Genomic DNA, 106,453 nt, shown 5'->3' on the forward strand with positions numbered 1-106,453 from the left:
AAGCGGGCCCAGTAACATCTCCATTGTGACAATTGTTATTGTGTTTGGCATATTGAATACATCACAGGTAGCTTGCCAGGCTTTGCTGGCGGGCGAGATACTCTTGTAGCTTGCCGGGCTCTCCGAGAAGGGCGGAGGAATCGAACCTGGCATGACTGGGCTGGCTGCAAGGCAAATGCCCTACTGCTGTGCTATCACTCCAGCCATAAGGAGTGACTTTTTTTTTTTTAAGGGGGCACCCACCCACAGGGTGACAGTCCCCAGCTGCCTTGGGCTTCCTGGGGAGCCTTGCCAAGAAGCCGGCATTCCTGCAGAGTGACAGCTGGGGACGCAGGACAGCCACCCCTAGCCCTTTCCTGCTCCATCCCTGTCCCAAGTGACCCTCCGGACTGCAGGGCCTAGTCCCTCAGTGCCGGGGCAGGAGCCCTGCTCCTGGGGCCTCATCCCTGCTGGGACCCTGGAAGCAGTTCAGCTCAGGGGTCTTGCAAGGCTTGGGGGGTGGGGCTCACTGCCCTGAGGCCCGCATATAACGGGTGAAAGCAGATGCCTCCTGTCCAAGGGCTGTGGACTCTTCATGTGTTGCGCAGAGAGGTGACAGCTGAGATGACGTCACCGGTCCTGGCCCCATCCCTGAACACACACACAGCTTGGGCCGGTGCCCGGAGTGGAGATGCCTCGTCTGTGCCCAGGCTTGGCACTGCCCCCGCCTCAGGCACACAGAGTGGCCAGACAAGCTGTGTCCTGCCTCATGTCACACTGTCCAGGGCCACAGAAAGGCCTGAGTTCAGGGGTCGGGCCTCCTTGAAGGCAGACCTCGCTCCGGCCTCCACCCAGCCGCCCGATGAAGGTGCCCGAGCCGCCCCAGATCCCAGCACTGATCTTCAAGGTGCCACTTGCGGACAGGCTGAGAACCTGGTGGGACAGGGGCGCGCGTGGGGGTGTGGGTGGATTCATCTGTAAAGTGCTCATGCTTCCTCCTGGGGAGCTCCCCTGGGAGTCCAGTCTGGGATCCGCGCTGTGACTCTGAGAATCTACTCTGGGAATCTCCTGTGAACCTGCCCGCTGGAATTTGCTCTCAGTGGGATCTACTCAAGAGCCTCCTCTCAGCTGAGGTCTGCCCCCCCCCCTGCCCCCCCGCCTGGGCCCCCGGCTGGATACCCGCCTCTGCCCCAGAGTCTGTCCTTGCGTGGGATTGGATTGGCCTTCCCTGCTGAGGCTGTCTGACCACGCCCCCTGCCCCTCCCCCCGCAGCCCCTAGACAAGGGGAGAAGTTCCCCTTTGCCCTGCCATGCTGACCTTGGCTGTTACCCGGTTTTGGCTGATCTGTGCCCCCTAGCGGTCACACATTGAAGTTCTACCCTAACCCCAATCTCTGCACTTGGAGATTGGCCTTTAAAAGAACTGGGCTGGGGCTGGAGCGATAGCACAACCGGTAGGGCGTTTGCCTTGCACGCGGCCGACCCGGGTTCGATTCCCAGCATCCCATATGGTCCCGTGAGCACTGCCAGGAATTGCAGAGCCGGGAGTAACCCCCGGCTTCCCTTGTGGAGTAACCCCTGAGCATTATACAAAAAATAAAAACAAGACTGGACTGGGATCCCATCCTACCGGAGCATGGTTCGGTGTGACCCAAAAATAAAATAAAAATAAATAAAGGACTGGGCTGGCCTGGGGGGTAGAGAGATGGTACAGTGGGTAGGGCCTTGCACACCGCCAATCCCTGGCATCCCGTATGGTCCGTCTAGCACCGCCAGGAGTAACTCTTGAGTGCAGAGCCAGGAGTAACCCCTGAGCATTATACAAAAAATGAAAATAAGATTGGACCAGGGCCCCATCCTACCGGACTACCCCTTGGACAGTGGGAAGGGAGACAGGGTCAGCATGCCGGTCATGTGACACCTCCCTGAGTGGTGTCCCCCTGCCCACACTGGTGCATCCCCTGCCCTGCCACTGCTGGGTGCTGTCCCCGCTTAGAAGCTAGGCTGGGACTCAGCACACCCTTGAGGCCCAGCCTGCAGTGGCCTGGGCCAGCCGGTGCCCCGCCACTCCCCACCCACTCGTGTCCAGGGACTCTAGCTGTGGAAGGGGTGTGTGCCCAGCATATGGGGGCAAAGGGAGGAAGGACAAGGCAGTGCTGGCCTCAGGGATGTGCCTGTCCCCGGGTGGGTCACAACCCCAAGCTAGAGGACACAGCTGACCACTGAACCACAGCTAATTACTGGCTACGTACCAGAGCTGACCAGAGACCAGAACTGGCTACTGACCAGAGCTGACTGCTGACCACAGCTGACTACTGACCACAGCTTTCCAACGTCCAGGAGCTTAGTGCGTCAAGTCCTACCAGTGTTGCCCAACATACCACACCATCACCGTGGCCCCCCTCCCCAACGTTGCCTCTCTGATCTTGGCTCTTGACGAGCACTGATAGGAGTGTCGTAAAGTGGTTTTTTAGCAGTCAGTCAACAAACAACTATGTTCAATGCTGGGGACACAAGTGAGAAGGGCTCAAATCTGGGGGAGGAAGCAGAAGCCACCACACAAAATTAACTCAGTGGCCTCTCTTAGACAAAACTGGAGACATGTGGGGGTGGGGCACTGGAAACACAGACAAGGGCTGTGTGCAGTCAGGGCAGGCTTCCTGGCGGAGATGGGTGCTCAAGGGTGAATAGGAGTTGACTAGACAATGACCCTGGGGAAGGAATTTGTATGCCATGAAGCAGGAACCGCCGGAAGGGGATGGACTCACCCTGGAAATGAACCAGAGGCGGGAATGGCTCTGGGAGTAGATGACAGGATGGAGGGAGGAGCAGGCCCCTGGGGCTGAGTCCAAGTAGGTGGTAAGAGACAGGGGACCCGTGGACAGTAGCCACACAGGGAGGGCTCTTGCCTTGCATATGGCCAACACAGGTTTGATCCCCGAGCACAGAGCCAGGAGTAACCCCTAAGCACCGCCGGGTGCGGCCCCCAAACAAAACAAAACAAACTAAATAAGCTCCAGGGAGACTGGGCCCTTGGTGGGCAGCGGCGGACGGGGGGCCTTCTGGATTTGGGGGACGCGAGAAGGCATTTCCCAAAGGGCTTTTATTCACCACCCACACGTGCCTCTTGTCACACGCACCAGGGTGAGGTCCCAGGTGTGGCCACTTGCAGGGTGGCCTGTGGCCCTGCCTTGTCCGTGGAGCTGCCGAACTGGCCCCACTGGGCGGTAGCAGATGCTTCTGTTGAGGCCAGGCAGCTGCCGGACAGGCTCCTGAGCAGGGCGCCTCAGCAGGGAGGCCAACTGGGGCCAGGCCCCGGGAGACAGGGTTGGAGCAGGGGGCCACAAGGGACTGGCCTGAAATGCCACGTGTGAACAGGGGTCGCTTTGGGCTCTGCTGGCGGAAGCATCGCTTCTCTCTGCCTCAGTTTCCCGTTTCGTGGCCCGGTGCGCGTGGCCGGGTCTTCCCGGGACAGTCAGTCGGAGGCGCGCCGGGGAGGGCGGCGGGGCTGGACGGGGCCGGTCACAGGAAGTTGGGCTCCCGCACCACGAGGCAGGGCGGGCCCCCGCCATCCAGGGGCCGGTACACGAAGTGGAAGTCGCGCTTGGGCTCGCTCCGCAGCAGGTAGCCCTTGATGCGGTGCGGCAGCGCCTCGTCGGCCAGCTGGAAGCAGCGCCCGTCCACCAGCACGAAGAGCCGGTGGTCCTGCGGCTGCGGCACCTCGAACTTCTCCGCGCACTGGGCGCACAGCGCCTCGGCCGGCGTGTCGGAGCGCGACGCCAGCGTCCGCGACTGCTGCTCGGGCTCCAGGTAGGACACGCAGATGAAGTCCTGCGGGGGAGGCACGGATGAGACGCGCGGTCACTGGGGGGCCCGCGGGCAGCCTGGGCCCTGCGCGGGGGGCCGTGGAGGCACCGGCAAGCCTTTTGCCCTCGCTGGGCCTCAGTCTCCCATGGGGAGTGGGGGTGGGGGTGGCAGGAGTGGGAGTGGAGCAAGGAAACCGGGTACCATCCGAACTAGTATCTTTTCCTCCTCCTGAGCATCCCCGCGGGGAACCCGGGTACCACCTGAACCTGCATCTTTTCCTCCTCCTGAGCATCCCCGCGGGGAACCCGGGTACCACCTGAACCAGCATCTTTTCCTCCTCCTGAGCATCCCCTCGGGGAACCCGGGTACCACCTGAACCTGCATCTTTTCTTCCTCCTGAGCATCCCCGCGGGGAACCCGGGTACCACCTGAACCAGCATCTTTTCCTCCTCCTAAGCATCCCCGCGCGCCGCAATTTCAGTCACAAGGAGCGCGCGCGCCCCCTGGTGGCCATTCTGCAACTGGCGGTCATTAACTCCCCACCTCAGGAGCAGAACAGGCTTCATATAAGAAAAATTGGAGGTGCAGTTCCCAGGCACGGGACTCCGGGGGACAGCGGGGACTGCGAAGGCAGGAGAAACAGTTCAGCCTTCAGGGCTGAAAGAGGCAGGATGGGGTAGGGCAGGGTGGAGAGCGTTAGGACGGGTGGAGATGGGCCACCCCGGGATCTAGGAGCGGGAGGGAGGGTCACGTGGTAGGCGTCCCTGCTTCGCCTGGCCTCTGCGCCCCGTTTTCCTTAAAGGCAAACAGAATATGGCCATTTCTTACAGAAATCTAGCTCTAGCCTGCAAAAGCCCCAGTGCAAGAAGGGTGGTCAACAGGACTGCCCCCTGGTGGAAGGATAGTGGCAGCACAGCTGAGGGGCACCCAGAAGAGTCGGGGTGGGCTGGGGTCGGGGGACAGAGCTTCCTTTTCTCCCTAGAGGATGCACATTTCTTCACAGCTCTGAGTTGCGTATGCCAAACTAAAGAGAAACAGGCCAAGGCCGGGAGATAGCTGAAAACTGGCAGAAGTTAAAATCAAAGCTCCCCACCCACCCGTATCTAATCATCATCTGGAAGCTGTGGATTAGAGGGGGGCGGGGCATCAACCATCAGGTTGGTGGCCTGGAACATGGGGGAGGGGAGTGTCAGCTCAGCTCTTCCACAGAAGCTGAATCTCAGAAACGAAGGGCCTGTTCCAGGTTACCTAATAAGTGAGAATAAAGCTGGTTCCAGCTTCTTGCTTTCCAGGTGTGGACTTTGCTGGTCACAGGCGAAGCATGGGATTCAGGTCTAGTGTGCTCTGGGTGCCAGCGGGCTGGGTCTGCTAGCCCAGGCAGGGTGCTTGGACACAGCTGATCTAGTCGTGTTGGATAGAAGCTTCGTTCTCCTTCCTCCCCTTGCCTGCCCAACATTTTGTAAAAGCAACGCCTGCTGGTCTTTCCTGGGCCTCCAGGGCAAACTGGGCACCGGATTGGCCACACATGGGTAGTAGTTGCTGGTGCCCTGCCTCCCGCCTGGGTGCTTCAGGCCCCGGGGCTGGTGGGATGAGGGATGCTGAGTGGGGCATCACCCCTGTCCTCACCTGCACGGAGGAGCGGGAGGCCCGGGCCTTATTCAGCGTGCGCCGGCGCTCCCAGCGGTGGATGGAGTCCTGCACCTCCACGCTCAGCTGCCGCGTCACTGTGATCTTGTCGTAGTTCTTAATGTGCTCCAGGGCCCCATAGGTGGTGGTCAGGTAATAGGAACCTGTGGGAAAGGAGCACCGGCAGTGCTGAGTTCAGCTCATTTGCAGGGCAGGGGCGGAGCCCGAGCCCCGCCCACAAAAAGCCCCGCCCACCCACACGCTTGGCCCCGCCCCTGTCCCTGCGGAGCTGCACTCAGGCACCCTAAAATTCAAGCCTCGCTCACACACATCCCCCACCCTGCCCAGGTTCTCTTCTAAGCTTGTCCCTGGCTTTTTCTTTTTCTCTTTTTGGGTCACACCGGGCGATGCTCAGGAATTACTCCTGGCGGTGCTCTGGGGACCATATGGGATGCTGAGAATTGAACCCGGGTCGGCCCCGTGCAAGGCAAATGCCCTACTCGCTCTGTTATCGCTCCAGCCCCGAGGAATAGACTTTGGCCAGGAAGCCCCGATCTGGTACCCTGGGCCAGAAAACGGGGAGAATGGGCCCCTCTGGGAATGTGCAGGGGGAATGTTTTGGAAGCCGAGCTGTGACAGAAATGCCTTCAAGGGCGTGGGTTAGCAAGAATGACAGGATGACCCGAGGTGACCCGAGGGCGGTGCTCTGGAGGCTTGGGTAAAGGGGGACCCCAAACTCTGCCAGCCCTCAAACCTGCGTCTCCTCACTCCCCCCCCCCCCCCCCCCAGCACCCCGTGCCTTAGGCAGTTCCCGCTATGCCCAGTAGGGGGCGGCCATCCCACCCGGAGCTAAGGAGGCTGTTTTTTCTCTCTGGGTGGGAATAACTCACTGCCCTACTCAGGATGCCAACCCAGCTAGTTGTCAGCCAGGATGGAAAGGGGATGCGGACAAAGGACTCGGCCTGTGTGAGGGCGAAACTGATGCAATGACTAGCTGCAGCCAACATTAAGTCTCTGCTAAGCCTCAGTTTCTGTTTCCCCAAAGTAGGGCTTGCAGTTTCTGGTAAACTCTCAGTTGAGTAACTTGTCGAGATAAGGAATTGAGCAGTTGGGTCTGACCGGTCATGAAGCGGTCACTGTATCCTCCTTAAAAACTGCTACTAAGCGTTGCTTAATTGCTGACCACCATTGTAATAGGGCCGATGCTAAAAATAGACCAGTATGTAAATAAATTGCTTCTTAACTCTGAACCCTTTATAAACTGTTTATGATTTGGAGTCGGGGTTCTTGTCAAGACTCCACTGCGTTGGATAAGACTTGAACCCTAGCTCGAGCCAGTGCTGGTTCGGGCTAATAAAGTTCCTTTGCTTTTGCAATATTGTGTGTGGAACTGGGTCTCTCCTCAATTGGGGATCTGAAACTTGGGCACAACACGTGGAGCTAGTCCTAGGAAATGGGGTACTCGGGAATCAGAGTAAGAAGGAAGTTCTGCTCATGGCCCTCTGAATGAGACTCCCTGCCTCTTCTTGGGCTGGTGGGACTCCCAGGAAGTCTCCACTACTTGCCTATTGTGCGGGAGGCTGGTGGGAGTCTGGGGGAGGGTGGAAAGCCCAGGAGGCCCTAGGTGGAAGCGCCGAATCGTGTAGCACAGATGAGAATTTATTCATTCACCCTCACGGCAGCCCGCACCTGGAGATGCTGGGGAGAGGGATGAATGAGTGCATAGTGCATGCACAGATGGGGCTACAGACAGATGGATGGGTGGGAGCGTGGCTAAGTGGATAGAAAGGTAAGATGAAAGGATAGATGGGTGGGTGGACAATAAGAACGAGTAGATAGATGTGTGGATGGCTGAGTGGGTGCAGGAAGTGGATGGATGAGGGGTAAATGGATGGATGTATGACTTGAGTGGGTGCACGGGGAAGAGATGAATGAAGAAATTGATGGGTGGATGAATGGGTATGGATGTAGGTGGGGTGGGTGGATGGGCAGAGAAGGAAAGGGGGTGGATGAGGGATGGGGGGATGGAGGGATTGATGGGGTGATGGGCGGATCAATGGATGGTGGGTGGGTGGAGGGAGGGATAGGTGCGTGGATGGATGGATGGATGGAGGAGTGGACAGGCAGGTGCGTGGGTGGAGGGCAGGAGAGGTGCGTGGATGGATGGATGAGGAGTGGACAGGCAGGTGGGTGGGTGGACGGGTAGATGGAAGGAGGGATGGGTTGATGAGGTAGGGATGAATGGGTGCACAGGTAGATGGGTTCATGGATGTATGGATGGATGGATGGATGGATGGATGGATGGGTGGGTGGATGGATGGATGGGTGGGTGGGTGGGTGGATGGATGGGTGAGTGATTGGGCGGATGGATGGATGGATGGATGGATGTGTGGGTGGATGGGTGGGTGAGTGGTGGGGTAGATGGATGGATGGATGGATGGATGGATGGATGGATGGATGGATGGATGGGTAGGTGGGTGGATGGGTGGATGGATGGATGGGTAGGTGGGTGGATGTGGAGATGGGTAGATCCATGGATGAATGGAGGCATGGATGGGTGGAAGGAGGAAAGGGTGGATGGTGGAAGGGTGGGTGGGCAGATGAAGACTTTGCTGGAAGTGCTGGGCAGCTGATACTCACTGCTGAAGTCAGCCTGGCTTTACTGACTTTGTATGCCCTCTGGGCTATGGGCAGTTTTAACTAAACTACAGGGCAGTTTTAACTAAACAGAAGCAAAACTACCTCCAGAGAGAGGCCTTCCAGTACATGCCAAAGTCATCTATGCCAACACCCTCATGACTTCACATGCTCCGTGAGCTTCCAGGACTGGCAGACAGACCAGACTTTTACCCCTCCAGGACGTTCACATGTTAAACATGGCTTATCCCAAGAACCACAAAGAGACTGCCACCCTCCAGCACCCATGTCTCGAGGCACAGCTCCAGGTGCCCTCGGCTGCTTCTCTGGCCGGGCCTCGAGTTCCCGGTAGAGGTGTGACCAAAATTATGTGGGTGGGAGGGAAGTGGTAGGAAGGAGGAAAGGGGAAGGGAAACTGTGTGGGCCCCTGACGTCATCATCCTGGGGAGCGAGGGCCCCTCTTCCATAACATTACCCTTCAGTGACCTGCCCAGCGCTGCGTGAGCAAGGGCTGAGCTGAAGGTCCCTAGGGTGCCCGCCTCTAGAAATCACTCACCACCCTTGCTCCATCTCGTCAATCCCTCTTGGCCCCTCTCTCTTGGTCAAAATGTTTTTCTTTCCCTTTCTAGCAAACTGGCTTTGTTGGTGTTGTTGTTGTTGTTTCTTTTTTTCCTTTTTGGATCATACCCGGCATTGCACAGGGGTTCCTCCTGGCTCTGCACTCAGGAATCACTCCTGGCGGTGCTCGGGGGACCATAGGGGATGCTGGGGATTGAACCCGGGTCAGCCACATGCAAGGTAAACACCCTACCCGTTGTACTGTCACTCCGGCCTGCAAACTGGCTTCTATTCACCCTTCAATGCTCAGCCCAGCGGCCACCTCCTCAGGGAAGCCTTCCCTGATGTCATCTGTGATTCCACACTCTTGGGCTTCCCATCCATCCCGGACTTGCCAAGCAGTGCCGACGGGTTCCCTTTGCCACCTGGCCCTGCTCATCTACGTGCTGCCCCGGTCAGAGCCTGAGGCCCCGGAGTCAGGCGTCCAGGGAGGCCCCCGGGTGGCGACTCACCTTCCCCCAGCTGCAGTGCAGGGTCCATGAGCTCCATCATGTACTCCACGTCCAGGAGCATCTCGGTCAGGTTGCTTCGGGCCAGCACGTACATGAGCACCGGCAGGAAGTCGTCGGCGCCGTAGGGCTTCCCTGAGGGGAAGGAGCAAAGGCCGTGAGTGGGGCTGGCCAGGCCTGCTGGACGGGTGTGGCCCCTGAAAGGGGAACCGGCGCCTTTCTCTCGGCTCACAGGACCGGGCAGCCTCGTGCGGGCTTTCTCCTGGGCCAGAGGCCCGCTCTGGCGTCACAGAGAGGGAAGTGAGAAAGGGATCCCTGGGGTGTGCGTGTGTGCGTGTGAGTGTTTGTGTGTATGAGAGTGTGAGTATATGAGTGTGTGTCTGTGTGTGTGTTGCATATGTGTGCATGCATGTGTGTGTGTGTCTGTGTGTGTGGGCGTGCATGTGTGTGCATGTATGTGTATGAGTGTGTATATATGCGTGTGTGCATGTGTGTGTGAGAGCGTGTGTATAAGTGTGTGTGCATATGTGTGCACATGCACGTGTGTGTATGAGAATGTGTGTATGTGTATGAGAATGTGTGTATATGCGTGTGTGTATGAGTTTGAGTGTGTGTATGAGTGTGTGAGTCTATATGCATGTGAGTGTGTGTATGAGTTTGTGAGTGTGTGTATGAGAGTGTGTGCGAGTCTATATGCGTGTGAGTGTGTGTATATGAGAGTTTGTGTGTGTGTGTAAGTGTGTCTGTATAAGAATGTGTGTATGCGTGTGTGTGTATGCATGTGTGGGCATGCATGTGTGTGTGTCTGTGTGTGTGGGCGTGCATGTGTGTGCCTGTATGTGTATGAGTGTGTATATATGCGTGTGTGCATGTGTGTGTGAGAGTGTGTGTATAAGTGTGTGTGCATATGTGTGCACATGCATGTGTGTGTATGAGAATGTGTGTATGTGTATGAGAATGTGTGTATATGCGTGTGTGTATGAGTTTGAGTGTGTGTATGAGTGTGTGAGTCTATATGCATGTGAGTGTGTGTATGAGTTTGTGAGTGTGTGTATGAGAGTGTGTGCGAGTCTATATGCGTGTGAGTGTGTGTATATGAGAGTTTGTGTGTGTGTGTGTAAGTGTGTCTGTGTATAAGAGTGTGTGTATGCATGTGTGTGTGTCTGTGTGTGTGGGCGTGCATGTGTGTGCATGTATGTGTATGAGTGTGTATATATGCGTGTGTGCATGTGTGTGTGAGAGCGTGTGTATAAGTGTGTGTGCATATGTGTGCACATGCACGTGTGTGTATGAGAATGTGTGTATGTGTATGAGAATGTGTGTATATGCGTGTGTGTATGAGTTTGAGTGTGTGTATGAGTGTGTGAGTCTATATGCATGTGAGTGTGTGTATGAGTTTGTGAGTGTGTGTATGAGAGTGTGTGCGAGTCTATATGCGTGTGAGTGTGTGTATATGAGAGTGTGTGTGTGTCTGTGTATAAGAGTGTGTGTATGCGTGTGTGTATGCATGTGTGGGCATGCGTGTGTGTGTCTGTGTGTGTGGGCGTGCATGTGTGTGCCTGTATGTGTATGAGTGTGTATATATGCGTGTGTGCATGTGTGTGTGAGTGTGTGTATAAGTGTGTGTGCATATGTGTGCACATGCATGTGTGTGTATGAGAATGTGTGTATGTGTATGAGAATTTGTGTATATGCGTGTGTGTATGAGTTTGAGTGTGTGTATGAGTGTGTGAGTCTATATGCATGTGAGTGTGTGTATGAGTTTGTGAGTGTGTGTATGAGAGTGTGTGCGAGTCTATATGCGTGTGTGTGTATATGAGAGTTTGTGTGTGTGTGTAAGTGTGTCTGTGTATAAGAGTGTGTGTATGCGTGTGTTTGTATGCATGTGTGGGCATGTGTGTGCATGTGTGTGTGTATATGTGTGCATGTGCATATGTGTGTGTGAGTGTGTGTGTGTGTGTGTGTGTGTATGTGTGACAGAGAGCGAGATCCAACCCTCTTCCAGGTTATCCCTCTGCGCTGCCCCTGGTGGCAGGCTGGAGGTCAAGTTCCCACCCCCTCTGTGTCCATGGACACACCCAGAGGCAGGTTTCTAACCAGGAACTTTCTGGAAGGTTCTGGACCCTTCATCACACTTCTCTCTCACCACCTTCGAACAGGAAGCAGGTGAAGCCCCGTCCCCCAATCTCACTCCTTCAACATCGCCCTTTCCCCAAGGGGTCTTTAAAGTCTGAGCCCCTCGCTACAGCATACTGATGCCTCAGGCGAACCAGGGCATCCATCCAAATGGTGGCACCCAGCCCGAATGCCGGCACGGCAGGGCCAAACCCTGTGACTATGGCCCTTTGGGGACAATGATGCCTCCCAGCTGGGCTCGAGAGACTGACCGCTGGGCAACATGGAACCCGAGGCTGGGCTGGAGGGGAAGGTCTCTTGGGTGCCCTCGGTGGCAGCTACGTTGGCGCATCTCTGTGTGTGCCCATCCCCAAGGTGCTCCCCACCTCCTCTGACCCAAGGGACAGCAGGGTTTGGGCAATGGACTCCAGACCCGGCTGGCAGCTCCCTGGGTGCGAGGGGATACCCAGAAAGGTCAGAGCCCTCTGCCTGCCACCCGTATGCCTGGGGAACGTGAGGAGCAGTCCAAGCACTGTGCAGCGAGTCCTCAGAGTCGACCCTCCTCTGGGTCTGCCTTGCAAACATGGAGGTCACCACAGGGAAACACATGGGCTAAGGTGAAGTCTAAACAGATGGGACCCTCAGACTGATCCAGATGGGCAGCCAGACTGTTCGTTGGAGTGAGGAGGACATAAACAAACAAGATGACACACGCCAGCTCCATGAGCACCAGGCAGTGGCCCGGGACTGGGCGGGGGGGGGGGGGGGGGGGGCGTCCGGGCACCCAAGGCCAAGAGAGCAATACCAGATGTGTTCTTTCCTCTGCTCATGAGAAGAAAACAGACCTGCTTCTTGGTGTGTGGGTGGGAGGGACTGAATATTTTTCTTTTTCTTCTTTTTTTTTTTTTGTCTTTTGGGGTCACAACGGCAATGCACAGGGGTTCCTCCTGGCTCTGCTCTCAGGAATCACTCCTGGTGGTGCTCTGGAGACCATATGGGATGCCGGGGATCGAACCCGGGTCGGCTGCATGCAAGGCAAACGCCTTACCCGCTGTGATATCGCTCCAGCCCCCCGATTGTTTTCTAACCCTGAGAGTTACCATAAAATGTTCCCATGAGGCACCTTACAGGGGACTTGCGTCAAGTTCTCTCAGAGCTCGTGAGATGGAAACTTGCCACTCAGCAACTGTCATTGGGGGTGGGTTGGGGGAGGTGACCCTGGTGGATGGTGCATGCATGTTCGTACTGGTCCTGTCCAGTTATACGAAGGGAGAGTACCCCTCACTGGTCAAGAGGCTGGGGAGCAGGGGGCGTATGTCACTCTTGGCGGCACCCACCCTGAAGCCCCAGTAGGTTGCTGTAGGGCCTGGGTCCGAGTCCTGGCTCTCACCACATGGTTCACTTGGTAGCTCCCGCCCTCCTCTGACCTGGGCAGAGGCTGAGGGTTGTGGGCAGTGATGGGGTGGTCAGGGCTGAGTCCAGCTCCACTGGGCTTTGGGCCTAAAGAAAATGAGAGCTCGTCCCAAGATGCCCTGTTTATTCTTACATCTGGGGAGGGGGATCATGCCCAGCAGGGCTCTGGGCCTGAGTGTCTCAGCTCTGGGCTCAGGGTTTGCTCCTGGCAGCACTTGGGGTCCAAGACACCAGCCCCCCACCCCCCCAAATATGCTCATCCTGTTGAGTTATCCTGGCCATACCCACAAGTCCCAAGATTAGAAAGCAATTCTTGGGACTGGAGTGTTAGTGTAGTGGGGAGGGCGTTTGCCTTGCACGCACCCAACCCAGATTCGATCCCTGGCATCCCATAGGGTCCCCTGAGCACCGCCAAGGGTGATTCCTGAGTACAGAGCCAGGGGAAAACCCTGAGCTTCGCGGGTGTGACAAAAAAGCTCCCCCCCACCGCCCCCTCCCCCCAAAAAAGCAAGCAAACAATTTTTTCCTACATCCCAAGGTGCCAGGCGTTTACACCATGGACATTTGCAAATGCGCTGGGGCACCACTGGCCAGTTAGAAATAATGGCAATCAAATTAAACAGGACCATGAAACAGATAGCTGCCTTGTCTGTAGCTATTCAGTTCATCATAGATTCTTCGCACTGATTATATATATATCTATTATATATAATATATATATAATCATATATATCAATATATATATGATTATATATACACACACACATACACACACATATGGGCTGGAGCAATAGCACAACGGTAGGGCATTTGCCTTGTGCACAGCCAGCCCGGCTGTGCCAGGTTCGATTCCTTTGCCCCTCTCGGAGAGCCCAGCAAGCTACCAAGAGTATCTCGTCCACTCGGCAAAGCCTGGCAAGCTACCCATGACGTATTCAATATGCCAAACACAGTAACAAGTCTCAGCTACCCATGACGTATTCAATATTCCAAACACAGTAACAAGTCTCAAAATGGAGATGCTACTGGGCCCGCTCGAGCAAATCGATGAACAACGGGAGGACAGTGACAGTGCTATATATCTCTATCTCTATCTCTATCTCTATATGAGTGTTCACAAGGCTCAACCTTTAACATGTTAGTGAATATCTTATAGAAGGTCTTAATGGCCCCTGCCAAAATAGAACAATCTTCACACTCTTTCCCCTATGCATACTTTTTGGTAGCATTTTCAGCAGTTTTTCACGACAAACAATACAAAATCTATTATTTCGGTTCTGCTTTGGGACAGAGATTGAGATTTGGGATAGGCACATCCCAAATATGGTGGTGGGAAGGTCTTTGAACTGATTTTTATTTTAAATTAGTTTAAAGGGGCTGGAGTGATAGGACAGTGGGTAGGGCGTTTGCCTTGTATGTGGCCGACCCAGGTTCAATTCCCAGCATCCCATATGGTCCCCCAAGCACCACCAGGAGTAATTCCTGAGTGCAGAGCCAGGAGTAACCCCTGTGCATCGCTGGGTGTGACCCAAAAAGAAAAAAAAAAGGTTAAAAGTTTGTTTTAAATGCTGGGGCAGGTGATCGGGTCATGGGTGGGGTGCTTGCCTTGCCTGAGACAGGCTCCGTTCGCTCCTGGGTCAGAGCATTCGCGAGCGACCTCATCACTGGGACCCTGGGACTGGGCAGCCAGGACGGGGAACCGGCCCGTGTTTCTGGGGAGTCCTACAGGACGCTGAGGGGAAGGATTCCTGCTGGCCTTGGGTCTGCCTATCCCCTACGAGCAGTGACACCCTGGCACACCTGCAGGCTCATCACAACCCGGCTTCTACAGAGCCTCTGCCCTGGGGGCCACTGGGAAATGTCCAGGGTCACTTTCTGGTGGCCAGGACGGGGGCGCGGGCACTGCTGGCATCAGGGAAGAGGCTCAGTGAGGCCCAGGGGAGGGGCGCGACTTTCAGACCGCAGGGCCGGATGGACCCCAGGTGTGAGGACTGGTGAGGACTCAGGACCCGTGCTCTGTGCCCAGGGGCAGACCAAGCCGCCCAGGTCCCACAGTCCCAAGTTCCCCAGGTTCCTGACTGGCCCTTCTGCCATGCTAGTGCCAGTCCCAGGCGCTGCTGTGTATAGCTCCAAGGGCCCCAAGCACCCCCGGGTGAGCCTGCTGCCCCCTGGTACAGAAGCTTAGCACTGGCACAGCTCAGTCCCTGGAGACACCCCGGGACCCCGTCCACGTTGTACACATCGGGAGGGGAGTTGACATCGAGGACAGCTGCCAGGAGCTGCCAGGCATGGGCAGAAGTGCAGCAGAGCCAGCAGAGCAGTCCCCCAGCCCCCGAGGAAACTGAGGCTTGCACAAAGGGGCGCTGGACTGGAGTCTGGGCATCTCTTTCCTGACCTGGAAGCTGCCGGTGCCTGAACAGCTTCCAGTACTGCGGGTAGGTGGGTGTCACCCGGGGACAAGGGGTACCTCTGCCCGGGAACCCTGGAGCCTGAGACTTGGGGCTCAGCCCTACATGCGGGGGCAGCCTCAGACACCATCTGGATGCTGGGCACAGCTGTGGCATAGCACTCCTGTGACGGGACAGCTGAGCTTTGGTTGTGTTTGGGGCCACACCTGGCAGGGCTTGGGGCTTCCTCCTGGCTCTGTGCTCAGGGATCACTCCTGGAGGGACTCGGGGATTGTTTGGGGTCCTGGGGATGGGCCCTAGGTGGGCCACGTGCAAGGCCAGCACCCCCAGCACCCCCTCCCCGCTGTGCTATGGTCGCAGTTCCAGGGCACCTGTCTTGCGTGGATCTAAGATCATGTCCCCCTGGTGTGTTTCTGACAACCCTGCAGGATTACAACCGGCGTTTCCTGGAGAGTTTAGCGTTTCCTTCCTTCCGGTTTTTTTTTTCTTTTTTGCCAAAGATACAACTGTTTCTTTAGGTGATAGGTTGGGAGGTGTGGTCACATTTTGTTGATTAATAGCACAGTGGGTAGGCCTTGCGCGTGGCTGACCCGGGTTCGATTCCTCCATCCCTCTCGGAGAGCCCGGCAAGCTACCGGGAGTATCTCGCCCATCAGCAAAGCCTGGCAAGCTCCTCATGACATATTCGATATGCCAAAAACAGTAACAACAAGTCTCACAATGGAGACATTACTGGTGCCAGCTTGAGCAAACTGATAAACAACGGGATGACAGTGTATGTGTGTGAGTGTGTGTGTGTGTGTGTGTGTGCGTGCATGCATGCGTGCACATGTGTGTATCCGTGTGTAGTACTGGGGATTGAGCCCAAGGTCTCCCCAAAGCTGAGCAACGTCACCAGCCAATTCTGAGCCCTTTTAAATCATGGATGCATATTCCAGGGCCTCAGAACCACAGGAGAGAAACTGGCCATGCAGATAGGAAGGCCCATAATTGCTGTGTGACCCAGGGTGACTCATTGGGCTCCTCTGACCCTCCGTTTTCTCATCTGAAAATGGGATGGTGAGAACGTTCATTCAGCCTGTTACATCGGGCCTTTGTGAGCACCAAAAGAGAAGTCCAGGGGCTGGAGAAAAAGTACAGTGGGTAAGATGCTTTCCTTGTGTGTGGTCGACCCAGGTTCAATCCCTGGCATCCCATAGGGGTCTCCAAATACCGCCAGTGTGATTCCTGAGCCAGGAGTGACCTCTGAGCATCGCCGGGTGTGGTCCCCCAACCAAAACCCAACCAATCAAACAGAGAAACTCAATGAAAAAGAAGGGTCTGGAAATGGAGAGAGAGTGACAAGCGGTGCGGGTGGGGAATACTTCACATGCAGGGAGCCAGTATTCCTTCTCTGGCACCATATGGTCCCCAGAACAGCGCAGGGACAAACCCCGAGCACAAAGCCAGGAGTAACCCTAAAATTTTTTAAAATTTTAAAGTAACCCTATGGCCCCCAAATTATGGTCATGGTCACGGTCCTCCTGTTGTTCACTGATTTGCTCGAGCGGACCCAGTAACGTCTCCATTGTGAGACTTGTTGTTACTGTTTCTGGCATATCGAATATGCCACGGGGAGCTTGCCAGGCTTTGTCGTGAAGGCGAGACACTCTCGTAGCTTGCCGGGCTCTCCAAGAGGGGCGGAGGAATCGAACCCGGCTTGGCCGGGGAGGCTGCATGCCTAGGGCAAACACTCTACCGCTGTGCTATTGCTCCAGCCCAGCCCCCAAATAAAAAAAAAATTGTCTTTCAGGAAGCAACATCTAAAAAAGGGTTTGGGATATGCTCTCTGCAGAGGCCTGAAGATATTTGTCGTCCTCTGGGTCACACTGTCGCAATCCCAGCAAACCAACAGCCGCTATATCAGCCAGACGCCATCCTGACAGCCTCCAGACAAACTTATTTTGGCTTGAGGAGAATAAGACCCCACGGCTGGAGTCCTGACTGAGCAGGTGCTCCAGCTCTGTGACTCTCCAGGCCTGTGCAGCGATCCCTCAGGTATTGCTGGGAGTGGCCCCCAGACTCCAGAGAACACTGCTGGGGAGACCCCATAAAAAGTCTTTCCTAAATCAGCTGTTATCTGCAGGCTGGCATCCGAAGGTCCCTGATCTAAAGGTACAGATACAGCATCTGGCAGGAAAGCTCAATGGGCAGGATTGGATCCAACATCTGGCCGGAGAACTGGATCCAGCATCCCACTGGAAGCCTCCAGAATCACAGACGATGCCCTGGGCTGGGGGGTGTCTGGGCCCCCGGGAGCTGGGCGCTGCTATGAATGGAGAAGCTGAGGCCCCTGAAACCATGCGGTTTGGTGATTTGAGCCTTTTTTCAGATGCCGTTTGATTCTCAGTTCTGCTTTGGGCACTGCATCATCTCTGAGAAAATCAGGGTTCTGACTTCAGCCGGGCAGCAGGGGCCCCACCTAGCTCTGAGGCCCGAGGTGACCGGGGCCTCTGTGAGCATCTCAGAGCGTCCTGGAGAGGTGGAGGGCACCGAGGGTCAGCCCAGCCCCTGCCTGGTGTGACCATGAGCGGGCGCTGAGCCCTGGGTGCTGCGATGCTGGGGCTAATGCAGGAACCCCACTATGTGGGGGCATATGGGCAGGAGGGGGGCGGTCTGTGGGGTTCCAGGACAAGTAGGCAGGAAAGAGGCTAGCAGGGTCTGCAGGGGCTGGCTGGGAGGATGCCTGCCTGGCTGTTACTCCGGCAGCTTCTGCATCTCTGATGCTCAGAATAAACAGCAGGACCAAGCCTGGATGGAGTCTCGGACCTCAAAGTGGTCCTATGATGAACTTGTGGGTCAAAGGGATTGCAGAGATGGTTCGAGAAGTTCTGGCAGCATGAACCTGCTGTGTGGCAGGCAGCTGGCCAGGCCTAAGGCTAGAAGCCAGGCTTACCAGACCCGAGAACCCCTACTCCAGAGAAGGTTCTGGAGTCTACGGGACACAGAGCTAGGGACACAGACTCGTCCAGGACAAGGTCCAGCCTGCATGCCCTGTCCATCTGAAGCAGCTCCTTTCTGGAACATTCCAATGGAACATATCAGCGACCCAGGCCAGCCCTCTCCTGCTATTGCGATGATGAGACCCACAGGCAGGCCCCAACCTGCCTGTTCTGACATGGTCAGAGAGATAGTGCGGTGGGGAGGGCTCTGGCCTTGCCTGTAGCCAACCCGGATTGATCCCTGGCACCCACATGGTCCCCAGAGCCCAGTGAGCAATGATCCTTGAGCCCAGAGTCAGGAATAAGCCCTGAGCATCACCAGATGTGGCCCCAAGGTCAACAAATAAATAAATAACATTTTAAAAGTATATGTCCTGGCCCTTCTTCACTGCAGGTGGGAATGCCGACTGGTTCAACCCTTTTGGAAAACAGTATGGAAGATTCTCAAAAAATTAGAAATTGAGCTCCCATTTGACCCAGCAATACCACTCCAGGGAATATATCCTAGAGAGGCAAAAAAGTATAGTCGAAGTGACATCTGCAATTGTCTGTTCACTGCAGCACTGTTTACAATAGCCAGAATCTGGAAAAAAAAACCTGAGTACCCGAGAACAGATGACTGGTTAATGAAACTCTGGTACATCTACACAATGGAGTACTATGTAGCTGTTAGAAAAGATGAAGTCATGAAATTTACATACAAGTGGTACTATATGGAAAGTATCATGCTAAGCGAAATGAGTCAGAAAGAGAGGGACAGACATAGAAAGATTGCATTCATCCGGGGAACATAAAGTAACAAAATAGGAGACTAACACCCAAGAATAGCCGAGATAAGTACCAGGAGGTTTACTCCATGGCTTGGAGGCCAGCCACACACTCTAGGGGTAAAGGCAGCTCAGATAGAGAAGGGAGCACCAAATAAAGGGTGTTTGGAAGATTCACCCAGGATGGGAGATGCATGCTGAAAGTAGATTATAGACCGAACATGATTGCCACTCAATTCCTCTTTTGCAAACCACAGCACCCAAAAGGAGAGAGAGAACAAAAGGGAATGCCCTGCCACAGAGGCAGGGTGGGATAGGGGCATGGGGGGTGGGAGGGTTACTGAGATTAGTGGTGGTGGAGAATGGGCACTGGTGGAGGGATGTGTAGTCGATCATTGTATAACTGAAACCCAGGCACAAAAATCTGTAAGTCTACAACTGTACCTCATGGTGTTTCACTAATAAAAATTTTTTAAAAAATTATCTGTCCTGGGACCCAGGAGAGAGCACAGTGGGTAGGACGCTGGCCTTGCACGCAGCTAACCAGGATTGACCCACAGTCCCTCATGTGGTCCCCTGAGCCCAGCCAGGAGTGACCCCTGAGTGCAGTCAAGAGTAAGCCCCGAGGGGCTGGAGAGATAGCATAGTGGGTAGGGCATTTGCCTTGCATGTGGCTGACTCAGGTTTGAGTTTGATTCCCAGCATCCCATACGGTCCCTTGAGCACCGCGAGGAGGAATTCCTGAGTGCAGAGCCAGGAGTAACCCCTGAGCATCGCCGGATATGACCCAAAAATAAAAAAAAAAAGAGTAAGCCCCAAGCACTGCCAGTGTGACCCCAAAGCCAACCAACTAATACACTTCTAAAAGTATCTGTCCTGTCCTACGTGGGCTATGCGTGTCCGCTCACCCCTGTCACCAGCACCATACGGGGAATGGAGTCTTTGTGTGAGTGGAGAAGGGGCTGGTGGGTGGGGGTGGGGGGGGGAAAGCGTGTTTCTGCTGAGTGGGTCTGGGGGAGGGGGAGGGAGGTCATGGGGCAGCACGTCTGCCCCATCAGGGTGCAGAGGCGGCTGCTCCGGCGCCCCCGTCAGTGGCGCCCCAGTCCCTGGGGACTGCAGAACCGAGTCGGAGGAGCACTCAGGGGTCCGTTGGGATCTGGCGTGAGTGCAGAAGCTCAGCCCTATTCTGAGGAAATAGCTGTCAACAGCGCAAAATGCGGAACTTTCCTTCGAAAGGGCAGAGAGAGGCTCTTGGGGGGTGGGGCCAGCAGGCCTGACACATAGTGGTGGGGACACGGCACTCCTTGTCTCTGCAGGGGCCGGCCCTGGTGGGCCCCCGGCACCACCCGCCTGAGCACTGGTCCTCGGGTCCACGCCCAAACCACGGCTGGGAGTTGGCTGGATGACTGAGCACCGCTGAGTGCGGCCCACCCAGAACACACATCTCAGCCCCAAATACAGAAGCTCTGCATGTGCTTCAGATCACAGGTGGTCAAAGGCTCAGGGGGACAGGGCAGGAGGAGGGTCCTCGAACCCAGGTCCATACCAGACCCCGAGACACTGGGGACAGAGAAACTCTGGATCCCGTCAGCTCAGGAAGGGAATGGCTTCAGGAGCCCCGAGAGGTAGCACAAAGGCCTGGGAGGGACGCCGGTTCCATTGCCATTCCTGCACGCCCCTCAGCACTGCAGACCCCCTTATCAGCCCCTCCAGAACTGCGGACCCCCTCCTCAGCACCCCTAGCATGCCCCCCTCAATACAGGCAGGGCGTGAAAAAACAACTTTGCTGTGGGTATTTAAGAAGATGCCTTGCTTTTATTTATTTTGTTTTTTTGGTGGGGGGGTCACACCCGGCTTCGCACAGGGGTTATTGCTGGCTCATGCACTCAGGAATTACTCCTGTTGGTGCTCGGGGGACCATATGGGATACTGGGAATCGAACCCGGGTTGGCCACGTGCAAGGCAAACGCCCTACCGCTGTGACTTTATTAATTAATTAATTTATTGGAAGATGCCCTGCTTTTAGAGTTGTAAGATTGAGGGCCAAGATGCATCAAGCTTGCCCTCGTAATGATCGGAAGAAGAATCAGGTTGGCACAGAGAGCATGAAAGTGTGGATCATGAAGCAAAAAGAGAAAGATTTTTCACAGTCCACGATCAACTAAGTGATCCTCTTTCTTCCACAGGGATTGGCCCCAGGTGCTCCCATATTCTTGGGTTTTTTTTTTTTCTTTCTTCTTTTTTTTTGTTCACACCTGGCCATGCTCAGGGACTATGCCTGGCTCTACATCCAGGAATTCCTCCTGGTGGTGCTCAGAGCACCACATGGGATGCTAGGAATCGAATCTGGGTCTGCCATGTGCAAAGCAAACACCCTTCCCACTATCCTATGGCTCTGGCCCAGCCTTGTATGTTCCAGGCATGTGCTTTACTTGTGGAGCTGTCAACCAAGCTCCCACTATTCCTTGTCTGGAGGATTTTCGAGTCTCAAATGCTTCCCCAGGCGAAAGATACTTAGAAAGTGTGCCCCCCCTCTAGCCATCCAGCCTGAGACGGAACCTCGTATGGACACGCCCCCTCAGTCCCCAGCCCCCTGTAAACCAGGAACCTGCGGTGGTTTCTGGAGTGAGGCCATCGTGAGGCCCAGCTGCTGGTGGCTCTCTGGTGTCTCTGGGGCACCTCAAGGGACCTCACCTCGAAACCACAGAGTGACTCACCCTTCGTGTTTTGGGGATGTGGAGGGGGGCTGCTGTCACTGTACCCTGAGATGCATGGATGCTCAGTACACTTGATCCTCTTAGGGGCCCCAGTCGAGGGGGTGGGAGTTACAGCCCCATTCTGGGAGTGAGGAAAGTGAGGCTGTGGGGGCAGGAACTCCCTGTGGGACCCTCCTACCCGACCCCTAAGAGTTTAATTCTCCTTCTTACACACACACAGAGGTCCCAGAAGAACCATCTTCGAGACCGCACCATGGCTGAGCACAAACCCAGGGCCAAAGAACCCCAGTTCTGAACTTGGCATCAGAACTTGCTTCTCTCAGCTGACAACAGGGAGGTGCTGGGCGGGGCACCCCAACCTGCTCAGGGCACCCCAACCCTAACCTGCTGCAGGCAGACAGGAGATAGTCCTCCCTTCCCAACCCTCCCTACCCCTCTCCCCTGCCTCCTGGGCTCACACAGTCCAGGGCTCACCCCAGGGTGGGGAAGAGGAACACAGGGCCACCCTCTAATGAGAGGCCCTGAGAGGCCACCGCTCACTGGTGGGGTGCCCTCACCACGGTGGGCCCTGCCCAAGACCCTACCCCCACCCCAGGGCCCCCCATGGTGCCCCAGCTGGCATTTGGATGAACTGATCACAGTCTCCTCGCCTCAGGAGGGAATACCTTGAGCCCTGTGTTCCCTCTGAGGCTCCATACCCTCCCTTCCCTGGAAATAATTCTCCTGGAAGCCCCCTGTGCTGCTGCATCTCAGTCAGCCATGCCCATCAGCAAATCCAGGAAACCCAGGCAGTTTGCAGTGAGGGTCCAGTAAGCCCAGGACCCACCCGGGCTTCCGAGATACCAGCAATGGCTGCCGAGCCGTCCCAGCCCCGACAGCTCTCGGCCCTGGTATCCCCGAGCAGGCAGGGCTTGGTGCTGGCCACACCAGTGCACAGACTCACTGATATCTCCCAGCCCTTCCAGGGGAAACTGAGGCTCAGGCAGCTGGGTCCCCCGAGCATGGCCACAGCCCGAGCAGACGGCTGGAGCTTTCCCTCCTGGGCTCCTCCAAGATTCCCGGCTGGCCTGTCCCCTGGGACTCTGCTCCCCACAAAGGGGCCCCTAGGGCCCCGATCACTGCCCCTCCTGCTGCTCAGGCTGGACACCCAAGGCTGGCCTCCCTCCCGTCAGGGGCCTGGGGCCACCCACTTGGAGAAGGTCTGAGAGGCTCCCGCCTGGCCCCGGGCAGGCTTTTGATGCTCCACAATGCAGCCCTCCCCCCGCAGACACACAGACATAGAGGTGTGTGTGTGTGTGTGTGTGTGTGTGTGTGTGTGTGTGTGTGTAAAACCACACAGACTTGGGATCAAACTCGTGGCTCCTACAGGCAAAGCCTGCACTGCTATCCATGTGGTGCCAGGGAAACAACTAGGGCTGGCTGCATATAAGGAAAGCACCTCTAACCGAAGGACTCTCTCCGGCCTGCTTTTGTTTGGGGGCCGCACTTAGCAATGCTTGGGGGCCACTCCTGGCTCTGTATTTCCTGGTGGCGCCTGGCTGACCATGTGGTGCTCGGGAATGAATCCAGTCACTCCGCGTGGAAGGCATGCTCTCGGCCCACTGTGCTCTCCCTCCTGCCCCCATGAGGAATTGGATTCCAGGTCTGTGCAGCTACGAGATGGCGCTCCCTCCAACTCTCATTCCCACGGCGGTCATGGATGGTTCCATAGGTTGCTTACTGCACAAGGCATCCTGCAGCAGAACTGACTGACCTCTGATATCCTGCCAGTGCCCTGTCCAAGTTCACGGCCACCGTGGTGCATGGTGCTATGTCTGCCTGCCTAGACGAGGGGACTGATCCCGACCGTAGCCCAAAAACCCTTTCTTACAGCTTAACCCCTGGCTGTGGGACTCTGGAACCCTTCCCATTAGGGAGGCTTATCAAGTCCTCCTGTTGGCCCTCAACTAAGCCAGTGACAAGTGTCACAGTGGCACCAGCCCTGACAAGTCCAGGCCCAACAACCCTTGAAGGCTTGGCTTGTTCTCTTGGATTTCTTCTTCTTTTTTTTGTGGGGGACATCCCTGGCAGTGCTCAAGGTATACTCCTAGCTCTTAGCTCAGAGATCAACCCTGGCAGGGCTTGGAGAACCGTCCGAGGTGCCAGGAACGGAACCGTCAGCCATGTGCAAGACCAGCACCCCAACTGCTGTGCTGTCTGTCCAGGGCTTGATTTCTTGGATTCCTGCTGCCCTGGGCACAGCTTGGGCCAACCTGCTGGAGCAAAAGGGAGCATGCAGCCCAGAGCCCCTCAGAGAGCAGCCATGAGCCATGCACCCACCTAGGAGCAAGGCCAGCGCAGTCCAGCTCTGCAAAACCACCCACTGGCTTCAGAGCAGCCACCAACACTGCGTCAGCGCTGCTCTCCAGAGTGTTCTGAACTTCCACTCGAGCCAATTCTACTCTCCAAGCTCTATGCGCTTCCACTCATCAATGCTGAGCTCCACAAACCAATGAGCGTCTGCCCAGAGCAAATCTACGTTCCACCAGCCAATGAGCATCCGCCCTGATCAAAGCTGCGTTCCACCAGCCAATGAGCGTCTGCTCTGATAGATGCTGTGATCCACAAGCCAATGAGCAACCGCCCTCATCAAAGCTGCGTTCCACCAGCCAATGAGCGTTTGCCCTGATCAACGCTGAGCTCCACCAGCCAATGAGCGTCTGCTCTGATAGATGCTGTGATCCACAAGCCAATGAGCGTCCGCCCCGATCAAAGCTACGTTCCACCAGCCAATGAGCGTTCGCCCTGATCAATACTGCGCTCCACAAACCAATGAGCGTCTGCTCTGATAGATGCTGTGCTCCACCAGCCAATGAGCGTCTGCTCTGATCAAAGCTGCATTCCACCAGCCAATGAGCATTCACTCTGACCAATGCTGCTCTCCACAAACCCTTAAGCGCTTCTGCTGGTCAATGCTGTGCCCTGCCCATCCCTGCACAGGTCTGGGTCACCTGACGCTCCTGCATCTACGGGCACTCTGAACGCGCTCAGTCCATTCACCAGCGCTCACCTGGACTCTAACCAATACTGTGCCCACAGGTCAGTGCCGAGGGCTTCTCGGCGCCCATGCAAATCAGGGTTGATTCAGGCACCGTCCAGGTTGCCATGGTGGCCCTGCCCTTCCCTGCAAACCTGCAGCACCGTGGACCGTGACCCCGCTAGGAACCACGGCCCGGCAGGTGCTTTATGTTCTTCAGGACCCCGGGGCTCTGCCAGGACACAGCTGCCCTCATAGAGAGGGGAAATGTGGCTTCAAAATGAGCGCAGACGCTTTTCCCGTCTCCTTTTCTCCTTTTGGGCACTGTGGTTTGCAATATTGATACCGAAGGGTGATATCCAGAATAGACAAGAAAAGCGCCTGCCATAGAGGCAAGGCAGGGGGTGGGGGTGGAGGGTGATGGGAGGGAATCTGGAGACACTGGTGGAGGGATGGAATACTTATGACTGAAATCCAATCATGAACAGCTTGTAAAAACATATGAATTAATTTTTTTTTTTACAAAGTGAGCACAGAGCTGGGTGAGGTCTGCAACACCCCCTCCCTGGGGCCCGTGATCTCAGACAGCTGTTTGCCAGACCCTAAGCTGATGCATTCCCGCCAGCTCCCATCACACAGCTGCAGGAGGAACCCACCCCACCCCCAAACACAGCGTGGCTGGGTTTGGCAGCCCTGCAGAGCGGACCTGCAGGGGCCTTGCACGCTGCCCATGAGAGGGGCCCCAAGCTTCAGCCCCACCTTCCCCTGTCTTGTCGCCAAAGGCACTGCTGGGGGCAGGGCCACACCCCTCCTCACCCCCCACCCCCGACCTGGTGGCCGCGCCCAGGGCCTGTGGAGCTCCCCTGCCCACCCACCTGGGTTGCCGAGCGCCATGGAGTCGTAGATGAGCTTGCAGGTCTTGAGCAGGGTGGAGATCTTCTTCTCGGGCGAGTAGGCCTTGTGCATGCTGGCGAACTTCTGCAGGATCTTCTCCATGACGGCCACTTCCGGCACGCTGGTGGTCACGCCCAGGTCGGTGGTGGTGGTGCCCAGGACCACCTGCTGGTTCTCCTTGAGCTGCTGCAGCGAGCAGTCCTTGGTGTGGATCTCGTGCAGGCAGGTGTTGATGGCCTCCTGAAGTGGTTTCAGTACGCACTTGTACAGGGCCGACTCTACGATGGCCTCTGAGGGGGTGGGGCAGGAGGGGGAGGGCTCAGGACAGGGCAGGTCATGGACCACCAGGTCCCGTGCCCCCTTTGAGGTCATGCCCCGTCCTGATCTTTGTGGTTTTTGTTTTTGTTGTTGTTGTTGTTTTTTTGCTTTTTGGGTCACACCCAGCAATGGACAGGGGTTACTCCTGGCTCTGCACTCAGGAATTACTCCTGGCAGTGCTCAAGGGACCATATGGGATGCTGGGATTCAAACCTGGGTCGGCTGCGTGCCCTACCCACTGGGCTATCGCTCCAGCCTCCCGTCCTGATCTTTGAAGGACGCGTTCTCAACTCCCCCAGTGCCACTCACTCATCTACTGGCCTCTGTGGGCACCCCAGACCCCGATCTGGGCAGCGGCCATGGGCAGCTGGACACAGGGGTTCTGTGTGCCCAGGAAGCTTTTGGAGGCATTATTCATGCAGTGTCTCTATCGGCGTCAACCTATGTGACACCAGTCTCGAGAGTACTGTCGGTTGGGGGTCCAAGAGACAGTGCAGGGGTGAAGGCACTCACCTAGCGTGCACGTAGCTGGCCCAAGTTCAACCCCTAGCTCCCCATATGGGCCCCCAAGCTCCACCACAAGTGATCCCTGAGCGCAGAGCCAGGAGTAAGCCCTGAGCACTGCCAGGGTCTGAAAACAAAGCAGAAAGAATATGGCGGGGCTGGGGCTCAGCGTAGCTCACATGGGAAGCCCCTGGGTTCCATCCCCAGCACAATGACAGCGAAGGGAGGACAGAGAAGACCGTTTGCTGGTGTCTGCATGACCTCTGCATAGCGCTCGCTTGCATCCCGCTCAGCACAGTGGCCAGTGAACCATCGTGTCTGACGGTCAGTCCTCAGCCGAGAACCTTCTAGGGGCTCCCCACAGCAGAAATCACACCTTCCCCAAGCCCCTGGCTCCTGCCAGCCAGCCCCGGGGTCTCAGCCAGTACAAGCCCCCACAGTTCTCAGTGGCTTCTCTCTCACTGTCCATGTGTCCCCTCCCCTCGGGGTCCCCGACGGACAGTCAGTGGCACAGAGGCCTTGTCTGAGCACCCTCATAGCCACTGTGGCCTGTCCCACCACACCGTCAGTCCCCCTGGACCTGGGCCCAGGGGCTCTGGGGGCTGAACGAGGACTCCAGCCTGTGTCCCCTTGATGCCATGTGCTGGTGTTCAATCTGGGTGGCATCACATTCAGTCTTGGGAACCCTCAGGGCCTAACCCTACCCTCCAGGGGGAAGGAAGGTCTTGGCTCTGGGCCCTGGCAGGCGAGGTGCCAAGTCCTGTCCTCGCAGGGAGAACCCTGAGCTGCCCCGGACGGGTCCCCCCGGCTCTGTCCTATGCCTTCCCAGCCTGCTGCCCACACCCCCAGCCCGTCCTTCCTTCTAGCCCATGCTAAGAGCCGTTGCCACTCCCAGCTCTCACAGCCAGACCTGGAGGGGGGCACAGCCGGACCTGGAGGGGGGCACAGCCAGCAGCCCCTGCAGTCCCTGACTCCTGGGGTCCAGCGTCAGTTTCAACACCCTCCCCCCCCCCCCCCCCCCCCCGCAGGCCTGGCTTCCTCTGCTGCAGAACAAACGGTGGAGGCCTGGGCACTCCAGGGACGCTCTGTCTCTGCCCCAGGCCGCCCTACCCCTAGCCCTGCGGCGGCCTTTCCAGTGGCTCTTTGCCCCTGGCTGCCCAGTTTAAGCTAGGGGGTCCTACCCAGACCCTTGTGTGCAGGACCAAGTCCGCCCACTGCCTAAGCAGTACTGGGGGGTGGGGGGGGGGAAGATTTGGGGGCGGGCAGAGCTCTGGACGCTCAGGTCCACCAGCTGAGTGGTAGGGCTGGGCCACAGCACAGTGGGTGGTGTGCATCTGCCATGCACACAGCCAACCCGAGTTTGATCCTGGGCACCCCCCTCTGGTCCTCCAAGCACCGCCTGGAGTAACTCCCGAGTGCAGAGCCAGGAGTAGCTTCCTGAGCATCGCCGGGTGTGGCGCAAAACCCAAAATGAGAAACAGAAAAAGAGAATGAATCACCAAGCGGTGAGTGAGCCCAGGGGCAGCCCTGCCACAGCCCGCCCACCCACCTGTGCACCCGCATGCACTAACCTAGCTCCTCGTCGGCGTGCAGCGTGGGGTCGGCCAGCACCGTGAGCTCGGTGCTCTGCAACAGGTAGCTCTTAAGTTGCGTCATCATGGTGCGGATCTCCTGCAGGAGCTCGGTGCTGGACGTCTGGCGGGCCATCATCTCCAGGCTGTACACCTTGTAGTCCTGTACCAGGCTGCCGAAGTACGACGCCTTGTCCTGGGCCAGCTCCACTACCTTCTTGTAGAGCTTGCGGTTGGTGGACAGCAGGGAGCGGAAGACGCTGCTCACGCTCGCCAGGCTCAGCCGGTGACGGGCCTTGCCCAGGATCAGGGAGGATTTCTTGCGCACCGCGGCGCTGCTGCCCAGGGGCTCCAGCTCCTCCTCGGTGCTGCTGGTCGAGTAGGAGTCCTGGTCAGTGGCCACGCCGCCGCCGCTGCCAGCGGGGGCCCCCACGCTCTCGGCCAGGGAGGCCAGGGAGCCCTTGAACTCTGGGGCACTCTGGGGCCGGGTGCTGGCTGGGGCCTGGGGGACTCTGCTCCGAGTCCCGGCAGGGGAGGCCGGCCAGTGCCCTTCTCGGGCCCGACCGGGCCGGGGCTTCTCCTTGGGGGACCCCTGCTCCTTTGCGGGCAGCTCGGCACTCTCCCGGGGACTCGGGAGGGCGGAGGCCAGCTGCCGGGAGAGCCGTTTCTTCCTGGGGGGCGGGATGGGGGGTTGCCGGGGCTTCGGGGGCAGCTCGGGAAGCCTGTCCAGTTGGCTGGCCGGGGCCGCGTCCTCCTGCCCCTCCTGCTCCTGCCCCTCCTGCTCCGGTGTCCTTGGAGGCCCGTGGCCGGCGCTGGCTGCGGTCCCTGGCAGGGCCGGGCCAGGCAGGGGTGGCCCGGGTGGGGTCCCCTCCGTGGCCATCCCTCTGTCCTCCTTCCTTGCGGTCTCAGAGAAGCGTCTCCGCGGGGGGGCGGCCGGGGGGTTCTTCTTGGTGGGGGTCGGGGGGTTGGAGGCCGGCAGCAGCGGTAGCGAGGGGTTGGGACCCGGCTGGGTCTCTTCCTCCCTGAGGGGGCCCAGCCCTGCCGGGGGCTGTGGGGGCCAATCGCAGGCCGTCATGGGCGGCTGGCTCTGGGGATCGCAGGGTGCCAGGCGGGGGTCAGGGTCCGGAGGAACAGGCGGGAGGGCTGCTGCCGCGGGGGGAGTGGACGGTGGACAGGCGGGCGCAGGGGTAGGGGGTGGAGGTGGCCGCGCTGGTCCTGGGGACTGGGGCAGGGGTGGCGTTGGGGGCGGGGGGGGCGGGGCGGCGTGGGGCCCACTTGGAGGCGGGCGAGGTAGCCTGAGGGGCAGGGGACGAGGGGCGTCGGGGGCAGCGTCCAGGGCCCGGGGGGCTGCCGCAGTCCTCCAGGAAGATGGGGTTCACGAACCACAGCCGGCCGTTGCCCGCCGACAGCTCGATCTCACAGGCGCAGTTGGGAGAGTGGGTCGTGGGTCTGAGGCCGGCGGCGGGGGGCGCTCCGGGGTCGGGGTCCCTGGGGGGCTGCTCTGGGCTCCTACTTCCTCCCCGGAGGTTCAGCGAGGAGTCCCAGAAGCCTGCGGCGGACGAGAGTGGGGAGGCCGTGAGCCGGGTGCCGGCGGGGGGGGTGCCCTCCCGGCCACGGCGTCTGCCTGACTCGGGGCCCCGGGCGCTGTGCTCCTCCGTCAGGGGCCGTTTCAAACCTCTCCCACCACTTCCTGCTTTCGCAGGGGAAGGTCCCAGGGGCCCGCCCTGCCCTCCCCCCAGCTGGGCGGGGTGGGGGTCAGCGGGGGCTGGGATGGAGGCGGTGATGGCTCAGCCACTCAGCTCTGTGCTCTGCAGCGGGAGCCCAGCCCTGGGACGGTGGGTGACAGCCAGCCAGGCAGAGTTCCTGCCGCTGACCAGCTGGCCGCTCCCAGGGAAGGCCACCTGACCTCGCTAGGCCTTTTGGATGTTTCTAGAATGACCGAGGCACGGGGCCCTGGGGCTGATGGACAGCCCAGCTGCTGTGCAGAGGAGGCCCGACCTGTGGGTCGGGCGTGGGCAGTGGGGGTCAGCCTGGCCATCCCCGGTAGAACAGCTCTTGTTCCGCTCAACTCCAACAGGAAGTGGCCCTGTGTCTGCAGGGCTGTCTGAATGGGCCGGGGTGCTGGGGGTGACCTGGCCTCAGTCCAGGACCTGCTCCCCAGAGTCCCTAAATCCCCCTGGGCCGCAGCCCCTGCCCAGAACTCTCCCTGTCTCGGGGGGCGCCAGCACGAGCCATCTGAAAGGACCACCCAGAACCAGAGCGGGCACCTTCACGGCTGAGAGGGGGCCGGAGGGTGGGACACAGAGACACAGGGCCTGGACCGGCCCCAGACCCCCAGGCTCCCGGCTCTGGCCCCTGGAGCTTGTGACATTCCCCTTGCCGGCCGCCTGGGTGAGGGTGTCGGTGCCCAGAAACAGGCAGGTGGCAAGATCACATTTCCCTGACATGGAAAGAGGGGCGACCTCACGAGGCACAGTGGGTGCTGTGGGGTGCTGTGGGTGCAGGCCCGGCTCTGACAAGAGGCATCAGTGTCCCTGCTGTACCATCGGCCGCTGTGCCCATCACAGCTCCCCCGTGAGGACGGGGACAGCGGCTTCTCAGGAACCCTCAGAGGCCAGGGCTGGGCCCTAGTCCAGGACACCCTGCCTGGCTCTGAGCTCGGCTCTCTGGGGTGGTCACTAGGCCCTGCAGTGAACATTCTCCCCGTCGGTCACCCGGCAGAGCCACTCCTTCGCCCGGCCTCAGGTCAAAGGTTGCCTGTCTGCGGGGGCGGGGGGGGGGTTGGGGGGGTGCTGCCTGACCCTGTCTCCCTCAGACCCCAGCGGCTAACTCCCTGCTCTGCTGGGTGCCTCCGCAGACCCTGGACGGAGTACCACCGGGGATGACTGAAGGCCAGTGAGTGGGGGAGACAAGAGGTGGGGGGGACAGTAGAGGGGAGGCAGGTGGTTGGGGGCAGAGAGAGGCTCTGTGGGCTGACGTGTGTGCTCTGCACACAGGAGGCCTGGGTTCGATCCCTGGCATGGCCTAAGAGCAGAGCTGGGAGGGACATCCAGCATCAAGGCAGATGGTGCCCTGGAGCACTGCAGGGTGAGTCACAGCCCTTCACTGAGTAGCCCCCTCAGGTGTGGACCATCTGGCAAGCGTGGATCAGAGTTTGGGCTTAGGGTCGGAGCCATAGGACAGCGGGGAGGGCGCTTGCCTTGCACGTGGCCAACCTGGGTTCGAGCCTTGACATCCCAAATAGTCCACATGAGCCTGCCAGGAGTGATTCCCAAGGGCAGAGCCAGGAGTCACCCCTGGTTCTTGTCAGAGCTCTTGTCAGAGCCGGGTCTGCATGGGTGTGGCCCCCCAAAACCAAACCCACCCAACAAACAACCAAACCAAACAAAACCCCAAAAGACAGACTTTGGGTTCAGAGAAATGGGCTTGCGGTGGGGGGGGGGGGGGACTCAGAACCACATCTTGATGCCCAAAGAGCAGATCAAGAGGCAAAGACCCTCTGGCCAGGGTGCTTGGAACAGGGGTGAGAGACTGGCATCCTGAGGTCTGGGGCCTGTGGGGAGCCACATAGGGGGAGATGCTCTTTTTTGTTGTTTGTTTGGGGTTTTTTTGCTTTTTGGGTCACACCCGGCATTACACAGAGTCTACTCCTGGCTCTGCACTCAGGAATTACTCCTGGCGGTGTTCAGGGGACCATATGGGATGCTGGGAATCGAACCCAGGTTGGTCACATACAAGGCAAATGCCCTACCCACTGTGCTATCGCTCCAGCCCCAGGGGGAGATGCTCTTAAAAAAAAAAAAAGGAAGAAGGTCAACTTTCTCTGCAGGATGCCATGCAGGGGAGAAGTGGAAGAGCCTGACCTCAACGGGCCGCAGGGCTGCGGGTACCTGGGCCAATGCAACCACTCCAAGCCGTGCCGGGAGCCCGGAGTTTCCCAACAGCCACCACTTCTCTCTCGGTACCTCTCGGACCAAGGCCACACATCTGATCCCAAGCCTCGCGGGTGCCCCTGGCTGCTCCCACCAACCTCAGAGGCCGGGCAGGGCCCGGTGGCACATCTAGGGAAGCCCTGGGCTGGTGGCAGACCCGAGGGTTCGAGTCAGCGCAGTATTTCTGCTGCTGGTGGGACCCAGAAAGGCCCCCGTGAGCCACGATTTCCCAACTCGGGGCTGTTAGAGTCATTCAGGCTGGAGGGTGCAGTGACTCCCCCCGGCCTGGAAAAGTGCTCGCTGCACGGGCTAAGGGGAACGCAAGCAACACGCCCCCGTGAGCACTGTAGACAGCTGTCAGGTGGGAGGCTGGCATGGGGGGGGGGTCACACGTGGACTGTGTTCGTGCAATGCATGCGCCCAGCCCTTTAAGCTCTCATCCTGCCTGATAGGCCTTGCACAATGGCCAGAAACCAACGCTTCCGCCTCTGCTGGCTGGGCTGGACTTGAGAGTGAGGCAGGAACCTGGGCAGAGGTGCAGGGGCTTATGCCCAGGAACCTGGCACATGAGTTCTTGGGTTCAGTCCTGGGCATCACTCATGAGCCGATGTGCCGGTGGGTACTCAGGGACCCAGCACTGCCGCCAGGTGTGAGCAGCCTGGCACAGGCGGACGTGGGCACCACGTCCCAGGTGCAGGAATGAGTGGAAGGAAACGCAGAGACACAGAATCAGAGAGAACAGCAGCACCGAGCTCTGGGCAGTGGGGGGGAAAAACACCCGGGCCTGGGAGCCATGGTGACCTGCCCACCTCAGATCCCCATCTCAGCCCCATCCCTCCTGGGGTGGGAACAGCCTGCAAAGACCCCCCTGTTTTTTCTTTTTGGTTTTTGGGTCACACCCAGCGATGCTCAGGGGTTACTCCTGGTTTTGCACTCAGAAATCACTCCTGGCGGTGCTCGGGGGACCCTATGGGATGCTGGGAATCGAACCCGGGTCGGCCACGTGCAAGGCAAATGCCCTACCCGCTGTGCTATTGCTCCAGCCCCAGACCCCCCCTGTTCTTGCCTGGCAGTTCTTGGCCCTTGGGGGTGTCAGGATGGATGGGAACCTTCCAGTTTTACAGAAAGTCCCCCAGAATTTGGGCTTCCCCCTACTTCCTCGTGGGCCATGGCTCCAAGGAGCTGGACAGTCTCGTCTGTTGCAGGAAGGAGGGGTAGTTTGTCCCAGGGCAGCGTGTTGTTAGGCGTTTGAGGGTGACCTGTAGGGAGCCCCGAGCGCAGCCCAACCCCATGGCGGAGGGGGTGGGGGGAATAAGCAGCACAGGCCTTGGACACCCTCCTCTCAGAGGTGAGCCCCTATATCCAGGCCGGTCTCAGTCCTGCTTCCGGCGGGTCTGGTGGCTGCCAGGGGCACAACTACTCAGCTGGACACAGTTCCCTCCACCCGGTCTCACTGGGCACCTTGGCCAGTTTCTCAGCTAAGATTGGACCTTTTTTGGTTTTAGTTTAGTTTAATTTGGGGGCCACTGATTTTATCTATTCTGTTTTACTTTGGTCTGGGGGCTACACCCAGAGGTGCTCAGGGATCCCTCCTGGCAATGATGGAGGCCAGATGTGGTGCTGGGGATCCCGGGTCAGCCATGAGAGGCAGCTGCCCTCCTACTGTCCTGTTTTTCCGGCCTGGGGACTTTGTGTCTTTAGAATGGGGACACAGACGGGGCTGAGGCCTTCTACAGGCCAGGGTCTGAGTGCCCAGTCCTTCCCCAGCAACCCCAGGTGAGGTCCTCACACGGGTGAAAGAAGGATGCAGACGTACACCAGATGGTGTGAACTGAGCACTGTGACTGGAGCCATGCCTGGAACTACACTGGCATGGGGGGGCGTTGTCTCCGAGCACGAACCCCACAATTCCATATGAGTCACAGAATTCTGCCCACAGGGCGGGAGACGGCTCAGTGGCAGCATTTGCCGTGTGTGTGTGTGTGTGTGTGTGTGTGTGTGTGTGTGTGTGTGAGGCCTTGGGTTCCATTGCTTGCATTTCAAAACACAAAAAAGGAAAAGTCTGAGCCGGAGGAATCAGAGGCGCTGAGCACCTGCCCGGCAAGCAGATGCTCACACGTGCAAACACAGGCGTCTCACATGTGCTGTCGAGCCTGGGTGCAGATGTGGAGTGTGGCATGTGCCGGGTGAATTGTGGGGTGTGGGGTATGGTCCGTGTGTGGGTGAATTGTGGGTTTCAGGGTGGTGTGTGTGGGCTTCACGGGCTGGGGGCAGGGGTGTGGGGGTCACCTAGGGAAGGGACCCCATTTCCTACAGACCCCCAGAGCACTTACCCAGGCCCAGGCTGGCAACGGTCTCGAGCTCGGAGCAGCTGCCGGCCTCCAGGATGGCTGCAGGTAGCCTCAGGGTGAAGGGCAGTAAATCTCTGCAAGACAGGGAGGGTCAGGGTCCGGCTCAGGGTATACCCCGCATTCCCTGGGCCTCCCCTCAGACCCTCTGGGAGCACCCAGGACAGGGCCAGAGATGTGGGGTCCTGCCCAGGCAGCACTGGGGGAAAACGTTTGGCTGAAGAAGGGGAACAGAGAGCTGGTGAGAAGACACCAGAGGGCACAGACACATCAGAGGGCACAACTGGACTCCCCAGTGGTCACTGATGGACATTCCCTCCCTGTGAGTACAGAGACACGCCCAGGGACAGACAGCTACACACTCAGAGCCCCCTCATCACTGTGAGTCAGAGACATCCCCGCAGACACACAGTGTCCCCCCCACCCAACCTGGGCCGTGCTGCTCAGGGTCCCACACGCAGTTTTTGCCCTGGTGTGGGCACATGTTTCTCCTCAATTCCAAGAGTCTAACTATGGCTGTAGCTCTGATCATGGCTGTAGCCGTGACCGTGGCCATGACTGTGGCAGTAACCATGTCCGTGACCATGACTATGACTGTGGCCATGACCATGGCTGTGGACGTGACTATGACTGTGGCCATGGCTGTGGTCGTGATCATGACAATGGCTGTGACCGTGGCCACGACTGTGACCGTGACCATAGCTGTGGCTGTGACCGTGGCTGTGGCCATGGCCATGACCATGACTGTGGCCATGACCATAACCATGGCTGTAGCCATGGCCTTGACTGTGGTTGTAATTGTGACCATGACTATGGCTGTGACCATATCGTGACTATGACTGTGACTGTGGCCGTGACCGTGGCTGTGACTGTGGCCGTGACCATGGATGTGACTGTGGTTGCAATTGTGACCATGACCATGGCTGTGACCATATCATGACTGTGACTGTGGCCGTGACCGTGGCTGTGACTGTGGTCGTGACCATGGTTGTGACTGTGGCCATGACTGTGGCAGTGACTGTGTCTGTGACTATGACTGTGGCTGTGACCGTGGCTGTGGATGTGACTATGACTGTGGCCGTGACCGTGGCTGTGGCTGTGACCGTGACCATGGCTGTGACTGTGGCCATGACTGTGGCCAGGACCATAGCTGTGGCTGTGACTGTGGCTGTGGCCGTGGCCATGACCACGACTGTGGCCATGACCATGACCATGGCTATGGCCATGGTCATGACTGTGGTTGTGATTGTGGCCATGACCATGACGGTGGCTGTGACCATGATCATGACTGTGACTGTGGCCATGACCGTAACTGTGGTTGTGGCCGTGACTGTGACCATGGTTGTGACTGTGGCCGTGAATGTGGCCATGGCCATGACCGTGACCCTGGCTGTGAAGGTGGTCGTGACCATGACCATGACGTGACTGCAGCTGTGCCATGTTCGGGGCCAGGAAGCAGCCAGTCAGCCCAGGGCTGAGCAGACCCACTCCAGCACTGTTGGGGTCCTCATGGTCTCCCCGGGGCCCACCTGCAGTTACCCCTGCCCTGCAAATTCGGTCATGGTGGGCAGGGAAGCTGGGGCCACAGGGATGATGGGCCTGCATAGGGTGGAGGGGGCAGGCGGTGGGAGCAGACGAGGCCTGACTTCACCTCCTCGCAAGGCTATCGGGGCCGCCCCTCTCCCGGGTCCTCTGGACTGCACCCCGCCCTCTGGGGGCAGCCAGCCAGCACTCACCTACTGACACAGTAGAAGGCGACCAGCCTGAAGATGTCCTCAAACACGAGAACGGAGCCTTCCAGGTACAGAACTGGGGAGAGAGGGACAGAGGCAGAGGGTGGATGGAGGTCACAGCAGCAGCGCCCCCGGCCATGGGAAAAGCCCCTCACCCCCAGTGGGGAGAGCCCCCAGCCCCATCCCCCAGCAGGGAGACAGGACCTCCATGTCAGCCCACCGTGATGGCAGTACGACCCAGAGTGTGGAGCAGTGGGAACTGAATCCAGCAGCACGTCCGGCGGCCCTGGGAGGAGGCGCCCTCTCCCCCCGGGAAAGCAGTTTGGGGGAGAGCCCTAAGTGGGGCTCGGCGCCTGGGGACTCTCACTCTATACTCAGTCCTGCTCTCGAGGGACTTTCTGGGGACCTCACCTGCTGTGCTCAGGGCTCATTCCTGCTGGAACTCTAGGGAACAGCCAACCTAGGTTTGCGCTGGGGACTCGAACCTAGGTTGGCTGAGAGCAAGGCAAGTGCCTGGCCCACTGTTCTACTGCATCTTAAAAATAATTTGTTTTGACTTGGGCCAGAGAGATAGTTTATCAGAGAGGGCGCCTGCCTTGTACACGGCGGACCCAGGCTTGTTCCCCGGCACCCCAAACGGTCCCCTGAGCCCCACCAGGAATGAATCTTGAGTGCAGAGCCAGAAGTAAGCCCTGAGCATCGCCAGATGTGACCTTCCACATAAAGTAAAGTAAGTAAAGTAAAGGCCCTCCCGTTGTTCATCGATTTGCTCGAGCGGGCCCAGTAACGTCTCCATTGGAGATTTTGTTGTTACTGTGTTTGGCATATCGAATACGTCACGGGGAGCTTGCCAGGCTCTGCCGTGCGGGCGAGATACTCTCGGGAGCTTGCTGGGCTCTCCGAGAGGGGCGGAGGAATCGAACTCGGGTCGGCCATGTTGGCTGCGTGCAAGGCAAGCGCCCTGCCGCTGTGCTATCGTTCCACATAAAAATTTTTATTTTGGGGGATGGCACACCCAGCAGTGCTCAGGGCTTACTCCTGGCAGTGCTCGGGGGCACTGCTCAGTGCTGGGGCGGGAGCAGGGCCCCATGAGTCGTAGGTAAGACACGCGCCCTAACCCCTGTCCTGTCTCTGACCTGGGCCTGGCTCTGTGGGCCTGAAGGTTTGTGTGCTGTAAAGATGAGACGCTGCTTGACCCAGCAGTGCTGGGGACACTGAGGGCCCAGAGAAAGCACACAGCTCCTTTGGGCTGTCTGCATAGCTCCAGAACACTGGCTGCTTTTATGATTAGTTGTTTTTTCTTTTTGGGTCACACCTGGCAATGCACAGGGGTTCCTCCTGGCTCTGCACTCAGGAGTTACTCCTGGTGGTGCTCAGGGGACCATATGGGATGCTGGGAATCGAACCCAGGTCGGCTGCCTGCAAGGCAAACGCCCTCCCCGCTGTGCTATCTCTCCAGCCCCTATGATTAGTTTTTTAAAGTTTAGGTAGCAAAGTTTACAATGGTATTAGCATTTATAGCATTGTTGAACAAAATCAGCGTGCGCGCGCGCACACACACACACACACACAGACACAGAGAAACACACATCACCAAGTGCCCAATGCCCCCGCCCCTGTCCCTGTGTCACCCCCCCTCTCCACCTTTTCCTTCCCCAACCTGCTTGGGAATCTCCTCTGTAATCCAGGTTGAGGGGCTGCCCCTTCCCCAAACTGGCTGTCCTCTTGTTTAATTTCTCTGTGTGCATCAGATGAGAAAGATGATCTCCCTCTGCCTTATTTTGCTCTCCAGTTCCATGCATGATGGAGCAAACTGCAAGATTTCATCTTTCCTTACAGTCCCAGAATACTCTAGTGTGTGTGTGTGTGTGTGTGTGTGTGTGTGTGTGTGTGTGTGTGTAAGTGTAACTTCTTTATCCACTCATCTGCCATTAGGCCTATGGGTTATTTCTATAGCCTGGCTCTTGTACTCAGCACTTCAGTGAAAACTAATGCAGTGAACATGGATGCAGTGAACAAGGATGCAATGACTGGATACAGTTTACACAGATGATGCAATGAACATGGATGCAGTGAATACAGGTTAACAGTTAATGTGGATGCAGTGGACACAGAAGATGCAGTGAAAACAGATGATGCAGTGAACACAGATGCAGTGAACACGGATGCAGTGAACATGGATGCACTGAACACAGATGCAGTGCATGGATGCAGTGAACACATATGCATTTATCTTTTCAAAATAATATTGTGTTTTGAGGGATCAATGTCAAGATGTAGACTCCCTGGACCATCAGAGGCCTCTATTCTTAATTTTTTGGTGAAAGCTTTGTACTCTTTTCCATAGAGGCTGAGACAGAGGTCAAATAAGAAGTTCTCCCCCCTTTTATGGTAGAGGGAGGTTTCATGCCACACTGGGTGGTACACAGCGACTCACTCTGTATACTCAGCAGTGACCTCTGGTGATGCTCAGGAACCATATGTGACCCTAGGGATTTGAACCAGGGTCATAGCTACTGCAGGTACATAGACAACTAGTATGATGTATGCTGTGTGTGTGACGTCTGGGGCTGAGGCCTTTCTCACCCCATCTCTGCCAACACTGGCCAGTTCTCATCTTGTTGCCTGAGGCCATTCTCACGGTCTGAGCCGCACCTCAGAATTGTTTTGACCTGCACGGCCCTGAGGGTAAGCGACAATAAACCGTCTCCTGCATGTCTTCCTTGGGGACATATCTAGGACCTCACTGTCCACCCAGCACCTCTCCTGATTAGGAGGAGACTAAAGTGAGGGTGACCCTGCTATTCCTGGACAAGAATGAGCGTGAAGGCCCCTGACCACCAGCCCCCTGGGCAGACCTGGCTGATGGCCGGGGAAGGTGCCCGCCTTGGGGCTGAACTCAGTAGGACACGATGCCCCACTTTGGAGCCTCCAGTGGGGGTCCAGAGAAGCTGGTCAAACTGGTTGGAGTTCGCAGGTCCCTCTGGGCAACCTGGATCTCAGGACCCCTGACTCCCATCCCTGGGATCTCTGCCCTGCGGACCCCCAGCTCTTGGAGGCCTCAGTTCTCATTTCCTGAGGTTCTTCTATGCATGATCACAATCATGATCATGATCATCCTGTTGTTCGTTGATTGCCTCGAGCAGGCACCAGTAATGTCTCCTTCTTCCTAGCCCTGAGATTTTAGAAGAGCCATATTCAATGCTCTTTCAGGTCCAGGAGAATGAGACCTATCGCTGTTACTGGTATTTAGCATATTGAGTATGACACAGGAAATTTGCCAGACTCTGCCATGCGGGCAGGATACTTTCGGTAGGCTGCCGGATTCTCCAAAGTAAAAATGAGATAATAAGATGTCATGTGGCCACAAATGCAGCCATACGCTTCCAGGAGCTGGGTTTTATAGTCTCTGGGTCTTGGCCATTGATGGGACCACCTGGCGCCGGCAGCAGCTGGTGGGTGTAACGTCTACCTACTGGAAGATGGGGGATCTGGGTGGAGAAGGCCCAGTCCCGATCCGAGCAGGTTTGAAGATCTCAGCCCTGGGACCCGCACATCTGGGTTCCTCTGCTGGTTCCTTCATGCATGAGGCTTGTCCGAATGTGTGGAGAGTGGTCTCAGCATGGCTGTGGCTCATTCTGGAGGTCTTTGGCTGCCGGGGCAGAGTCTCTTCTATGCAAGGATCTAGATATTTCCTAGAGTGGGTGACACTCGCCTTCCCCACCCAAAGGTGCTAGGAGGATCCAGGAGTACCCTCAAGGGCAACTGGGGTCACTTTCTGTTTGATCACTTAAAGGAGGTGGGGGGTGCTGAGTCTCTCTCTGTCTCTCTGTTTCTGTCTCTCTGTTTCTGTCTCTGTCTCTGTCTCCTCCCTCCCCAAAAAGGGGACAGCAGGCCAGTTCACCTTGGGAACCCCCGTTCTCGGTCCTGTTTTCCACCCCTGGAGAGCACCTTTCCTGCACGTGGCCTGTCCGGGTGGGAAAAGGGTCGCTTTACCATAAGCACATGGTGAATGCACACCTGTATGGCTGAAATCCAACAGCTTTGTAATGGTCTCACAGTGGTTCAATAAAAAAGTAAAAAATAAAAAACAACAAAACAAAACAAAACAAAAAGAGGCTATGTTAAAGCCTTCGGGCATGGCTTGATATCTGTTGGGTGCCTTCTGAGTACAAACGTACAAACACACAGAAGAGCAGACCAAGTAGGTCCGTGTGCCCCTGAGACTCCCGGCCCAGACATGGGCACCGATGCTGCAGGAGGCTTTGCCAACACTTCTGGGGGTTCTGAGTCTCAGGCATCTCGGAGACCTGCTCAAAGCCCCACAGCGCCCCCTAGCGCTGGTGTTGTTGCAAGGCCGCAGGGCCTGGTGGACGGGTCAGAAGTCAGGAAGTGGATAAAGCAACCGCTTTGTGACCAGGACGTGCAGACACCCCCCAGATCCTTGAGGGACCGTTCAGAGAGCCCAACTCGCTCCCCAGGAACTTGCCAATGCTCAGCTTTCCTCCTGGAGACAGTTCTCTGCAGACTTGAGGCGCGGGGTGCTGGCTGGCACCCCTGAGCGTGAGAAGCCCATCCCCGCGTTTCCAATCACATTCAGGAAGCAGCCGAGTCCGTGGATGGAGACCCCCTTCCCGGGCTGTGAGTGGGAGTGGAGCCAGGCCGTGGTTCGTGCTCAGCATATGTAAGGAAGGCTGAGTCTGACCCCTAGGACCACATGTCTTCCTGACTCCGCTGGGTACCGCCCTGTGGCTATTTTAATGAGAAATAAAGGCATACACGGGACACCTGGGGAGGGCATCGGGGTCTGTGGGTGGTGGCGGTGAGTATGGTGGTCACATGGAGCGGAACTGTCCAGCACTGCCCAGTCACATGAACACACGCATATGCATACATGCACACATGCCGTGCACATGCCTGGCATGTGACCAACCAGCGTTCAATGCCCGGCCTCTCATACAGTCTCTCAAACACTGCCAGGAGTAATGACTTGAGTGAAGAGCCAGGAATGACCCCTGAGCATCGCCGGGTGTGACCCCAGACAACGGTCACGGTCACGGTCCTCCCGTTGTTCATCGATTTGCTCGAGCGGGCCCAGTAACGTCTCCATCGTGAGACGTGTTGTTACTTTGTTTGGCATATCGAATACGTCACAGGTAGCTTGCCAGGCTCTGCCGTGCGGGCAAGATACTCTCCATAGCTTGCTGGGCTCTCCAAGAGGGGCGGAGGAATCGAACTCGGGTCGGCCATATTGGCTGCGTGCAAGGCAGACGCCCTACCCGCTGTGCTATCACTCCAGCCCCCAGACAAACAAATTTAAAACAAAAACAACACCACGCGCCCCCCCCCCCCCCCGTACTTTTCTTGGGCCAGGGAGACAGTACAGTGTTTTAAGCCTTGCACACACCAGGTTGGGGTTTGATCCCTCCCGCTGGACCACAAAATACAACCACAACCTAAAGAGCCCGTGTTTCTTGTTCTCTAGAGCTGGGTAGCTCTGTCCTGCCCAGCCTGCAAGAGAGGTTTGTCTCCTACAACAGGCGGGCAACGGTCCTTCCTGCCTGCAGGGGGCGCTCCAGCCCCATCTAAGGCAGCCCTGTCCAGCGCTTACCTGCGGCTCAAACGCACAAAGGGGGTTGGGGGGAGAGGGTGGCATGCACATGTTACAAAAACCCTATTTTTCCAGGGTTCGAGTCTTTCCCAGGAAGTTGGAGCCTCATAGCACAAAGCACAGCCCAGGACACGGGGAACGGCTGGCTTCGTGCCCACTGCTGACCTCCTGCCCGGCCCCTGGGCATAGGCCCTGTTCTCCAGGGGGCACCTCCCTTGATTTCTGCGTTAGAATTTTGGAATGAGAGAAATGCTGGTTTTTTTTTTTTTTGGCGGGGGGTGGGGTTGGGAACAGGGAGCAGGAATGTCCCCAGCTGTGCTCAGGAGGCCTGGGGGTCTGTCCCAGCCATTCTCAGACACCTGATCAGGGGGTCCAAGGATGAGGCTGGACAGGTCAGGCATTTCCCAGGCCACTCTGAGTGCTGCACCCAGCAGTGCTTGGGGGCCCATAGGTGCTGAGGGTCAAATGAGGTTGACCACTCACAAGGCCAGTGCTTTAACCCCTGTACTATCTCTCTGACACCCCGTCAGGGAATCAAACCCCAGGCTGGAGCGATAACGCAGCGGGTAGGGCGTTTGCCTTGCAAGCGGCCAACATGGTCGACCCGAGTTCGATTCCTCCACCCCTCTCGGAGAGCCCAGCAAGATACTGAGAGTATCTCGCCCGCACAGCAAAGCATGGCAAGCTACCCGTGGCATATTAGATATGCCAAACACAGTAACAAGTCTCACAATGGAGATGCTACTTGGTCCACTCGAGCAAATCGATGAACAACAGGACAGTGACAGTGACAGTATCTCTCTGGCCCCAGAAAATTTTTTATTTTAAAAAATCTTTTAGTCACCGTGATTTACAATTTGATGACACTGTCAGTGATCGGGCTTCCCTAGTACAATATTCCAGCACCTTTCCCCTTGGCCTAGAACCCCCACTCCCTCCGACAGCCCCCACGCCGCTGCCCCATCCTTCACCGTCTGAGACACTCAAGTCTGGGCACCAGCACTGAGATGCTGTTACTTCGGATGTTTTGTTCTTCCCCAACTCCGCAGAGGTCAGTCCGCATCCATCTCTCTCCTCCGCTGACTTCACATAGTGCCATCCCTTCCCACTCCTTTTTGGGGCCACCCCTGGTGGTGTCCTGGGATTACCCCTGGTGCAGGGGACCCTCCTGGCCATGCTCAGGGGATCATCTGGGGTGCTGGGGATTAAACCCTAATCAGCCACAAGTAAGGTGAGTGCTCTACTCACTGTGCTACCTCTTTGGTCCAAAGCAAATTTCTCTCTGTTTACTGGGGAGTGGGCACACCAGGCCATGCTGAGGGCTGACTCCTGGCTCTGTGCTCAGGAATCACTGGTGGAAGGCTTGAGGGGACTCTATGGAGTGTTGGAGATCAGACCCGGGTTGGCTGCGTGCAAGGCAAGCACCCTACCCAGTACTGTCGCTCCAGCCTTGAGGACCTGTGCTTAGGGATCACTCCTGCTAGGGCCTGGAGAACCCTCCAGGGTGCTGGGGACAAAACCTGGGCCCGTAGGAGGCAGGACAAGTGTCCTACCCACTGGACTTCTCTCTGGCCCTGTGTATGAAGTTAACCTTGACTCTGTTTTTCTCCCCTCCTACGAGGTTGTCGCATGCGCGTTCAGCCCTGACCAGCCAACCCTTTGCAATGAGCTTGAAGCATTTGGTCATAGCCCAAGCCGAGACCTGGGGCTCAGAGGGCGAGTCTAACCTTTCTGTGTGACCCAATTGTCTGCCCAACTCTGGCCACCCACGCCCCTTCCCCTCCAGGCCCTGTGAAGATGCTCTGAAGACAGACCCGTGTCTAATGCGAGCAACCCCTGGCACTAGAAGTCCTACAAAGTGGAGGCCTTGGCACTTCTGCCCCTCATTACAGGGAGGGCGGGAGGAAAGATTCCCCAGCCAGTCCACCCAGAGCCGGCCTGGAGCGTCCAGTGGCAGGGTCGAAGGCCAGCGGAGATGCGGGTACAGGCTCAGGGTTGAGGAAGTGGCACTCCCCGGGCTGCCTGGACTGGGAACAACGACCTGGGAAAAGAACGTTCCCGCAGGGGAAGTTCCACAGCCAAGTTCCCTAAAAGTTTCCACTGAAAACCAAGACGGAGAGAGCAAGAGCATCTGTATCAGGAGCGGCACTGCCAACACAGACCTGTTTGTGACTTGCCCCGGCTGGGCAGGCAGGCGAAAGAGGCACAGGGGTGTGGCCTCAGGGGAGTGGCACATCTCATTCCCAACACACACACACACACACACACATACACACACGTACAGACACACACATGCACAGACACACACATGCACACACACAGACACATGCAGACACACACATATACACAGACACACACACTCGCAGAGACACACACATACACACACATGCAGACAGACACACACACACTTGCATAGACACACATGTACAGACACACACACCTGCAGACACAGACGCACACACATACACACGTGCACATACACAGACACACGTATAGACACACACATGCACAGACACACATGCACAGATACACACACATATGCACATGCACAGACACACACATGCGGACACACACGTACAGATATATACACATACACACATGTACAGACATACACACACAGATACACACACATACGCACATGCACAGACACACACATGCAGACACACACGTACAGATATACACACATGTACAGACATACACACACAGATACACACACATACACACATGCACAGACACACACATGCAGACACACACGTACAGATATACACACATACACACATGTACAGACATGCACATACACAAACACACATATGGCCATATAAGACACTAGTCCATGTTGATGGAATGTTCCGGAAGGTTGCACCTCTGCTTCCTTATGTTACATAGTTTGGGCAGGAAGGAGAAGCCGGTGGCACCTGTGTGCTAGTGGCCCGTCCGTGTCAGCAGGGCTGCCTAGACACTGACAGGAGCTTTCCCGTCGAGAAGTTCAGGTGGCCTAGGGCAGCCACAGCCTTTCAGGCGGGGCTCATTCGTGCCGGGCTTCTGTGCTCCTCTCTTGCCGGCTGAGCTCAGGGGTCCCTCCTAGAGCCCCTGAATCATCAGAGCAAGTGACTGGACCAGACCCAACCCCTGACAGCTCCCGGCTCTGCAGTAGCGGGGCCAACACTGATCACCCCTGGCCAGGGAATGCCTGGGACTACAGGACAGAGTCCCAGGGAGACACAGCGCTGGGCAGGCGCAGACTCCGGGACACTCCGTCCACCTTGCAGCCTGGAGCCTCTGTCAAGAACGCAGCAAGGCCCAGGACCTGCCCCTCAGCTGTGTGTCCCCCCCACCCCCCCACCCCCCGCCCTGCACCCAATCCAGACAGGGGATTGAGAATCTGCAGGAGGGGATGCTGGAGGACGGAGGGCTCCATGCCTCAAGCACCTGCCCTGAGTGGGCTTTGCCACAGTTGTTGGCAGCTGCCCCCTTGTCCATCCCCGTGAAGATCTGCAGGACTCTCAGTTAGGGAAGCGACCGTGGGCCTGTTGCGAGGAGGATGCTGGCACCTCTCCCCAGAAGAAGCTGCCCTCTGCGCGCGGCTGGCATCTGGCTGACCAAAGCGAAGCTTAAGAACGTTTCTGCACTGATCAGTACCGGCCAGTGGAGGCCTCGCAATCGAGCCCTTCGCCAGCGCTCTCGCCCCCCGCCCGAGCTCCTCCCTCCACTCCTGGGTGTCCCTCCCGTCACACACCACCTCCTCTCCTGCCCCCTCCTGGGGACCACTTCCCCTTCAATCTTGTCATGCCCCAATGAGGCTACCGAATAATGAGCCCGAGAGATAGCACAGCGGGTAGGGCGTTTGCCTTGCATGCGGCCAACCCGGGTTCGATTCCCAATATCCCATAGAGTCCCCCGAGCACCACCAGGAGTAACTCCTGAGTGCAGAGCCAGGAGTAACCCCTGAGCATCACTGGGTGTTACCCAAAAAGCAAATAAATAAATAAACAAAGCTACAGAACAAATCCCTGGCCCCTCCCGGGACTCCTTGGGGGCACGCCCCACCTCCCCGCTATCTTGAATGCATCCTTCAGTCTCCAGCCCCCAACACAGCCTCAGATCCCCTCCCCGCCCCCGCCAGCCCTCCCCTGACTCAGCTCTGAGACAGGTGCCTGCTGGTCCCTCAATGCCACGTGTCACTTCTCCCCCTCACAACCCTCTCCCCTGTCCTGGGGCCCAAGGAGGCTGGGGTTGAGCCCCGTCCCCATGCCCAGCCAAGGGAGAATCGGATCGGAGGGCCCAGGGTCAGTTGGGCAGAGGGCCGAGGTGCAGGGCTGCAGCCCAGTGCCAGGCACCCGCCCTTACAGCTCCCATCAGGTGCCTTTATAAGCCAGAGAATTCCCTGCGGCCAGCTTCTGCTACTGCTTCGGTTCTTTGTTTTAGTTTGTTTTGGGGGCCACACCCAGCAATGCTCAGGGGTTACTCCTGGCTCTGCACTCATGAGTCAACCACTCCTGGCAGTGCCTGAGGGACCTAGAGACACCGAGGATCAAACCCAGGCTGGCCCTGTGCAAGGCAGAGCCCTTCCCACTGTACTACATATAATTCTGCCACCCATCATGCTTCTTGGCAGTGCTTGCTTGAGGTGGGAAGTGGGGAGGGGGTTCCATCCAGCAATACCAGGATGGGGGGCATGGAGCAGGGTCCCGAGTAAAGCGTGAACCACAGCACTGGCCCTCCCCGGGCAATGGGTGAGTTCACAAAGGAAGGCTGAGAACCATCAGGGACCCTGTGATCCAAAGCCAGTCAAGAACAAAAGAAGGAAATTGGCTCACAGTTGATAATGCAGTTCCTAGGCCTAGAGGGCCCCCAACGGGGTGCTTTCCACTGCCTCCCCACCTTCCTCTCGCGGGGCCAAGCCCTGTTCTGGAGACTGGGAATGTGAAACTGTGGAAACAGGTGACCCGCAGCTGCGTCCTGAGCCCAAACCTGCCTGTGCGTTGAATAAGGCGAGATAAGGATGAATCGACAGGGGCTGGAGCGATAGCACAGGAGGTTGGGTTTTTTGCCCGGCACACAGCCAACCTGGGTTCGATTCCCAGCATCTCCTATGGTCCCCTGAGCACCGCCAGGAGTGATTCCTGAGTGCAGAACCAGGAGGAACCCGGAGGGGACAGCATGGGGTGGTCTCTGCTGCAGAGGGGACCACTCCCCATCACCTCGCCCTCCTGCCCCGACCCCAGAGGGCTCCCCAGACCCCAGTGGGCTCCCCACAGCTGGCACTGGGGAACTGTGATGACTCGGACATCAATTCCTTTTGGGTTCCTTTCCCTGTGGCCAAGCAGATCCCTGAGACCAATCAGCTCAGCGCTAACCAGGAGATGGGGTCAGAGTCGCAGGGGAGCGCCCAGTCCTCTGGGACCCCCAACTCCAGCTACCGGCGACTCAGCAGTGAGAATCCCAGCACCCACTTCTTGGGTTTGGTTCATCTGTCAGAGCAGTTCACTCCCAGCACTGACAAAACTGCATTCACTCGATCAGGTTTGTTAGGACAGGGTGCAAGTGGTCAGGAACCGCCGGAGGGGAGTGAGCTGGGGTGAAGGTCGAGCTTCCTGCCCTCTGGGGGCCACTTTTGCCTGACCTTTGGTAGCTTTTCTTCTGGAGGTTCCATGCTGCAGGCAGGACTGACTCAATCCACATCGCCCTTATCATTTAGGAAATTCCAGAGGTTTCAGGGCTCTTTGCCAGGAACAAAGAATGAATCTAGATGTTCGTACCGTGACCCCTGACCACCCCTGATCACGCCCCCTCCCTCCCCCCTCCCCGCCTCATCCCTACACTTGCTGTGCAGCCCAGCGAGCTGCAATGCTACTGCTGGCATTTGACAGACAATGAAGCGTCACTCCAGAACGCACCTGTCCCATGTCACAAGCGCACAGGATAATACCCCACGGTGGGGACAGCCATCCCAAAGCTGCAGTGCTCTGAGAGGTGTCTGGGCTGGCACCGTCTCTGGGAGAGCCTCAGCTGACTGCTCGGAACCAGTTTTTTTTTTTAATAGTCCAGGAGTCTCCTTATTTTTATCTTTTTTTTTTGTCTTTTCTTTCATTCATTCTTTCTTTTTTTTTTTAAGCTTTTTTGAGGCTTTTTGGGTCACACCTGGTGCTGCACAGGGGTTTCTCCTGGCTCATACACTCAGGAATTATTCCTGGCGATGCTCGGGGGACCATATGGGATGCTGGGAATCAAACCCGGATTGGCCACATGCAAGGCAAATACCCTACCCACTATGCTATTGCTCCAGCCCCGTCGCCTTATTTATTTATTTATTTATTTATTTGCTTTTTGGGGTCACACCTGGCAATGCACAGGGGTTACTCCTGGCTTTGCACTCAGGAATTACTCCCGGCGGTGCTCAGGGGACCATATGGGAAGCTGGGAATTGAACCCGGGTCGGCCGCGTGCAAGGCAAACGCCCTACCCGCTGTGCTATCTCTCCAGTCCCCCATCTCCTTATTTTTAAACTAACACCTCTCATGCCATGAATCCCTAAGGAATGGGCTACACAGCTCAAACTCCTTTCTATTCGTTCTTATGACGTGTGTTTCTCTGGAGCACGCTGGGGCTTCAGTTGAACCAAAGTCTCGTTGGCTTCCTTCTTTTTCTGATCATTTTCCTTTTTTTTTTCTTTTTCCTATTTGGCTTTTTGGGTCAGCCTGGTGATGCTCAGGGGTTACTCCTGGCTCTGCACTCCGGAATTACCCCTGGCGGTGCTCAGGGGACCATATGGGATGCTGGGAATCGAACCCAGGTCGGCCGCGTGCAAGGCAAACACCCTACCTGCTGTGCTATCACTCCAGCCCTGATCATCTTCCTTCACCCATTTCAGGAAGCTGTCTCGGCTCTTAGAGTGCTTAATATGTTCAATACGAACATGAATTCTCTTGGCAAGAATCTTGCCCTTGCCTTGTTTGTTAACAACAATGCCGACAGCATGCTGGGTACCACTGCAGACCCTTCCAGTTTTGCCATGGTAACATTTGTAGGGCACTCCTTTCTGGACAGTGCCCTTCCCTTTATGTCTACGATATCACCTTTCTTGTAGATCCGCATGTACGTGGCCAAAGGAACAACTCCATGTTTTCTGAAAGGTTTAGAGAACATATAGCGGATGCCCTTCTCTTTCCCTTTGTGTTGGTCATTTTTGCTATTCACTGGCAGATGGCGGCCTGGGCTGGAAGGAGCTCGGAACCTCTGACATGCACACAAACCATCTTGTGTTCGGTTTTGATTTGGCGCCCCACCTGACAGTGTGCAGGACTTACTCCTGGCTCTGCACCCAGGGATCTCTCCTGGTGGGGGCTGCGAGGACCATCTGGGGTGCCGAGAAGGGACCTGGTGAGCCGTGTGTAAGCTAAGTGCCTTCCCTGCTCTCTCTCTGTGGGCCCCCAATGCACTGAGTTTCGTTTTATTTGGGGGAGGGGGGTATTCTCAGCTCTGCACTTGGAGGTTGCTCCCAGTGGAGTCTGGGGTAGAACCCAGGACTGCTTCTTGCAATGCTGTTTTAGGGAGTGGGGGAGATGGGAAGCCACCTTTGATGGTGCTCAGGACTGACTCCCAGCTCCCCGGGGGTCAGCCTCCCAGAAACCAAGCACCCTGCCTGTTGCGCCCACTCTTCCTGGCCTTGGAACCCATTTCCCCAATACAGGTTAGCTGTCATGCTAGGGTGCTGAAGCCATAGCACAGCGGGGAGGGTGTTTGCCTTGCACGCGGCCGACCCGGGTTCGATTCCCAGCATCCCATGTGGTGCCCCAAGCAATGCCAGGAGTAATTCCTGAATGCAGAGGCAAGAGTAACTCCTCCCAGGATGGGAGAAGCATGCTGAAAGTAGACTATAGACCAAACAGGGTTGCCACTCAATGCCTCTTTTGCAAAGCACAACACCCAGTAAGAGAGAGAGAACAAAAGGGAATGCCCTGCCACAGAGGCAGGGTGGGATGGGGGTATGGGGGGTAGGAGGGATACTGGGATCTGTGGTGGTGGGAAATGGGCACTGGTGGAGGGATGGGTATTTGATCACTGTATAATTGAAACCCAAGCACAAACATTTGTAAGTCTACAACTGTACCTCATGGTGTCTCATTAATCACTTAACTTCCCGTTAGTCGTCGATTTGCTCGAGCGGGCGCCAGTAACGTCTCCATTTGTCCCTGTCGCGTGTTAGTGTAGCCCAATGGCATCTGTTCGCTCCGGGAAAATGAAGGGCCTCAAACCGATCGTTCATGATCTTGACGAAGAAGTCTGACCATCTGGAAGGTGGGCGGCCACGCGGTCTTTTGACATCCCGTGGAATCCAGTCGGTAACAGCTCTAGTCCAGCGGTCGTCTTTAAATCTCATTACGTGACCAGCCCATCTGATTTTCGACACCTTGGCAAATGAGACAGCGTCCCTGATTCTTGATCGTCGACGGATGTCAGAACTCCGGATTCTTTCTCTCATTTGAGTGAAACGTGATATTCCAAGCATAGCTCTTTCTATTCTTCTTTGGGAGACCTGAATAGCCTTCTCATCTTGTTTGCGTAGGGCCCAGGTCTCTGAGGCATATGTTAATGCAGGAAGAACAGTGGAATCAAAGAGATGTGCCCGGAGCCGGAGGTTCTTCGTCCTCTTAGCTATTTCTTCGATGTTCTTGAAGGCGTTCCAAGCCGCTCTCTTCCTCCTGCACAGCTCAGGTGCCAGGTCATTTGTCATGTTGACCTCTCGACCTAGGTACACATAGCTGTTGCATTCGGAGATGGTCATTCCATTGAGAGCGAATGGGGCGTCAGGAACAAGGCTGTTTCTCATAAACATTGTCTTCGTAAGATTCAGCTATAGTCCTACCTTTCCACACTCACGGTCAAAGTCGGCCAGCATTTGTGCCACTTGGCTGATGTTTGGTGTTATTAAAACAATGTCATCAGCAAAGCGGAGGTGGTGTAGTTGCCGACCATCTATCTTCACTCCCATTCCTTCCCATTCCAGTCGTCGCATGATGTTCTCGAGGGTGGCACTGAAGAGTTTCGGTGAAATGGTATCACCCTGCCGCACCTCTCTCTTGACATCAACGATCACTTCTTTGTAGAATGGTGAGATCCTGGTAGTGAATCCGCAATACAGCTCACGGAGGATCCTGATGTATTGGGCTTGAATGCCCTGATTGGCTAGGGCTTCAATGACCACTTCCGTCTCAACAGAATCAAAGGCCTTCTTTAAATCAAAGAATGTTAAACAGAGCGGCATCTTGAACTCCCGAGAAACCTCAATGAGCTTGGTTATTGTGTGGATATGGTCGATGGTGCTGAATCCTTTGCGGAACCCTGCTTGCTCGCATGGTTGTCCTTCATCTAGTGTTCTGCCAATCCTATTTAGGATGACTCGAGTGAACAACTTGTAGATGACAGACAATAGGCAGATCGGGCGATAGTTGCCAATGTCATGGATGTCTCCCTTCTTGAACAGTAGTACGGTCCTGCTGGTTTTCCATTGGGACGGAACCTTGCATTCAAACAGGTAGCGAGTGAAGAGCCGAGCCAGTGTATTGATGAGTACTGACGGCAGGTTCTTCAGGTGTTCAGGTCTGACCTTGTCTGGGCCGGTTGCTGTTTGTTTCTTTACCAACGAAATGGCATGTCGGATTTCGGAAGGGAGAACATTGGGAACGACATATCCATCCTGTGGAATTTGGTATGTCGGCAAGTGGGCATGGCTATTGAAGAGATTTGAGTAGAAGTCATGGATAATCTTCTCCATTGCCGTTCTGGAGGATGTGATGGATCCATCAGGACGTCGGAGGGCAGTCATCTTGGTCTTATAGTTGGCGAAGGACAGGCGGGCGTTACGAATACTTTTCCCGGCTTCTGCCGCATCTACCAGTACTTCTGCTCTTCTCTCTTTGAGGTCTTCCTTGATCGCATCTCTGCACTGCTTTGCGAGCTCGGACGTTAGCTTGCGGTTGCCTGAGGCATGCGCCAAACCATGCTGGCGAATTAGCTCAAGAGTTTTCGAAGATAGGCGATTTTTTGTGGCAATCTCTCTCTTGCCGTTCCTCGCACATTCATGGAGGTGCTGAACCAGTCGAACGTATTCCTCGTCAATGTTGTCAACAATGGCATCTTCCTGTGTTGCCGCAATAGTGCCAAAGAGTTCCCAGTTGGTGGTCATTCTGGGAGTTCTCTTTTTGAACTTTGCAGCCCTTTCTCCCCGCTCTGTGAAGTAGAATTTTGCACGAAGGAGACGGTGGTCCGATCCTGTTCGAAATTTTGGGACAACAGCGACATCAGTCAGGCAAAACCGTCGATTGAATATGATGTGGTCTATTTCGTTGTGGAATCGTCCACCGGGAGACTCCCATGTCCATCGTTTAGATTCTGCCTTCTGGAACTGTGAGTTACCATGAATGGTCTTGGTCGACATGATGAACTCAGACAGTCTCTCACCCTGTTCGTTCCATTCTAGGCCATGGGTCCCGGTGTGAAGTTCTTCAGCTGATCTTCTCGGTCCTATCTTGGCATTAAAATCACCCACAATGATCTTGTAGAAGGTGTGGTCTTCTTTATAGAACTTCTCTAGCTCCATGTAGAACTTCTCCGCTGTGTATTCGATATGCCAAAACCAGTAACTACAACTGGTCTCATTCACCTGACCCTGAAGTCTTCACCGACATGGCAGCACTGAGAAGGATGAGAAAGGAGAGGCCGACAAAATCTCAAGGCCGACCTAGGCTGCCACAACGAAGGAAGACAAAAATGATCGTCTGTACTTTCAATGCACGTACGCTAGCATCAGATGCATCCATCGAGGACCTGATGGTACAAGCGCGAATGATCAAGTATGACATCATTGGTCTGACCGAGACAAGAAGGCACGAATCTCACCATGCCGTTTTCGACACTGGAGAAGAATTGTTCCTCGGAACATGCGATAAAAGAGGTGTTGGAGGCGTCGGTGTCCTTGTCAACACAAACTTGGCCAAGAGCATTGATTCATTCGAATGCCTAACAACCCGAATCGAATAGGATGTTTACATTTGAATAGATGTGGCTCACTGCCTGCAGTTTCTATCTTCGTCGTCTACGCACCAACATCTCATTATGATGAAAGAGAAATCGAGAAGTTCTACATGGTGTCTCATTAATAAAAAAAAAAAGTAACTCCTGAGCATCGCCGGGTGTGACCCAAAAAACAAAAGAAAAAAAAAAACGAGTCTTTTACATGGGGCCCGAGAGACACAGCAGGCACCTGGGTGCTTGCCTTGAACACTGCCAATCCGGGTCCGATTCCCAGCATCCCATATGGTCCCCCGAGCACCGCCAGGAGTAATTCCTGAGTGCAGAGCCAGGAAGAACCCCTGTGCATCGCTGGGTGTGACCCAAAAAGAAAAAAAATGTCCTTCTAGGATCATGGGTGGGATGGTGGCAATCCCTCTGTGCTGCAGACACTCCCTCTGACCCACAAGGCCAGCAGACAACCCACAGCCCCGGAAACGAGGAGCCGAGCACGACTTCCCCCCTTGGGAGAACTCAGCACCCCTCACCCCTAGCCAGAGGAGGCATCAGCGAGGGGGCTCCTTCCCAAGTACCCCAAGCATGCGTGTCTCTCCAGGCCAACTGCCCCTCACCCCACAGGCTGGGGGAGAGCACTGGAGAAGCCAGGTGCCCAGCCAGAAGGCAGCCCCGAGCAGTGGGGGTGGGGGGCAGCAGGGGGAGGCAGGGGCCAGGAGGGGAGGGGAGCGGGGGTGCCCCCACCCCCCGGAAGCATGACCAGCATGACTGAGCGAATGCAGGAGTCACTTCCTGCAGGCCGGGCCTGACCACACTCTCTCACGCTTCCTCTTTAAGGAGTGCCGTTGCCTCCTGAGTTTTCGGGCCTTGGGAAAGTGACATCCTGTGATCCCGTTTCTCTCTGACCTCTGGGGTCCAGCTCTGGGATGAGCGCGCTGCCCCGGGGTCCAGTGCGGGCTTCATTTCTGCAGACCCTGTGCAGCCCGAGTCCTGCCCTTTGGTCCCCTTCGTCCCCTACCCCCAGTCAGTGCTTTGCTCACACCAATTGCATCACTGAGAGCCCCCAACCAGGGCATAACACAGAGTCTTGTCCCCTGTAGATGGCGGCCCTGGGTCAGACTAGCCACCCTTTGTCCTGCCTGGGTCCCAGCTCGTGTAGGATGGGGACATTTTCCATCCCACTGTCCTCTGGCCTGGCCCTGCGCAGAGGGAGCCCCGCCACCACTGACTTTTCAGAGCCACCGTGGGATTCTGTGTCACCCCCCCCCCCCCGCCCTGCACCCAGACAGAGCTCCTGGGCTACAGAGTGAAGACAGTTTTTTTTGGGGGGGGAGGGTTATATCTGATGATGCTCAGGGGGTTACTCCTGGCTCTGGGAATCACTCTTGGTGTTGTTTGGGGGACCATATGGGATGCCGGGGATCAAGCCTGGGTCAGCCGCATGCAAGGCAAACACCCTCCCTGCTGTCCTATGGCTCTGGCCCCAGTGATGACAGTTTTATCTAGAGCCTCTGTAGAATGGGGGTGCAGCTAAGTCTTGCACACACGAGCGCCCAACTCCCTCTTCCTTCCTCTCCACCCCCACCCCCATCCTGAGGACCAGCAGCAGCCCCCTAGGCCTTTGAATCTACCTCGGGGTGTCCCTCCAGAGCCCCAGCTGACCCCCCCCGGGAGAGGCTCATCCCACTGCTGTGGTGAGGGGGGCCGGACCACAGCCTGACTGGCCCACGCAGACCTGCTCGGGATTTGCGAAGAAACCTCCTCAGGGGAGCAGAAGTCGAGGCGGGCACGGGGGACGGAGTGACCCAGGTCAGTGTCTTGCAAAGCAGCTCCAGGAACTGCCCCGGGGGAGCCCCCCAGTCTTCTTCCTTTATCTCGGCTCTGGGTGGGGAACCCCACCCAAAGGCCTCGGTTCCCTGTCCTGGGCCTTCCCTGTCCGTGTCCCCTCCTCAGCCTGAAGCTGTACCATGGCAGTGCAAAGCCTCCCCTCCCCCCCCCCACAGTCACCAGGGCCGCAGAAATACCCAGGACCATCCCTGGGGCTCCCTCTGATCGTGATGGATGGAAGGGGACCCCCATCAGTTGACTGGGATTTACCCGGAGTCTGGGCCTCACCTGTGGGTTTCTGCCAACCTTATTCTGGTTCAGTCAACCATCTAGAAGGATCAGTAACAGCAACCGAAAAAGGATTCCAACTTCTATTTTGCTCTCGGAGAGCCCGGGAAGCTACCCAAGAGTATCTCACCTGCACGGCAGAGCCGGGCAAGCCCCCCCGTGGTATCTTCGATATGCCAAAAACAGTAACAATAACAGGTCTCATTCCCCTGACCCTGAAAGAGCCTCCAATATGGCACCGTTAGGAAGGACGAGTAAGGAGAGGCTGCTAAAATCTCAAGGCTGGGATGAAGGGAGACATTACTGGCACCCGCGTGAGCAAATCGATGACCAACGGGATGACAGTGATACAGTGATTTTGCTCTGGGTTCTGAGCTCACTCCTGGCTCTATGCTCAGGTATCATTCTGGCAGTATTTGGGGGACCATATGTGGTGCAGGGGACAAAACCCAAGCTGGCAGCATGCAAGGCAAGCTCCTTCTACCCTCTGGCCCTCTCTCCACCCCCATTTAGTATTATTTTCTGTGGACACAGGGATCAAATCTAGATCTCATGCATGCAAGACACGGCCTCCGCCACTGAGCCACACCCCTGGCCTCTGACCTAAGTACTTCAGCCCCCATCACTCCTTCCAACACCCCACAAAGGAGGGACCATTATCACCCATTATAGAGGCATCGGAGAGGCTGAGTCCCAGGTTCCAGAGGAAAGCACAGGGCTGGGACTCAAACCCCGGCGGCGTGGACCAGAGTCTGTGCTCCATCACTGAGCTAAGAAGACCTCGCCAAGGAGAAAGCACCCAAGGGCGGATGCAGAGAATCAACCAGGCCAAAATCAGCCTGCTGATTTCTTGCTGTCTAGATGGCCCTGGGGGCAGACCTCAGGGGTCCAAAGCACTGGAGTAACATAAAGAAAGACAGTACACACACATACACACACACACACACACACACACACACACACACACACACACACCGGCATCTGTGTCATCACAGAAAATGTGCACTGCAAGATTATGCGTATCGAGGATTTTTGGTTTGACTCCTAATGCTCTCGGCAGTGAAGTTATGCATTGAATTCCTTTTAAAGTTTAGAAATGGAAAATGAGTTTTCGGCATGTGACTCCGGGAGGAAGACAGGATGGTGGGGGAGGGGGAGGAAGCCGCTTCCTTCCTTGGGGTCCTGCTTTGCACAGGAACAGAAAGTCGATGACATTGAGTCCTGAGGGTGAGGGCTTGAGTTGGCTTTCCAACCAAGTTCCAGTGTTGGGGGGTGGGGGCCAAAGCCACACATGCTGGGGGAAAAGGCAGCTCAGATAGAGAAGGGAGCACCAAATAAAGGATGTTGGGAGGATCCTCCCAGGATGGGAGATGCATGCTGAAAGTAGACTATGGACCGAACATGATTGCCACTCAATGCCTCTTTTGCAAACCACAGCACCCAAAAGGAGAGAGAGAACAAAAGGGAATGCCCTGCCACAGAGGCAGGGTAGGATGGGGGATGGGAGGGATGCTGGGATCAGTGATGGTGGAGAATGGGCACTGGTGGAGGGATGGGTACTCGATCACTGTATAACTGAAACCCAAGTACAAAAATATGTAAGCCTACAACTGTACCTCATGGTGTTTCACTAATAAAAATTAAAAAAAAATTTGGGGGGGTGGAAAGCTCTAGAAGGGGCTGCCTAGAGACCAGAGCTGCAGGCAGGTGAGGAGTACGGGGTGAAGGATGGACAGTCGATCCATCCAGCCCGACTTCCTTTCCCCCGGTCAGCCTGCCGGTGTGCACGGCCCCCTCTTTGGCCTTGCGGAACGGGTGTTGGGATGGTGTACAGCCAGCACCTGGCACTCACTGCCCACCACCCCCCCCTCTCCCAAGCAGGCATTTTCCCCAGGTGGGTGCTGAAATTCAAGCTGACCCTGCACTGTGGGTGCGGAGCACCCAGTGGCCCAGACCTGGGCTGGGCCTGAGCAGCAGTGGGTGTCTGCTCCTGACCTCCCCTCTCTTGCAATCCCATTGCCACACACACACCAGGGGTCTTGAGAGCCCCAAGCCCTAATCCATTTGGGACACCGGCCGCTTCGGGCTCTGTGGCCACAGTAGGGCTCTCAGCTCCCGCCTTTACTGCCTCATGTCCACCTCCCTTCCCTGAACCAAACCTCTGGGGCTGAGACTCTGTTTCCTGCTGGGTCCACAGGGGCAAAGTAGGGCCCTGAGCAAGAGCACCATGCACAGCACACTGGCAGACGCTGAGCAAGGCAGTGCCGAACGCCCATGATATGGGGCCAGGTCTCCGGCAAGGGACCCTGCTGGGGTAAGAGCAGGGGCCGTGTTTGTCCACCCCCCTTCTCTCTGGAGTCAACAAGGCAGCTTTTCTTTTCTTTCTTTCTTTTTTTTTTCCTTTTTGGGTGTCTCTTGCCTACAAAGAACTAATTCTGGCCTTTCCAAGTATCTACCTTATCTGGAAATTCTTTTGATTTATTACTTCATACAAGGGCTGGAGCAATAGCACAGTGGTAGGGCGTTTGCCTTACACACAGCCAACATGGCCAACCCGAGTTCGATTCCTCCACCCCTCTCGGAGAACCTGGCAAGCTACCGAGAGTATCTCGCCCTCACACCAAAGCCTGGCAAGCTCCCCATGATGTATTTGATATGCCAAACACAGTAATAAGTGTCACAATGGAGACGTTACTGGGCCCACTCGAGCAAAACGATGAACAACGGGAGGACAGTGACAGTGATAGTGACTTCATAGAAATTTTAGAGGAGTATTACTCTACATCTCAATACTTTTTTTTTTTTTTGCTTTTTGGGCCACACCAGAAATGCACAGGGGTTACTCCTGGCTCTGCACTCAGGAATTACCCCTGGTGCTCAGGGGGCCATATGGGATGCTGGGACTCAAACCCAGGTCGGCCGCATGCAAGGCAAATGCCCTACCCACTGTGCTATTGCTCCAGCCCATCAATACATATTTTTAACAGCAAGTAAAATTTTAATACTCAAGGTAAATTAAAAACTTGATGCATTTTTAGGCATTCTTTTAAGAGTTGCATTTGTTTAGTAAATAGAAAGTATGCAAGTAAAAAATAGATAAAATCAGGAGCAATAGCACAGCAGTAGGGCATTTGCCTTGCACGCAGCCAACCCGAGAGCCTGGCAAGCTCCCCGTGACGTATTCAATACGCCAAACACAGCAACAACAAGTCTCACGCTGGTGACGTTACTGGGCCTGCTCGAGAAATCGATGAACAACGGGAGGACAGTGACAGTGCTTTTTGGGTAACACCTGGCGATGCACAAGGGTTTCTCCTGGCTCTGCACTCAGGAATTAACTCCTGTCTCTGCATTCAGGTAATCACTCCTGGTGGTGCTCAGGGGACCATATGGGATGCTGGGAATCAAACCCAGGAGGGTGGTGCACATTCAAGGCAAACACCCTCCCCGCTGTGCTATCGCTCCAGTCCCAACAAGGCAGCCTTAAATGGACTTACACGAGTACCCTTAAGGGTCCCCCAGCCTCCTGCCAACCTTCGCCCCCAGGGCTGCGCCCACTGGGCCCCTCACACAGGGATACTCTCAGCTGGCCTGCAGCAGTCCAGGCCAGTGCCTCCCTTCCCGACCCCTGACAGGCTCCTGGACTTGCTGTTTCAGCTTTGCCGCTGCCAAGCATGAGACACGCGTGCAGGGAAACGAGCCCTCAGAACATTTAATGAAGGTTTAAAGCGTCGATGATGGTCACTTGACACCGGTGGGCTGCTTTGGGCCACACCCAGTGGCACTCAGATCGAACTCCTGGCTTTGTGCTCAGGGATCCCACCTGGCGGTGTCGGTTGTGTGTGAAAACAGCACCTTAATCCCTGTGCTGTCTCCGTTCCTCACTGAACACCGAATTATATGGACATCGCTCATTGGGTTCAAGCGTTTGTAACATACCTAAGAAATACGTCGCTATTTACTTTAGCTATGGCTGCTCTGCAGAGAGTCAGGAAGAAGAAGCCGCCCTCCCCACCCCCACCCTGTACCCCAATCTGTTAGTTACAGCATTAAAGCCGAGGCTTGGAAGGTCCCAAAGACTCCTCGAACAGGCCCCTGGGCCCAGAGGACTGAGTCTGCTCATCAGGGACCAGTCATTGTCACTGTCACTGTCACTGTGACAGTGCTGTTCATCGATTTGCTCGAGCGGGCCCAGTAACATCTTCGTTGTGAGACTTGTTGTTACTGTGTTTGGCATATCGAATACATCATGGGTAGCTTGCCAGGCTTTGCCGTGTGAGTGAGATACTCTTGGTAGCTTGCCGGGCTCTCCGAGAGGGGTGGAGGAATTGAGCCTGGGCCAACCAGGTTGGCCACGAGCAAGGCAAACGCCCTCCCGTTCTGCTATCAGGGACCAGCACAAACTTACATTTGATCGGAGACCCCAAAGTCTTTCCAGTGAAACCCAACCCCATTTGGGAAGCCCTGTGCACACTCCAATCTTCGTCTTTCAAAGTGCTAGACATGCCCACCTCATGAGCTGGGGGAGAGGGCACCTGGGATAGAGAGGGAATCACTAAGTCAATGATGGTTGGAAGGATCATTCGGGATGGGAGATGCTTGCTGAAAGTAGATAAAGGACCAAATGCGATAACCTCTCAGCATCTGTATTGCAAATCATAATGCCCAAAAGGAGAGACAGAGTATGGGTGAAACTGTCTGCCATGGAGGCAGGGGGAGGGGTGGGCTGAGATGGGGAGGATACTGGGGACAATGGTGGTGGGAACTGTGCACTGGTGGAGGAATGGGTGTTCGATCATTGTATGACTGAAACTCAAACATGAAAGCTTCGTAACTGTATCTCACGGTGATTCAATTAAAAAAAAAAAACAACCAAAAAACAAACAAACAAAAAAAACCAAAGTGCTCGCCACAAAGATCCAGATAGCGCGATCATCATGCCCATTTTAAAGATGAGAAAACTGAGCCCCTTCCCCGAGGCCAAATGACCTGCATAACATCCAGCAGGAGCGCGTCCTGTGTGTCTGGAGGACGCGGGGACCCAGACACTGTCCCCGTTTTCATCCCTTCCCCCAGCCTGAACCACCAAGAGGAAACGTCACAGCAGCCCCGAGGCTGAGCCAGGCCTGAGTGGAAACTCACCGTGAGAGACCCAGGGGGCTTGAGCAAGCCCCACCGAGACTCCTCAGAGGCCTGGCGGTGGCGGGGGACAGGAGTGGGAAGGGCCGCAGCCTCAGTTGCACGGCTGGAGTCTGGAGGGAAGGTGGCACTTACTTGATTTTTCTTCTTTGATGGCGTACTCGAGCACGTCAGCCGCGCCTTCCTGCAGGCCGGGGAAGTGAACACAGAGCAGCAGCGGCTTCAGGCCTCCATCCCGCCGCACCAGGAATGCCTGCGAGGGAACAAGTGGGTAGGGCCCCATGAGCTGGCAGCCGCGTGCAGGTGCCAAGCACCACGGCGAGACGGAGGAGATGCAGGAGGCTCGGCCAGGCCCTGGCGAGTCTCAAACAACTGCCATCGGCTTAGCTCAGCTGCCGGCCAGCTCGGTCCCAAATGGACCCAGACCCAGGGCAGAGGAACTGCATCTGGTTTCTGCACACACGGAACGCGATGCCAGAATTCTCCAAGCGCAATGGATTACGTGGGAGCGTTTTCACTCTTCCTTGGGCATCTACTTAGTCTACCAAGAACAGGAGGGGGCAGGCGAGGAGAGCTGGGGGCTGACCCCCAGGGTCAGGTGTCATCCTGGTCCCTTGGGAGTCCATTTGTCACCTCCTCATGGGGGAGGGAAGTCAGTGACCCCTCCCTCCACCCCGTGGGGTTCTTTCTGAGGAGTTGGAGTTGAGGAGTTGGGGGCTGGAAATGCAGATTCCTGGGTCCCGTCTTCCCCGCAACCCCCAGATCTGGTTTTGGGGACAGGGCATTCAGTGACGTGTGCTGACGCTCGGAGAAACTGCTAGAAACAGTCGCAGAGTGCCATCCACTCACACCTTCCCCCACGGGAATAAAAATAGTGCGTCCCACGGAGCTTCCTCTGCCGGCAGCTGGTCTGTGCACCAAGGGCCAGGTGCCCAGGGAGCTAACTGAACCCCCTATTCAGGCGGGGGGACAGCCCGGCTAGATGGCTGTGCGGGTGTGGACATAGGGCCCTCTGCCAGCTCGGGGCCACAAGGAACTGGGCTTTGGCCCTGGAAACTGGGGTCCATGCCTGGAACCACCTCATCCCACGAGCTCCCCACAAACAAGTACTATCTGGTTAGGTACTTCCTTCTACTGGGACTTATTGTGGCCAGGAAGGTGACCCTTCTGGACCCAGATCAGCTTGTGCCCACCTCACGGGCGTCTGCTCAAGCCTCAAGCCAAGGGAGGTTGCCCAGTTGGGGGAAGTGACTCCGAACTTCTCCCCACACCTCACACGGGCAGTCGCTCCCCGAGGCTCTCCTGGGGTGTGTGTGTGTGGGGGGGGTTTCCTATCACAAACTGCGATGTGAAGACATCCTTTGATGTGAGCCCACCCTGCCCACCTCCACCCAGGCTCATCCTTTCTTTCTTCTGGAATCTTCTGGAATATTCCCTGGGATCCGCCTCCCCTGGGGAAGGAGAAGGGAAGTCACTCTTTACCGTCCTCAGAAGAGACTGCTAGTGTCCCGCCAGCCCCAGCCTATTGGCACTGAGTAAGCCCCCAACGGCTGGGGTGGTCAGGGAGCTGGATGGCTGGGGTGTTGGTGAGGGGGTGACCCCAGGTGCAGGCTCTGACGCCTACCCCAAGGGTCCCTCCCGGTCTGAGCCAGTGTTCAGACCCTGACTATTTTAAGTTCTCACAACTGTTCCTCCATGGTGACTGCAGCGGAAGTACGACGCTATGGGAAAATGTTACCAATAAAGGCAGCACCACATCCTGTCCCCCTCGCCACAGCCCCTCCACACCAGGCTCTTCCTCTACTTTCCTATCCGTGCTCCAGAGGTGACATGGACTGGAGAGGTCGGACAGGAGCTAAGACATTTGTCTTGCTTGCTGCTGACCTGGGTGCGATCCCCAGCACCCCAGAGGGTCCCCCCGCCACCGCCACCTGGAGTGACCCCAACCACAGAGCCAGGAGTTAAGGCCTGACGGTCACCAGGTGGGGCCCCCAAATCAAACCAAACTCCAAAGTTGCATAAGCGATGTTATTATCATCCCTGTTTTGTTTGGCTTCTTTTAGCCTAATTTTGCTTTGCTTTTTTTAGCAGACACCCAGCAGTTTTGGGGGGGCTCCTTCTTGCACAGTGCTTGTAGGGTACCCCTGGTCGGCTGAGGGACCAGGTGGGTGTGAAGGGAGGGAGCCGAGACTCTTGCATGCAAAGGGTACTTGGGTGTCTGAACTCTCCCCGTTCTGGGTGAGGCTGGACCAGGCCCTGGTAAGGAGCTACCTGGTGGGCACTGATGATGGCTGGGGGTGTGCTCTCCCGGGGAGTTCTGGGGAGCAGGGCCTGAGAACGGAAGCCTGGGCAGAAGTTGTGAGACCCCCAGGGAGGCCGACACAGAAAGCTCAGAGCCTGGGTCCAAGTCGGGGCAGAACCAGGGTGGCAGTGGTAGTGCTCCCGCAAGGGTACCGGCCAGGGCATGTCTGCAGGAGAGAACCCCCTCTGCCCTGCGGGGCCGCATGCCCAGGCCACAGGCTCAGAGACACACGCACGAGGCTGAGTGCCCCCGCTCCACCCCGAGTAGGAGGGACGAGGTTTTCAAACTTTGGGCCATGGCCCGGGAGGGCACGGGCCAACATATATTTCCATGAAAAGTAAAAGACTGAGAGAAAACAAAAGGGAATGCCCTGCCACAGAGGCAGAGTGGGATAGGGGGATGGGGGGGGGGGGATGAGAGGAATACTGGGACCCATGGTGGTGGAAAATGGGTACTGGTGGAGGGATGGGTACTCGATCACTGTACAATTGAAACCCAAGCACAAAAAATTTGTAAGTCTATAACTGTACCTCATGGTGTTTCACTAATAAAAATTAAAAAAAAAAAGAAAGAAAAGTAAAAGACAACAGGGGCTGGAGTGATAGCACAGTGGGTAGGGCGTTTGCCTTGCACACGGCTGACCTGGGTTCGATTCCCAGCATCCCATCTGGTCCCCTGAGCACCGTCAGGAGTCATTCTTGAGTGCATGAGCCAGGAGTAACCCCTGTGCATCGCCGGGTGTGACCCAAAAAAGAAAAAAATAAATAAATAAAAAATAAAGTAAAATTTATATATAAAAAAAAGTAAAAGACAACAGAATGCCAGAGATGCTTTTCACCTGTGAGAAGAATGGCATCATTTTGTTGAGGGGTGGTGGGGGGGGGGGGTCATGATCTCCCCTGATGCTAATGGGCTCCTTCTCCCCCAAGCCCAGAATGTTCTCTGGACTCCATCCCTCTGCTGAGGCACAGCCTGGGTGTCCCACAGGGAGAGGAAGAAGAAGGTCTCAGGCCAGCCCCGTGCCCAGGGGGGCGGTACAGCAGCAGTCCCCTGCTCTGTTCCCGGCTCCCAGCGCCTTGGGCCTGGGTCAGTGCCCTGAGTCTTGGCGCTCTCATCCGGAAAAGAGACTAACAACCCCCAAGTCTGCGCCCGAAGGAATCCCCTCAGGAGCCCCGCCCTGGCACTGGGGTCCAGCTTCCCACGTGCGTTTCCTGTGACGGGATCAGAATTCCCCTGGAAGCTCAAACTGCAGCTGGCGAGGCACTGGCCTTTCCACACAGCCCTGGGCCTGGCGACTGTTCCTGAGGGGAGGAAGTTCGAGGGGTGGGAGTGGGGCTCGGAGAGGCGAACCCGAGTCAAGCTGGCTTATCTTGTCGCTGGTGTTAGTGCTCTCTGCTCTCTGGACAGGAGGCATGGGCAGGCCTGTCTGAGTCCCTTGATTCTGTTTTGGGGGGTTTCTTCAGGGGTGTGGGAGTGGTGTTGGACAGGGTGCTGAGGATTTTTTTTATTAGTGAAACACCATGAGGTACAGTTATAGACTTACAAATTTTTGTGCTTGGGTTTCAGTTATACAATGATCGAGTACCCATCCCTCCACCAGAGCCCATTCTCCACCACCACTGGTCCCAGTATGCCTCCCACCCCCCATCCCACCCTGGCTCTGTGGCAGGGCATTCCCTTTTGTTCTCTCTCTCCTTTTGGGTGCTGTGGTTTGCAAGAGAGGCATTGAGTGGCAATCATATTTGGTCTATAGTCTACTTTCAGGTGCTGAGGATTTGAACCAGGGTCTCAGCTGCATGTCCCAATGTCCTGGGCTGCCACTCGGCACCCAAGTTCCCGGCTCTGAGGGTCACACAGCCACCAGCCTCTGAGGCCCTTCAGCTGAGTGCTGGGTCTCACCTGAGACAATGCAGGTGGGAAGGCAGGGTGAGGAGAGGGAGGGGTTGGGGAGGGGTTGGAATTAGTGGACGGGCCCTCACTGACTCCTCCTGATGGATGACAGTGACTGAGAGGTTCTGCCCGTCTGCTTCCCACTGAGTCCTTCTGTGTCCCCCTTCCGGGGTGTGGCTACTCAGCCAGTCCCCTAACCGGGTCCCCTGATGATCCCCGCACCCCCAACACACACACGGGCTTCATCAGCAGGGCTCTCCCAGCAGGGTAAACACAGCAGAACCAACTTCTGCTTGCGGTGGGGGTGGCAAGATGAGACAGTGCCCACCACAGCAGACCACAGGACCAGATTGTGCCCCGCTAGCTCGCCGGATATGTCAGGGGGTGGAGAGACACCTCGTGAATGGCTGGGCTTAGGGGGTGTGAGAGGCGCCTTGTGAGTAGCTGGGCTTAGGGGGGGTGCCAGATAGACACCCTGCAGAATGACTGGGCTCGGGGGGTGCAGGAGAGGCACCCCATGGAATGCTCTTGCTAAGCCAATACCCAAGCAGGTGGCCACCTGCCTACCCGTCATTTTGCCAACACAGGACTCAGCACCCCTCAAGCTAATGTCTCCCCACACAAACACTCTCTCCCTTCAAACCACCTTCTGGCCCGGAAGCGGTGCCAGCCCAAGAACCAGGCTCACCCCTAGTGCCGGATGTTGGGGTTCAGTACCAGTCTCCCCTAAGAGGGAGCAGCACTCCTTGGAGAAATGACTGAGGTGAGGGCAGGGCCAGGAAACCTCCCTGGCAATCCTGGGGCACCTTGTCATGCCAGAGAGTGAGAAAGCGAATGAACCAGACCCGCCCATACGCAGTGACAGGGTAGGGTCCAGTAGCCAGCCCTGAATCAGCCAAGCACAGATGAGTGCGAACAATCATGCTATAACCTAACGCGTCCCTGCCACAAGGCTCCTCCACTGGCAGCCGATGCCGACATGCACAGGAGCCAGGAAATGGCTGGGAAATGGGGCCACGGAGCCCGCCTCTCGCGCGGGAGAATCCCAGCTCATCTCCGGATGGCCCGAACCCAGGAGAGGGCGCCTAATCCCCTCTGCCCAGCAGCCAGTTGTGCGTGGGACATCTTCCATGCCAGCAGTTCGGAAGGTGGAGAGAGACTGACTTTCACAATGGAATTCCTGGGATCGGGCCTGAGAAATCGCTCAAGGACCTGAATGCAGCCTTTGCATGCAGAAAACCCAAGTCCGATCCTGGGCACTGCACACCCCCCCACGCACTGCCAGGATGAGCCCCCTCCACCAAGCACAGAGCTGGGAGTGGCCCCTGAGCACTGTTGGTTGTGGGTCAGAGACCAAGAAGGCTGGGGGCCCCCGACTCTGCTGTGATCAGCAGGGATCAAAGCTGAGCACTCAGCCACACATGCTAGGGGAAAAGGCAGCTCAGATAGAGAAGGGAGCACCAAATAAAGGGTGTTGGGAGGATCCTCCCAGGATGGGAGATGCATGTTGAAAGTAGACTACGGACCAAACACTATTGCCACTCAGTGCCTCTTTTGCAAACCACAGCACCCAAAAGGAGAGAGAGAACAAAAGGGAATGCCTTGCCACAGAGGCAGAGTGGGATGTGGGGGATGGGGAGGGGGATGAGAGGAATACTGGGACCCATGGTGGTGGAAAATGGGTACTGGTGGAGGGATGGGTACTCGATCATTGTATAATTGAAACCCAAGCACAAAAAATTCTAAGTCTACAACTATACCTCACGGTGTTTCACTAATAAAAATTTTTTTAAAAAATCATTAAAAAAAACAAACAAAGTTGGGCGCTATACAGGCCAGGCATGAGCTCTCTTTCTGAGTGGCCTGCCCTGCCCCCTCTGGCATTTTCCAAGCTGTGCCTGGTGGGCCCCGGCTTGCCACACATGTGACCCTCACTTGGGATGACACCCAGCAGGGTCTGAACCTGCCAGGAGCACGGCTGGGCTCTCCCCGCGCCCCAGACACCTCGCCAAAATGGTGCACCTACAATACAGCACAGGGGTGAAGGCAACTGCCTTGCACGTGACTGGCCCTGGTTCGATTCCTGGCTCCATGTTTTCCCCAAGCATTGCCAGGAACCTCCCTGGACACCTCCCAGCACTGTGGGACCCGGGGCGGGTGGCCCTGGTGTCCTCTGGCACTGAGGTCAGGCAGCTCCGTGACCTCAGATCCTGAGACTAAACGACATGCCCAGTCGGCCAAGAATGGCCAAGACTGGCCCCAGGACCCCCTGAACACTGCTGGGAGGTCGATCAGCAATAAATACAGGCTGAGACGTGCGGACCTCTACAAGCCGCTTTGCTCTGTGCCTGCTCCCAGTTGTTGCTTTAAAAAAAAAAAACTATGAAGGCTTGGTTTTATTCTGTAAAAATTAATACACTGAAAGGCAGAGGAAATACATATCATATTTTTCTGAGGTGTAGTAACAGGACATATTTTGTTTATGTTTTGGAACTTTTCTCCCTCCCTTCCTTCCTTCCTTCCTTCCTTCCTTCCTTCCTTCTTCCTTCTTCTTCCTTCCTTCCTTCCTTCTCTCCTTCTCTCCTTCCTTCCTTCCTTCCTTCCTTCCTTCCTTCTCTCCTTCTCTCCTTCCTTCCTTCCTTCCTTCCTTCCTTCTCTCCTTCTTTCCTTCTTTCCTTCTCTCCTTCCTTCTCTCCTTTCTTCTCTCCTTCCTTCCTTCCTTCCTTCCTTCCTTCCTTCCTTCCTTCTCTCCTTTCCTTCCTTCCTTCCTTCCTTCCTTCCTTCCTTCCTTCCTTCCTTTCCTCCTTCCTTTCCTCCTTCCTCTATTTCTCTCTGACTCTCTTCCTCTCTTTCCTCCTCCTCACATGGAACTGCTTAGAGCTTACTCCTGATTGTGCTCAGAGATCACTCCTGGTGGTGATCAGGAGACCATATGTAGATCCCAGCTGTTGCTTTGTAAGAAACGCGTGGATCGCTTTTACAATTTTCTTAAAAAAGAGAAGCTCGGGTGTGGGAGCCTCTGATGGGCTCTGACTCCCCATCCCGTCCCTCTGAGCCCCTGGGATGCTGAAGCGGCCAGCTCGGAAGCCCATCCGGGAAGAAAGAGGCGCTGGGTGGTGGAGCTCAGGTGACCCCACAGCCTGGCTCCCCGCCCAAGACCTTCCTCTCTCTGCCACCGTCTGTGGCGTCCTGATCTCCCGGGGGCTCCTGGCACACACCTGGCTCAGGGCCAGACTCCCAGACAGCCCCGGCTCTCCAAAGCAGGGTGCTGGGACGGTCCATCCCGGAGGAAAAGCCCACAAGGAAAAGCCCTTCCTGGCAGGGAAGCCCACAGGCAGCAGCTCCCCGCAACGCCCACCCACTCTGGGACAGACCCCGACTCACCCCCGGGCCCTCCCGGCTCAGGATCCTGGCGGCCTCGGCCTGGCCCACATCCGGCTGCTGCCACACCGGGGACGTCTTCATGAGCTTCTCCAGGATGCTGAAGCCCCTGCGAGGGAGGCAGTTCCAGGGGGGAAGCGGCAGAGGTGGCTCCATGCCTTCCTCCTCCTCCTCTTCCTCTTCCTCGCCCTTGCCAACATCTGGAACAGGACTGAGAACAGAATAGAGGGGTCAGACCAGAAAGGGGTCGGCAACCCGGATGGGGGGTGGGGGTGGGGGGCTGTTCCGGTTCATCCCATCTCTGTAGTCCCGGGTCCTTTGGGAAATGAAAAGATGAGGAAACTGAGACCTTCCCCCAAGGCATTCAGGGGGCGACTCCTACAGGAAAATGGCCAGTGCAGCTCCAGCGAGGAATGGGTGGAAGGAGATTCCACCAGCGCTGTTGGGTTCCACTGCGGGGGGCGTGTGGGGGGAGGGGGCGACCTCTGGGGGAACTGGGTGCCTGGAGCATAGCTCTGACGAGGAATTAAAAAAATTTTTTTAAATGAATCACCATAAGCTACAGTTACAGACTTACAAACTTGCGTGCTTATGTATCAGTCATACAATGATCGAATACCCATCCCTCCACCAGTGCCCGTTTTCCACCACCAACGTCTCCAGTATCCCTCTCATCACCCCGAACCCCCCCCCCAACCTCTGTGGTAGGCATATTCCCTTTTACTCTCTCTCCATTAGGGTGCTGTGGTCTGCAATGCAGGTATTAAGTGGCCATCGTGTTTGGTCCATAATCTACTTTCAGTCCACATCTCCCATCCTGAGTGGGCCGTCCAAGCATCCTTCACCTGGTGGTCCCTTCTCTACCTGAGCTGCCTTTTCCCCCAGCATGTGAGGCCGGCTTCCAAGCCATGGAGTGATCCTCCTTCTTCTATCCTTGGGTGTTGGTCTCCCATTCTGTTACTTTATATTCCACAAATAAGTGTAGTCTGAAGGATTTTTTTAAAATTTTTATTTATTTATTTATTTATTTTAGCTTTAATTTTTTTTTTAATTCTTACTAGTGAGACACCATGAGGTACAGTTGTAGACTTACACATTTTGTGCTTGGGTTTCAATTATACAATGATCAAATACCCATCCCTCCACCAGTGCCCATTTCCCACCACCACGGATCCCAGTATCCCTCCCACCCCCCATCCCCCCCATCCCACCCTGCCTCTGTGGCAGGGCATTTCCTTTTGTTTTCTCTCTCCTTTTGGGTGCAGTGGTTTGCAAAAGAGGCATTGAGTGGCAATCATGTTTGGTCTATATTCTACTTTCAGCATGCTTCTCCCATCCTGGGAGGATCCTCCCAACACCCTTTACTTGGTGCTCCCTTCTCTATCTGAGCTGCCTTTTCCCCTAGCATGTGTGGCTGGCCTCCGAGTCATGGAGCAAAATTCCTGGTACTAATATCGGCCATTCTTGGGTGTTAGTCTCCTATTTTGTTATTTTATGTTCTGAAGGGGATTTTTTTAAACCTGAAAACAGTGTGCGTCTGTGCTTGCGTGCGTGTGTGTGTGTGTGTGTGTGTGTGTGTGTGTGTATGTGTGTCTGGGCCACACCCAGCGACGCTCAGGGTTTACTCCTGGCTCGGCACTCAGGGACCCCCTCCTGGCAGGCTCAAGGGATGGCATGGGGTGCCAAGGGTTGGCCGGTGCTGGGCAAGCGCCTAACTTGCCATGCTATGACTCTGGTTCCTCTGACAGCAGTTTTAGATGACTCTAGCCATGACTGAGAGAGATGGTGCTACCATTGACATGACCGCTGGGTTCATGTTTGCTCTCAGAAGCAAACCCCAAGCACAGTGAAGAAACCGGCCGCCCAGGGCACTTCTTGGGCAAGCATTGACCCATCAGGACTTGGCATGGGAATGGACCTAGGGGAAAGTTTGGGGGTGGGACAGTGCTTTGCCTGCATGGGCATCCCTGGCTGTGGCCCAGAGGTTCCCCATACCAGAGACTTGCAACTGAGCCCTGAGTGCCCTGCCCGGTTCCCGAGTGTCACCAAGTGTCCTCTAGAACCTCCGAGAACTGCTTGGGAGGCCCATGCCCCTCTCTGCCTCCAGCTGATGCCGTGGAAATGCCACCCTAGGCTCCGCACCCAGGACGGGTCCTCCCTGGTGTCTGACTACTCCCGTTCCTGCTCCAAGACCCTGGATGACTCCCAGTTTCTAAAGAACGCAGGCCGGGGACCAGCGCGAGAGCACAGAGGGGAGGGCGCTTGCCTTGCACACAGACAACCTGGGTTCAATGCCTGACATCCCTGAGCACTGCCAGGAGTAATTCCTGAGTGCAGAGCCAGGAGTGACCCCTGTGCATCATTGGGTATGGCCAACCCCACCCCTACAAAACAAAACAAAACAAAAAGAATCCAGCAGAACTCTGAACACTGAAGAATCCACCAACTACCCCACCTGGTGGGCAGTTACATAACAATTTTTTTTTAATTGAATCACCCTTTGAAACACAGTTACAACATTGTTCATGATTGGGTTTTAGTCATACAATGTTCCAACACGGTCCCTTCACCTGTGTACACTTCCCACCACCAATGTCATCAGTTTCCCTTCCGCACCCTCCCCTCAGACTGTCTCTATGGAAGACGCTTTTCTCTCTCTCTCTCTCTCTCTCTCTCTCTCTCTCTCTCTCTCTCTCTCTCTCTCTCTCTCTCTCATTTTAGGCACTGCATCTGCAACCCTGTTACTGAAAGAGCATCATACATCCCCTCTACCTCCTTTCAGCACCCAGGTCCTGTCCAGAGTGACCACTTCCAGCAATCATTGTCACAGAGGTCTCCTCTCTGCCTGTGGGCAGTTCTACTCAGCCCAGCAAGCCCCCAGCCCGTGCCCCCCCCCCACACACACACCCCCTCAGACTGTTCCCTCAGTCTCTGTCACTCCTTCCCAATCACGCTGACTTCTGCACGGATGCAGGAAGCGAAGCCGTCCAGGAGCAGGTGGCCGACTGACCCCTTGGCACACTGACGCTGGGAGGAAGGCTGCCAAGCTCCCAGAGTCAGAGTGAGCATGAGCCTGCGTGCAGAGACTGGCCGGTGATTTGAAGGATGCATCAAAGACGATGGCATGAGGGAGTGTGCCTGACACCGGGCGGGCCAGGAAGGGGTGAGTTATGCCATCGCTGCCCGAGGCTAAGGTGGCAAAGACCGAGTCCCGCCCTGCGCTGAGTGGGAAGAGTCAGAAGCCACCGCAGGGTGGAGAGGATGTGATTCTCCACCCTGGATAAAAAGTTTTTCAACACGTCTCCCAGCTGGCTGTAGGTCCCCATTATGGCTGAGGTCCCGGAGAGGAGACCCCCATTCAGCAGTCCTGTATGGGCAGAGGGCTGGGCCAGGGACTTAGCTTGATGCTATGTGTCCGGCACAGAAGTTTCCAGAAGGTTCCCGCTCACGAGGGCGTTGGCCTTGGGCTGCCCCTGGGGGAACCACAAAGGCATTCCAGAGAGGGCACAAGGTGAGGAGAACAGAGGGTCCCTTGTACAGGTTCGGCCAGCCTCAAGGCCATGTGGGAGGAAGAGAGGATGGGAAAAAGGCCATTTCCTTCCCGACGGCCCCCGCTTCAGGCTGGCTGGCCTTCCAGCTCTAGGGTTTTGGGGGCGCCGGGCGGCAGAGCCCTGGTCCCAGCCTCACCGGGTTCGTCTGATTTGGGGGTGTGTGGTGACCCCAGAGGGCAGCGTAACGGGATGGCCTGGCCACTCTGCACCCACAAGGCATGGACATCATGGGGGAGGGGTGGGGCTGCCTGGGCATGCCCTGGGGCGGTGACGTGACTCAGCTGCTCTCACACCCACCCGGGTATACTGCATTGTCCCCACCCTCATACACCCAGGCCCGAAGTCTCGGATCCCATGGATAACCCTTTGGCATAGAAAGCATCTGAGGATGGGATGGCAGACAGGACCGCCCTAGACTGGGGGTCTGGCCCAAACCCAGAGAGAGGTTTCCAAGGACAGAGGACAGCAGGGGGACCTCGCAGGGCACAAGAAGGCAGGGAAGGAACAGGGCTTAGGATGCCCCCCATGAGGAAGGACCAGGCTCCTGGGCACCACCAGATGCAAGGAGAGATGAGGACTGACCTGCTCAGAGTCCCCCAGAACCAACCCTGCTGATCCCTCCTTTTGGTATGTTAGTGCCTCAAGAGAATGAACCTGGGCTGCAAGTTGGAGACCAGGGACCTAGAGTCTCAGGGCACGATGAGACCCTGGAGGCACAGGGAGGTGAAGCAGGTCACCCCAAGTCACACAGTCAGCAAGGGACAGAGCCAGGCATACTAGCCTGGTCTGCTCGGAGCCTCTACACTGCTCTAGCTCTGGGCGTTTTTAAACTTCCCGGTGTGGGTATCTTGTGTGTAGCCATGAGGCTCAGCTGCGTTTCTTTTTCTTTTTTTTTTTTATATTTTAATAAAAATATCAAAGACAGGCGTTTTTTTTTGTGGCTATCTCTTAAGTGAATATAAATATAATATATAAATTCGTGTTTCCTGGGTGGCTTAGTGGCAAAGCTTTTAAGGGCTGGAGCGATAGCACAGCGGGTAGGGCGTTCGCCTTACAAGCGGCCAACATGGCTGACCCGAGTTCGATTCCTCCGCCCCTCTCGGAGAGCCCGGCAAGCTACCGAGAGTATTCGATATGCCAGACACAGTAACAACAAAGTCTCCAATGGAGACGTTACTGGGCCCGCTCGAGCAAATCGATGAACAACGGGAGGGCCTTTACCTTTACCTTTTACCTATAAAATATTTTAACTGTACCTCATGATGTTTCACTAATAAGTGAAACATCATGAGGTACAGTTGTAGACTTACAAATTTTTGTGCTTGGGTTTTGATTATACAGTGATCAAGTATCCATCCCTCCACCAGTGCCCATTTTCCACCACCATGGATCCCAGTATCCCTCCCACCCCCATCCCCCGCATCCCACCCTGCCTCTGTGGCAGGGCATTCCCTTTTGTTCTCTCTCCTTTTGGGTGTTTTGGTCTGCAAAAGAGGCATTGAGTGGCAATCATGTTCGGTCCATAGTCTACTTTCAACATGCATTTCCCATCCTGGGAGGATCCTCCAAACACCCTTTATTTGGTGCTCCCTTCTCTATCTGAGCTGCCCTTTCTCCTAGAATGCCCGGCTGGCCTCTAAGCCATGGAGTAATCCTCCTGGCACTGATCTCATCAGCTGTGTTTCTTACCCTATTTGGGAATGCATGTGGAGGGACATATAAACACACACGCAATCATTCCTGGGAGGCAAGGGAGACTGTCTCCAAGAAGGGTTGCTTCTGGGCTAGAGTGATCCTATAGTGAGGAAGGCATCTGCCTTGCACACAGCTATCTGGATTTGGCACCCCGTATTGTCCCCTGAGCCCTACCAGGAGAGATTCCTGAGCACAGAGCCAGGAGCACTGCTGGGTGTGACTCCAAAACAAACCACCAACAAAAAAACTTAGAAATCCCTCTTAGGAATTGGTAATTTTGCATTACTTACACAATGAAATCATCTTAAATATGTGGGGAAGTAGCACCGCACTGTAGCACTGTCCTCCTGTTGTTCATTGATTTGCTCAAGCGGGCACCGATAACGTCTCCATCGTGAGACTTGTTGTGACTGTGTTTGGCATATTGAATACGCCATGGGGAGCTTGCCAGGCTCTGCCATGTGGGCGGGATACTCTCGGTAGCTTGCCAGGCTCTCCGAGAGGGACGGAGGAAACGAACCTGGGTTGGCCCCGTGCGGGGCAAACGCCCTACTCGCTGTGCTATCGCTCCAGCCATGCGGGAAATTTATGGCACACTCATAAATGTGTCAAGTGGAGAGCTGATGGCTTTGGGACCTCCAGAACCCTCTCGTGTCCCAGACATGCACTGACCGGTCAGGCCTGGGTCCCCTCTTGCACCCTCTGACTTCCGGTTCCGTCTCCTGTCAAATGGGAGTATGTGCCTGACCCACTGTGCACCGGATGCAAGCCCGAGGTCTCGGCATGCCCTAAAGCACCTTCGTTCCACTGGAAGTGGCATCTCTTGTCTCCAACAGGGGCAGAAAAGGGGCTCGGAATGCGATGTGATGAGGTTTCAGGCAGCTCTGTGAAGCTTTATCTGTGTTCCCAGCAAAGATGACCAAGGAATGAATTTCTTTAGCCAAGCTGAATCTTGGAGACTTGTGGCACTGTGATGCATTTCTTTTGATCTCTATGCTGGGAATATTTCTGTTGGGGGGCACCCCTCTTGGTGCTGGGGGCCACTCCTAGCAATGCTGTGAGGTACCACATTGTTCCGGGGTGGATGGACTCCAGGCCTCCTGCATGCAAAGCCTTGATCCACCCCTCTGAGCCGTCTCCCCCATCCCAACACTTGAAATAGATAATAAAAAAAGAACATCCAGAGGGCTGAGTGTGGCTTTGCATTCTCAAGGTCCATGTTTGATCCCTGGAGCCCACATGAACATCACACAGCGATCCCTGAGCGGGCCTGGGAGTAGCCCTCGAGCACTGCTTGGTGTGGCTCCAACCCCCCACATCAATGAATAAATAATTTTAAATAAAAAAACAGAAAAGCACACGCACCCTCACCTTCCCAAGGTCCCGGATCATATCATGGCTGAGAAAACTGAGGGGGTCTCCCATACGGGAGGTCTGCTCCATGCAGCCCCCACCCCCATTCAGTGCTAGCCCCTCTTTTGTATTTTTGTTTTGTTTTGTTTTGTTTTGTGTCACATCTGGTGATGCACAGGGGTTACTACTGGCTCAGCACTCAGGAATTACCTCTGGCGGTGCTCAGGGAACCATATGCAGTGCTGGGAATCAAACCTTGCTCGGCCGTGTGCAAGGCAAATGCCCTACCTGCTATGCTATTGATCCAGCCCCCCTCTTTTGTATTTATTTGGGGGGGCATGCCTGGTGGTGCTCAGGAACTAGGGGACCATGTGGTCCAGGGGATCAGGTGTGGAGGGAATCAAAATAAGAGCCTATGGAGAAACTCTGGGGGATTGTGGGGAAACCTTCCAGCAGCTGCCGGGAGGCACAAGGCCAACGGGGAGGGGCTGGTCACTTCATTTCTGTCCCCTGTGGCTATCAGAGGACTGGGGGAGAAGCAGCAGCTGAAACCAGAGAGGAGGAAAGGCCTGGAAGCCCCTGGCTGTGGGGAGGGTGAGGCAGGAGGAGGCTAAGAGGGTGGGCATCAGGGCCCAGAGAGCTAGGACAGGAGGAAGGGCACATCCCTTGCATGCACCGACCTAAGTTTGATCCCCAGCATCCCATGGGGTCCCTAGAACCCATCAGGAGCGATCTGTGAGTGCAGAGCCAGGAGTAACCCCTGAGCACTGCTGGCAATGAGCCAAAACCGAAATGATGGCCTCTCATAATCTGTATTGCAAACCATAATACCCATAAGTAGAGAGAGAGAAAGAGGAAAATTGTCGGGGTTGGAGCAATAGCACAGCGGGGAGGGCGTTTGCCTTGCACGCGGCCGACCCAGGTTCGATTCCCAGCATCCCATATATAGTGAGATATGGTACCACTATATGGTCCCCGGAGCACCACCAGGAGTGATTCCTGAGTGCAAAGCCAGGAGTAGCCTCTGAGCATCACTGGGTGTGACCCCCCCAAAAAAAATAATAAGAGGGAAATTGTCTGCCATAGAGGCAGGGGGAGGGGTGGGATGGGTCGGAGGGGGGATGGGGGAGGGATACAGGGGACATTGGTGCTGGAAAATATGCACTGGTGGAGGGATGGGTGTTCGATCACTGTATGAATGAAACTCAATCATGAAAGTTTTCTAAGTGTAATTCGAGGTGATTCAATTAAAAAAAAAAAGAAAAGAAACACAGCACCCAAAAGGAGAGAGAGAACAAAAGGGAATGCCCTGCCACATAGGGTGGGATGAGGGGGCATGGTTGGGTGGGTTGGATACTGGGATCAGTGGTGGTGGAGAATGGGCACAGGTGGAGGGATGGGTATTTGATCATTGTATAATCGAAACCCAAGCACAAAAATTTGTAAGTCTACAACTGTACCTCCTGGTGTTTCACTAATAAAAATTTTAAAAAAGAAAAAGAAAACAAAAAACACACAGAGAGAGCCCAATGAATTAAAAAAAAAACCCAAAATAAATGAGAAGTGTGGTTAGCAGGTATGTGGGCCGGGAGAGCTCCTGTCTGTCGTGTTGGAAGAAGACGTGTCCCTCTCGGCCTCCGGGTCCCTCTGTGGATGGGGAGACCGCACCACCCCCTGCCCTGGAGACAGTCTGAGCTAAGATCCAGCCTTGCTGACGGGGACCAAGATGAGACTGCCAGCTCCCTGCTGGGGTTTCCCGGAATGGGTGGGGCGGGGGGCCCCCGGGGTTGCCTGGCAGGGAGCCCACACACAGGGAGACCAGATTGGACCTTCTGGTTTGAGTCGGAGGAGCGGCTGTGAAAGACAGGAGGGGGAACCCCAGTGTGCCTGACGGTCAATGTCCACTGTGCATCACTGCTCGTCGCCAACTCCACGCTGGCCACAGGCAGACAAGCTCTGCACAATTCCCGGTGATCTAAGCCTGGGCTTTGACAGCTCCACACCACTGCAGCAAGACGTCGGGAAGTAGGCAAGTTAAGGCTGCCCGGCCCTGTGCGTCCATGAACCTGGCCCGAGGTGGGTGGGCAGGCCCATGTGTAGAGCCCTGGTTCGCGCGTAGCCCATCCGGTAAGCTCCTGTACGTCACCGGGCAGAGAAGCCTGGCACTGATCCTAGTGTTTTCAACCACTGTCTCCATGAATGTGGAGTGGTTTGTTTCTGGATCAATATTCTCAAGCGTACGGTGCAATGACACAGAGAATTCCGGATCACAGAATTAAGCACTCTTGCCACAATCAAGCAGCAAATGTTTATGGAGCTGGAACAACATAGTCCAGCGGGTATGGCGTTTGCCTTGCATGCAGCCAATCTAGTTTGATCCCTGGCATCCCATAGGGTTCCCTAAGTACTGCCAGGAGTGATTCCTAGAGCCAGGAGTAACCACTGAGCAGTACCAGGCATGGCCCGAAAACCAAACCAACAAACCCAAAACCCAAGCAAGTAGTGAACATTTTCATTACCCCAAAATGTGGACCCGGTGACAGCTCTCCCCAATTCCCCAGTGATAGCTCTCCCCAATTCCTCCCTATGCCCAGCAAACTACCGGTGATTGGTATTTGATATGCCAAACACAGTAACAAGTCTCACAATGATGGAGACGCTACTGGGTCCTCTCGAGCAAATCGATGAACAACGGGAGGACAGTGCAGTGCAATGCAGTGCCAAGCTGGGCACCATTGAGCTGCTTCCTGTCTTCCTAGATGGGCTTTCTGGACATTTCATTCACGATGGAATGCATCTCCGGAGATCCTGTCGACAGCGCATCTGCGTGGGCGCAGTTGCCGGCAAGCGCTAGTACTTCACTTCTTGCCAAGTGATAGTCCACGGTTGACAATACATCACACTTGGCTCATCCATCCGTTGACGGACCTTTGGGTTGTTTCTGGTCTTCGGCTCTGATGAATAATGCGGCTATTATTCATGGGCCAGGGCTTGTAGGAACTGAGTTTTCAGCTCTCCAGGATATGTTCTCTGGAACGGAATTGCTGAGTCACCTGCGAACTCTTTCTGTAGCATTTTGAGTAACTGTCAGGCTGTTTTCCACCCCCACCCAGCGATGAGCTCCGGTTTCCCCACCTGTCACGTTCGCTTTGCTGGACCCCCGCCACCATTGCAGTCCTGAGGCGGTGCCTTGTTGGCCTTGCACATGCATTTCTTTTTAACCATTTATATGTTTTCTTCAGAAAAAAAAATGTTCGTTCACATTCTTGGTTGAGAGATAGATTTTCTTTTTATTGTTGCATTGTATAATCTAGATACAAGTCCTTTTTTTTTTTTTTTTTTGCTTTTTGGGTCACACCCGGCGATGCTCAGGGGTTACTCCTGGCTCTGCACTCAGGAATTGCCCCTGGCGGTGCTCAGGGGACCATATGGGGTGCTGGGAATTGAACCTGTGTCGGTCATGTTGGCTGTGTGCAAGGCAAACGCCCTACCCGCTGTGCTATTGCTCCAGCCCCACAAGTCCTTTCTAAGATATCTAATTAGCAGGTGTGGTCCCTCCTCCCCCATTCTGTGAATCGTCTTTTTCATTTGGGCCACACCCAGCGATGCTCAGGGGTTACTCCTGGCTCTGTGCTCAGGGATCCCTCCTTGCCAGTGCCTGGGGGACCTTATGGGATGCTGGGGATTGAACCTGGGTCGGCTGCAGGCAAGGCAAGCGCCCTACCTACTGTACTATCACTTGGGCTCCTCTTTTCATTTCCTTGGTGAAAAGGTGACAGAATTCCTTTGGTTTTGTTTTTGTTTTGGAGGGGCCATACCCAGTGGTGTTCAGGACTTACTCCTGGCTCTGTGCTCAGTGATCACTCCTGGCAGGATCAGGGGACTATAACCGGTGCTGGGGATTGAACCCATGTACAAGGCAAGCACCCCACCTACAGTACTGTCTCTCCAACCCTGGTGACAGGAACCTTTGAAACGTAAATTTTAGTATGTTGGTAAGCCCAACAAATCACTGATATTTTTCTTTTGTTATTTATACTTTTGGTGTCATATCTGAAGAACTGTTGTCCTTCTGTTGTTAATCAATTTGCTCGAGCGGGCCCAGTAACATCTCCATTATGAGACTTGTTGTTACTGTGTTTGGCATATCGAATACGCCACGGGGAGCTTGCCAGGCTTTGCCGTGCGGGTGAGATACTCTCGGTAGCTCGCTGGGCTCTCTGAGAGGGGCAGAGGAATCAAACCTAGGTAGGCCAGCTTGGCTGTGTGCAAGGCAAACACCCTACCACTGTGCTATCGCTCCAGCCTAAGAAACAATTACTTGATTCAAGATCATTTGGGTGCCCATAGTGCAGAGTGCAGGGACTTAGAGCACCTGCCTTGCAAGGATATGGTCACAAGTTCAACTCCCCAGTTTCCCACATGTGCCCAGAGAGACGGGGTGAACCTGGCTGCTCTGCTACCTGGGATCGAGGGCACTATGGTGATTTCTGATTGCACCACCACCAAGTGTGTGGACACACGGCAAAAAGGGGTATGAGGTCCAGCATCAGAAAGCGTGATGCATGAGCATCCCTGGCAGCAGGCGATCACGCACCAAAGCATTATTGCACATCTCAACCGAGAGCACGAGCCCTGGGGAGCACTGAAACACAACGAAAGGAGAGCAGAGCTCAGTGAGCACTGCGGTCAGGCTCGGCAACTGCCCTCAGCACCACAAGCGCATCCACAGCAAGGCAGGGGAAGGGGGAGGTGAGGTAAAGACATTAACACACACACACGACAAGTCAAGTCCCATCTACAGATTCTGTGTGTATGTGTGTGTGAGTGTGTATATGTGTGTGCATGTGTGTATGTGTGCGTATACATGTGTGTGCATGCATGTGTGTGCAAACAAACACACACGCACACACACATGCACACCTACACACATGCACATACATGCACACACATATACACATATACATGCACATATGCATAAACACAAACACACATCCACATCCACACACATATATGTGTGCGTGTGTATATGTGTGTGCATGTGTATGCAGGTGTGTGGGTGTGTGTGTGTGGGTGTGCACGTGTTTGTGTTTATTCATGTGTGCGTGTATGTGTGTATATGTGTGCATGTATGTGTGTGCATGTGTATGTGTGTGCAGGTATATGTGTGTGCATGTGTATATGTGTGCATATGTGTGTGCATGTGTATGCATGTGTGTATGTGTGTGCAGGTGTTTGGGTGTGTGGGTGTGGATGTGTATGTGTGTTTGTGTTTATGCGTGTGTGCATGTATGTGTGTATATGTGTGTGCATGTATGTGCATGTGTGTAGGTGTGCATGTGTGTGTGCATGTGTGTTTGTGAGAACGTATGTATATGTTGCGCATATATATGTGTGTGAGTACACGTGAGTGTTTGCGTGTGCAGGTGTGTTTATGTGGCAGGTGGGATGGGGGGACGTGGAGGGTCACACCTGACAGTACTCCAGGTCTGTGCTCGGGAACCATGCGGTGCTGGGGACTGAATCCGGGCCTCCTGCAGCAACTCCCGTGCCCAGCCCTTCATCTCCCTCTACAGCCCGGCACCATCCATGCGTTTTGATTTTTGCAGTGCAGGGGACCCGGCCAGGGGCCTCGCTGCCCCCTTGATACCACGAGCCCACAGCCCTGTGACTAACTATGCCCGCTGCGTTTGCTAACAATCACTCTGCTTTTGTCTAAGGCTTTCATGCTGTGACCTCTTACGCCGAGCTCGTCGGCCCGTGCTGAATTTATGTTGTCTGTGGTTGGAGGTAGGTGCAGCCCCCTCCCCTTCTGCATAGCCAGTTGTCCTTGTACCATCTTGGAGATGATGCTTCTTGGCCTATCTTAGAACCCTCCTCAAAACCAGGAGGTTGTGAGCGATGTCACACAGGGGGAGAGCCCCTGTCATACTGTTTCTATCCTCCTGAGCATTCCGGTGTCTTTGCATCTCTGTAATGCAGAATCTCCGAAGATTCCCCAGGTGCTCCCTGAGCATCACAGACTGAAACAAGATCTTCCCCTCCCTCAGTCTATGTGTTATGCCCCTATTAATATGACCTAAGACAGCATCAATTTTCTAGAGCTACGAAGCATTCCTGGGATTGGGGGATTTTACTCCCGCCGAGGTCAGCATCACATTACGGACGTGAAGGGAGAAAACAAGGCTAAGGAGACGGCAGACGCTGTATTCAGCAGCGCAGGACCCTGTGCTGTAGTTCTCCTGTTTATAGTGTGACCTTGAGCCGCTCGCTCCCCCTCGCGGGTTCACAGACCACGGGAGCTGGGACGTCACTGACCTCAGCTCCAGGCCAGCCAGCCGACGTGCAGAGGCTGAGCGGGGTGATGCTTGCAGAGGACTGTGTGCCGGGGTGCAGCAGAGCGGACTACGCGCATGCCCGGGGAGGACCCCAGCCTCCCTTCGGCTCACCGTGGACCCGTGGCTGCGGGACGCGGCTTTTCTCCTCCGAGCCAGGCTGGCTGGACCCGGACAGACGGCGGGGGAGGAGATCCAGCTGTGTCTTGGGGGCTCCCTGTCTGCCAGATGCTTCTTCCTGGACGCGTAGGAGCTGAGCCACAGCTGCTGCCTGGCCCTGAGTTTGGGGGCACCCGTGAACAAGCCCAGAGGGTCCCGGAGGTCACATAGCCATAGGGACAGAAGCAGCCGGGATTGGAATGGGTGCACCCAAGTGGCTCAGCCCAGGATGCACAAGGCCTGGGGGCGTCTCCCCCTTCGGGGGTGGGGGTTCCGTGGATAGAGTCTGGAGAATCCTGTCCTGAGAATGACCCCAGGACCCTCCCCCGCCCCTGAAGCCAATGCCTCCCACAGCAGGGGGGCACAGGACAGCCTATGCCGCCCCCTCCCCCAGGGCTGAGCCACAGGGAGCCTGAGCTGGGGGCCCTTGCCCACGGTCTCTGGGTATGTGTGTGTGGCGGGGGGCAGAGCAGGCCTTCCGGCCCCCGGAAGAGCTGACACAGGCCAGGCGGTCTCCGTTTGCACGTCACAGCCCACATCAAGGGTTCTGGCAGGTCTCAGGCCTCAAAGTTTCCACACCTGTGTGGGCCACAGGCCTCCGTCGCAGTGATGGGGGGGGGGCAGGGGAGGGCAAGCCTGGTCCCCGCCCCCCACCCACCCTGCCTGCCAGGAGGCTGCTCCCTGGGACCCATCCCGCCTGAGCCCCCAGGGACACCGCAGGAGCCCAGGGCTGCTGCCCGCACAGGCCCTTTCTCAAGGCACTCTGACCGCTGTCCTCCTTGCCGTCCCCCGGCCCAGCCCCCGTCCTTGGAGCACAGTACATGCAGAGCCTTCACGAGCCTGGGCCGCCTGCCGCCTCCCTTCACTGTCTCCATCTGGCGTCCTGCCCTTTCTGAGCCCGGCCAGCCCTGGCATCCCGCCTGTCCATTCCACTGACCCGCTGACCCTCTTTCCCCAGCACCAGCCCCAGGCTGGCACCATCCACTGCCACTGGGGCCTAGCTCCCAGGCGAGGGCACGCCTCTGTTGCCCTCCCCCCACCCCAGGCCGAGGGTGGGTGAGTTGCTGGTCTGAACATGGGCTTCTGAACCCGACAACTCAGATCAGAATCTGGGTCAGCAGTGTCAGCATGAGGCTGCAGGGGAGGCCCGGCACTGAGGGCAGCGCATGGCACAGAGAGAGCATCAGAGGGGTGTCCTGCCCCATCCGCCTGACAGCCCCAGCAGGGAACCTGCCAGGACCCTGCCACCACCTTAATGGAGCATCGTACGGACCACGGGGCAGTCCCACAGAAGCCAAGGGCAGCGTGGCTCCCTCCTGCCCACCGGGAAGCTCCCGTCGTGTGGATAAGAGCAGACAGGATTGGGGGGTCCAGGTCCCAGCTGGCACTGGGGCCTGTGGACGCCCCCAGGGTGCCCCGAAGGTGGAGGACACTTGTTGGTGATGAGCCTGGGACCTTCCTACTCATGCTTTGCACTCTTCCCACTGGACCCTGTGCCCGTGTCATGCATCCCAGTGGGATTTGGCAGGGATGTGGCCCGTGTGAGACCCGGTTTGGCTCCAGCCCGGCTGCACAGCCACACCCCCCGAAAGGAGAGTGTTGTGCAGCCTGATGAAGCAAGGACCTCCTGCCAGGCTTGCTCGCCTGGAGAACTGTACTGGCTTCCGAGCTCGTGAACCCCAGCACCCCTCTGTCTTGTTGAGGCAAAGGTCACGTGCCAGGGCCATTTCCCTCTAAGGCTGCCTCTCGGAGGCAGTTTTTGCTTTTGGGGTCACACCCGGCGATGCTCAGGGGTTCCTCCTCGCTCTGCACTCAGGAATTACTCCTGGCGGTGCTCGGAGGACCCTATTGAATGCCAGGGATCGAACCCAGGTCGGCCACGTACAAGGCAAACGTTCTACCCGCTGTGTTATTGCTCCAGTCCTTGGAGGTAGTTTTTGGTTTGCGGGCACACAGCCGGCAGTGTTTGGGGTCTACTCCCTCCCATGCCTGGAGACGGTTCTCAGCAGGGTGGAGGGGACAGCGTGAGCCAGGGACTGACCCTGCGCCTCCCGCATCAAGAGCTGCAGTCCAGCCTGGGGAGCAAGCCCCTGACCCTATTTCATGGGGGTGCCTTACCAGCACATTGCTGAGGTCCTTGGGGGCCCTAGGCGTTGCTCCCGACGGTGCTCAGGGCACCCTGTGGTGCCAGCATTGGAACTCGGGCCTGCTGCATGCGGCAGCTATGCGGTCATCTCACCTCCAAGAGGGGTCTGTCATTACTGAAACCAAGCCTAGCAGACAGACGGATGGCAACACGACATAGTCATCAACATGGGAAGAAATCCGCTGGGGACCAGAACAGTGGTCACATGCCTATCCCTATCCTCCTTCTCCCACCCCCTCAGGTCCGGTCCAACATAGACATAGACAACCCCCCACAGAGTAGGGGCTCGATACATTGTTTCCCTTAAAAAGCATCCTCTTTCAAAACCCAGGTATGTGGAGGTGACTGAGTTCTCCAAGCTCGCTCAGAACAAGACTGGGCCTCCTCCCCCCAGCTCCCCAGTTTTCCAGTAGCTTGGCAGTCACACCCACAACGGCCCCCAGCACCATATAATCTCATCAACAGCCAAGATCCAGAGACTAGGAAGTAAAGGTCCTGGAAGAGAGCAACACAGAACGTCCTAGAGTGTGCAACCTCTTATACTCTAGCCCACGGATGTACCAAAAGTAACAGCCATTTGTTTGGGTTTAACACACATGCCTATAATCTCTTACACAAGGGCTTAAATGGCTCCAGGATGAAAGACAACAATCTTTACACACTTTCCCCTTAGGGTGTTGGGAAGGTGCACGGTGGTGGGATTGGTGTTTGAATATTCTCTGCAATGAACTATTGTGAACAACTTTATAAAAATGAAATAAGGGGCTGGAGCGATAGAACCGCGGGTAGGGCATTTGTCTTGCATGTAACCAACCTGGGTTCGATTCCCATCATCCCATATGGTCCCCTGAGCACGTCCAGGAGTAATTCCTGAGTAACCCCTGAGCCAGGAGTAACCCCTGTGCATCACCAGGTGTGACCCAAAAAGAAAAAAACAATGAAATAAAATTTGAAAAAAAAATCCTCTTTCACCCCCAAGTGATTTTAGATAGGCGATCGCTTATAAACCCTGGAATAACAGATCTGTCATGTCCCCGGTACCCACTGGCTAAGTCGCTTCTGGGGAAGAGACTGGAAACAATCTAAATGCTTCTTCTCGGGGCCTGGGGTGATGAAAGAAGGTGTGTAACCCTAAGGGCACTGCAACAGTTACACAAGGCAGGAGGAGGAAGCTGCGGGTTGATGCGGAAATATTTCCAGGATCTGTGGTTCTGACAGGAACAGAGAACAGCTGGCCCACGTGGTCCTTGGTGCCGGAAAGGCAGAGGACATGCCCGGAGCACTGCCCGTCTGGGCTCCTACAACTAAACGATGACTTGGACCCAAGAAATTCCAGCAGCTGCAGGCACCCGGGGCTGTGCAGGGCAACACAGGCAGGAGACACAGGAGAGGGATTTTACCTGCACCTCTTTTTGGCTGCTACTGTTTGGGGGCCACACCCGGTAGTGCTCAGTCAGGGCTTACACTGGGCGCTGTGCTCTGGGGTCTCTCCTGCTGGTGCCTGGGAGCTCCAGGCAGTGCTGGTCGACAGCAGGTTATCATGTTCAAGGCAAGCGCCTTCACCGCTGTCCTCTCTCTCCAGCCCCCTCACATTTAAAAAGAATTTTTTTTTAAATGTTTCTTGAATCACTGTGACATACACAGTTACAAAATTGTCCAGGCTTGGTTTTCTCAGTCATACAATGTCCCAACACCCATCCCACCACCAGTGTACATTTCCCACCACCAAGGACTCCAGCTTCCTCTCCCTGACCCCCTCCTTGGGGGCATTATGAGAACCCAGCTCTTCTGCCCATTGCCGAAGTGTCTTCACAAGGCACTGGAGAGAGCAAACACATACACACACACACACAAGCACACATGCACACATGCACGTACACGCACGCACATTCTTTTAAAACACAGTTTTCCAGGGGCAGAGTGATAGTACAGCAGGCAGGGTGTTTGCCTTGCACGTGGTCGACCCAGGTTGACCCAGGTTCGATTCCCAGCATCCCATATGGTCCCCCAAACACCGCCAGGAGTAATTCCTGAGTGCAGAGCCAGGAGGAACCCCTGAGCATTTGCTAGGTGTGACCCAAAAAGCAAATAAATAAATAAATAAATAAATTAAATTAAATTTTAAAAATAAATAAATAATACAGTTTTCCTGTGCTGGAGCGATAGCACAGCAGGTAAGGCGTTTGCCTTGAAATTGGCCAACATGACCGACCTGAATTCAATTCCTCCACCCCTCTCGGAGAGCCCATCAAGCTACCGAGAGTATCTTGCCCACATGGCAAAGCCTGGCCAGCTACCCGTGGCGTATTTGATATGCCAAACACAGTAACAAGTCTCACAATGTTACTGGGCCCGCTAGAGCAAACTGATGAACCACGGGAGAACAGTGACATGTTTGGGCTGGAGCGATAGCACAGCGGTAGGGCATTTGCCTTGCACGCAGCCAGCCTGGTTGAGCCGGATTTGATTCCCCTGCCCCTCTTGGAGAGCCCAGCAAGCTACCGAGAGTATCTCGCCTGCACGGCAAAGCCTGGCAATCTACCCGTGACGTATACAATATGCCAAATACAGTAACAAGTCTCAAAATGAAGACGTTACTGGGCCCACTCGAGCAAATCGATGAACAACGGGAGGACAGTCAAGTGCAGTACAGCTTTCCTATGGAATCCTGTGAATGTATGCTTACTCAGGAATCGATTCGTACATTCCCAGAGAGATCTGTGGGCCAGGCTGAGTTAGCCCCTGAAGGCCCTCTGTAGGCTCACTGGTTATTATCCCCATTCCCGGGGGACGGAAAGGCGGAGGAGAGCCAGACGTGATTCTCAAGAGGCAGCCCGGGCTTTTCGGGCAGGCCTGAGGACATGGAGTCAGGCTAAAGCCGATCGGGGACCTGGGTCTTGGAGGACAAGTCTTGCTAGAGTTCAAGTTCTCTTTCCCATGTGGGGTGGTGGGGGGGAGGGGTGCTCCCCAGAGATGCTCAGGGACCCCAAGGCCCCTCCCAGCAATTCTCGCCAGTGAGAGGATGCTGCCTGGACCCTGTGGTGCTGGAGATGACCCTGGCCACCCTGGCAGTGCTCAGCGGCCTCCAAGGCTGGACCTGGCCATGCTCCGGAGGCCACCTGCAGGGGAGCCGTCCGGAGCCCTTACTGGCCTTTGATTGCATGTTCCTAACCAGCCTACCCCTTCCCTACAGGTTGGCATGAGAAGTGGGGTATGGATGCATAGATTCGCTGGCATGTCCTATGAGAGGACACTCATGTGGGGCGGCAGCAAGGAGACCAGAAGCAGGGACTGGGGACTGCCTGATGGACCCCAGGACCTGCCCCAAAGCTACGGCAGGGCCGGAGCAATAGGATGGCAGGCAGGGTGCTCGCTTGCACACAGCCGACGTGGGTTCAATCCCCGGCATCCCATACATCTGCCCCCACCCCAAGGCCTGCCAGGACTGATTCCTGAATGCAAATCCAGGAATAAGTCCTGAGCATACCCGGGTGTGGCCCAAAAACTCAAACAACAGCAACAAGAACAGCGGGTGTTGGCAGGGCTGATGTGGAGTCTGCGCCAAGGATGGCCCAACAGCCAGTCCCTGAAACCCAAAGAAAGGACGCCGTGTGACAAGGGGCCGACCCCACTGGCTGGCTGCATGGGAAAGAACCCGACCCTTTGTCCCTGCTGACACACGCGTCCATCCCCGGAAGGCTGTGTCCTGACCTCCATGAGGGGAGCGAATCAAAACAGTTTCCAGAAGGTGAAGAAGAAGAGCTTCCTAGGCTGATGGTAGAAAGACTTCCCAAACAGCACCCAGGCACATACGTGTATGCACGTACATACAAACAAGCACCCACATACCCTGGAAAGACATACATCCCACTGCATTACAGTGAAGATTTCTGGGGGCCGAAGACAAGAGTACAGGGGTTAAGGTCTTACTGGTGGCTGACCCTGGTGTGAACCCTGGCGCCACCTGGTCCTTGAGCATCAACAGAGTGGGACCCCAGAGGCCCATTGGACCCATACTCTCGGACCTGAGCACTGAACCACAGGATGCCCTGAGCGTCCCTGAGCACTACTGAAAAAAAAAAAAGAACATGAATGGAGTAATGACTTCTATACATCAAGACACCGCGATGAGAGAACAAGGCAAGCACAGAGTGGAAGAAGACTCCTCCAAGCCAGCAGGAGGGCTGGCGGGCAGAGGGCGCATGAGTGAGACCACCAATAAGGGAGGTGGGCAAGGCCCTTCCACAGACTCTGCCCCCGAGATGCTGCAAGTGGCCTGGAAGCCACAGAAAGCTGCCCTGCCTGCGGGATGGGGAGCCCTTGAGGACCCACTGACCAAAGGCCACAGGAAGGACCTATCCCCGGGAGTCAAGGGGAATGGACCATCCTATAAGGATGCTCCACCCAGAGGCAGGAACTGTCTCTTTCTCTTCTGAGGCACTGGGCCCCCCTTCTCAAAAACGAATGGTGTGTCACTATGGAAACCAAAAAACAACAGGTGGGGCGGAGAGACAGTCAGGGGTTAAGGCGCTTGCACGTCGCTGGCCCGGGTTTGGGACCTGGTACCCCACAGAGTGATCCCTGAGCACAGAGCCAGGAGCCTGAACACAACCGGATGTGGCCCCCAAACCAAACCAAAACAACAGGTGAGGATCTGGAGTGGTGGTGGTGGTGGGTGGGTGGGAACCACAGAAATGGAAGAGCTGGTATCTGGGAGTGGTGGGCTCATCTGGGGCCCCTCTCACACAACTCAGTGGAATGTTTGGGGAACGAAGACGTCACCCTTGGGCCGCACGCCATCACCCTGGGCAAACCCAGAGCAAAGGACCTGGTCTCCAGAAAACAGACTCGGCCCTGCATCCCCCGCCCCACCCCCCCACCCCCCAACCTCCCCAACCCCCACCTACCTAAGCCTTCCTTCTCCCATCCGGGAGGAAATATGAAAAATCTCAACATCCACTGGTAGGGCAATCTACTGAGAGGGAATGTGGTGACCAGGAAGGATGGCCGCCTGGTGGAACCTTCTACATGGGGAGTCTGGGAGGCCATGACAGAGCAGAGTCAGAGGCCCCAAAGACGCCTCCAGCATGCGTCCCAGAGGGTGGGGTTCCATCCCCTCAAACACTGCCCTGTGGCCGGTAAGCGCCTCTCAATGGTGAATTCTTCTAAACGTGCCACAGCTGTGAAACACCACCCTGGAGCTAGTGACTCCGTGTGGAATAACGCGGGCCTACATTTTCGGGGGGGAGGGGGGTTATATCTTTCCAGTGGGAGTGAAGCCACGGCCCCCATCTGTGGACTCGACCCCTCCTCTACAAGCCCGTGTGGGTTTCCTCCAGGGACTCTGCACTCTCCACCCTCCAGGGGAAGGTGCATCACAGAGCTCGCGGTGGGGTCTGACTGTCCCATCTGAGGGAGTGTGGGCACAAGTGTGTCCCCCCAAGATGGACAGTATCCTGTTTGGGGCGGGGGATGAGGGGAATCTGAGCCCTCAGACTCTGATCAGGCAAAAACGGGTTGGACAAACGAATGAATGAATACAGACGATCCTTCAACACTTAGAGGCCCCGTCCTTCAGGATTCAGATGCCGTTTTTTGGGTGACGGCAAATGTGCCGGGGACTTAATTCTCACTTCCATCATTTAGCCGTGTGGTTCGGTTCGACCCTTTGACTGAAAGTGGCAATTTCCAAGGATCCCGCCGTGATATGGGGTGTGCCTGGCTTGAATGGGAAGAGAAGCGGGTCCTGGGGAAAGCCAGTTGCGGGCCAGCAGATCTGTCTGTGGGCGCTGCTCCTTTCACAACGCTCTTCCAGAAACCGGTTCTGCTCTTGGGCCTCCGTGCCAGGGTCTGGGACATTCTCAGCTGCCACCCCCCACCCCCTGCGCCCTGCCCCACTCTTGGGCCTTGTCCCCCTTGTACCCGGACTCCCCCAACTCTTCTTGTTCGAGGCTCTCCACCGCCCTCTCGCCAGCGGTGAAAACCCACAGGCCCAGACGGCGCTAGGCAGGCCTGGTCCTCACCTCTGCCCCCTCCACCACACGGGGTGGCCACTGTGTCCCTCTGTGACCCCGGCTGCTGCCCACACCCGCTGTTACTCAGCGGTTCCCCAGAAACGGGGTGGAGGGCAGGAAGAAGGAAGGGGATGGGCCTTTCCCGCCCCCATCTGACCTTGCAACTTGGGGGCACAGGCCAGCATGGGGGCAACACACGGTGGGAGGACCATGGGGTTCCCTTGGGCCCTTCTGCTGGACTCTGCTCCGTCCACCCTAACACTCGCCTTTAGACAGCCAGACCATGAGCTGGGACAGAACAGGCCCCAGGGCCTGGGCTCCTCAGCGGGCTGGGGGCTCACCTGCTGTCGCTGTGCCCGAGTGGAGCAGAGACGCCCTGGGAAGGGACCTGGGGCCTCTCCTGGGCTCTGCTCCAGCTGCTGTGTGTCCCCAGGCAAGTGCTGCTCCCTCTCTGGGCCTATACCTCTCCACAGCAGAGACGAGAAAGGACTGCACCCCCACTGCTTTGGAGGGTGAAGCCTGTTCATGGGACATGAAGGACATACTTGGGTCTCATGAATCCCCACTCCTAGCAGCTGAACTTCAAGCATCCCCCCACACACACACATTACACACACACACACACACACACATACACACACACACACACAGCTACACTCCCGGGGCACTGTCATGGCACAAGGCCGTGGGCTGAGTCTAAGGCCCCACCTGGTCCTCACAGGAAATGCCGGCGCCTGTCACCTCGCCTCGGCCCGGTGACACTGAGTCACCGGCACCCCGGCAGTTGAGACCACATTTCCTCTTGCAAGGGACAGGCGTGTCACGTGCCCGCCCAGGCCACTCCATCCCTGAGCTTCCTGGACCCCCTGGGGCCCCCACCAGAGCCCCTCGCCCGGATGCCACAGCCCCGCCAGCCGCCCTGGGGACAGGTCTCCGACTGTGTCTAAGGGGTCGGAGCAGGAGGTCGCGGCACCCCGGGGACCACAGGGTGAGCAGAGGGAGCAGAGCTGGGGAGCCACGTGCTGGCCGCACCCCGTCTTCTCAGAGAAAAGCCCCCAACGCCTCATGGTGCTGGAGGCCTGCCAAGGGGTCCCAGCACCTCCCCCCCCCACACACACAATGCACACACGTGCACATGCATATGTACCTGCACACGCATGTATAGACACACACACATATATGTGAATACACACGCACACATAGGTATGTGCGCACTGAGGCAGTGCACACACATGTTCACATGCACACAGATACAACACACATACACGCACATGCACACACTTACACAGACACACATGCATACGCACACAGACACTCCTAACACATTCACATACTTGCACATACTCATACACGCATGCAAATGCACACAAAGATACAACACACACTTGTAGATGCACACATTCGTGCACACGCATAGACATATGCTCACACAGGTATACATGCTTGCACACATACACATATGTACATGCACACAGATACACATTCACAACATAGACACAAGTGCACATACAAAAGCACATACCTATATTGGCACACACAGATACATATACAGATACTCACAACACACAGACTCACATGTGTATGCACACACACACAGGCACACACACACACACACACACACACACACACACATTGTGGCCTGCAGCACCCATCACTGAGGCTGTGAGCTGAGTACTCGGGCCCTCATAGCCAGACCAGGTACTATAGGCACCGCTGAAAACCCCCTCCCCCCCACCGCCCCACAACACAATCAATATAAATAAAAGGTCTCTGTGGTCCTAGGGACCAAGGGTCTTGGGGGGCTTGGGCTTGGCCAGTGCTGACGTAGGAGGCTGGTGGGAAGGGGTGGCATCGGCTCTCAGACTCTGCACTGGATCCTTCCACATGGGGACAGGCATGTCACGTGCTCGCCCAGGACACCCCATCCAGTTGCAGGTACCATGACCCCAGGGAACAAGGAAGATCAAAACAGAGTGTTGGGGTGGCATGCCTAGCCAAGCCTCTGTTTCCCCACCTGTCAAGGGTCACTGCAGCTCAGGACCTGAGCTGCTCTCAGCTGTGGCACCTAAGAGAAACCCTGCAGGGCTGTGAGCAATGTCAGGGCATAGTTGATGGGTGGCAGGGTCCACCTCCTCAGCCTCCCTGCACCTAGGCCCTAGCCAGAGGCAGCCCCGCCAAGACCCGTCTACTCTGTGGAAGGGGAAGTGCGGGCACAGGTAGGCCCCTGGCCTGGAAACGTCCCCAGGAGCCTGGACCGCGCCACAGGGGATGGACCACAGGGAGAGACCCCCTGAACCGGGAGGGATGTCTCCAGCCAAGCCCCCCTCTGCCCACTGCCGTCACATCTCAGCAACTCAGGGCAAGGAAGCGACTCCCTGCGTGACTGTGTAAACACACTTCTCTCCCCTGCATTATTTGGGTCACACCCAGCAATGCTCGGGACTTGCTCCTGGCTCTGCACTCGGGGATCACTCCTGGAGGGAACCAGGAGACCCTATGGGGTGCCGGGGGGTCAGATTCAGTTGAGCGGTGCACAAGGCAAGCGCTGTCCGGCCATGCTATCCCCCTGGTCCTCCCGTGGAGTCCAGACTCACGGTCCTGAACTCCCGTGGGCCTCACAGCTGAGGGGGCAGAACTCACACAGGTTCGGGTTTTCTCCCAAAGCTTTGGCCCTCGCTTCCTCCTGCCCTGAGCACCAGCGGACAGGTGTGGCAGCCCCACGCCACCCCAGGGGACAGATGTGCTTTGGCTAACTGCGGGGACCCACACCTGCGGGCTGTGAGGTGCTGGGGGCTGAGCACCCCAGGGCCTGCACAGAGGCACATGCTAGGTCCGGCCTTCGTCGTCTCTGAGCCATGTCCTCTGGCCCTGGGATGCTGGGAATAGTGAAATCACCTACAAAAAGTGTGAAATTGTAAAGGGGACCAGAGGGAGGGATAGATGGGGTCACACCTGGTGGTTCTTGGGAGCTACTCTCAACTCTGTGCTCCCTCCTAGAAGGGATCGGGGAATCAGACACAGTGCCGGGATCTACCCCAGGCGGGTCCCATGCAAGGCAAGCGACACATGCGGGGCAAGTAACCCACTATCCCACTCCTCCAGTCCCCAGGATGCAGGTTTGAAGGGTGAGAGTTGAGGCCAGAAAGGGAACCTCGCAATCTGCCTCCAGGTGCCATCTTAGCACACCAACACCTCTGGTCCAGAGACACAGCAGTGAGTCCTGAAAGACACTACAGCATTGGACATCTCTCCGGGCCCCAAACCAAGTCAAGGGGCACCTCAGACGGAGCAGATGCAGTTTCCCTGCTGGCTCCAGAGGAAGCCCCGGCAATCACAAGCTTCCACAAGCAAGGTCCAGGTATGCGGGTTCCAGGACTAAGACTCCAGGTCACATGGTGGCGGTGGGAGAGGAGTTGGGCTGTCCCTTCCTGCCTCCTTGCCCACTCTTGACCCTGGCTGTCAGGCCCACAATCTGCCTCTGGGGACCATCTTAGTGCGCCATCACCTCTGGTCCAGAGGTTCTCAATTGAATCCCAACATGGACTATCGCCCTACAGAGATGTCTCTGGACCCCAACCCTTTACAATCTTAGAATTCCAGAAGACCTCTGATCATATTCAAAGTGAGCAATAGAAAATAATTGATCGAGCGTCTGGCCCTGACAGGCAGGCTTGAGTGGTGGTGGGAAAATGTAACCAAACTATAATGCCCAAAAGTAGAGAGAGATTTTGGGGGAAATTGTCTGACATAGAGGCAGGGGGAGGGTTGAGATGGGGGAGGGAGGATACTGGGGACATTGGTGGTGGGGAATGTGCACTGGTGGAGGGATCGGTATTTGATCATTGTATGATTGAAACTCAAACATGAGAGCTTTGTAACTGCATCTCACAGTGATTCAATGAAAGAAAAAAAGGAAGGATGGAAGGAAGGAAGGAAGGAAGGAAGGAAGGAAGGAAGGAAGAGGAGCCTCACCCAAAGAAAGAAAGAAGGAAAGAAAGAAAGAAAGAAAGAAAGAAAGAAAGAAAGAAAGAGAGAGGAGGAAGGAGGGAGGGAGTGAGGGAGGGAGGGAGGAAGGAAGGAAGGAAGGAAGGAAGGAAGGAAGGAAGGAAGGAAGGAAGGAAGGGGAGCCTCACCCGAAGAAAGAAAGAAGGAAAGAAAGAAAGAAAGAAAGAAAGAAAGAAAGAGGGGGAGGAAGGAGGGAGGGAGGGAGGGAGGGAGGAAGGAAGGAAGGAAGGAAGGAAGGAAGGAAGGAAGGAAGGAAGGAAGGGGAGCCTCACCCGAAGAAAGAAAGAAAGAAAGAAAGAAAGGAAGGAAGGAAGGGGGGAAGGAAGGAAGGAAGGAAGGAAGGAAGGAAGGAAGAAAGGAAGGAAGGAAGGAAGGAAGGAAGCGAGGGAGGGGAGCCTCACCTGAAGAAAGAAAGAAAGAAAGAAAGAAAGAAAGAAAGAAAGAAAGAAAGAGGGGAAGGAAGGAGAGAGAGAAAGAAAGAAAGAAAGAAAGAAAGAAAGAAAGAAAGAAAGAAAGGAGCCTCATCCGAACCAACCTCTGGGGGCCGCAACAGGTGAGACCTGGTCGACCCCTTGCGAGGGCCTGGCAATGCCGGGGACACCACACAGTGCCAGGGACCAGACTTGGGTCTTGCACGTGCCAAGCCCGAGTCACTGATCCCCGTGTTTTCTTCCCAACCCTGCAGTGGGTGAATGGATTGAATGTGGGATTGTCCAAACTGGAAACAACCCAAAGGTGACACCGTGGGTGAATGAATCCACAGACAGGACACGGCCATGCAACGATACACATGTGGGACACCAGGAGAGAGAAACAGCCCGCCAAGATGACCACACACAGCCCTGGGACAGCAGAGGGAAGCGTGTGATCTCCAGGACCCAGGATGGGGAGGGGACTCCCCACCTGGGTTGGGTCTCGTCTGTGGCTGCCATGCCGTGGACAGTTGTCAAAACTGTGGAAATGAGCATTCAAACAGGTGCCTCTAACAGCATGGAAATTTTGAGCTCGTTTCAGGTCAAAATGTGGCTCCAAGATTCTCACTGCAAGATCAGCAGCACAGAGGTTACAGTGCTGCTTTGGCAGACGGCTCAATTGGGTTAGATTGCTGGAACCCTCTGTGGTCCCCAGAGCACCGTCATGAGTGATGTTCAAGCATCCCTGGGATCTGAAGGTTCTAAGCACAACTACTAACCCCCGGCACCTCCAAACGTGAGTTCCTTTGGAAAAAGGGGCCTCACAGAGGGCATGAGTTGTGGTGAGACCCTTCTGAGGGGGGCTGGCCTGGATCGTGTCGATGTGATGCCAGGGTCCATGGGCACAGAGAGGAAGGCGGGAAGAGATGCGGCCGCCGGATCGAAGCACAAGGTTTGGGAGCCAGAGAGACAAACCGGAATAACTCGCTGGAGGCTTTGGGGAAATCTACACCTCCCACTCATTATGGAAAGAATGTCTGGGATCCAGCCCTTGAAACAAGAGCCTCAGTGGGCATGAGACGGGCCCCTTTTCTTCCCTTCCCTTCCCTTCCCTTCCCTTCCCTTCCCTTCCCTTCCCTTCCCTTCCCTTCCCTTCCCATTCCTTCCCTTCCCTTCCCCTCCCCCATGGCTAGAAAACAGACACTCAGCCCTGCAAAGCTGCTGTGGTATTTCGGAAAAATAATCCAGTGCTATGTGCTACCTCTATAAAAACTTTCTTGGTGTGTTCATCAGGATTACGTTGGTCTGCAAATAGCAAAAAAAAAAAATTAAATAAAAATAAATCTAGAAAGAACTATGATTTCAATAAGACAGATCTGTACTCTCTCATAAGCACTGGGTCAGGACCAGGGATGGAGCTGTGTGGCAGAGCCCATGCTTTGCCTATGGGGGACCTGGGTTCGATCGCTGGCACTTCCCCCCCCTCCCCCCCAATAAATACATAAGTTGATTTATGGTGAGTTGCGGATTGGAGAGAAAGCCCAGGAGGTGAGGCATTTCCCTTACATGCTGCAGCTACTGCTGTGATGTGGGTGCGATCCCCAGTACTACACAGGGTCCTTCAAGCACTGCCAGGGGTAACACCTGAGCACAGAGCCAGAGAGACCGTTGAGTACTGCAGAAGGTGGCTCAAATATCTCCCCACCACCAACCCCGAAAGGTGGGGTGCAGGTGCCATCCCAACATGCCTGGGACTCTTCCTGTACTGTTGCTCTACCCTGGTAGCTTCCATTCTCAAGTTCAAGTTGACATCAGAATCCAAAATGACTGCTTCAGCTCCAGCCATCACACCTGCCATTCCAACCAAAAGGCTGGAGCAAAGGGAAAGACAGAAGAAGTGGGAGAGAGAGGAAGGGAGAGAGACTGGCCTCTTCTTTGAAAGGCTATATCGCATTTAGCCCTTATATTTCATCGCCCTGGACTTGATCGCATGGCCACGCTTAATTTCAAGGAAAGTGGGACGTGAACTGCTGAAGTTTACATCAAACCAGAACTCACAGCCAATCATCCTTGAAATCAAAACCTCCAGGTTGGCGACGGATCTCAAGAAAATAGACTCCCAAACTTACATCTTGTAAGTTTTCAGGGGTGGCACTGATGAGAGGACTTGGACAGGACCAGAACACGCCTCTCTGAATTCCAGCCGTGAAAATGTTCGCGAGATGATGAGGCCACTAAAGGTGGCAGACAGGTAGCATCTGTGGACTGCATGTAGTTGAGAAATGCAGATGGGAAATGACTCGTACCAAGGGACACAAATCAGCAGAAGAAAACTGCACAGAGATGAAAATGAAATCAGTATGTCCTCAGACTCAGCGCGCGTTCAAAGATAGGAAAGTGTCTGATGCTTTAAATGTGTGCTTTCAGGAATGTAAACGTTTCTAGGTATATAATTCTTAAAATTTTTGGAGCCCTGACAGTGCTCAGGGGCTACTCCTGACTCGGTGCTTGGGGGTCACTCCCTAAGGTGCTGGGGGGCCATGCAGTGCTAGTGCCGGGGATCAAATATGGGCCTCCCACACGCAAAACTTATTCTCAGTCCTTTAAGCTGTCTCTCTGGTGCCAATAAATATTTTTCGATCATCAGAAACTCTTGCACCCATATACATCCAGGTAGCCCTGTAGCACTGTCCTCCCACTGTTCATCAATTTGCTCAAGCAGGCACCAGTAACATCTCCATTCTGAGACTGGTTGTTTTTGGCATATCAAATACGCCAGGCTTTGCCGTGCGGGATACATACAGGTAACACACCCCAATTGGTCTCAGCCAAAACACCAGTCCTGTCAAGTGGATCATCACAGCTCCTCCTGGCACTCAGCACCTGGTAACATCCCAGTTCTCCCCACCCAGCCCCTCTCCAGGAGCCATAAACAGGACGTTTCCTCCCTGTGCCAGCCTTTGTGTCCACCCACCCCACAACTTGTCCTTTCCCATTTCCCACTCATCCTTTCTCCTCTCTGGGAGACCTTGCTCTCCAGTTTCAGCTATTCTCATCCTACTCATTCTTCAAGCTCAAGCCAGATGCCACCTTTACCTGGGAATCTCTCCTGCAATAACCGGTCTCAGAATGGAGATGTTACTGGTGCCCGCTTGAGCAAATCGATGAACAGTGGGAGGACAGTGCTACAGGGCTACCTGGATGTTTATGGGTGCAAGAGTTCTTGATGAGTATAATAGACCTTAGGCACCTTTAACTCTTTGTGCTTTTATTATTATTATTATTATTATTATTATTATTAAAACACCATAAGCAAACCTTACAAAGCTTTCATGTTTGAGTTTCAATCGTACAATGATCGAACACCCATCCCTCCACCAGTGCACATTTTCCACCACCAATGTCCCCAGTATCCCTCCCCCAATTCCATCCCTCCCCCTGCCTCTATGGCAGACAATTTCTCCCATACTCTCTCTCTATTTGGGGGCATTATGGTTTACAATACAGATACTGGGAGGCTAACACATGTGGGCATTTATCTACTTTTCAGCACACATCTCCCATCCTGAGCGATCCCTCCAACCATCATTGACTTAGTGATCCGTTCTCTATCCCAGCTGCCTTCTCCCCCAGCTCTTGAGGCAGGCTTCCAACTATGGAGTGATCTTCCTGGCCCTTGCCTCTACTGTCCTTGGGCATCAGTTTCATATTATGTTATTTTATATTCCACAAATGCAACTCTTCATGCTTAAAGCATATTCGTTTATTTCTCTTGCATTTCTAAATGTTCAACGAGTAGTTGGTAAATGGACAAATGGGCGGATGAATGGAGAGATGGAGAGATAGATGGGTATATACGGATAACTGAATGATAATTTGATGAATGAATTGGCATATGGGTAGATAGATGAATGGATGAGTTGACAGATGGATGCACATGTGGGTAGATAAAAAGGTAGGTGCATGGATGAATGTTGGATGGATGGATGGATGGATGGATGGATGGATGATGAATGGATGGATGGATGTTGTATGGACGATGGATGGGTGAATGGGTGAATATTTACTAAGTTGGCGAGGGTGGATGAGGAAACCATTCATTGAGAAAAGAATGCCTGGATATATTTTAGATGTATGCTCTGTCCAAAATGTCAAGGACAGAAAGAAGCCATTGTCTGTTCTCTGTAGAGAGCTAAGTCCCAGCTTTCAGCTGCAACAATTCCATAGAAATGTACATTCTCAGCCTCTGACATGGACTGAGATCAAGGAAAGGGGACAGGAGGTAGGGAAACGGCCTCTGGTGGATTCCTGCTCCACAGCTTGTTCCTTAGGCCAGAGACCTGGGGGTGGTGGGTTTCGGGGCCAAAGCCCTTTGCTTTGGTGGTCTCTGGTGACCCGGGAAAATCAGAGAGAGGGGGGATGCTATCCTCTCAGTCTGGAGTCATCTCCTCCCCCACCTTCCCCATCATGTCTCATTGGTCCTTACACCTCCTACTGCATCTGTCTAGGAGCTGGAGAATTGTTTATTGTCCAAAGTCTCATTTCTTGAGCCAGAAGGCAGCGCAAAGAGCTGGGGTGTGCATATTTCGCATGCAGGAGCCTCGGATTCCACTGGCTGTACCACATGGAAGTGACCCCCCGCACCACTGGAAGTGACCCTCCCCCCAAGCACCACCATCATGCCCAACCTCCGATGTGCGCACGCGCACACACACACACCACACACACACACACACACACACACACACACACACACACTAAAAACAGAAATGTCTCCTCTCTTAAGTGGAGAATGAAAAGTTTGGGGCTGTCATTATGACCAGGAGGAACACAGAGTCTTCAGAAGGGAAGGACAGACAGTTCCCCCAGGACATCCCCTGACCAAAGGGTCCCCAACTCCCCTCCCTCTCCTGGAGGCTCTGAACCCAGCTTGGGAGGGAGCCGGACCAAGGGCCCCGGGGCCGCAGGGGCGTTCCCTACCCCATAGGATGTGGCCTGAGGGAGCTGCGCGCCTCGTCACCCACTGACCACAGGGCTCGTGGGGCGGGTTCCTCTCCAACAGACTCGGTTTCCTTGCAGGCCTCTCGCCCTGCACATATGTACAGTTGGGGCTGGGGGGTGGGACGGGGCCCAGGGGCGCACCTGTCAGACAGCCCTTCCCGGCCCCACACAGGGGAGAGACGGGTCTCAGGCTGCACTAGTGGGTGGGGATGGCAGGGATAAGAGACTGGGAGGGCAGCGCCCATGACAGCAGCTTCCAGAATCTTCTCTGCAAGCCCACCCGGGGATGGACTCCTCCAGGCCTTGCTGCTGTGCCGGGGGGACACCCAGGCCATGGAAAGTTCACCTCTGCACCCCGCCTCAGCCCTTTCTTCCCCTTCATCCCACACCGTGAGGGGGGTTCTGCCTCTCTGTGGGATGCCCTGTACAGATGGGGTGAGGCTCCCCGGGGGCTCCCTGGGGGCTCCAGGCACCAGCCCACACGCTTGGGGCAGCTCCAGTGTGCCTGGCCCCCCCCTTCTCCCAGACCCTGTCCTGCGAGGCTCCCTGCCACCGGCTCTCCACAGTGGCCACCCCAGTGGCCCACAGACGCCCCCTTGCAGGCCCTGCCCACCTAGAGGCTGCTCGGCATCACCTTCCCAGCCTGTGGCTGGTCTGCCAGGAAGCCAGGGGACTCTCCCCTGAGGGGGCGCCCAGAACCCACATGCTACTTCCGAGGCGCATTTGAAAACAAGCCCCCCACCACGGCAGACACGGCTCCTTGGGCGAGGACCAGGCTCGATTCTCTGTGTCGGTGATTCCTCCCCACCCGCCTCCCCTCTACTTTCCTTCTTTTATTCTGGCTCTCTGTCCATACCCGATGGTTATGCTCCTGGCTCTGCGTTCAGGGGTCACTCCTGGGGGTGCTCAGGGGTCATGCTGGGTGCCCTTGGGGGTCCGGCCCTGAGCCAGCTGCCTACAAGCTGCACACACTGAACTGTCACTCCATTGACCATTGCTCTGGCCCCACAGTTTCTGTTTCTCAAGGAAGTCTTTGCCCCCGCCCCACCCCCACCTTCTAGACTGTTCCACAGGCAGCTCCTCCAGCCCCGGGAAGGCTTGGTCCTCTCCCATCATGCTTCAGTCTCCTGCTAGGGTCTTTGCTGCCTGGTGACCAGTAACTCAGGGACCCACTGAATGTCAGAGCAGGGACCTGAGGCCACTGTGATCATTTCTCAGAGGGGAAACTGAGGCTGGGAAAGAGGACGGAACTGGCATCCCAGTGTGCAGTCCCCAGTCAGCTGACAGTGGGACCCTGGTGCTCCCCTCCCTGAGGGTGACCTTCAGTGTGTGGGTGTTCCTCAGGCCTTCCCAGCCAGCAAGGGCAGATACAGTGGCACCCTCTGCTTGTCCAGTGAGGGTCAGGGCAGGGGTCGTCACACAGGTAAGTCCCAGGAGAGAACCAGAGCGGAACTGCATCGACTTGTGCCACAGCCTTTGTTTGCCACAAAGATACTAAACCTAACGAACACTGACAGTTGACCCGATGGTGTCATGCCAGAAAGGGGGCCAGACATGGCCACAGCCCTAATCTCAGAAGATACACAAACGCTCTGTTCAGGAAGACAGGTGGGAGCACGGACTGACACCACACACACACACACACACACACACACATAATACAGTCATCACAGACACACACACACATCACACATCATAACATACTCACCACAACAGACCCACACCAAAATGTACTCAGCACACACATTATAATATACTCATCACATGAACATCATGCACGTATCACACACATTGCACACATCACAATATCCTCATCACACACAACAGACACGTATCATGCACATGCCACACATATCACATGCTATATGCCACATATAATCACATGTCATACAGATATACACAACACACATCAGAATATGCTCATCGCATACACACCATACATGGATGATACACACAGCACACACAGTACACACATCTTATTCCATACATACATCATGCACACGACACGCATCGCACACACAGCACACAGTCCATGTTATGACACACCTCACACACATAACACACAGACCAAACACATCACTTACATAATTCATGTTACACACACATAAACACATCCCCCCCTCACCCTCTTTTCCTAATTTCTCGGTAAATCTCAGACCTGCGCTTTGTAACCCACTAACCCCAGAGCCTAATGTCCACTAGCCCAACCCACTCATGTCCATTCTCCTGCCTGGAGACACAGACTCAGTGCATCCAGAGCTCATTTCCCTTTCTCCCTGCCTCTCTCATGGTGAAATGGGGGGGGGGGGTGCAGAGGGGAAGGGGTTAACAGTGCCCCCAGGTCAACTCTGGGTGGCCAGTCACTGCTCTTGCTCTGGACTTGGGGAGAGGTCTGGTGGCCTTCAGAAGTTGCCCTGTGATGACCACCCTACCTTCTGTCTCTCCCCACCTCCCATCCCGAGACCACGCTCTCTGGGCTACCACACAAAAGCCCAGGGCTCTGGGGCTTCCAAACACCTTAAGGTGCCAATGGTGCTAGGTCGCTTCAGCCCATCTTCTGCCTCTCGCGGGAGTGAGAGGCAGCTGGGGCAGGGCAGGCTCTAAGCTCCGTTCCTTGCTCGGGCCTGTACAGTCAGGGCGGGAAGATGTGCTGCTCAAGAGGGCTGGCTTCCGGGAGTTGTTACGCAAGCAAGTAGCTCATGTAGAATGCAGAGAATGTGTGCAGAGACTCCCCACAGAGAATGTGCACAGAGAATCCCGACAAGGAGAACCCTGACAGAGAATGTACACAGAGAATCCCCACAGAGAATGTGCACAGGAACTCTCCACAGAAAATGTGCACTGAGACTCCCAACAGAGAGAATCCTGATAGAGAATGTATGCAGAGAATCCCCACAGAGAATGTATGAAGAGAATTCCCACAGAGAATGTGTGCTAAGAATCCTGACAGACAATATACACAGAGAATCACCACAGAGAATGTGCAAAGAGAATCTTCATAGAGAATGCACGCAGAGAATCTCCACAGAGAATGTACGCAGAGAATCCCCACAGACAATGTACACAGAGAATTCCCACAGAGAATGTACACAGAGAATCCCCAATGACAATGTACACAGAGAATCCCCACAGAGAATGTGCACAGAGAATCCTAACAATGTACTCAGAGAATCCCCACAGAGAATGTGCACAGAGAATCCTCACAGAGAATGTGCACAGAGAATTCCCACAGAGAATGTACACAGAGAATCCCCACAGACAATGTACACAGAGAATCCCCACAGAGAATGTGCACAGAGAATCCTCACAGAGAATGTGTGCAGAGAATCCTCACAGAGAATGTACACGGAGAATCCCCATAGACAATGTACACAGAGAATCCCCACAGAGAATGTGCACAGAGAATCCTCACAGAGAATGTACGCAGAGAACCCCCACAGAGAATGCACGCAGAGAATCTCCACAGAGAATGTGTGCAGAGAATCCCCACAGACTTTGTGTGGACCATGTGCAGAGAATCCTGACAGAAGAACCATGAGTGATGGCATGGACGGGGTTCTGGAAGAACTGGGCGAGGGGCCAGGCACTCAGGACGCCTGTGGAATGGTTCGGGGTACTGTGGTGGGGTCCCTTACAGATCTCCTCCCTGAGAGCCTGGCACTGGGGTTGGGGGGCATGGGAGCCCTGCTCTGCCCCGGGTCCGAGGAGCCCCAGCAGCTGCCAGGCGTGGCGGTGGCGGGAAACAACCGTTCAGAACAATCATGGAAGTTGTGATTTTCATCTTGAGCTCCAACTTCCAAGCAACACCCACATTTCAGACACCCCTAAAGCACAGGACCAACAGTGGGCTCAGAGAAAGAATCAGATCCGTGGAAAATTCTAGAATCAGAGCAGCATTCACCATCTCGGCAGACCTCCCTCCAAACAAGACTCTGGGCCCCTTACCTGCCTCTAAAGGTGACTTGCCAACTGGTGTGTGTGTGTGTGTGTGTGTGTGTGTGTGTGTGTGTAGGTGGTGGGAGGGACAGGAAGTCTGGGCTTTTTATGGGTCACTTCCCCCCTACGGGGGTGCCTTCTGACCCCATCTGGGGGACACACATGACCCAAATTGCTAGAGGCAACTACACCCCAAGGAAGGGCGCCTGAGAAGTCCCTTTAATTCTATTCCCTGGGAGGCCAGAACATGCCCCCTCCAAGCCACACTCACATGCCCCAGGGGGACCCCCTGGCTCCCCAGTTCTGCCTCCTCCTCCTCCACCTTTGCTCCAGCCCTTCTCCCCTCCCAACCCCTCCATCCCCCAGTTCTGCTCATCTGTCGACCAACTCTGGAGAGAAGCACACTGTGACGGAATGGGATGCGCTGGTGGTGGCCTGTCACCTCTCTGCTCTAGCCCCATGGCTGGGACGGGGTGACAGCCGACTCGGGAAGGTCAAGCAGGCTCAGGGTGGCCGGATGGGGCAGCAGGGGGGTGGAGTGACCTCCTCCGACCCTCACTTCCTGCCTGTTCCCTCAGCGGCGGGGGCACTGGTGGGGCCGGCAGCTGTGGAGACCATCTGCTGGGGTCACTACAAGGGCGGAGGAACTGGACAGAGGGCGGAAGCGCGCCTGCTTGTCCATGCCCGCCTGCAGCGACGCTTGCAAAAGCAGGTGGACAGAACGTGCAGGCCATGACCCTCAATAGATTCCTCTTCCGGGGCAGGGAGATACCCCTGAATCGCCAAGCTCCTGGGGACCATCAAACCCAGCACCCAGGAAGGTTCCGTGGGGCGTGAAGGGAGAGCAAAGTGCACCCGTGGTGACTGCATGTCACTCAGCACCACCAGGTCCCCGAGCACTGCCAGGAGTGCCCCAGCCAGGGTGTGGTGGCCCAGGCCTCCCCGCTCCCGCAGCGTAAGGAAGGTTATAGGGGCTTTCTCGGCAATTGGCTTCAAACTGGAGCCTCTTAGGGGCTGGAGAGTTGGGGCAGCGGGTAAGGCTTCCCTTGCGCACGACCGACCCAGATTCGATTCCCAGCATCCCATATGGTCCCTGAGCCCCACCGGAGTGATCCCTGAGCACAGAGCCAGGAGTAAGTCCTGAACACAGGGGGTAAGCCCCCCCAAACAAACAACAACAATAAGTATGTCAACATGCTTCTGCCCCAAGAGAATGCAGGTCCCCACCTGCATTCCCCACTGTAGGTACTCCAATACGTATACCCCATACCCCAACGTATACGTATACGTATACTGCATACCCCAACCGGTAGAAGCAGGGCTGCAGAAAGCTAGGTGGGAACAGGAGCAGGAGCTCGGGAGAGGACCAGGGTCCCAGCCCTGGGTGGCCGAGGGGAAGGGCGCAGGTAGGGGGCCCCAGGTGACTGTTGGGTGTACCCCAGAACAGGGACGAGGGGGCAGGAGAGGCGCATTGAGAACCACCGAGAACCACCTTCCAGTCAGAAGAACAGGTGGGACAGACAGGGTAGAAGGTGGGCGGGGGCAGACGGTGACACCAGCCAGGATCTGCTGGGTGGCAGTGCTGAGCTCTCCATCACTGGAGATAACCAAGAACTCCAAGGAATGTGCTCAAAGGGATTCTGTGTCAGCAGTGCAGGGTTAGAGGAGATACTATTTAGAAACACTTCCCACCCCAAAGAACCTTCCAGATAAGGTGAGGCTGTTTCACAAGGCCCAATCTCCACCTGCTAGTTAGGCTGTGCCAGGAACTGTTGCAGGTGGGCGTGAGCGGGCGCACTCGCCCTGCGTTCTCTGTGGCCATCTACTTAAATATTAACTTGGCCAATCCTCATGGCACCTCTGTGAGGGAGGTGTGACGCCAGGGACACTTACAGGCCTCAACAGACACCGGCCACCAGCTATGCACCAGCAAAAGGCGACGGGAGTAAAATTGGCAACTACTGGGCACATCAGGACAATGTGCTAAGACACTGTCTAGGTAAATTGTGTTTGATCGGCAAGCAATTGCAAAGAACAGTTACTATTACTTAGCTCGCTTCCTCCCTCCCTCCCTTCCTTCCTTTCTTCTCTTCCCTCCCTCCCTTCCTCCCTTCTTTCCTTCCCTCCCTCCCTCCCTCCCTTCCTTCCTTCTTCCTTCTTTCCTTCCTTTCTTCCCTTCCTTCCCTCCCACCTCCCTTCCTCCCTCCCTTCCTTTCTTTCCTTTCCTTCCTTCCTCTTTCTTTCTTTCTTTCTTTCTTTCTTTCTTTCTTTTTTTCTTTCTCTCCTTCTTCCCTTCCCTCCCTCCTTTCCTCCCTTCTTTCCTTCCTTCCCTCTCTTCCCCCTCCCTCCCTTCCTTCCTTCCTTCCTTCCTTCCTTTCTACCCCTCTCTCCCTCCCTCCCTTCCTTCCTCCCTCCCTCCCTTCCTTCCTTCCTTCTTCCTTCTTTCCTTCCTTTCTTCTTTCCCTCCCTCCCTCCCTCCCTTCCTTTCTTTCCTTTCCTTCCTTCCTCTCTTTCTTTCTCTTTCTTTCTTTACTTCTTTCCTTCCCTCTTTATTTCTCTCTTTCCTTATGTGTGTGGGGGGGGGAGCAGGGAAGCTACTCCTGATTCAGTGCTCGGGAACTGCTCCCAGCAGCTCTCAAGGGGCCATGCCAGGGATGCATCCCAGGACTCCTGTATGGCGCCCAGCCAGTGGAGCAAACCCTCCCACCCCTTTTCACTTTATTTTCTACGTAACTGAGGCCTGCAGAGTTTCAATAAGGGGCTGGAAGGAACAGAAAGGAGAGGGAAGTAAGGCAGCTGGGTCACTCTGGGGTGGGGGGTGGGCAGCTGGGGAGGTCAGGGTCCCAGCACCCCACCTGTCTTGCAATACTGAGTATGGAGATCCTGGGAGGTTCCCCTAACGGAATCCCCAGTTCCTCCCCCACCCCCACAGCACCCCCCCCCCCCCAAGACATTTGTCTCTCCCAGAGAAAAGCCTCCGGGCAGAGTTTCCTGGCTGGGACAGGCCTAGGGGAGGGGAGAGGAAGGAGGTTGGGAAGAGGCTTTGGGACCATGGGCCCACCCGTCGGGGCCAGTGTCCCTTCCCGAGTCCCTTCCTGCCCCCGCTGCTCAGATCGGCCCAACTCCGCTGTCCAGGGGACCCTGAGACCCAGGAGCTGCGACCAGCCCAGTCTGCCTGTCCCACAGACAGACCCGGGACTTTTAAACCAGAAAGCCGGCGACTGGCCGCCCCAGCCGCGCCCACCAGCCTTAGCACCTCAGCACCCGGAAAGTTCCAGCAGGCGTCCCCAGGAACGCGCAGTCAGTCCCCCAGCCCGGCTCCCCTGGCGCGGGGGAGGGCCCTGGGGAGCCAAACACAGCCCAGATCTTGGTCCAGCGCCCAGGGCTGTTTAGGTGGGGGCTGCGGGGGACGACGGTGGGGGGGCTGCAACTAGACCCGGGGGACCCTTCTCCAAAGCCGGTCCTCTGGGGCTTCCCTGCAGCCACTCCGCGCGCTGCCCGGCCCCGCCGGTCCCACAGTGGCTCACACGCACGCAGCCCGCTGCGCCCTGGCCGCGGCCCAAACACGGTCTTGGCAAAGCCGGGTCCGAAGACCGCAGTCCCGGGACGGGGAGAGGCGCGGGGGAGGGGGATCTCGGAGTGGGGGAGCGGGGGAGCGGGGGAGGGGTCCTCCCGGGCTCCCGCAGTTTCAGGGACTCGGGTCCTGCCCGGCGCTCCGGGGGCGCGGACCCACCGGCGCCCCAATTGCTAAGTCCAGCGGCGCCCGGAGGACTTTGCAGGGGGGCCGCGTCCACCCGGCCGGACCCTCGGTCCCGCACCGGCGGGTCTCCCCCCGCGCCAGCCCCTCGACGACCCCCCGCTGCCTCCCTTCCTTCCCAGCGGGCGCCGTCCGAGCTCGGACGCCGCGTTCACTCGGCGCGTCCAGTGGTGGCCGGAGCCGCCCCCGTGGGGCACCGAGCCCGGGTCCGGCCACCCCGAGACCCCGCTGCACCCCCCGCCTGCCGGAGAGAAGCGGGGCGCCCCGAGAGAGAAAAGGGGGCGCTCGCCCCGGACTCACCCCGCGGGGTCCCCGCGCGCGGGCGCGCCGGCCCGTCGGATCATGCCGCTGCGGGGGGGCTCAGGCTCCCGGCGGCGCGGCCCGCGGGGTCCCCGGCGCCCGCATCCCCTGGCGCTGGCCCTCGGCAAGGGCCCGGGCGGGCGCCGAGCTGGGGCCGCCGCTGCCGCCGCCGCCGCCGCCGCGCCGGGCTCGTCCCTCCACTTCCTGTATCGCGGCCAGCGGGGCTTTCAGGAAGGGGCCGGCCTTGGTGGTCAACGGGTCGGTCCACTGCCGCCGGCCGGCCGCCCGCCGCGCCGAGCCCCGGGGGGCGCACGCACGCCCAGGCCGCGGTGCCCCCCCGTGCAGTCCCCGCGGGCCCCCAGGGCCGGGCTCCGGCCGTGGGGTGCGGGGCGCCCCGGGACTGCCGCGCCACGGCCCCTCGGAGGGACGCTCGCTGCCGAGTCTCCAAACTTGGGGTGCAAAGGCGCTCCCTGAGGCTGCCCCTCCGGGCGCC

The 106,453-nt window shown here is 56.0% G+C and overlaps 1 protein-coding gene across 1 annotated transcript; it reads right to left on the bottom strand.

Moving 5' to 3' along the window:
- Positions 1-3,064: 3,064 nt before the first annotated feature.
- Positions 3,065-106,129, bottom strand: RIN3 (Ras and Rab interactor 3). The gene is given in 11 exon segments (XM_056134446.1): positions 3,065-3,809; positions 5,412-5,575; positions 9,119-9,250; positions 25,408-25,716; positions 27,820-29,077; positions 29,079-29,368; positions 34,085-34,176; positions 35,836-35,908; positions 59,858-59,975; positions 67,299-67,506; positions 105,961-106,129. Coding segments are annotated over 11 exon segments (2,997 nt in total). The 5' UTR covers positions 106,005-106,129; the 3' UTR covers positions 3,065-3,500.
- Positions 106,130-106,453: the final 324 nt, after the last annotated feature.

This window comes from Sorex fumeus, unplaced genomic scaffold (genome assembly GCF_029834395.1).
Source record: "Sorex fumeus unplaced genomic scaffold, SorFum_2.1 ptg000098l, whole genome shotgun sequence".
Lineage (NCBI taxonomy): Eukaryota > Metazoa > Chordata > Mammalia > Eulipotyphla > Soricidae > Sorex > Sorex fumeus.